The sequence below is a fragment of the Gossypium arboreum genome, chromosome 10 (genome assembly GCF_025698485.1).
Source record: "Gossypium arboreum isolate Shixiya-1 chromosome 10, ASM2569848v2, whole genome shotgun sequence".
NCBI classification, from domain to species: Eukaryota; Viridiplantae; Streptophyta; class Magnoliopsida; order Malvales; family Malvaceae; genus Gossypium; species Gossypium arboreum.
In genome coordinates this window covers 118,816,293-118,954,823 of record NC_069079.1, presented here as the reverse complement: position 1 = coordinate 118,954,823, position 138,531 = coordinate 118,816,293, and the positions used below count along the sequence as shown (strand labels likewise).

General features: G+C 33.4%; 2 protein-coding genes and 1 long non-coding RNA gene across 9 annotated transcripts; 1 reads left to right on the top strand and 2 right to left on the bottom strand.

Annotated features, from left to right (window-relative positions):
- Nucleotides 1–10,527: 10,527 nt before the first annotated feature.
- On the bottom strand, nt 10,528–27,446 carry LOC108489098 (ubiquitin C-terminal hydrolase 13-like). 2 transcript variants are annotated; one of them, XM_017793377.2, is made up of 32 exons: nt 27,166–27,446; nt 26,886–26,949; nt 26,500–26,644; nt 26,245–26,402; nt 23,418–23,683; nt 23,122–23,340; nt 22,915–23,023; nt 22,716–22,831; nt 22,282–22,380; nt 20,838–20,947; nt 19,522–19,596; nt 19,328–19,406; nt 19,081–19,227; nt 18,899–18,979; nt 18,701–18,820; nt 17,028–17,150; nt 16,555–16,632; nt 16,372–16,460; nt 16,191–16,299; nt 16,038–16,106; nt 15,724–15,831; nt 14,995–15,050; nt 14,712–14,889; nt 14,495–14,596; nt 14,323–14,394; nt 14,002–14,067; nt 12,915–12,980; nt 12,133–12,216; nt 11,859–11,975; nt 11,569–11,643; nt 11,392–11,478; nt 10,528–11,090 (listed from the first exon to the last, which is right to left on the bottom strand). In XM_017793377.2, the coding sequence occupies exons 1-32, from the start codon at nt 27,193–27,195 to the stop codon at nt 11,049–11,051; spliced, it is 3,339 nt and encodes a 1,112-aa protein (XP_017648866.1). In that variant the 5' UTR covers nt 27,196–27,446; the 3' UTR covers nt 10,528–11,048. The 2 variants fall into 2 exon arrangements, with proteins under 2 accessions (XP_017648866.1, XP_017648868.1); XM_017793379.2 differs by having other exon boundaries at nt 11,859–11,972.
- A 28,330-nt stretch (nt 27,447–55,776) lies between these two features.
- On the bottom strand, nt 55,777–58,598 carry LOC128281437 (uncharacterized). Of its 2 annotated transcripts, XR_008271647.1 has the most exons (3): nt 57,576–58,597; nt 57,239–57,437; nt 55,777–56,248 (listed from the first exon to the last, which is right to left on the bottom strand). It is a non-coding gene; the product is annotated as an uncharacterized LOC128281437 (long non-coding RNA). The 2 variants fall into 2 exon arrangements; XR_008271646.1 differs by having other exon boundaries at nt 57,239–58,598.
- A 17,185-nt stretch (nt 58,599–75,783) lies between these two features.
- LOC108487646 (disease resistance protein RPS2-like) lies at nt 75,784–116,516 on the top strand. 5 transcript variants are annotated; one of them, XM_053019644.1, is made up of 9 exons: nt 75,784–75,960; nt 76,676–76,796; nt 92,052–93,718; nt 94,529–94,591; nt 94,684–94,772; nt 94,917–95,048; nt 115,564–115,752; nt 115,830–116,177; nt 116,280–116,516. In XM_053019644.1, the coding sequence occupies exons 3-9, from the start codon at nt 92,134–92,136 to the stop codon at nt 116,361–116,363; spliced, it is 2,490 nt and encodes an 829-aa protein (XP_052875604.1). In that variant the 5' UTR covers nt 75,784–75,960; nt 76,676–76,796; nt 92,052–92,133; the 3' UTR covers nt 116,364–116,516. The 5 variants fall into 5 exon arrangements, with proteins under 5 accessions (XP_052875604.1, XP_017647514.1, XP_052875606.1 ...); XM_017792025.2 differs by lacking the exon at nt 76,676–76,796; XM_053019645.1 differs by lacking the exon at nt 76,676–76,796 and having other exon boundaries at nt 75,799–75,921.
- The last annotated feature ends 22,015 nt before the right edge of the window (nt 116,517–138,531 follow it).

The window sequence follows — 138,531 nt, the reverse complement described above, 5'->3', positions numbered from 1 at the left end:
CTGATTTTGGTATGGCTGATTATACTATGGGTTGGCTCTATAACTTAAGTTAGGGTGGTCCCTCCATCCTGGGTTGTACGCGTTAGCATAAGGGTCATATCGCCTTTGTGGTGGCCTAGGGTAATTTCTTACAGCATCTAAATGAGCCATAGTATCATCATACAGACTGAGATATGCATCAGATGTATGTTCAGGTATAGCGCATATTCCACATACTCGGGCTGGTTTTGCTTTTTCTGCAACAAGAGAATTCACAATATTAGTAATTCTATCAAGTCTATCCTCAACAGTAGAATTATTTAGCTAGTGAACCCTTCTAAGGGGTTCAGGATTGACTCGAAACTGCTGAGAATTTGTAGCCATCGTGGAGATCAAGTCTCTGGCTTGCTAAGGAGTCATGTTGACCAACGCTCCTCTACTAGCGATGTCTACCATATTCATCTCCATGGTTTTCAGGCCTTCGTAAAAGTATTGGAGAAGAGATTGCTCTATTATACCATGTTGTGGGCAGTTCGCACACAACTTCTTAAATCGCTCCCAATAATCGTAAAGAGACTCTATTTCTTTTTGTCTTATTCCAACAATTTCTCTTCTTAACTTAGCTGCTCGTGATGCTGGAAAAAACTTGTTGAGAAACAAACGAGAAAGATTAGCCCAAGTTGTAATAGATCCAGGAGGTAAATAAAATAATCATTCCCTAGCAGAATCTGCTAGGGAGAAAGGAAAAGCATGCAATTTGATTTGATCCTTAGTTACCCCCTGAGGTTTCATACTAAGACAAACCATATGAAACTCTTTCATATGTTTGTAGGGATTTTCGTTTTGCAACCCAAGAAAAGTTGGAAAAAGCTGGATTAACCCTGAATTCAATTCAAAATCAGTATCCATAGTAGGATACGCAATGCACAATGGCGGTTGTTCTGTCGGAGCTTCGGCCAGTTGCCGAATCGTTTGAGCCATTGGTTGATGTGCCAAATTAGGGTTTTCGTTAACCCTGGCCTTAAACACTTCTTCTGGTGAATCGACTTCTACTTTTTCACTTTCAAATATTTGAATAGGGTTTTCGTTAACCCTAGACTCTGCTTCGTCATCGATTCTAATTTCTGGATGTGGATTACTTTGAGTCCCAGCCACCGCTGACTGCTTTTTCCTTAGCTTTGTTTTCTTGTGATTACCTCTCGTAGTCTTTTCAATCTCCGAATCAAACGCAAGAGCACCTAGAGCAGATTTGGTCATAAGAAACAAAAAAACAAGATTAGTACGTTTCTAGTCCCCAGAAATGGCACCAAAATTTGATGCGGTCATTGAGAGCACCAAAAATATCCTATTTCTTAAAATAGTGAACAAGAACAATAAAGAGGAAGTAGGGTCGAATCCTCAGGGACCGGATTGCATGAATGCTTGTTTCTCGAAATCCTAGGCAGAATCGTGCCCAAGAAAACCTGCGTTTCTGAAAAAAATAGATTTTTAAAGTTTTGATCTGAAAGTGAAATAAAATAAAAACGAAATTAAAAGTTAATTTGAAATTTCAGAAATTAAAAGTAAAAATAAAGTTGAGAAAAAGATTTCTTATGGTGGATTTCTAGCCTCCGGTTGTCTCGATTCGCCTTGGGTTCAATCCTTGGCTTTTAAGTGACCCTTCTGAAGCAGAGTAAGCTAGTTATAGTGGAAGAAGACGCCTACGACCACCAGCTCCAAGAATTTAGACTTAAGATTTGGCGGAACCTAACTCTAGCCAATAATCACTTTTGTGGGACTACCTTCTGCTAGATTATCACTTCCCAATGGCGAATACCACGCCATTTTATCTCTTCGACTCGCCAACTTCTGACGTAAAAAGCCAATGAACCGACTGTGCAACCTTCCCAAAAAACGTACAAAGCGACCGTTCCTTGCACAAGTTGAAAATATCACCTATTAAGGGACATGGACGGAAGCGTTAGCCCCGTAATATGGAGAAGCGATGAATACCCTGTTGAGAAGGCTAAGCGCAGATTGTAAGCCTCATGAACCTTTTTGGGGAATTTCGACAACCTTCGGCTAGATTAAATTTAGTGGTTCATGATTTTTGGGGAAAAACAAAAAATAATGGAAAGGGAATTTTTATCGAAAGAAAATATGGAAAAAACAAAAAGACTAAATTTATGGGGGAGAGAGTGTTTACATCAAAAGATAGATAAAATTTGTGTCATTTCATCCCCTATTTATAGTACTAAGAAACCTAGCCTATTCCTAATTAAATTCTAAAAGATAAACACAAATAAATAAAGATAATTAAAAATAATTAAAGATAAATAAAAATAAATCTTAAATTTAAATCTAAATAATTATCCTTAATAATTATCCTAATATAATTAAACATTAAATAGAGTCTTATGCTATAAAATATCTTCTTTTACATTTTTGCCCCAAAAGTCTTCCACACTTTGCATTTTCGGCACCACTTCTCTACTACTTCGCATGTTGGCCCACTTATCTCCAAATTCACGCTTTTCCCCTTAAATTTACTTTTGCCTTCAATTTAGTCCGTAAAAGATAAAATACCATAAATAGCCCAAATTAGTAGGATCATACTCAAAATAAACGTGCAATTAGCACATAAAATATGTCGTTCTAGAGTATTATCAATTAGTATTCTTCAAAAATGTAGAATTTAATCCCTCTACTTTCAGAGTTTGAAACTTAGGTCTAACTATTGACATTGTTAATTTTGTTTTCTTTGTTAAATTTGTTTGTATAACATTTCAAAATTTAAAAAAAAAAACACTTGGTAGCCTGTAACTAAAAATAATAATATTGTAATAAACATCAATTTAACAAAAATAATTTAATAGTTTTAACAATTAGACCTAAAATTGAACTTTGAAAAATAATAAGATTAAATTCTTGAAAATAAAAATATAGGGACTAAATTTTAAATTTTGAAGGTACAAGGACTTAAAAATTTTAACCAAAGATTTATAGTAATTACTGTTACGTATAATCCCATAAAACCATAAAAATATTAACAATAATATGTGAACAGCAAAAAGTAGTGTAATAAAAAAATAATTTCTATAATGACTTGTAAAAAAGTTATTGCAAACGTTCAAAAAGCAAGCGAAGCAATTTGTGTGGGGTAAAATATTGGCCATTTTACTTAAAAAGGCCCTTTTTTTAAATTTAATTACGAAAATGGGCCGTTTATTGAATTATTTATCGGATTAGGTTGTTTTCTACGAAAATGTGTCCACGTCAGCGCGTTTCCAGAGTACGTGTCAGGAAAATACTTTCCTGGGGGAGCATTTTGTCCACGTCAATAGAAAACGCTTCCTTGAGGGCACGCTTTGCTAACGTGGACAAAACGCTTAGGAAAAAAATTAATTGAATTAGGGTTTAAATTAACTATTAATTTAAATACTAAATACTAAATTAGAGTTTAGGGTATTAAGGTTAATTGATTAAATTAGGGATTGATTAAATTAGGGTTAATTGATTAAATTTAAGGCTAATTGATTAATTTAGGGTTAATTGATACATAATGGTTTAAACATACTATTTTAATATTTTATTTCTTATAATATTTTAGTAAAAACTCTTAAATAACTCTTAACGTGTAAACAATAACTTAGTAATTCAATTACTTCAGCGTTTAGGTTTTTCTCCTTATCAATGGCTTAGATCATTTTATTTTTGATCTACCGGCTAAGTTTCTTTTACCTTGTAACAAGCTCATTTCTAATTTTTTTTTAATTATTAATTTCCAATATATATACGAAAAAAATTCCTAAAGATAACATGATTGCAGACATATATACATCTTGGCGCTATGCTAAGTTTTAGGGTTTCAAGAAAAAAATTAATTGAATTAGGGTTTAGGGTTTTAGAGTTAATTCATTAAAATAATTATTAATTTTAAATACTAAATTAGAGTTTAGGGTATTATGGTTAATTGATTAAATTAGGGTTTAGTTTTTTTTTTAAATTTGTGTTTAGGGTATTAAAAAAATATAAAGAATATTATTTTTTGTCTTAGGGTTTGCGGTTTAGGGTTTCTGCAAGAATAATTTTAAGTAGACGTTTCTGAACAAATAGTGTCGAAAACGCTTGAAGCAGGATGCACCGTCAGCAAAATTTCTGAAAAAAGCTCCCACGTGGACGCTCTTTTGCTACAGTAGTTCGTAGAAAAATAATTCTGAATAAACGTTTCTGAACAAATATTGTCGAAAACGCTTCAAGCAGGATAAACTGTCAGCAAAATTTCTGAAAAAAGCTCCCACATGGACGCTCTTTTGTTACAATAGTTCGTAGAAAAATAATTCTGAGTAGACGTTTCTGAACAAATAGTGTCGAAAACGCTTCAAGTAGGATGCACTGTCAGCAAAATTTTTGAAAAAAGCTCCCACGTGGACGCTCTTTTGCTACGGTAGTTCATAGAAAAATGAGGCTATAAATGAGCCAAATTTTATTCTCAGGTTGCATAACTTACAGCAAAAAAATTAGAGAGGCTAAAAAGAAAAGAAATTGAAGATGAGTGAACGTATTAGTGCTGTTATTTACTATGATGGTGAGGTCTGTAACACCGAGAATGGTGTTTTTTTTTATTGGATAACACAGCGAGACTGGTTTTTAACTAGAATATAGATTTGACAGAACTTCGTAAAAGAATTAGGCGTAAAATCTTTGGAACGATGCTAATGAAAGTTTTGTCTATTAAGTATCGATTTTGTGCTTCAGTTGATCCTGTGACATATGACTCATTCGACATCAAAGGCGCTCGTAGATTGGAGGTAATGGTGCAAACTCATCTCGCTAGTGGATCACCTTATCTTGAGTTATATGAACAATTTTCATCGCCAAATGATGCATTTGCAGCTTCAACATTTACTGCTGGTTGAGAGGAATACACAACCCCTGCCCGACACTCCTTTAGTGGGTGGCAAAACACAAAAGCACCCGTGTTTAGTAGCAGTATGGAATATCCAACCCCTGCACGACACTCCGTTAGTGGATGAGACATGCACCTCAATAGGTCGATGTTTGATGCCGAAAATACGTACTGAGGAATGACATCAACTTCTAGTGGTTGATAATCCACATCTGATTGGAGACGTTGTGAAACATCCATAAGGAGGGATGATGTACTCTCTACGATGTCCAGCGGTAAAGGGACCTTCTACGTTGCATATAATGATGGGTCAGATAATGAGTCCGATGCGGATCCACCTCAAGAGGCGGCCCCGATGGTGCAAAAGTTGCATTATTTTCAGAACCAGAGCCTGTTCCAACCATACCTGAAGATGTTGAAAGGGGTTCATATGATGAAGAAGAAGATCCGGGATTTAGGGCGTACTCGCCTCTAGCCCATATGCATAATGTCGATCTATCTCAAGATGATGTGTTATAGTTTCCAGATCTACCACACAGAAGGCGTGACCGTACAAGTTCCTCATTAGATTCAGGTGAATTGAAAGTTAGTAAGGAGTTTTCCAATAAAAATAGTTTTCTCGGTGCATTAAAACAACATAGCATCATGAACAGGGTTAATTACAACATGGTTAAATCTAAATCTGATAAGTTTGAGGCCAAGTGTGCAGTGTAAGACGGTACATGTTAATGGAAAATTATGGCCTTGTTGAGGAAAAAGACAGGCCTGTGGAAGATAAAAAAGTACAAAGGTCCACATACATATATTGCTGGTGCAGTATCACTAACTGTTTAAAGTTTTTTAATAGTACTATTATTGCGTACTGTTGTATTTTTTAATGTACTTCATTGACAGGTGTTTCGGAAGATCATCCTAAGATGAATTCAGATATGTTAGCTACCTTAATACTACTGACGTTGAAGGCGGATCCCAAAAGTTCAATACGGATCTTAATTGCCAATATTCATAGCCAGTTGAGGTACACGTCCTTTTACCGTAAGGCTTAGATAGCTAAGCAGAAGGCATTGAAAAATATTCATGGTGGGTGGGACGCTTCATATAATAAAGTGTGGCAGTGGTGTCAGGTGCTGGACAGATATGTCCCAGGTTGTATAACAGACTTGAAACGAGACCTACATACTATAACGACCTATTACTCCGTGGATGCCAAGTATTTAAGCATCTGTTCTGGAGCTTTAAGCAATGCCGAGACACATTTCTATATTGCAAGCCATTGGTACAAATTGATGGTACCTTTATGTACGGTAGATATACCCATCGGCTATTGCTAGCTATGACACAGGATAGCAGTGGGAGAATCCTTCCAATTGCGTTTGCAATAACACCGGGGGAGTCAACTGATGACTGGGAGTTCTTTCTTTCTAGGTTAATGAGGCATGTCTGCCCCTAACCTAATATCTACGTCATATCGGATCGGGGCGTCAGAATACTAGTCGCAATTGATCGATAGGGAAGCCTGTGACATCGCACACACCATCGGTATTGCCTAAGGCACGTTGCGTCCAACTACTATAGGAAATTTTGATTTACAAATGAAAAATAACAAGTGACCAACATGGGTATTTAATATCTATTAATATAATTTCGTTTTGTAATATTGAATTTATTTTAAATGGAAAAGTGGTATGTAATTTTCGCTATCAACTTATATTGGCAGGGTATGAGATAAGTAAGAACCATTTTCATGAGATGTTGGTGGTTTTGAGTTCAGCTAACGAAGAAGGCGCAGACTACCTCTGTAACATACCTTTCGAACAGTGGACACACGCATACAACGGCAACCTACGATATGGTCATATGACCTCAAACCTAGATGAATGCATAAATTTTATTCTAAAAGGAACACGTCATTTGTCGATAACATCAGTTGTTTGAGAGACATATTTTCGTTTAGTAGTATTATTTTTGAAACAAGCAGAGAGTTATAAAGGCCAAATGTAAGGAGGCCGTGTATGGTGTGCAAAGGTATTGCAAGAAATTAACAAGGTGAAGGCACGGGCGAACACCATGCACATAGTCTGTCACGATCGAGACAACCTATGGTTTCGTGTGACAGAGTTTGACAGACTGCACGAAGGTATTATTGGCGAGCAATATCGTGTACACTTAAGAAATAAGACTTGCGACTGTGGGAGGTTTGACGCAATTCGTTATCCATGCGCTCATGTAATTGCAGCTTGTCAAAATCTCCGTCTAGATTCCATGAGCTACATCGACAAAGTGTACTAACTAGAAACCAAATACAACGTATGAAGACACGTATTCCCACTTGTCCCAGATGAACATAAGTGCCCGCCTATATCGCTTGCTTCGTTTATGCTGTTACCGAATATAGAATTGCGTCGCAAACTAAAGGGTCGACCTTTCTCGACTAGAATACGTACCAATATGGATATCCGAGAAATAACCAATCAACAGAAGTTATGCAAATGGTGTAGGAACCCAGACCATACAAGTAGATCATGTCCAAATCGAAATAGTTGAAAGTTGTCGTAAAAAACTATGTTGTATTATTTATATTTTATTAAATGAAATTATGTTGTATTAAAATTGTCTTATTCAAAAGAACTTTTATTTTATTAAATGGAACAATATAAAAAAATTTGTACAAATATATTTAAAAAAAATCAATGTTCGTAGCGATCGAAATCAGTGCCACATAGGGGTCGTCGACTAGTCCGTGCTGGATTCCTTCTTCGATCAGCTTCTGGCGGGGGTTGTGGTTCCTCGGACAGGGGATCTAGTTGTGGGTGTTGGGTGGGTGACCCACCTTGATAAAATAATGACTGCGGCGATGTTTACATCACCCATGGCAGAGATGTTTGAATCCCGTAAAGTGATGGGGATTGGTAGAAAGAAGAGCTCCCCGATGACGCCTCGTGCAATCTCTCATGCGACGGTGGCCTATAGATCTACGGTTGACTCGGAGTAATCAAAAACGGAGATGAACCGGGCTATGGATTCCAACCTACCATAAGACTAGGAAAAGGAAACATATAAGGGTTAGGATACATATAAAGGCTAGGATACGCACCTGGCATAATCTGAAAAGGCTGTGATGTGGGTGTCATCGATTGAACTGTTGGGCCTGGTGATTGTGTGGGCGCTGTTGATGGGCCTGCATCGTCATCCCTTCTTCTTGGATTTAAAGGGCCCCGTTATTCCCTTTGGGCACGAATTTGTCGTCGCCTCTCCTCTTCCGACAATAAATATGACTTGCCATGGATCCTAAACCATGGCATGTATTCCGGTACGCACGCTAACTCTGGAACGATGACCGGTTCCCGATTAGGTATATAATTATACCGATTTTCCCACATTTAGATATAGTGTAACCAGAATCTCGGCCAATCCATATAAAGTTGCTGTAAGTCGACTTTGTGCTCATAATCAAACACCTCGGGTGTTACAAGAATCGATTGTCGGAATCCAAATTGCCGCAACATTCTGTCTGACTGGTGCATCTCCACGGTAGCATAGTTCACCAATGGGACCTTCACATGCCAAACGTTTGGATTTTGAAGGAATTCATCCGGAATTACTGCCCGAATTGCCGGATCCTCGTATGGTGTCCATTGAAACTATATAAACATGATAAAAATATTACTTATATACATAATACATAATACTAAATACTAAATACTAAATATTAAATATGAAACGACTATTTTATTATGTATATATATTTTATTTAATACTTACTTCTGCTTCCGATCATTGGTCTAATAGAAGCCGTATATCTTCGAGAGAGGTAGGTATTTTGGCATAACTCATCGAATGGTTCCACCTAATTAAATAAATTTTTAGCATACAATTATATTCTAAATCTACGTCATAATTGTAAAATCTAATTAAAATTTACCTCGTTATGAGTGGAAATGTATATGGGTAGTCTACTCGATGACGTAAAAATGGAAAGCGAAACTGTGCCCATGATTGCAGTAGTGATAGGCAACCTCCTATTTTGGCTTTGTTCGATCGCGTCGCCCTGCACATTTCCTTGTACAATGTTGCCAACATGGCAGACCCACAACTTAATTCGCCGGCTACTCTAAAATCTACGAGTTTCAGTAGCCATCTCAGATGTACGAGGTTTCGTGACAAGTCTGGCATCAGATAACCTCCAATCATCTCAAGAATGTATGCCCGAGCATATCGTATTCTTTCGAGTTCATTCGAATCATTATCCGGCTCCAGGAATGTGTCTCGTAACCAGCCCATCTCGATCCGACCTCCGTTAATATTATCCGATATAGCACCCAAAAGCTCGTAGCATACGGCTCCCCAATCAGTAGATGATGCGGACCCGGTGACTGCGTACCAATCCACCGGCAATCCCAATTGCAAATGCACTTCTTCCAGAGTGATAATACACTCTCTGCATGGAAGATGAAAAGTGTGTGTCTCGGGTCTCCACCTCTATATCAATGCACTAATTAGTTTCGGGTGGCCACGTGCCAAAATCCCGCTTCCCGCAAGTAATTCTCGATCAACGGCGATGGAGGACCAAACATATTACGGATGTAGCATTGCAACACCGATCTCTGAGACTATTATAAAATTTATAAAACAAGAATTAATTAAAATTGCATAAATTAATTAATGCAAACATCATAAATGAAAAAAAATCAAGCGATATTGAAATTTTAATTATAATTGCATAAATGAATAAAATATCAAATAGTATTGCAAATTTAATTAAATTTGCATAAATTAAAAAAAATATCGAATAATATTGAAAATTTAAAATTATCACTTACCATTGTCATTTGATCAACGGAGATGTACTTATTATCGAGACAGATTAATTCTCTGGCCATTGCTAACATGATCGGATTTTTTAATTTAAAAAAAATTAAATTCAAAAAATTTTAAACAAAAAAATTTGATAGAATTTTGAGAAAATTTTAATGAGATTTGATAGATTTTTTAAGGAAATATTGAAAGAATGTTGAGAATTATGAGAGAATTGTGTGAAAAAAAATGAAGAGAAAGGAATTTTGAGAGAATTATAGAAATTATGAGAGATTTGTCTGAAAAAATGATTTGGGGAGGCCTTTTTATAGTTTTTTTTTTTAGACCGTTGGAAGCCAACGGTCAAATTTTTGACCGTTACACGGGCAAAACGCTCCCCCAGGGAGGCGTTTTGCTGACGTGATGTGGACACGTTTTCGTTAAAAACAACCTAATCCGGTAAATAACCCAATAAATAGCCTATTTCCGTAATTAAATTTATAAAAGGGCCTTGGCCACAAATATTACACTTATTGCCTGCATTGTCAGGTGCGGTAAGTTCATTTCAAAGGGCTTGCAGTAGAAGTCCTTCCTGACCCGTTCAAACTTGGGAGATACTCTCGAGTTTCTCCTCTGTAGTAATCTTCCAGTACTGTAACTTCTCTTTATTTTCGCGCAAACATAGCATGCCCCAAAACAAACATGCACAATGAAATAATATCGCTTTATGTATGCTCGGCCACACAACTTACGACGTGTAAACTATAAGGCTAATTTACTTTGGTTTTATACAAACATGTCATAACTTGTGTTCGTTTCTTTATATATGTATGTAAGTTGGAAGCCAAAGGCTGGTTGTTGGGCAGTTTATGGTGATATGATTCATTCTATTACACAAAAGCTGGGACGAGGGTCCCCATTAACAAGTGACAACATCCTATGCAAAAACCAGTTCACAAATTTAGGAGATTAAATGAAAAACAACATTAGGTCTCTACCAGTCTATATTTTCTATACACAATCCCCAATCACTCACTCACCAGCCCGCTAAAATAAATTTTCGACCCACAACAAATGCCAAAAACAAAATCTCGTCGTGTAGTAAGTAGATTACAACCGAACTTTAACACCAAATGCTTACCTAAAAACCACCTTGTCCACGGAACTAGGCAGGTCACTATCTATTGGGAAACCATGTAGAGTTTCTAGGTTGATGACATCTTCCCATAACGCTGAATGAATCACATCTAATTTACTTGATAACCGTTCCTGCATTACCAAACAATCCGCCTCCTTCCAGCTTCTTGGCTTATTACACAAAAGTTGGACGTACCGTCGGCTACACGTTTCACCTCATACAATTGTTGTAGCTCATCCGGTTTTTGATCTAGTTGTAGATTTTTACTGGCTTCTCAAATGTATGCCGGTTCTGCAAAATTCAATCAAACCATCTTACCAACGAACAAAGTATCTCATTTCTTGTTAGCAGACTTATTTGGTATGTGCATGCATCTAGAATCAATAAAAATAAACCCCAGTTTCCTCTACCAACAATGAGCCAAATTAACTAGCATTGATGAATTAATAGCAATTTAGAATACCTAAATTTAGATTCTATCAATTTCAAACAAATTTCACTAGACGACTGTTCATACCACTACAATTCAGTGATCATTGGCCAGGTTCACCGCTCTTCAACTAAGAATAAAAGATATCGAGAAATATTATACCTGATTTGCTGCATATGACCGCTTAGGGGCATTGTCAGAATGTTCCAGTCCAAGATACTGATCCCAAGCACCATATACATCCCTTCTCTACAAAAACAAAGTAAAAGATCAATGTCAAAAAGAGCAGCAAGAAAAGTGACAAGTACAGAACTTGAAGATAATAGAGATAGAAAGAACCTGAAAACGAGTAGACACAACATCAGAGTCCTGAAGATACTCTGGACGACCCAGTGATAAAAATGCAAACTTCCACTGGACAGTTTAGAATTAAATGGAAAAGGAAAAACCATGAGCAAATATTTGGAATAATGGGCAGAATTTGTACAATTGTTCAATTTACTTATATCCGTAAAAAAAAAAAAAAAACATATGGGGAAACAAAGGAAGAGAAAATAATATAGAAAACTGGAAAGCTATGCAATCTTAATAGACATAATAACTCGGTTTTTGCGTCGGGGAGATCATACCTTTGCAAATTCCTCATCTGGAACCTGTAATCTTTTCTGAACTCGCACTTTAACTTCAGCTAATGTTTCAGTTTCATGAATAACAAGGAAAAATGGCTCCCCAAAATTCTGTACCTGCTGTTAAGGTTGACAAAGAAATTAACACATAAGCAAAGCAACAAGTAACCTGTATGACATGAAGTTCTTTCTTAACATTCATCAATAAAACAATGGTATTTTGAAACAAAATCGGTCCACTCTAAGAGGGGCAAGAACAGCAATTATGATCTGTCACCTGGTTTTGTGTTGCATCTTTCATGAAATGGTAAACATGAATCAAGCGATCATGGGGACCAAGCTCTTTCTCCTCTTCCGGTATCTAAGGCAATAAGAAAACAATATCAGACAAGAGAATGAAGGGAACAGATTAAAGAAAACAGAAAAGAAGCTCTATAGTTTGACAAAATGCAAAGGAACTTTTGAATATCCCCTTAATTATTTTATTGTATGATCAGGACAAGTCAGAACTGTTGATTAATTCGGTCAGTGTAAAAAATTTAAAATACACTGAGAACATAAAATTAAAAAAAGAAGTACAAAAACATTAAAAATGTCAAAAGCAAAGATAATTCTGCCCCATTCTCCTATTAAATCTTGGACATATTCAAAATCCAGTTTTGGCTCCAAATGGATTGATTTTTTTTTCTGTAACCATTATACTTAATAGTAGAGTTGCCTTTGAAAGGAAGCAAAATATTTTTCAAATTATTGTTAAAATCCAGCCAAACTAGAGACAATCAACCACTCTGCTGCTTATGACCAGGGTAGGCCATGAACGACCATAAAACTTTAACTGGCTTATTAAGTGAGCATTCAGCACTGTCATACTCGAAAAGAGATTAAAAGCCCTACAATGCATGCAAAACATATAACAAGGTTTAAGAGTGGTAATGTTAAGTAGAAATTTATGGAACAATCTATATATAAAGGGTTTTAGAATGTACGATTTACAAGAATTAAGATTGGTATACTGTATAAATACAAATTGGGACATGTTTGGAGGACAGAGAGCCTTACCTCCTCTGCACGTAATGTCCAATATTGATCATTTATGTTCTCTATCTTTTCACTGAGAGGGAAGATCTGCCAAACCAAAACAAGACAACAAAGTTAACAAAGCAATCATATTTTGCATGAATTCCTAAAAAAACCACAGAGAAAAAGAAATATCAAATTTTGGAATTCTTGCGTTTGTCCACCAGGTATCAAGAGATTGAAAAACTCTAGCTAATGAACAGGTCTTGGTAACTCAGCCATTGAATAAAAAGCACTGCCCCAAAAATGGAGGCAAATTTTTTCGCTCCCAAAGAAATAAAGATGGTGCAATTTTCAGATTTTCCACAGAAACTAAAAAACCTTATTTAAAATTATTTTAGCAAAGTATGGCTATGATGCATGAAAATTCAGGAAAATTACAACAAACAATGGCTATGATACACAGGAGATCAAGTTGATATAACCTTTGCTTATGAGCAAGCAATCTATATGGAAGCAGTTAAATAGGCAGTGAAAGATCTCCCAAAAATTTGTCGGTATGGTACAACAATGGCTATGATACACAGGAGACCAAGTTGATATAACCTTTGCTTATGAGCAAGCAATCTATATGGAAGCAGTTAAATAGGCAGTGAAAGATCTCCCAAAAATTTGTCGTTATAGTAAATAATTCCATATAATGTGACATGGAAGAAAATTAGTATCGACACTAATTAGGTCAACAAAACTTTATTCAAGCAACATAAAACAAAAATCCAAATCATAACCCAACATGTTCATGCAGCCAGACACAGGTGCACCCATATTACGGACAGCAATTGGGCAGATCAAGTCATTTCAAGTTCAACATTGGGGCTATGCAGGTTTTTGGATATTTGATTCCATATTCAAATATATTTTAGAGCATTTCAATCTGAACCATTCTAGTTTACATTTAAGGTATAGGGAATTTTAGGTTTAGGTTGGGCTGGTTGTCTTTTCCTGCTCAAATGGGTTGAGCGAGTTTTAGGGGGTTCAGGTCTGCTTTGCCAACTCTAGACATACATGAACATTGTACACTTGCTTGCACACAGCCATATTTATGCATAGAATCCAACAGAACACATACCTTGTAAATCTTGTGATAAAAAACCTCAAGTAATCTAAGTTCAGCACCAGGATGAGACAACTCCACCTGCTCACATCAAATGCAAAGCAATTTGTTGAATTCCTATCTTCAAGGAAAAATATGGAGATAATTGCCGGATGCAAAGTTGAACTAGAACTTGTCTATCACATAAATAAAGTGCTATAAACAATAAAGCAAATGCTTTTTCTGCAAAGTTACCATTAAAACTAAGTCATTTTGGTAAAGTTTCACCTTCTTTTTTTTTAAATATTTTGGAGGCAAAACTCAAGGAAGTAGAAAAACCAAAACTGGAATGGTTACCTTTGTCTTGAGGTCATCAAGAACATCCCCTACAGTGCTCTGTTTTGGCAATCTAATAGTATGAATAACTACCTGAGAATTAACGAATAATTCATGAGGGGAACATAGCCTGATAATACACTGAAAAAAAATAATTAACTGAAGCATTTTTAATTTTCTAATCCACACTCACTTCGTCTTTGGTAGCATGATGGAAAGCAACTTTCAATGTTTTGAGGCCTTGGAGTTCTGGCAAAGGTATATCCAACACTTCATAATATAGAATATCAGATGTCTAACAAAAACAGAAATATACCCCATTTCAGCAATAATCAGAATTATTATAATTGACAAAACGTTAAAACAATGAATAGTATCAAAAAGAACTACAATTAGGTAACCAACAAAACCTGATTGTAGTGAATAAGCATGTCAGACAAATGTTCAACTCCTCTGTACTTGATAGGTTGAGGTTTAGGTTGCTGGGAATAACAGTTATGGGATGTAAGCCTAATTTTGGAAGGATCATCCAAGCCAAGATGGTGAGCCACCCTTTCAACAACATCATCATAATTGTGAAGCTTTGACCTAGACAAATGATTACATGAGCATGAACAGTGTAAGCAGAATTAGTCAGACTTACTCCAGAATGTATCTACTTAAAAGTGTAAAATTTAGTAATAACAAACTTACAACTCAAGAGAAAATTCATCCTCCTTTGGCTTTTCTAGAGATCTAAACCGTACAACCTAAATATCATCAATGTAAATAAATAATTTTTTTGCAAATAATAATCCTCAATTACACTGAATTTTGAACATGTACAACATAATGGGGTTTAAAATTAAAATCACAGACCTCAGCAAAGCATCAGTAACTAAAGTCCTTTACTTCTAGATTTTGAATAGATATCATAGATACTGATTCCAGAAAGTTAGTACAACCAATAGAAAATTAAAATCTTCCCTCTCAATGGTTCCATTTAATAGATGCTTTTAATTTGCTTTTGTAATTTCTTTATTTGGAGGCAAAAGATAAATGTAGCAGGAAAAGAAAAACACAAAATGAATAGGAAAGAGAAGACAAAAGGCAAAAAGCAAAAAGCAAAAAGCAAAAAGCGAAGGTTCAAGCCTAAAATTCTACTAATATGAGGGCAAATAATAAAAAAGATAGAAATATCAAAAAACAAAAAAGCCTCTGGCTTTTTCCCTAAGAAAGCACAAGCTACAGCATAAACATTTTAAAAGCAAGAAAAGATCTGCTGCTGTCAACAACATCAAGAAATCTCAATCCATATCAGAAACATCAACAGAATTGCTGCAGCCAGGAAAAGAAAAATTAGAACCTCAGCAATGGTCCAATCTTCATACAATAACAAGTTGTCAAAAAATTAATACTACCACAAGAAGATTCTTCCTATACCTGACGATTATGCACATACTCCAGAAATGAAGGAACATCAGGATAACGGCATTGTTCACTTGCAACTTCAGAATATTTTTGAAGGCATATAATATCACCATCTTCAAGCTGTATTTGGAACATGCATTCACAAAGACAAATTCTAAAATAATAATAATAATAATAATAATAATAATAATAATAATAATAAAATCAGGAGAAACAGCAAAAATTATTCAAACATTGAGATACAGATAATTGACAAAGTGATTTCATAATAAAGGCTTGTCAATTTATGGAAGAAAACATTGTAATTCAGCATTGATTTATCACACCTGACTGGTACGGAATGTGAGCTTCTTGTCAATGTGTTCACACATGACATTGGGTTCAAATTTTATTTCCTGTGCATGGAAGAGATAGTTGAGATGTGGTAGACACGTTTATTGGGAAACCAGATGCATCTAAAATAAAATAACCAAACCAACCTCATAAAGTTCAATCTCTTCATCAGGACCAAAGCCTGCCATTTTGTTGATCCTTGCCAAAATTTCCGTTGGCTTGCCAGCACCCTTCACAAACATCCTCCCAATATAACTGATATAGAAGAAAAAGCATCAGTAACCGCAAATAGTTCCACTCTAAAGTAAAACAGGATGTAGTTATTACCGGAGCTCTTCTTTGAATGGGTCATAGAGTTTAAAGAAAAGAAGAATATCTTCTTTAGCCTTCTCAGGTGGAGGTACTGGCTGCAAATCCTGAATAATACTAAATATCAGAAATAGTGCACCATCACTAAAACAAAGAGCTTCAAGCAAACCAAAATTCAAAAGAAAATTATCAAATAAGTACCGGTCCAAGCTCCACTTCCAGAAACAACTTCAGCTCTGCATTATTTGCCTTATTTGAAACCTCTCTAAGTTGTCCTACCTAATTGAAGTTATTACAAAGATCACATCATACACAAAATGTTGTGTTACGTTAACATACAAGAACAAGACAAACAAGAGTACACAAAGCATATAAAGTGGGTGGACCCACTAGACCTATACCTGCCAGCAACCTGAAAAGAAATGTTCACTGCAAATGTTACTACATAATCCATACTTATGACTGCCAGTATGAATATCAATGTCATCATACAATCAACCAGACTACACATTATTCAATTCATATACAGAATACACTCAATGACTGGTCGTGAGTTTAAATGTATGTTGCTCGGACTCGGGTACAAGCGTCGTGTGCTGGTACGAGTTCAAACCATAGGTCATATAACATGCTTCAGGTTAAAGCTTGAAATTAGTAGAACCAAAAACACTTACAGATTGTGCTTCCTCCTGATAAGTTAATGGTCGATTTGGACGGTATGTATGGTTCTGCCGCTTTGCCCATAACCAAAAACGTTGATATTGCACAGGAATACCAAACTCTTTAGCAACTTCTTCCTGATAATAATAAACAATAGGACATTGGGAGTAGAAACTTCAATTGTATGGCATTAGCTTCAAAACTTACAGAATAAAGGAATTTGTTGTGGAGTCTAGAAAAATAAAATCATCAAAAATACAAAAATAAAACAAAGCAAATAAGAACATATCTAACCGGAAAGCATCCCATCCATAAACCATGCACTGAGGCACATGCAGAAGTCCACTAACTTTTAGTTCAAATCATCACATAGTTATAGGTTAAGGAATTAAAACTACATTTATCTCTTTCAACTGCTTGATTAAAACAACAGAAAATAAAAAACAAGCAGTGCAGAGGGGAAAAAATCCACATTTAATTGATTTATATCCAAAAGTGAGACACAAATTTCAGTTAGAAGGTCTTGCTCCCCTCGAACTATATAAGGTCCAACTCCTACTGAGGTAAACAAAAGTTCCTTAATAATTGGAATTTCTGTAGTATAAAACCATATATGGATAGTACATAGTAAGGAAAGTTAAACAACAAATTCAAGATACTTGACTAAAGGAAAAGTGCATCATTTCAAGGAGAGAAGATTTCGAAAAAAGGCATCCACATTCACATCTTAATTGGTAATGCCATAACTTAAGTGCCTTCCACCACGTTCATGACGGCCATGCCTATTCTCAACCAGATTCTAACCTTGGTTGGTGCTTAAGTAATAGGCCCTGAATCTTTTTGTCAGATACTTCAAAAACTGCAGACAAGTTATAATCGCCAAATTCACATCAACATCAGGAAACTTACCAGGCGGAATCCTAATCTATGCAACCATCTTCTTCACCAATTTCATATTAAACTTCACTTGTCAACATACTTCACCAGCAGGCTCTTACAAATTCTTCATGCAAAATTCACAAGAACGAGTAATAATGAAATCCAAAATGGTTTTTCCATGCTTTTCAATCATATTGAGTCGTCCCCGGTTTTAAACTTCCTAGTAGGATCTCACGCTACGCTAAAAAGTGTAGGAGCTCACACACACACACAGTCAGAGAAAAACAGAAATCAGCACACCTTGACTTTTAATCAAGCCCCAAGGTTTTCAGGAGAGAGAATGAGAAACCTAATTTGGAACTTTAAATCATCTAAATCTTTAGTTTTACAAAGAAAATCAAGGTTATTGCAGAATTATTACCTTAACTAGAGTCAGATGACTCAGATCTAAAATCTCCAATATGGTACACTTTACCTCTCAACATCTTTTTTCAATCTATGCATTGTCAGTTACCAGTAGATTGTCAGTTTTTAAACATTTGACATGAAAAATGATCTAATTCAATTAGTTTGTTCCCCAAGTGTAAAATTGTCTACTACAAAATACTAGAAGATTGGAACAATTCCATGCATACATTAAAAGTAGCAGGAAATCACCCAAAGAAATTACAAGCAGGGAGAAATTTCCAAGTAAAGCTTGAGAAAAAAAGTAATGGCATTACAGAATTACTTTCCGATTTTTACTTTTTTTAGTGGGGTACCAGACAATTGATTAAAACAAGAAAGATCTAGCCTTATATTTAAGTACCTTGAAAACATTAAAAGGCATCTGCTTCTGAATTCGAAAGCTACGAACTTTTTCATGATCCACCAGATCAAAGTATATATCCCTTCCAATCTGCTCAACTAGGTCTTCATTACGTGCAACCTGATGACATACAAAAATAAGATAAGAAACATATAAATCTATAGAGAGAGAGAGAGACAAGAATATGGAATGTTGTACCTTTATAACAGTATACAGATGTGCCTCTGCTTTTTCCTTCCTCTTTTGCTCCTTCTCTTCTTGCTCTTTCTTCAATCTTATCTGAAATGTGATGTTCAAAGCACACAGCAACATTTTGCAGTGAACATAATCAGCATTGCAAATTTAAATTTGTAATTAACAAAAATCAGAAGCAATCTTACTCTCAGGTGTTCAGCAATGTCCTTCTCATCCACATTACAGATTATTTTATCCTTGTCACTTTCTCGTATATACACAAGCATATATGCATTTGAATATTTAGTAAATTTAAATGGAGTGTTGTTGAACCCAGGATTTGTCTGCGGTAACTGTTGAAGGATGCACATAAGATACAGCGTCTCTACTGAAGGAAATTCAACCACATAAAAGAAATATCAATTTCGACACACAACAATCAGAGAACAATACCTCCTCTTCACCACCATACTGCTCCTCCAATGCCCTCTTGACATCTTCTTTTGTTACCCGTTCATCATCAAACTTGAACCTAGATGACCAATACCAATAAATGCTGAAGTGAGCATAAGTAAAAACAAGAACATTATGACAGGCAATTAGCATAAAAGCCTGGAACTGAGAAATTTACAAAACATGATAGGTACCACTGATCTGAGAGGGTTGGCCTGATATAAGCATAGTAATGCCCACCATGCACCCCACCACTGTGAACCAAAACACTGCATACAATGTAAAAGAATTATGATCTTATTACCCTACACTCGTCAAGATGAGTTATAAAAGACCAGATTGAATAGTTTTTATAAGCAGTTAAATTAAGAGAAAAAGGATGGAGAAAAGTCTGGCACAAAGAGTAACAAAAAGGTAGAAAGTAAATGTCTATTTGCCCTCTTAATCAATAAAACACCAATATAACCTTACGCTGAAATTTTCATTACTACTCTGTTTGAAATATAAGTAAATAATAGAACTGGCCTCTACCACATCCATAGAGACCAACTTGACAACTAGTTAAACTATTAGCATAAATTACTATTGCAAACTGGAATAATCATTATAAATAACTGAAATGTGCTTATCCCTCAGTTGAAACAAGCACAATTTATACAAGTAGATAAATTTCAGCAATAGCCAACTTCACCAAACGAACAACAATGCTTCTAAATATCAAGTAACCAACAAAGCCTAATAATTAATTGCCACAAGACAATGATGGCTCCCTTAGGGTTGGCTTTTTTGTGATTTTGTTTCTTCAGTTATCCCCAAAAAATAAAGGTGATATTTGCAGTGCTTTTGATGATGATGATAACAACAACAATAGCATAAAACGCATAATCAAAGGAAAGCCTAGTCCAACAAAAAATAAATGACCCAAAAACAGAAGAAAACTAAAGAAATCACAATAGAAATAATGCTTACTAGAAATTGACAATTTTCAGCAGCAAATAAAGGTTATTTTATATCACCTCGACTAATTATCTTTTCTGTTACATAAGGTAGCTATAGGTTAGTCTGGCTTTTTTAGTGTTCAAGTTAAAGCAGGATTTTAGTAAATTGGAACTGATTAAAAATTATTAAAAGGTGTCTTGTCAGGTTAACTAGCAGAATACTTTGATCATCAAACAAAACCTTGTGGTTACAGCATTCTTATATTCTCCTTTCGTCTTCCTTGCTTTTCAAAGTTATTGCAGGCACTTTTTGGATTTCTACAAATCATTAAAATCTAATAGAGGGGAAGTTCCGAATTGTTTTACATAAATGATTAGTTTTGATTACACATTATACCATCAGACATACTTAATCGATTGATCTAAGAATTTGTAGTCAAAAGCAGATTAAATTTTTAGAGATTTAGGTTTCTTTGAAACCCTTCCTTATGTCACTTACATCAAGTGAGAGAAGGAACACAGCTGCTAAAAAAAACAATTGACAGTTCCAGCACAACAAAGTGAGCAAATACCTGTGAAGTGTATAAAGGTTGCGAACACTTCTGTCAGCCGCAGGTGATAAATACTTGCCATCCTCCCTATCTAGATCAAGTTGCAAGGGGAATTCATAGCGATCATTTATCTATACAAAAAGTATGGTTAAGATTAAAAATAATAATAAAGAAATGTTTCCACGGATATCAAATATTAAATAACAGATTTGAGTGAAATGCACATGCATGCACATACACGCATGTAAGAGAAGAGAACAGGAAGGATCTAACAGAATTTGCGCAACCTTTTTATCACACACCATCTCTCTCACACTTTCAGACAAAATTTATGAGCCTACAGGATCTAATGATATAAGAAGTATCTTGGTTATTTTAGAACAGCTTCAAGGCGAGGTATAAAGTTTAAGACCACACCCCTTCTGGTTCTTTACTTCTTGTTTCCAAAAGAGCCCTCTCAAACAATTGCAAATTGACTGCCAATTTGTCATTGTATAGTACAAGCAAAGAGAAAATATTTTTTTGACTACTGAATCATTGAATAATTATCACCCACCCATGTTAAAGTCGGAATCAACACTCTTCAAAATACTATACATGTACTCAAAAACACATTTTTGTTAAAAGTAACATTATCTAGCATAGGCTGCAAATTTATAGTACATCTTTTACTTATACGAAAACAGAAAAATGGCCTCAGAAAATATATTAACCATTAACTTCTAAACTAAAATAGAAAATGCTAAAAGAGCCAGCTGCAAATGATTTACGTGTTTCTCCAGATAATCTATCCTATTAAAGTTCAACAACATGATGCCTACAATCACAACTTATAGCTTGAAAACAAGTCATTTATGTGCCATTCCATAATATTGAGGGTAGACAGCTTAGGACTAAATCTTTTAAGGAAAATATTAATCCCAACATAAAAATATTCCAGGAAATTAAATTTTTCTTCTGTATATTCTTACAACAAATAAGAAATAAGGTATCTTCATTTTATTTAGAAATAAGGGGAAATATCTTAGGAATTCCAAAGATGATCTTAAAAAGAAGTTTCAGTACTACTTTTAGAAGTAAATTCTTACATTAAACATATCTGGCTAACTAGAGAAAGTTAACAGACACTCATTCAGATTAACACAATCTCAGAAGGGAAATATGAACTTCAAAATACAAATAGGAGATCATCTCACTGGCTCTTACACAAACCAGATTTACATAAAAGAAGTCAAACCAGAAAAATAGAAAGCCACATATACATTCATTTAAGGGAAGCATCATATAGAATCGGCATTATATAGAACCTGATCCTAGTATGGTTATTAAAATATGCTTACAATTCATGATCCTGTATTAAATGCTTAAGGGTAACTTTGACCAAATTCAAACAAGAAAAGAATAGCATTCATTAAAGCAACAGAAATATAAGACAAGATATTCAGTTATCTATTTAGCGACTAACCTTCACCATAGTATCTCGCATGAAATCATACTCAAAACGTTTTAGCTGAAGTTGAAGGACAGGAGGAAAGTCAATGAAAAGAACTCCTTTCCTGGCATCCTGAAAAAGGCACAAAACCCCTGAAATTCTTTAAACATTATCTTTATAGGGAACATTTAAGCAAGATATTAAGCTGAGTACAGAACATTGAGCAAGTAGTCCAAGTCAGGAAAACCATAACCTCCAAATTAACACCATGAAGAAAACAGATTGCTTTCCCAAGCATATCTAAACAAAGATGGCTGAAAGAAGAGACAACGCAGACCAGCCAAAGACAAGCAGATTTGAATAAATTTATTTAAGTCCACAAGTTTTTATAATGTAAAATCTGTTCATTAAGTTATAGGTTTCAATGTAAAAATGATGAACGGATGGATTTCTCCAAGGCATCTCACCTGTAAACCAAATTGTTCAGCATGATACCTATTGTCACCTTCAAGACACTCCACTTCAACATATTTGTCAAACGATGCATAAACATCCTTACAGCCTTTCACATCAAGCTGAAGATCTACAGGTAATTGTGTCAAATTATAAGCCCCACAATATCAATCTTTAACAATCTAGTCATTATTGTAACCTTAAAAACTGTACCATAAAACGATTCCTTTCTCGTTGACTTATAGTCCACATTGATGCATTCAATATAATTCATATGATGCCCTTCAAACAACTGTTGTATTGTACCCTCCACAACTGTTCCCTGAGTTATTTTAAAATAAAGAAAGAAATTTTTAGTAACATTTTAAACAAACATAGGAGCAATCAATCACAAAATACTAATAGAAGAAAACCCTATACCTTCATTTTGTCTTCAAGCTTTTCACAAAGAACCCTATTAAGTTCCTGAACATCGTGCTGCATGAAAGAATCATAAGTGTCCCATCCAAAAGATTTCGTCAATTCCTTGGTTGCCACACTAGTGTCACTATACTGGAGCTTATAAAATAGACTCTGCAAAGCCAATGGAATGCTCCCTGTGGGCATGTCATTCTCAGTTGTTGGCATATGATACACAGCCTGCAATGCATGCTCAAACATTTAACTCCTTGAGAATTTTAACTATAAGAAATGTAATAAAGAATAAATAAGCTAACCTTTCTGAAGTAGGGAATATGATAGAGTGTTTGGAGGAGAGAGTTCATATAGCAGGTGGCTCCCTGATTCTTGAGTCCGACATAACCAGTCTCCTTTTTTGAGTCATGTGACCAATAATCAGCAACCTTACGCACAGCAACATCAGCTTCTACAACACATGTGTCATTCACAAGAAAGCCTCTACTAGGGTCATATAGTTCACCAAGAGGCATGAATGAAGTAAAGCCCCAATCACTTTCACGTACATTGAACTGATGCTGAGTGTCTGCAGAGAACAATGAAGAATCAATCGCACAAAATTTGAGCTTGCATGATAAAGCAAAAACAAGTGGGCACCATGACAATTCAAGAAGCCTAAATTTTCAACACACTAAACATCAGGTAACAATCAGTATCTTTAAGCAGTGCATTTTTATGGAAATTCATTTGAAATTTTGACACCTCTCTTTCTTCTGAATTTCAAAAATTTATAGGAAAACCCACCCATTATATCACACCCAAATCTATCAAGAATGAAAGAACAAAAATAACGTCTCCATTCCAGACCACAATTTTTCACATTGACTTCGAGGATAAAAAGTAAAAGCAGTTCACCACACTTTTACCATAGTGAACGGAAGACCAAAAAGAATATAAAGTACAAACATGGAGAACTGCTTTGCTTTAATGCCAAAATGTTCCTTTAATAGATATCAAGGAGTATATCTTGAGGACTCTATATTGAGCTACTTACAACATCAAACCTTAGATGGAACAAGAGCTTTTTTATTTAACTGGATCCAAGACCAGTTTAATGCCAAGAGGGATCTGGACTTCAGCCAGTTGCAAGACTGAATTTTCAGGCAGTACAAAGTATCTGATTTCCAGATAGCTAAATTGGTCAGAAAATTACTTGTAAAACCATGTTGCCTTATGAGTTGCAGTTGATGAGAAGGGAATGGGGCATGTCTAATGAAGTGAGAAACTCAGGGCTATTCGAAAAGGCCTTAATACCAACATTAAGGAGAATGAGAATATCAGGATTAGTCAGACAACCATTTCACAACAAAAAAGCTCATAATTTCAAAACCAAAGGAATCCTAGAAAGTAATAAGCATGCAATTAAAATATATCTTAACTGTCTAAAATAATGGTTCCAGGGAAGAAGCTAACTTATAAACACATAAAGATTACCCCAGGGTCAAGGAAAATTTACATAAGACTTTAGAAAATCCTAGAAGGCCTAGAATCAGAAAAAAAATTACTAAAACAGTTTAAAAATTTTAATTTCAAACTTGCCTCGGTAAATTAAATTAAAGTTCTAGATTATACAAGAAAATAAGAAATATATTCTTTTAAGATCAGTTCCAAAAGGTACAATACGTATGTGGTTTTATATGTCAGTCTATGTTCACATGTGTATATAAGCTTAATATATAATTATGAGAATAAATTCCAAAGAGCTTTATCTATAAATACAGAGCATGATGCTATCCCTCTTCTTTTAGAATATTCAAATATTAAGGAATACAGAGCATGATGCTATCCCTCTTCTTTTAGAATATTCAAATATTAAGGAATACAGAGCTTGATGCTATCCCTTAGGGTACAGCTAATGAAAAAGGTTTAAATTAAATCAAAGAGAACTTCAATAAAACAGTCTCTTTTTATGCCTATCCCCTTAAAAAGCAGGCTCCTAGGCACACGAGCATATGTCTCATCAATGGACCTCACCCAAAACGGTCTGAAGAGCTCTTGCTGTCTAGCACTAAGGTGCAAAGCGTAGGCATGCCTAGGAGTTTGTCTTCACAAGACTGCTCAAAAGTAAAAATGGCAGTATGGCAACTCAGCTAAAAATGGCAGTATGGCAACTCAGCTATTAGATCTCATGGGACATGATTGAAGACAAAATTCACATAATCAATCATTTTTCTTCATAGTCAGACAAATTTAGCTTCAGACTACTTTTTCCAACCCAAACTTTAAGAGGCATACATAAAAAAGTAGTAAAGGAAACAAAATAGCATGTCATTTGATAAACCTTAAATATATGTCAACTTTTAGTAGTTAACTATGCCATTGGCAGACTCATTCTTCAAAACTTGAACCACATTCAAGCTCTATCTATTTAACCACAAGAAGTCCACAACCAGGTAAACTTAGCAACTAAAGGATTCTATAAATCAGCTATGCCAAAAAAAGAAAAAATAAATGCAAATTTCTTGAATTGTCACTACACGTTGGAGGACAGAGCTCCACAGCCATTATTCTTCAACATGCTACATTCAACTCCACCTCTAAAACACAAGAATAAATCAGCTCATCCGAAGGGTACAAAATGCAACTGAAGAATAACCTAATTGATAGTTACTCTTCTCCTCAATGAAGGAGGTCTCAACTTCAAGGTTCAAATCCCCACCCATAAGAATCCAAAAAAAAAAAAATTAAAGATGTAAGAAGAAATACTGACTATCACCAATGGGAAATTAAGCTCAATCTTGGATACACTTAAACAGAAGGTTTGAAACATGCAAGATACAGATAATGGTCATATTAAGGCAGCTCTAAAAGAAGAAGAAGAAGTTAAAATTTGAAGCATATAAAATAGATGTACAAACTATCACTCAGAGCAGTAAAGAATTCATAAACAGAAACAATGTCAAAAACAAGAGTTGTTTAACAAAAAAGACTACAACTTAAAACGCCAAAAAAAAAAAAAGGATGAATGAAAAAAGAAGGTTGACTGACTTTACATGGGTGTATAACCCGTTGACATACAGCATAAGATGCCAAAACAACTGCTGCATAAAGGGATTGAATTAAGAATTGCAGTACGGCCAGATATACCTTTTCTAATAGTATACTTATTATGTATTTGGTTGCAGACAGCTAAGCTGAACTGTGCATATCTACTCCATCCATAAGGTAAAGTTGCTGAATCCGCAACATCAAGATACATTGACAAATGATCAACATTGTTACCCTTGGGGAAAATAAGTATCCGCCTGTTCAAAAGGACTCAAATTAAATCTTATTGATAGATCAATGCAAAAATAGTTTAGCAAGAACTCCGAAGAGCACAAATTGATCAACTAAAACTACCATTTGTAGCCTCCAACAAAGAAGATGTCAGAGTAGAGCTTCTTAGTATTAAGCCTCGAGAAATTCTCAATTGTCCATGTGAACCTTCCTGACGGTGGATCATCCACTGCTTGTGCATCAACTTTACTTGCAGCTTCCTTCGCCACTTTAATAAATAAGACAATGTTAAAAATTGAAAGCATAAGAAACGATCAAATTAAAGAATTAAAAAAAAAACAGCAGCAAAGAATATTCATAAATATTCAAAATGATGTAAATAGGACATTTCATTCAGCTGAAACTAAAAAAAAAGAACAAATAAGAATTCAATTCTATAATAAAATTCAACTTACTCTCAGTTTCATGAGACACAAGCAGAAAAAAATTAATAGAAATGAAAATTTCACCTTCTAAAGGCTGAGGACCGTCGACGAAGTCATTGTGGGGAACCAACATCTCATCGTCCTCCTGCTGCAAAACAAAAACAGATACAAAATGAGAGGGACAGTTTGGATCTGCTGATCAAAACCCTAGGAGTCCAAGCATGGACACTCAGAAAAATGATGAATTTCCTCTTCCAAGCTGGATGGGAAGAAGCATTGAGACAGTTGAAAAAACGCGGCGTTAGGGGATCAAAATTGAATTGAAGTGAAATAGGAAGAGAGAGAATAAGGGTTGGATGGTTACATCTAACGGTGGAGGAGTCATCAGAGTCATGGGCGGTGATGGGCGGCCGTTCGATCGACTGAATCTGTTAGAGAGAGAGAGCTGGGAGTAGAGAGAAATACTAAGAGAGAGAGAGGGGAACGATGGGGGGTGTGCCCGTGGAATGAGGGGAAAACTGGTTTTGCTGTGAAAGGGGGCAAATCAGAATTTTCAACCAATTACTTCGGTTTTTGGCCAGAGATTATTATTTTATTTCATCCAAATAGGCAAATAGCATTTTTTGTCTAGGTTTTGATGGTCTTATTATTATATCTTCAATTTTATTATTATTCACTTTATAACTTTTTCTTTCCTTTTGCAATTTTCACTTTATAACTAAAACATATCTAAATTCATCCACATACTCAATTATAATTTTAATTTTAATTTTAATTTTTATCAATTAAAATATATCCAAATATTTATTACTAATAAAGTTATTTTAAAACATTAAATATATGAATATTACTTTTATTTAATAAGGGTAAATTTGTAAATCATCATTATATTCTCAAGAAAGTATTTAATGAATTAGACGTAATAATACAACATTTTAAATATATTAATCAATACTTTTCTGCAATAGTAGCAAGAGGCAGTATGATAGATCGATGTAGGGGATAGGAGCTAACATTGGAAGATATAATGTAAAGCAAACAGAACTTTGGGCTAACTTGGAATAGATTTATCATTGAGATTAAATGTGCTCTAGCCATCAAAGGGATTTAAGGAGCGAGGTATCAAAGGTTAGTCGAATAGAAATTTGATTTTAAGAATTCAAGAACTATACATATGTAATTAGCACCAAGGGATGTGAATTTTGCTCCTTATATTCTGGTCGAATTGATGAAGAACTTACCCATTAGCCTTAAAATATTCTATGCAACTCCTTCAAAGGTTATTCACCAAATTCGATTAGATAAATGACTCTGGATGCCTAGCCTAGCCTTGCTGATACTAATATTATTCTACAACTACAATTGATACTCTTTCATATTTTGTCAAAAAAAAAATCAATACTTTTTGATGTATAACAAGGAAAGCACTAAATGTTACCTTAAAATTTATTTATTAAATGAATTTTAAATAAAAATAATATTTTTGCCCTTTATTAGTTACTTATTATTCATTATATTTAATCTTTATATTCAATAATTTTTAATTAATATTTTAATCAATTTCATTTTCGTTAGAACCTTCTAAATAATAGTAACTAATCAACTCTACATAAAATAATTTAATGAATTTATCTCAAGTTTAATATCTAACTACTTTAAATATATTTAATTTTATATGACTTTAATATGTAATTAAATTTTAATTATTTTGTAATCAAAACTGGAAATATGAATAAATGAAATAGAAAATACATTGATAAACAAAAAGAATGGTATAATTGTTTTAATTTAAAATTGCTTTGTAAATAGATCTCTATAGGGCTTATGATATTTTCTTCAAATTTGAGGGTAAATGGGCATTCTTAAAACCATAGGGAGTAAGTGTATTTTACATTAAACCGTATGAAGTAAATGTTTAGAAAAATAAGAAAGTATCGTGGCTTTTGATTTGAGAATTTATTCTTTTCTTTTCAATTTTTAATTTTTATTATTTAATAATTAAAATTTTAAAAATAGATTTATTAAATGAATATGAAAATCTATCAACAAAAATAAAAATATAAAAGCACTACCCATACCTATTTTCTCGTAATAAAATATGAGAAATAAAATTTTAAAAATTTACATTTATATAAATTAAAATCAAAATTAAAGATTTGATAATTAAAATTATAATATATATGTTAGTTTTGATTTTTCACGCTTTTAATATAACAACATTTAAATAAATTTTTATTTATATTTTCTAAGTCATTTGGTGAAAATAATTATTGAAAATTTTGTTAAACATTTTCAAAGCATTTTAAAGAATTGAAAAGTACTCAAAAACATATTTTAAATGTATTTTAATTTATCTAAATATTTTTTGATCAATCCAAAATGTTTTTAAGTGTTTTAAACTCATTTTATACAAGTTGTAGCAATACTTGGTGGAAGTTCTACCAATAGAAGCAAGTCAGAAAGCATCCCAAGCATTCCTCTAGACTTCTTCTGTTACTCAGGGGCATTTCTACCAATACAAATCCAATTCTATTGATACAACCCCACGTCTAACCATATATCTTGTAGTTGTATCGATACAAGTCTGTCTACAATGTTTCTAATAGCTAGAAACTATCTTAACGACTATAAATGATCACAAATTTTTCCCTTGTTATATATACATATCAAGACCACTTCAAGATACAAGAAACGAACATCCAAGCATAAGAATCAAAAGAAAAGCTTTCAATTCTTTATTTTCTTCATTTTCTCTTGTACATATTCATTGAGAGCTTATTGTAATATCTTTTCTGACTCTCAAATCTTTGTATTTAGAGCTTCAATCTTTTCTGACTCTCAAATCTTTGTATTTAGAACTTCAATCTTTTCTGACTCTCAAATCTTTGTATTTAGAGCTTCAATTTGCAAGCACACTCCTATTAGAGGGTCGGTGTTGGTTTGCTCATCTTCTCTTTGTTGTAAAGAGTATATTTAAGTAGATTGTCAAAGCTTTTAGTTGAGTCACAAAAGTTAGAGTGTTTTAGTTAAGCCATAAAAATTAAAAAGAATGTTTTATCTTAGCCTTGTGAAAAAAAATAGAGATTGTAAAGGTTATACATTTTTCCTTTGAAATGTAATAATTCAAGTATAGTGAATTGAAAAATCTTTGGTTGAGGTATACCAAAATAGTAGAAGTAGACAATTGAGGTTGAACCACTATAAAATCGAATTATCCAAACTTTTCTTTCATTTCCTTATCATTTAGAAATATTTGTAAGAATACTTAAAATATCAATTCACCTCCTCTTGGTTTTTTCGAGCCTAACAACATATATTTGTATTTATATAGATTTGAGGTAAATTCATCCACCAAATCTAAGATTAAGAAGTTTTACTTTGAAGCTTTTCATTTTGCAAAGCATTTTAGTGAGATAAAGGAAAATAATTTTCACATATTTTTATTTTTAAAAAATTAATTCTAAATAAATATAAAAAGATTATTTTAAAATTTAAACCTTATATTTTTATATTTTCAAAAAAATAAAAATACATTTATGCTCTAGAGGCAAACAACCTATGTTCTTTTAAATAAATTATTATAGTGAGTCAAAATTTCTTAAAAATAATAAGAAAAATATTTGGTACATTGTCATTGGAGTTTTAAACTCAACAAGTAGAGCTAGAGAGTTGACAAGCGCATTATAGGATATAGTAAATTATTAAAATATGTATTTAAAAGAAATAGACATGTGCCAATTTGTTAAGACTAGTTGTGAAATAAATAAATACTATTAATGTATGAAATACTCATCCAAATAAAAATACTCACATATTTATTAGTTATTTTATTATTATTGTTATAAATAAAGAGAGATAGAGAGACTAAAGAACAAATAAAATATGGGAAGTAATAGATAATGTATTTTATTGATCAATGGGATAATTACACTATTTCATCATAATCTCTATTTATAGGCATAAGAAGTATAAAAAAATAGAAATCTAATTCTAATAACTATTAAAATTTAAAGTATACCAAAACTTTATTTTAATCATGATGGACATCTACTTAAAAAATATTCATAACAATTATAAATTTAATTTGAGTTTCTATATAATTTTATTAAAAGCTAGAATCACTCTGTTAAAATTTTTAGATCACATAGAAAAGATGTATTTTTAAAAATTATAACAATTTAAATTATAATAAAAGAGTGTATAAAATGTAATTCGACCTTGAATAGCAAGTTTTTTTATTTTTAAAAATATTAATAATTTTAGTAATACAACAAACAATAAAAAATGCTTTTACTTTTAAAGATTCTTGATATAATGTATTTATAAAAATTAGATTAAGATATTTATGTTATATTTATTTTATTTTATACCTACAACTTGATTTTAAAATTATCTTTAATCGATTAATTAATCATTGGTGTGGTGATGAATAATCTCCGTTGCTTAAGTTTTTAAAGCAAGGTAAAATTCAATCATTAGTAAAAGCTTTAATTTTGCTACTAGTCCGTTTACCATGTATAAGTTATGGACTTTGTTCTTATACTTCAATGCAGTCAAATTTATTTTATACTTTTGAATTAAGTTTAAAATTTCAATCTTGATCCTAACATTAACAATTAAATCGTTTTATTGAATTTTACTAATAGATTTTGTGTTGAAATAGCATAATCTCACATCTAAAAAATATAAAGTTGTGGAGATTTTATACTATTGTTCTTCATCTTTGAATCATCCCCTAACTTGTCATATTTTTCATAAGGAAATGTTTTCTCTCTCCTTGTTTCTAATATTTCGCTTATATCTTTTGCGCTGGAATATATTTGGTAGTGTTTGAGGAGGTATGCGTAATTTGCCGAACCTCATTAAATTTCTGGTGTTCTTTATCGCTTTTATTTATCTTTCAATATTTTGTAGCGTATATTGTAGTGATATATTATGCTATTAAATTAAATTATAGGGAGATTCTGCTTAGGAGGTTGGGTTTTAAGTGGGACCATTTATAACCCCTCCAATCTTTCCTGACAACTAAACCTAGTATGATTTTCTAGTATAGTAATTTACTCTCTTTTGCCATATTAGCACAACAAGTGGTATCAAAGCCAAAGGTTATTTGAAGTATGTTCTGTGGTTGCAATTTAAACTGATCTTCTACATCAAAAAAGATCATTGAGCATATTAAAAGATTATGGTAGAAATGGTGGACAATCCAAAAGGATCCACATCAACAACATCAACAGCTCCAACATCGCCCTTGTGGGTGAGACCGGCAGTGGAAAATACAAGATTAGCAATGGAGATCTTCGATGGCACAGGTCATTTCGATATGTGGCAAAGTGAGGTTCTAGATGTTCTCTTTCAATAAGGTCTAGCCATTGTTATTGATGAAAAGAAACCAGATGATGTGGAAGAGGAAGAGGAAGATTGGAAAACTATCAACCGTTTAGCATGTGGTACAATTCGATCGTGCCTTTTTCGAGAGCAGAGGTATGCTTTCTTAAAGAAGAATTTTGCAAATAAGCTGTGGTTGGCACTAGAAGAATTTAAAAAAAAAACAATCAGAATAAGTTCCACATGAAGAAAAGGTTGTTTCGCTTCACTTATGTTCCAAGTATCACTATGAATTATCACACTGCCAGTTTTAATCTATCAGTCATTGGTTTGGTGAATATAGATAAGACTTTCAAAGATGAGTATTTGACTTTGATGTTGTTGGGATCATTTCCTAAGGAGTTTGAGTTCCCTGAAGCTACTCTACTTCACAGGAAAACTGATGTATCTCTTAATGAAGTATGTACAACTTTATATAGTTAAGAAATGAGAAAGAAGGAAAAGCAGGGAAATTCAATCGAAGATGTAGAAGCATTGGTAATCTGAAGTCGTTTACACATTCGGAGTATAGTACAGAAAGAGAGATCTAAGTTAAAAGGGAAACTAAGTAAAGATGAGTGTGCTTTCTGTCAAAGCAAAATGACACTAGAAGAAAAATTGCCCAAAGTTAAAAAATAAAGGGAAAATTGTAACAGAATCAAATGTAGCTGAGTGTGATTATGAAGATTCAGATATCTTACTTGTTGTCACATCTTGAAAACTGGGTTAAAAGAATTGGATTGTGAAATTATGTTAAAGGAAATTAATTTGGTTCAGCGGTTAAGTGTTGTGCTTGTGTTTGTGAGGTTCTGGGTTCAAATTCTGTTCCATGAGTTTTGTTAATTTTTGCCCAAACTTCTATCTTTGAGCTTATAGCTTAAGTATTATTTCTGCTCAATAATGACAATAATGAGTCTGCTAGTTCAGTGGTAAGGTGTCAACTTATCCTTTGGCCTTGTGTTCAAAACTTTGCATATGCAAAGGAGGAATTATTTTTGTTTTAAACTCTAGGTAAATTATTATAAGGATAACTAATCAGATTTAGTAAGAGTTAGTGGGTGGTTTTTTTTAAAAAAAAAGAGAATTATCTCTTAATTTCTTTTCCATGTTCCCCACTTTTTCCTAGATTTTGTTTTTCAAGTTAGTTTTCTAGTGTTGTTGAAATTAATCTAACGTTTTCTTTTCCCAAAATATTCCTTCTTCTTTTCTCTATTTTGATCTCTGCAAAAATTCCTTCTCTTCTCTATTTTGTTTCCAATTCTTATTATAGAGACTCTATTTTTCTGCTAACCCTTGTGTTGTGTATTTTGGACGAGAGTTAGCGGGCTCATCATTGTGTAAGTGTCATTCATGTTCTTTTCTTTTTATTTTTCCCGTAGTATGTTATTTATTTTTCTGGTTTTATGTAAAATAAATGGTTCTAGTGCATCTTTAGTTCTGTTTTGATCATTAATGGCCTCTTGTAGGTGAGGATTATTTTAGCATTTACTTATTCAGCGTATATTAGGTTTTAGGACATACTACTACAAGCGTGGTAAACAATCGAATGCTTTGAAAGGATTATTATGTTTGGTGTTAAGGTTGAATTTAATGTTTGAATTTGATATATCATTGTTCATTGATTTTTTTTTTGGATGACGTTTTAGGGTGCTAGAATTGTGTTTGTTAAATCGGCATAAAAAAAATGACCAGGCATGTAATAAAAACCCGAGAAAACAACCAATAAAAAAAGCCAAAAATTGAGACTGTTGGCGCCACACGAGCTTGTGGGTCCAAAAACTGAAATTTTTCCCTAGAGCCGTATACGATGTATGAGTCGAATGTGGGCTTCCTGTAGGGTCCTTATGATACAAATTAGGCCATAAATCACGATTTTTAAAATTATGTTAACATAAAATATAAATTATGTACGCATGTTAATAAGATGTATGTTAAGTATGATACTGTAAGTAGTGTGGGTTTTAATAAGTAAAAAATGTGCATTAATTATTTATATTTAAACGTTAATAAATTATGATTAATAAATGTTTTGAATTGTGATTAAATGACAATTGAGAAGTACTAATATGCTTACCAATTCTGAAACTAAGGTAAGTGCTCTAACTTGTATTCTATGATTGTTTGATCGGTTGTGTGATAATGGAATATGTTATATTCTGACACTCATTTTTGTGATATTATGACATGATTCTATTTCTATTAATTTGATCTTTTAATACGAGATAAATTTTTGAAATCGCCATATTTGATTGCATGTTAAGCATGCCATTGTTCTGATTTTGTTCTGTGTGTCATATCACATGCATGGGTTTAGGATGATTTTATAATGAGGAAGTTCTGGCAGTTTAATGATCTGCCTCATCTTGTGGTTTATCCACATTTCTGTTCTGGCAACTTGGTTGTAATATAATGGATCGACCACATATGTTCTGATATGGTAGTTTTATCTGCAACTCTGGTAACAATGTCCCTAATTATCTGTTGGTGTGATTTGGTTGGACAAGTTTTGGGGAACTCTATTTTGGTGTGAAACGGAGTTAGGTAAGAAGTTTTCTGGAAAAAATATGCATTTTAGATTTCTATCAATTCAGCATTGGCATAATCATGCATTCTCAGTTCTGTTGCTTGTGCGTCTTGAAATTCTCTGTGAAACTCTAATCTGTATATTGTGTTATGTATGATCTCTGTTTGGGTTTAGTTATACATTGAGCTTTATAGCTCACCCCATTTGTTTTATTTCTGACGTTTTAGGTAATCGGTAAATTAGAATCAGATGGCATGTGGGAGCTCGGATGGTTTAATCAATTAAATTTTAAAAAATGGTAATTTTCGTAATTATTTATTTTGGTCTTTTAGGAACTGTAATTTGTTTTGGGCTTTGTTTTGGTTCCTGCTTAATTCATCGATATTGATATTTGTGAACGTGATACTGCAAAACCTCACAAGTTAAACTTAAAATTCGATTTTCATAATTAAAACTTTGAAAGTTTTCTGTTGCAAATTAGGTAATCCTTAAATAGTTTTTCTATTAATAAACAAACGACTTCAATGAGTATTTTCCTTAAAACTAGAAATGATTTGTCAAAATACTTATTTTCAAACACGATTTTAAACTTAAATTTTGGGATTAAGTTAAGTGTTTCTGAAATTAAGTTTTTCTAGACATTTGTGAAAGTTTTTGCCAAATTTTATATTTCCGAAACGCATTTTTAGTTTGATTGAAGCAAAGGCTTTTAAACAAGTTAACGTAATTCTTCAATATCCGGTCATGACTTCTAGGCTAGGTTTGAGGTGTTACATTTTATGGTATCAGAGTGAGGTTATAAAACTCGGGCTGTGATTTTTGGGTTTCAACTTTTCTTTTATGGAAAATGTTTTAATTCTAAATTTAGAATTTTGATAAAATTTTGATATTTGGTTTTGAAATGTGTATCCGAGTCTTCGACGCCGACCCAAGTAAGAAACTCTCTACTTCAGTTGCTTTAGTTTTATTTACTTTAGTACTTTAGCTAATTGGTAAACTTTAGAGACCGTAGAAATTAAACAATCTCTGCTTTAGATTAGTTAATTATGTTAAACTTTAGATTTAGAATCTAAAGACAACCTAAGCTAAAGAATTTTGAACTGTCAATAAGCAAAATGAGTTTACGTGGTATCTGTGGTCGTGGTGTGCAAGGACACGGTGGGCATTGTCAAGTGGCTCATGCCGAGCCCTTTTTTTGAGGTAACATGCCCAATCTAAAAATTGGAGAGGTTGTTAAGATGCTCAAATCTGAGGGCAGTAATCAGGAAGTTGTGGATGCTGATGTGTCCCAAGTTATGCTTAAGGATTTATAAAAGGTCGTTGGTGCTCAATTTGTGAGTCAAGGGTTTGTGACTGAGTGACTTCGTTGAATGAGACCAAGTTAGTGGATGAGATTAATCACTTTGAGAGTGAGAAAAAAGAAATGAATAAGTGCGGAATATGAGGAGTTTTGGTCATGCTGACTTGAATCTACGATTTAGAAATGGGCTATAATAGTTAGGCCTTAGCGAGTTAAGGTAGATGTAAGTGTATATTAGGTTTTGATCTGTGCTTTCTGTGATAGACGTCATTCAGACGAGTGTTAGAGGAAAATGAGAGTGTGCTTTAGATGTGGATTTGATGAGCATCGTGTCAAAGTTTGTTTACAACATTATCTTAATCGAATGCAAGTTTCGACTGAGAATGGGAATCGGAGACTGGTTTGTGCAACTAGGCGTCAAGAGGATCGAGATGTATTTGGCAGTAATACGGGCTTGGTATGTGAAACCAGGCTGACGGTCTAACCAGTGGCTAGATCGAATTGACCGGGTCGTCACTAGGCTCAAACCGAATCAACAACATTTGAACATGCTCGGGGTGCCGTAAATGTGTAATGCCCTAAATTTTGGGCCTAGAAGTTTTGGGTTTTGAGTGTAGGGATAGTGGGAGGGTTGCACACATAAGTTAATTTGTGTAGTTTAGTGGCAGAATGGGCTTGCTGTTCTAGTGGTTATGAGTGTGTTAGTTTGTCTCAGGGTTCTAAGTTCGAGTCCCTGTGTGGGTATTTTAGAAAACATTTTAGTTATTTCTGATTTCAGTTAAAATAATTATTTTATTTATTTGTCTTTAGTGTTATTATTAATTATTGTTATTGTTATTTTTATTTGTTTTTACTTGGCACGTTATTTTTTGTTCTGTTTCTTCTTGGTTTTTGTTTTTGTGTTCTTCTTTTTGCTTTTTGGAATCGATGGTGTTGTGGGCTCGAAGGACCTTGATTTTCTGCTCCTCTGTCGTCTTCTTCGTCATCGTGTGTGGGACTCAACTCTGACTAATCTACTTATCTTTTTTTTTACAAGTGTTGTTTCGACTTTTCGTGAGAATGCTTTGATTCTCTAGTTTCAGAGCTTTGAAGGCTGAAAGGGAGTGCGATACTCCATTTTCTGATGTGGTTTCGATAATACCAAAGTTGGAAGACAGTTTGGTAGCCAAAGTGGTGTTTTCGGGGCTATTCTGAGGTGGTTTCATGGCTTCCCCGACGGCTACACTGCCTTGTGAATTTGGGAAATTAGGGTTTCGGCCAATTTTGGTACCACACGACCTGGCCACACGGTCGACTGTTTTGGAGATTTTTGTCAAAAATCACACGGTCGTGTCCTTTGGTCCACACGAGCGTGTGAGTTTGAGAATTAGGGATTGAGATTTGGGGTCACACGGCCGTGTGACTGATTTGGGAATTAGGGATTCCACACGGGCGTGTGTTTTGGAACATACGGCTGTGTCTACTCTGCACTTAAGCTTAGTGAAATAGGACAGTATCTTACACGGCCTGATCACACGACTATGCCTCTATACAACACGAGCGTGTGCCTCTAACACACGACCGTGTGCTACCCTTCACACGGGCATTTGGACCCCCACACGGCATGGAATGCTTCACACGGCTAGAGCACACAGGCGTGTGGGCCTATCTCGCCAAGCTTTGGGTTTTAGGTCAAATGCAAGTGCAAATGCCACTCTGTATGTTCCAACCCCCGACTAAGCCTTATTGGGGGTAATTATGACTTTGATTTGGGCTTGATATGTGCGCATTTGTGATTATTTGTTAGATAAGTTGATACTGGATTCGAGATACGAAGGTACACATGTTTGATTCTGTAACTGATTGACCGGATGTGTGTGTCTCCTTTTGATTGACTATCTATCCTGAATTGTGTATATCTGACTGCATACATGCATACATATGCATAAATCTTTTTGGTGGGATGTTGAAGAGAAGGGAGATTTACGATTTGGCAGTTTGTCTACATTTTGAAAGCCCTTAATAATACCCAGAGGGTCATAGGCGGTCCCAATACCTTGAGGGTCGTGGACATTACTGATAACGGTATAGCGGTTTGCCGCCTTGTACTGTACTGCATGTACGTTAGCTATGCTACGTACCATTATCTGATCTAGAAGATATATTGCACGTCTGTACCGCGGTCTACTGCATTGCACAGTACAGCTTATACGCTAGCCTTGCTGCGTAGCACATCTGATCTGGCAGTTATATTGCATGTCTGTATCGCAGTCTTCCGCAGGGCATCATACAACTTACTGATAGCTCTAATACCCAGAGGGTTGTGGTCGGTCCCAATTCCTTGAGGGTCAAGGACAATATTGATGATCATCATTGCCGGGCAACCCGGGATGACGTTCTGTGGAGTATAAGGTTGGATGGACTTTTCGAAGTCCTACTCGGAATGCAGGGATGGGTGAGTTGATTAAATCCCCACAGGATGTGTCGGTTGGATGGAGATAGTGTGTTGGTTGGATGGGTGGGTTATTTTATAATTCATTTGCACTCATATGCGTCTGTGTGATTCTGTGACTGTAATATCTATTTGACTGTCTGACTGAATTATTTGACTGTCTGATTGACTGAGGAGTCGGATTGTACTATTTGACTGAAAGGCACTCGTGTCTAAAGAAACCTTGTGCGATGGGCTAAGCCCCAACCGATTCTGATTCTAGAAAGAGGGCTTAGGCCAGTTTGTGACTTCTGAGAATTTCTGATATTGTGTCTAACAGAGCCATATGACTGTAAAGTTACATATGGTATGTTTTGTTATAGTCGCTCTGCAAGTGTGTTCTGCTGCTGAACTATTTTCTGGTTTACTGTATCTATTTCTGTTTCGGTAGCTAGTTAGTTTGATCTCACACTAAGCTTGATAACTTACCCTCTCTTTTGTTTCCCCTTTCAGGTACATTTCAGGATTTTGGATGCTGGACTTGGTATGTGGAGGACTCAGATAGTTTTAAGGCTAATAAGTTATTAGTTTGTGGTTTCAAACTTTTATTGGTTATTCAGTTTTGAATATAAGGTTTTTAACACTATGGTATAATTCTGTTTTACGGTTTAATCATTTTATTATTCTGGTTTTTTTTAATACTCGATATTAATTATTTCAGGAATCGAATTAAGAATGACTAGTTTTGTAAGATTTTCCCACGATCACTTCGGTGGTCAATGTAGCATTCCAAATTCGGTCTAGACTTCTAGGCCGGGTTTGAGGTGTTACAAAATGTGTTGCACTTGCATTGGCACCACCAGACACGACGGTGCTGACGGCGGCAATGTCGATATTCCAGTGGCCTATAGGTGGTTCTTCGGTAGTTGAGTAGTAGAAGAATTACACTCCTACTAGAACTCTACTGGATAATTTGATTTCAAATTAACTATTCCAAAAATAATATTATTTTAACAAATTTAATATTAAATTTAATTTAATACTTATCTTGATAATATTTTATTACTTTAATATTAAAATGATTATCTTGATAAGTATTTTATTAATTTAATATTAGAGTGATTAAGTTTAATTATCTATTAGAGTGATTAAGTTTAATTATCGTTGAATTCTCTAAATTCTCCCTATATAAAAAGAGTCATGGGTCATTATTTTACACACACTTGAATTCAAAAGAAAGTTGTAGAGAAAATTTATTGAAGAAATTATTTTAGAAAATTTCTAAAGATATTTTTCTTATTTACGACTTGACTCAAAAGTTTAGAAAATTTGCAAAACTACCGCACTAGTAATTTTGTGGAATTTTTTTTGATTTAAAGCAAGCCCACACTGAGTAGACGTAAGCTTGAGGATAGGGGAGAAGACTACCTGGTCGAAGCATTCATCCTAGATGAATCGAAAAGGTACAATTTCAATTAAGTGTTTATTACTTTAGATATTGTTGTGGAGATTTTATACTATTATTCTTCATCTTTGAATCATCCCCTAACTTGTCATATTTTTCATAAGGAAATTTTCTCTCTCTCATTATTTCTAATATTTAGCTTCTATCTTTTGCGCTGGAATATATTTGGTAGTGCTTGAGGACGTATGCGTAATTTGCCGAACCTTATTAAATTTCTGGTGTTCTTTATCATTTTTATTTATCTTTCAATATTTTGTAGCGTATATTGTAGTGATATATTATGCTATTAAATTAAATTGTAAGGAGATTCTGTAGCACCCCAAACTCGGCCCAGAAGTTATGGCCAGATCCGGCATGCCACATCAAAAACGTAAAAAAATAATTTCCATTCTAAGTCCAGAAAATCGTACTTGATGTTCAAAAGATTAATTCATTAAGGGTTAAAGTGAATGGAAGTTGTGCACCGGTAGGAAACCGGAAAAGAGGTGGTGAGTCCATCTGATTGCTATACCAAGCTCCTTCGGATCCAATCCTAGACATGCATACCGCCATTGCCACACCTTAACGTCATGGATATTTCTAGAAACCGATTTGATTAAGTCATTTTAGGAAAAGTAATTAATTTTGGAAAATACTTTCATTGCGGAAGCTTTGCTTGTTGTCCTGTTATTTTGAAATCAATTGTTGTTTTTGAAAACGCGCCTAAAGCTATCCAATTTCAACATTTAAAATAAGTAATACCTATCTTAGTAATACATATTAAAACCATCAAAAATAATTAAGCGGCCTTATTACATTTAAAACCCAAAACTTCAAACGTAAATAAAAGGATGTTCAGTTCACGTAAGAAAATCAAACTTTCGAGCGGTGGCCACTCCAAATTCCCTCACGACTCCAAGCCCACTATGGTTGGGGATTTCTGCGTGGATGAAAATAAAAGGGTGAGTTTGGGGAAACTCAGTGTAAGGAAAACCCATTCAAAGCCCAAGTCACTCAAGCCTATTGGGCCTAAGCCCATTCAGTAATAAATGGTACTGGGTCGAGCCCTTTTCAGACATAATAAACCGGGCCTTAGCCCTTATTTAGATAAAAGATGGCCCATAGGCCCATTTCAAAATACATGCAACATCAATAACATATGCAAGCCCATTTGGGAGACTACTCAACCCACCAACCACTACACTCCACCCGTACCAGCCATACACTCCATGTGGGAATAGCTCAACCCACCCAAATTTCAACATTCTCTGATTGCTTGCCTTGCTCGCTTCATTATCAAAGAATTGAGGCAAGCCTCCAAGACGTGGACAAGCCACTTTCAGTACTTCCTCCGTCAATATCCCGGTCCCATGCATCGATAATAACATGGCATGCATAAATAACAACGATCAAACATGCATTTAGGTCAATTTAACCCTAAGGGTATTTCGGTAATTTATCTATTAGGGGTAAAACGTAAATTTTCCACTTTTAAAGGTATTTCAGTAATTTATCTATTTTAGGGTTTTTCATGCATATTCCTACTTTTCACGTACTAATAGAATCACGTACCGAGGGTTCTTACCGAATTGGGCCCATTGGCCCATCATTCCAATTTTGGCCCATTAAGCCCAAAAATATCGAGGCATAAAATCATGCACTTTGCGGTCCAAACATTGCACTTACCAAAAACATTAATCGATTTACCTCACGAGCATTCGTGACACTCGCAAATCTACAAAATACCACTTTTCTAAGCATTTCGCCGCTTTTGCCGATCTAGACTAAGAAAGAGGGTGTTAGTTACACACATTTGCGACGATATGTTGACGAGATCCACACACTAACGCCTACAATTGGATTACTAACACGTTAATCTAACTATTCAAATACAAACTACGATTAACCCCTTACAATATTCGGCCAACCACACCTACAGATCATAGTAAGCTTATAAGAAAACAATAAGCAACTCATTAACAAATCTTTGTCAATGTTTACCACATAATCATAATTTCACTGCAAGCTGTCTTCCTAAGCAATAGTCACTAAATCATTTATAACTAGAGCTACGAAACTCCAAATCAAGTGCCGTTAATTTTCCTTGAAAATAGACTCATATAACTTCTATCCATAAAATTTTCAGAATTTTTGGTTTAGCCAATCAATACCAGATTTTTCTCAAAGTTTCCCATGTTTCACTGTTTGACTAATCTGACCACTCTTCATTACGAATCAAATTTCTCATTGTACAGAATTCAAAATATGTTCTCGTTTATTTCATTTGAAACTAGACTTAACAAGCTTTAATTACATAATTTATGCAGCTTCTAACTCATCTCCCACAATTTATGGTGATTTTCCAAAGTCACATTACTGCTGCTGTCCCAAGCAGATTTATTACCAAATCACTCTTTCACATCTAACTTGCATGCTTGTTATTTAAACATGTATATCACCAATCAATCATCACATATCTATGATTTTACTTAAGAATAATCTCCATTTCATCATTTAAAAGCACAACATGTTAGCTGATTTTTCCCTTTAACATCTAAGGCACATGCATGCTCATTTGTTTGGCTCAACTTCACCTATCTTCCATTTTTCATCAAAAGAACATGAAACAACAACCATTTCCTTCATTTTAATTCATGACTAAATGCTCACAACACAACTAAAAATCAAAATATACTTCAAGAGTTAAGGTAGAATCAAGAAGAACTCATGAACCTTAAAATAAGAAGCAAGGTACCAAGAACTTACCTTCAATTTTCCTCCTCCTAGTGACCGAATACTCAAGAGCTTTCTCCTCTCCTTTCTCTTCTCTAACTTTCAGCTATGATGAACAAAGATGGACAAAACTTTGTTCTTTTCACCCCTTTTTCTTTTAATAAAACTTCATATTTCATCCATTTAATTCTTTAATACAAAAGACATGAAATTCTTATCATGAAACATTTACCTAACCTATTATCATGAAACATTTACCTAACCCAGTATCATGGAATATTTACCTAATCCATTGTCATGAAACATTTACCTAACCCATTATCAATTTGTATCAATTTGTACCATAAATTATGGATATCAAGTGTACATTTTGTCTACAACAACATGATGGCTGGCCACTTCATGTAAAATGGGAGGTTTATCATGCAAATCCTCCTATTTTGCACTCCTATTTTTTTGGCCACTTCAATTTAGCCTATAGCATTTTCAAACATTTTCACATAGGTCCTATTTCATAATTTCACTCACAAATGACAAAATCAAAGCATGAAATTTTGTCAACATTCACAGAATTCCCGAAAATTGGGGCGTTACAGATTCTGCTTAGGAGGTTGGGTTTTAAGTGGGACCATTTATAACTCCTCCAATCTTTCCTGGGAATTAAACCTAGTATGATTTTCTAGTATCGTAATTTACTCTCTTTTGCCCTATTGGCACAACAAGTGGTATCAAAGCCAAATGTTATTTGAAGTATGTTCTATGGTTGCAATTTAAACTAATCTTCCACATAAAAAAAGATTATTGAGCATATTGAAAGATTATGGTTGAAATGGTGGACGATCCAAAAGGATCCACATCAACAGCATCAACAGCTCCAACATCGCCCTTGTCGGTGAGACCGATAGTGGAAAATACAAGATTAGCAGTGGAGATCTTCGATGGCATAGGTCATTTTGATATGTGGCAAAGTGAAGTTCTAGATGTTCTTTTTCAACAAGGTCTAGCCACTGTTATTGATGAAAAGAAACTAGATGATGTAGAAGAGGAAGATTAGAAAACTATCAATTGTTTAGCATGTGGTACAATTTGGTCGAGCCTCTTTCGAGAGAAGAGGTATGCTTTTTTAAAGGTGGATTTTGCAAATAAGCTGTGGTTGACACTAGAAGAATTTTTGTTTTTTAAGAAAACAATCAAAATAAGCTCCACATGAAGAAAATGTTGTTTCACTTCACTTATGTTCCGAGTACCACTATAAATGATCACATTGCAAGTTTTAATCAATCAATCATTGATATGATAAATATGGATGAGACCTTCAAAGATAAGTATTTAACTTTGATGTTGTTGGGATTATTTTTTGAGGAGTTTAAGTTCCCCGAAACTACTCTACTTCACAAGAAAACTGATGTATCTCTTAATGAAGTATGTACAACTTTATATAGTTAAGAAATGAGAAAGAAGGAAAAGCAGGGAAATTCAATCTAAGATGTAGAAGTATTGGTAATTTGAAGTCGTTCACACATCCGAAGTGTAGTACAGAAGGGGTGATCTAAGTCAAAAGGGAAACTAAGTAAAGATGGGTGTGCTTTCTGTCAAAGCAAAAGGATACTAGAAGAAAAATTGCCCAAAGTTGAAAAATAAGGGTAAATGTGATAAAGGGGAAATTGTAGTAGAATCAAATATAGTTGAGTGTGATTATGAATATTCAAATCTTTCACTTGTTGTCACATCCTGAAAATCGGGTTAGAAAAAATTGGATTGTGAAATTATGTTAAAGAAAATTAATTTGGTTCAGTGGTTAAGTGTTGTGCTTGTGTGTACGAGGTTCTGGAATCAAATCCTATTCTATGAGTTTTTTTAATTTTTGCCCTAACTTCTATTTTTGAGCTTATCGCTTAAGTATTATTTTCACTCAACTGATGACAAGAATGAGTCTGCTGGTTCAGTGGTAAGGTGTCAACTTACCCTTTGGCTTTGTGTTCAAAACTTTGCATATGCAAAGTAGGAATTATTTTTGTTTTAAACTCTGGGCAAATTATGATAATGATAACTAATCAGATTTATTAGGAGTTATGGGTGGTTTTTTTTAAAAAAAAGAGAATTATCTCTTAATTTCTTTTTCATGTTCCTCACTTTTTCCCAGATTTTGTTTTTCACGTTAGTTTTCTAGTGTTGTTGAAATTAATCTAATGTTTTCTTTTCCCAAAATATTCCTTCTTCTTTTCTCTATTTTGATCTCTGCAAAAAATTCCCTCTCTTATCTATTTTGTTTCCAATTCTTATTATGGAGACTCTATTTTTCTGCTAACCCTTGTGTTATGCATTTTGGACGAGAGTTAGCGGGCTCATCATTATGTAAGTGTCATTCAAGTTCTTTTCTTTTTATTTTTCCCATAGTACGTTATTTATTTTTCTGGTTTTGTGTAAGATGGATGGTTCTAGTGCGTCTTTAGTTCTGCTTTGATCGTTAATGGCCTCTTGTAAGTAAGGATTGTTTTAGCATTTACTTATTCAATATATACTAGGCTTTAGGAAATGCTGCTACAAGCGTGGTAAACAATCAAATGCTTTGAAGGAATTGTTATGTTTGGTGTTAAGGTTGAATTTAATGTTAGAATTTGGTATATCATTGTTCATTGATTTGTTTTGGATGATGTTTTAGGGTGCTAGAATTGTGTTTGTTAAATCGGCGTCAAAAAACAACCAGGTGTGCAATGAAAACCTGAGAAAATAGTGAACAAAAAAAGCCAAAAATTGGGACTGTCGGCGCTACACGAACATATGGGTTTAAAAACTAGAATTTTTCCTTACAGCCATATTCGATGTATGAGTCGAATGTGGGCTTCTTGTAGGGTCGTATGATACAAATTAGGCCATAAATCACGATTTTTGAAATTATGTTAGCATAAAATATAAATTATGTACGCATGTTAATAAGATATATGTTAAGTATGATACTGTAAATAGTGTGGGTTTTTAACAAGTAAAAACTGTGCATTAATTATTTATGTTTAAACATTAATCAATTATGATTAGTATATGTTTTGAATAGTGATTAAATGACGATTGAGAAGTACTAATATGCTTACCAATTCTGAAACTAAGGTAAGTGCTCTAACTTGTATTGTATGATTGTTTGATCAGTTGTGTGATAATGGAATATGTTATATTCTGACACTTATGTTTTGTGATATTATGACACGGTTCTATTTCTATTAATTTGATCTTTTAATACGAGATAAATTTTTGAAATCGCCATATTTGATTACATGTTAAGCATGCCATTGTTTTGATTCTGTTCTGTGTGTCATATCGCATGCATGGGTTTGGGATGATTTTATAAGGAGGAAGTTCTGGTAGTTTAATTATCTGCCTCATCTGGTGGTTTATCCACATTTCTGTTCTAGCAGCTTAGCTGCAATATAGTGGCTCAACCACATATATTCTGATCTGGCAGTTTTAATTGCAACTCTGGTGAGAATGTCTACAATTATTTGTTAGTGTGATTTGGTTGGACGAGTTCTGAGGAGCTCTATTTTGGTGTGTAGCGGAGTTGGGTAAGAAGTTTTCTGGAAAAAATCTGCATTCTATTTTTCTGAAATTCCACATTGGCATAATCATGTATTCTTAATTTTGTTTACTTGTGCGTCATGAAATTCTCTGTGAAACTCTGATCTGTATATTGTGTTATGTATGATCTCTGTTTGGGTTTAGTTATACACTGATCTTTATAGCTCACCCCCTTTGTTTTATTTTTAACGTTTTAGGTAATCGATAAATTAGAATCGGAATGTGTGCGGGAGCTCGAATGGTTTAATCAGTGAAATTAAAAAAAATGGTTATTTTCGTAATTATTTATTTTGGTCATTTGGGAACTGTAGTTTGTTTTTGGGCTTTGTTTTGGTTTCTGTTTAATTCGTCAATATTGATATTTGCGAATGTGATACTGCAAAACCTCACAAGTTAAATTTAAAATTCGATTTTCAAAATTAAAACTTTGAAAATTTTCCGTTGCAAATTAGGTAATCCTTAAAGAGTTTTTCTGTAAATAAACAAACGACTTCAATGAGTATTTTCCTTAAAGCTAGAAATGATTTGTCAAAATACTAATTTTCAAACATGATTTTGAACTCAAATTTTGGGATTAAGTTAAGTGTTTCCGAAATTAAGTTTTTCTAGACATTTGTGAAAGTTTTTGCCAAATTTTATATTTCTAAAATGCGTTTTTAGTTTGATTAAAGTAAAGGCTTTTATACAAGTTATCGTAATTCTTCGGTATCCGATCATGACTTCTAGGCTGGGTTTGGGGTGTTACATTTTGTGATATTAGAGCGAGGTTGCAAAATTCAGGCTATGATTTTTGGGTTTCAATTTCTTTTATAGAAATTGTTTTAATTCTAAAATTAGAATTTTGATAAAATTTTGATATCTGGTTGTGAATTCGAGTCTCCGACGTCGACCCAAGTAAGAAACTCTTTGCTTTAGTTGCTTTAGCTTTATTTACTTTAGTACTTTAGCTAATTGGTAAACTTTAGAGACTGTAGAAATTAAACAATCTCTACTTCAGATTAGTTAATTATATTAAACTTTAGATTTAGAATCTAAAGACAACCTAAGCTAAAGAATTTTGAACTGTCAATAAGAAAAATGACTTTACGTGGTATCTGTGACCGCGGTATGTAAGGACACAGTGGGCGCTGTCAAGTGGCTCACGTCGAGTTCTTTTCTCCGGCAACATGCCCAATCTAGAAATTAGAGATGTTGTTAAGACGCTCGAATCTGAAGGTGGTAATCAGGAAGTTGTGGATGCTGATGTGTCCCAAGTTATGCTTAAGGATTTACAAAGGGTTGTCAGTGCCCAATCTGTGAGTCGAGGGGTTGTGACTGAGCGAATTCGTCTTATGAGACCAAGTTAGTGGATGAGATTAATCGCTTTTAAAGCGTGAAAAAAGAAAGGAATAAGTGTGGAATATGATGAGTTTTGGACTTGATGACTGGAATTTACGATCTAGAAACGGGCCATAATAGTTAGGCCTCAGCGGGTTGAGGTAGACGTAAGTGTATATTAGGTTTTGATTTGTGCTTTTTGTAATAAATGCCATTCGAGCGAGTGTTGGAGGAAAATGAGAGTGTGCTTTAGATGTAGGTTCGAAAAGCATCATGTCAGGCTTTGTTTACGACATCATTTTAATAGGATGCAAGCTTCTACTCAGAATTGGAATCGGAGAATAGTTTGTGCAACTAGGCGTTAAGAGGATCGAGATGTATCTGGCCGTAATACGGGCTTGGTGTGTGAAACCGAGCCGACGGTCTAATTGGTGGCTGGATCGAATCGGTCGGGTCATCATTAGGCTCAAACTGAATCAACAACATCTGAACCTACTCGGGGTTTCATGAGGGTGCCGCACTTGCATTGGCACCACCAGACATGAGGGTGCTGACGGCGACAACGACGACATTTCAGTGGCTGATGAGTGGTTTTTCTGTGGTTGAATAGTGGAAGAATTTCACTCTTACTGGAACTCTACTGGATAATTTGATTTTAAATTAACTATTCCAAAAATAATATTATTTTAACAAATTCAATATTAAATTTAATTTAATGCTTATCTTGATAAGTATTTTATTAATTTAATATCAAAGTGATTAAATTTAATAATCGTTGAATTCTCTAAATTCTCCCTATATAAAGAGAGTCATGGGTCATTATTTTACACACACTTGAATTCAATAGAAAGTTGTAGAGAAAATTCATTGAAGAAATTATTTTAGAAAATTTCTAAAGATATTTTTCTTATTTACAACTTGGCCCAGAAGTTTAGAAAATTTACAAAATTGCTGCACTAGTAATTTTGTGGAAAATTTTCTGATTTAAAACAAGCCCACACTCAATAGACATGAGCTTGAAGATAGGAGAGAAGACTACTTGGTCGAATTGTTCATCCTAGACGAATCAAAAAGGTACAATTCCCCTTTGGTTCTTTAACCAACCATTCCCAAACCCAGTTATAATTCTGGTACAATAAAAGTACGTGATTGGGTTGAAGGGATGGTGGTTGTTTGATATAACCTATAGAAAGTGCAAAATGGTTAAAAATAAATCTATTATTAAAACTAAAAATTCGTAGAATCAATTCTAGGACTCCTAATTTTTCGTGAGGCTCAAAACTATTTAGAACAAAGATAAAATTAATGTGTATAGGCTCAACAAAATAACTGTCATCTTGCACTATTATTTCATCTTTAACATTTTCCTTCGTGATTTTATCTTTTATTTTCTCTTTAACTTTATCAAAAGTGTCGAGAATTTTCTTCTTGTGCTCCTTGGTTTCAACAAACCTTTCTAGGAAAGGAGGTTCTATCACTGGGATGATTAATTAACTCCTTAAGAGCAACCACATCTTGTTTAGCTTCTTCTTTTTAAAATTCTAATCTACTCACTAAAATCATGAGTTGATTGATTTGATTTTCTATGTTCCAAAAATGGTTCTTCATTCATTTTTCTAGGTTTTCAATGCTTGAGTTTGTTTCCCGTAGTGATAGTTGAATGGTGCTGGAAAGAGATTCAACTATATCCTTAAGAGACTTACCTTGATTTGAATTGTAGGGAAGCATACAACCTTGGTTCATAACCAAATCTGGATAATTCATCTAATCATGATTGTAAGTATTGGCATAGGGATCATATCTTTGCTGTGGCCAACTGGGAAATCCTCTAATTTCATTGACATGCTTATAGGGAACTTATTGGAACATGGGAGATACATCATTATAGTGACCGTAATCAACATAAGTCTCATTCTCACAGGCTTGCACTTGTTCAGAATTTCTTATAGCCAATTTTTGAACAAGAGAGGTTAATCTATCAATTCGATTCTCAATGGAATACAAATTTACCTCATTTGATCTGTATGGGTGAATATGCAACCATGATTGAAGATTAAGGATAATAAAAAGAAATAAAATTATAAACACTAGTCCCTAACAACAACACTAAATTTGTATGGTTGTCGAAGCCGCTAAAAATAAAACCTACTTGAAAATATAAATTAGTAGAAAGTAGCAAGTACAATCGAATCCATAAAGACTAATGATAATTTTATTTCTTTAATAAACAAGTAAAATAAAAATAACATAAAAGGGGTTTAAAATTAAAACAAAGTAAAAAGAAATAGTAAAATAAAATATAAAAAAACCAATGTAATGAAACTAGAGCCAAAGGTAAAATCTCTGTTTGATTCAAGGGTTTGACTATTGGTGCAAAGATAAATTTCAATGTTTCTTAATAAATTGGTTATAGTTACTAACAATTGCCAAGTAACCTAATCTCTTTTTACTTTTTCAATGATTAAGAAAATCATCATTAATTACTTCCTTTATTGATAAATAACCCATAGCATTAGTATTCATACACCATGCATAGATTTAACACATATAGATTTAAAAGCGGTTTTAACTGTAAGTGTGACAAGTTAGTTGTAATATTTGTGTGTTACAAGGGAACACAGAATATTTCGAGGATCGAACCTAAGAGAGATCGAGTGATCAGGTGAATGGACAATGGTCAAGCATGCAGTTAGGAAGTCTAATTAAAGTCTAATTAACTAATGGCTAAGTGCTATATTATGACAATTCATAATTCAAGGTTGATTAAACTAAATTATACCTAAAAGGACTAAATTGAACAAAATTCAAAATTACAAAAGTATTAATTTGATGAAATAGAGTGATCAATTGATACCCATGTTGCTAATTCATTCTTGGGTTAGGGATCTAAATTGCTTAAACTCCTAATTAGCCCAATTTTACCTCTTGGTCATTATTTTACCCAATTAGACGATTTAGTCCAATTTATCTCTCGACCTCACTATACTTAATTAAGAAAATCAAATTTGTTCACAATAGAATATCCTTTTGGTCTTACTTATCTAAATGTTCCTCCAAAGTTGTCAATTCTAGGTTTTGAATTTTATTTGATTTAATCTAATTTTTATGATTTAATCCCTAACCTTAAAATTAATCATGCAATATTTCAATCAATCAGCTATTATAATGCTCAGTTCCTACTCATCATCAAAACACAAAGCCCAACCAATTTCATGCTTAAATGAATCATCAAATAACCAAAAAAGATGTAAGGGTTGAGAAATGCTTAGTGAATCTTGAATAGGTCCTTGATGAAACTGATGGCAAGTAAGAATATTTACAAATCCATAACCCAAATTAATACTATACACAATTGATAACTAAAAACATGTAGGTCTATTGAATACTTTGAAGGAAAAATCAAAATAACAATATAGGCCATTCTATCTTTTTGGGATAAAGATGAAAGTGTAGTAAAATAAAGAACAAAACAGCAAAAATAAAGACTAAGCTAGAAAAGGAAAAATAGATGAATCTTAAATGGTTGAAAGAATAAAAGATAATGATAAAAGGATGTCTAGCCTTTTGTATCATAAAGATGCCTTAAATACATCAGATTTCCTAACCTTAACATTGAAAAAACACCCTTAAAAAGTTGATGATTTGAGCTGAGTTTGACACAAAATTGCCCCTATAGTTTTTCACCTATAAAGCTTCAGTATTGCGACACACAGGCTTAGGTGTCACGACATGCAAGTAGTTTGCACAAAAGGGGGGCATGGGAGCACTCGGTGTCATGACACATCCTTACTAGCGTCACGACCTGGTTAACAAACCACTTGATTCCCTTTAATTTAACATTTGGCTTGGAGTTGTAACCTCAAAGACTTGAAGCCGCGATCTTGGGGCTTAATGTTGTGACACCCAATGCTTGGTGTCTCAACCTCAACGACATGCCACCATACAAGCATTAGTGTCATGACACGCACATTAATTGAATGTCTCCTTGACATTTGACCTTAATCATCTCCCTAAACAAGCTTAAATCAAATATTAGACTCCAAATGACATAATTTTGCCAATTTAGATCTCAATAGTGATAAAAGCTAGCATTGAAACTAACAACTAATAATTGATAAAAAGTATTAAAATGATATTAAACTACTTGAGAACAAGCTCCTTAAGCATACGAGAGAGGCTAATTTGACATATCAAATTACGATAGATCAATAGCTTAATAATTTAATTTATCAATAGCCTTAAAAACAAAATAGACCCAATTCTAACCAACAAACACACAATCAGAGTTTATTTAAGTTTGACCGTATGCGCATACTATAATAATAATCATGCAGTCGTCACAAATATTATAAATCAATTTATCAACTAATTATCTAATCGACAAAGCAATTATTCTAAGCTACCAACTACAACCAAATATTTAACAAAATTGAACAAATGTAATTAAACCAGGAGACATACAAATATTAAAGAGAAAAGAAAGATTAGAAGCAATTCGATCTCACAAACTTATAGAACCAAACTTCGAATATTATTTCAACTAGAAAAAAAGGTTTAGAAACCCAGAAAGAAAATAAAAGACAAAACCAAAATAAAACTAAGAACAGTTATCCCCATCCCCCCTAATAATGTCAATTTATAGGGCAAAAATAATATAATGGAGAAAATACAGAAGTCCCATTAAATACATAAAGTAGATTTTTTTTCTAGGTTTTTTAGTAATTTTCGCATCAAAAGTTGAGGACATTTTTGGGCTTCAGTCATAAAATAACTTTAGTTAGATCTTTCAATTCACTTCAAATCTCAAAATAGAGGTATATAACTTAAGTTATGGACAGAATACTGAAACTACACCATGTTAAAAGTCCAAACCGCAAAGACTTGCCAAAAATAAACTCTGAAATATAAATATATATAATTCAGTGGTTAAGTGCTTTGGATGTTTACTTGAGGTCCTATGTTTTATTTCATTTCTTAGAAATTTCTTTATTAATTTTGATACTATATCTGATTTGGTTTGTAAAGGTTATTTTTAATTTTTGTAAGTTTAAGTCAAGAATGAGTTTGTTGGTTTATTGGTAAGGTTTTAGCTTACTATTAGATTTCAAGTTTGAAACCTATTGTTTCCTTACATTTCACATTTTCTCTCATTCTATTTTATGTTGTATCTTTTTGTTTTCCTGAAAATTTCTTTGTCGATTTCCTTATGCTATTCTTTGTTTTTCTTCTCTCAATTTTCGTTCTTATTTAAACAATCCTATTCTTTCTTTCTTTCTCTTCTGTTGTTGCTATTTGTTGTCCTATTACTGTTTGAACCCTTTGTTGCTGTGTTGATTTTCTTCTGGACTTGTTATTCGTCGGGCATGTGGTAAGCGAATTGTAGTTTTCAATTGTTTTTTCCTTTTATTATTATTGTAAGTAAGGTCCATTCGTTGAAAAATGAGATGTTGTTGAGTTTCACTGAATGTGTTATTGTTGTGGATATTGATAATTCTTCTGTGTGGTTCTTGTAGGTGAGGAGTGTTAGGTGTACATTCCTCAGGCGAGATAAGTGCGTTGGGTATTTTTGTTTCTGAGGGTAAGTGTCGGATGCCCAATTTTGGTGGGCTGAATAGTGTTAATTTGGGTTTATGGTAGAATGTCTCTTGTTAATGGCCGAATATTTTAGGAAGCATGAGCCGAATCTTTGTAAGTGGTTAGTAATTATTCAAATTATGGATGTGTTTGCAAGATTTGATTGATGCTGTGGTGTGAGCATTTCGAAAAAATAGCCAGTTGTGTGACCCTAACTTGTAAACTCAAAAAACTGTACAAAAAATTGAAACTGTCAATGCTACACGATCATGTGTCAAGCCGTGTAAGCCACACGAGTGAATGCTAGGTTGTGCGCCAGCCGTGCGGGCCACACGGGTTGTGCTAGGTAGGGTGTATGGGCCCATTTTGAGTAAGTTTAGTTAAGGCCAGATTTTGATTGTGTATTCAAGGTCAACAATTTCGTAAGCTCTAATGAATGATATACATGTAGTTCGATAAATGAAATCTGATGTTTTTGTTGTGTGTGCATTTTTTTGAAAGCATGTTAAATGTATAAATTGTATATCTGGTTTATGAATTTGAAAGTACCGTTAGCATGTTTCTGATCTGAAATGTTTAAAATATGCACTTTTAATCTGAATGTTATGATATATGTATTATGACGTTGCATGTGCATTGGGGTGGAATATGATAATGTGACAGAGAAAGTTCTAGCAGAATACAATCTGCATTTCTGGCGGTAAAATTGCAATATCTATACCTGATAGTTACAGCAGTAATATTTGAATATGGTGGACTTCCGCATAACATTTGGCAGCATGACTGCATATTTCTGTATAATGACATATGATCACTATTTGGTATGTAGGGTTGGATGAGTATCATTTACCCTATTTGGTGTTTTGGGTGGGTCGGAGATGGTGTATAGTGGATGGAGGTAAGATCTGATTTGTTTGTTGATTTTACATCAAAAAGCATGTCATGCTTCTGTATATGTTTTCTTCTGTTGAAATTAGTGATTAAATTGTGTAATTTGTTATGTATGTGGGCCAAGTCCCACACTGGGCTTTCTAGCTCATTCAATTTATTAATCTTTTCAGGTAACCCTCAAACTTAGGATCGGGCAGCATTTGGGGCTCGGATTGGCCATCCTTACATTTAACAGTTTGAATTGATTTCATGATTATTTTTGAACTTTTTGAACTATTGGATAATTTTTTGGACATTATATATTTTTGGTTTTGGACTAGCTGTGAAACTTTAATAATTTGTTTTCTCTAAACTACAAATTTTGCATTTTCACATACTAAAATAACTATTTTCAAAAATTGACAACTCTGGAGTTTTTCGTTGCAAATCCAAATAATCAAAAATAAGTTTTTTGGATAATAAATAAGCTAACAATGTGGTTTTAAACCTATTCAAGTGAAAGTAAACGAACGATTCTAGAAACACATATGTACCATGGTTTAAATGAATTAATCTTGAATTTTAAAACGTATAGATGATGTATCCCACAACATTTGGTCATAATGTCTAGGTCGAGTTTGGGGTGTTTTACTTTTCAATGAATCAAGTTTTGACTAGCTAAATTTAGCAAAGTTATCAACCTTCCTTCCTCCACTCAAAGGGCCAGCTATGCATGAGAGAAAAAGGGAAGATTGACATGCTACTTTTAATAAACTCAAAGGGCTCCTCACAAGTATAAATACCCCTAACCATTTATTCATTTCGTTCATCCCTCATTCATCATCTCTTCTCTCTTTTCTCTCTTTTTTCATTCTCCATATGTTCGCATTCTTCAAAGAGTTTTGCAAGGCTTTGAGAGCAGTCTCATTCGACCACATTAGGAGCACTCAAGCTTGATAGTCACAACAAGAAGGAAAGAAAGAAGGAGTGAAGTGAGCTATGCTTAGGAGAACCACTGAAAATGACTTTGCATTCTTTACCCTTCAATCTTTTATTTTTGTTCAATTCAAGAAACATGATTGCAACTGAGTTTTTTTGCTTTTAATATAATCATGGTTGCTTAATTTTGTCAGTGTTAGAATGATTTAAATTCCGTTGCTTAGATTATTTATTTTTGTTAATGATGTTATGTGCCTTGCTTGCTTATTCATCCGAACATGTTATTTGTGCATTATAAATGTAGGGATGCAATTAAATTAATTATTAAATCAGAACCAAATTATAATTAATTGACACAATATCTGAATGGTGCATGTTTGATCTTTTTATTATGAAATTAGGTCAGATTAGTATAATATCGAAAGAACTTTATTACCTTGCATAACTCTAGGATTAATATAGTTAAACTATTTCAGTATAGAAATATTTTAATGTCACCTCACATGATCTGTTTTTTGCTTATTAAAAATACTAAGTTGTTTGACATACATATGCTAGAATTAATAATTTAATAAGTATGATTTCTTAGACGATACTTGAAAATGTAACCTTTAAGTAGGAATGAACATAGAAATATGCAAACTAAAAGGTTGAGCTTAAGGCTTCAAGAGGAGCCGAGCACTCATAAAAACAGGATTAATAAATAGGCGAGTTGCCATGGAATTTTCCGTAACATTATTAGTATTAAATATTTTTTAGTTAGGAAAGAAAATTATTCTAATGCATGCAATTGTGATTACTCTTAAAACTTGCACACTTATTTCTTTCTTTGTTTAATTTAATTTTAAGTATACTTAGTTTAATATAATTAGAAATCCATCACATTTTAATTTATTTTTATCACCAAACAATTTGATGAGTAATTAATTTCGCAATACTTGATTTGCATAAATAATTTCAGTGGAGACCGACAACTCTCGCTCACTACTTTATTACTTATTAACGATTGTGTATACTTGCACATCAATCAATTAATTTCGAGACAGAGAGGGAGAAAAAAAAGGGGACCTCAAATTTACATGCCAAGGCAAGAGGTTAAACAAGAAACAATAACCTTTTAGGCACCATTGCTAGCAGCCAAGCACCTTAGGGCCAAGGCTTTATGCTCCTTTAATGGTGGAACCATGATCGATTAACTTCAGAGATTTTTGAGCATCAATTCCTTTCCAATTAACAAAGTAAAACAATGTGGACTAGAGGCTGAAGAACGGAGCTAAAGTGAGTTTTGACTAGAATCAAACAGATAATATTGACAGAGAGTATTGTATGCTATGCGGCAGAAATTGCGGTATAGCCTTTCTCCTCAAGAACTTTGGCTAACGAGCTATCTCCTGTCTTCCTGAAAACATCAAATTATAACATGTTCTTATAAGAATGGAGACATATTTCTTATGATAGGATAGTTTATTAAAAAAGCTAGAAATGGTCAGTGAAAAGAAAAAGACCAAACGACATTGCAGAAATCTGGTTAAGACAAAAAGCAAGGAACTCTGTTAAGCTAAGCAGAACAAGTTCTTACTACATCCAATACTTTTTCCAAAATATCCACAAAGATTAATGGTACATAATCTAAGAATCAAGATAACATAGACTCATCCATTAGGGCATCATTTTACTACTCGGGAAAAAAAACAAATCATGAATGTGGGCCAACCTCCACATGGTTTACAGTTCAGACTAGATCTCTACTGCCTACTTTTATGTTTGTTACTGACTTAAGGCAGATGTTGACATCTTTCTAAAACTTTAAAGGATGACAAAAAGAACCAATCATGCATGTTACAGGGAAAAAGAGCTTTGTAAACAAGGTGAAAAGGAAATCAACATGCATGGAAGATCAACATGATCATGTTTTATAACAAAGCAGTAAAACATATGTTTTACTGATTTACAATGTTTCCTCACCCTCTACAACCAGCAACTTAAGATGTGGCTGTACTCTAAGAATAAAATAATCAATATTTGCGTTTTTTTTATTAGCAAAATAAAGGAAATGCACATAACTATTGCCGTTTCTGTTAAGGAAGTCAGTCTTCATGTTCACAAGATCGAGTTTAGGATATATGTAAGCATAGAACTGCATGAATAAAATGATGTAAGCATTGTAATCAATAACAAACAAGCATGATTATTGTGTGTTCCTTAACTATGAGCTTCTAAATTACAAGATATAACCGTATAGAAATAGCCTAGCCATGACAGAGTTTGACCTTTTCAGAAAAATATCGATATTGATTACAACAGGGAGAGCAAGAAGAATATGTTGACAACAGCAAGTTCTTATATGAGATAAAGGTGCAAAGGCCAAAGGGTAGTTCATGATCTATACCTCAAGTGGACCGAGCTCCGGCTCACCAAGTTTTTCCCTTCGAGCATTACGCACCATGTGCCAAAAGTCGATATGGTTCACACCCGCAATCTCAAGAGGGGACTAGAAACTCATAAAGAGTCCAGCAAGAGACCTTTCCTCTGGCTCCATGTCAAGCAAATTCTCTCCTTTAAACTCATAATAGTTTTTGTCCTTTAACCTGAGATATGTACTTTGCGTGCAGTGAAACTCCACCATTCAGAAGCAAAAACACAAGGAAGAGACATTGGGTATTGGATTCTTGAAAGGAATATTCAGTTTTTTGGTTACAAAAGAGAGAGCTAAACAAAGAAATTACATCTTAAGGAGGCGGTCCCAGATAAATCCTGCTGCAAAATGGTCGGAACAGCTAAATCCTCCGCAGCATTTGCTTCACGATACACATGGCACAGTCGCACCTCCCAGCTTCGATTCAGCGGCTCGTTGATTCTTCTAGCAAACGCCACATTTGATCTCTGCAATTCCGACTCCTTGATGACTTACAAGGCCTCTGAGCTGTCGCATTCAATTACAATGCGTCGAAGACCCTTGTTCCATAGGAGAAAGATCATCATAAATGGCCCGTAATTCAGCCTGAACTCCACTGCTTTCTCCTGTGCTTCTGCAATATCCCAACAACCATTCACCATGTTCATCCCTGGCTAAACCCCCTACAGATGTGCAACCAGCCGCACCTTTCTTTTCACCATCAATATTTAGTTTAGTCCAACACGCTCCAAAATATCAGAGGCATCCTTAATACCTTTCGCTCAGTACCAACTGATTTAATGATTTCCTCAGAGCAGGCATTCTCCTTATTGAACGCGACTAACATCCTTGATTTCCAGAGCCTCTGTATTATGATACCAAAAAGTCTATTTTCGCACGTTTTGAATGTTTGCCACCAACCAGTCCATGAACGATAAGGAAAAAAAAAGCTTGTAGTGTACTTTGACAGGATAACTTTCGACCAGGTCCGACAAGCAATAGGGCAACTCCACAACACATTCTCAAGATCTTCATAATGAGAGCACCAGATATAATTTCGAACAACTTTTTTAATTTCCTGTTAATCTCATCACAAATAGCAATCGAAATCATCGTAGATTGCATAAAATATTTGTATATGGACACAAGGACAAAGCAGGCTAAATTCACTTTCTCAGCTATTGCAAGAAGCTTCGCATCCCAATTATTAAGTTTTCACCTCACCTTTTCCACAACAAAAACAAAAATCCCATTAGTGACCCTCTGATGAAATAGGGGGCACTCCCAGACATACACCAAGATTAGAGACTTGTAGATATCCCAATCTAGCACAAATAGACCTTGCCATTCTCTCATCTATGTTTTAAAAGAAGTAGACCTCAGTCTTTTGAGCATTGACTCCATGTCTTGAAAAAAAAAAGGCCAAATCTATCTAGCAAACTTCTAACCCTATTAGCTTGGTCCATGTCAGCCCTACTGAAAAAGACCAAATTGTAGAAGAAGAGATGAGACAATTGAGGCACATTCCTTGCTAACAAAATCGATTTTCATTTATTTGCTGCTACAACATCATGAATACTATGTTCTAGTTATTCTATGCACAAAACAAACAGATATAGGAAAAGCAAGCAACCATGACAAGTGCCTCTCCAAGGGTCTAAATTCTGCAGTCATGCATTGCAACATAAAACATTTATAAAGGCACTTAAATTTGGACACTTTAGATGGTATTAATTTCTAATGTGTGGTTTTAAGTGTTTCATTTTTTTAATTGATTTTTAAATATTGTAATTAGTGTAAAATAATTAACATATATTAACTTTTTAAAATTCAAATAATATAATAAAAATTTTAAATTATAATTAAAATATTTTTAACTTATTTGTAAAGCTAACGTTGATAATGCACTAGAATGATCGCAAACATAAAGGAAAAAAAAGGAAAAATAGAACACAGATTTTTACGTGGAAACCCTCTCGGGAAAAAACCATAGGCAAAGAAGAAGAAATTTACTAATGTTGAAAAACGAATGATATAAAAGGAATTTCGACTATCAATGTCAAATAGACGAAGTGTAATTTTATACAGATTCCACTTGTGCGACAAGGAATTTCGGCCCTCAGCCTTAAGCTCTACACAAATCCCCTAGTTTTACCACTATATTTTCTTTAACAAGGATTAGGGACACACAACTTTAACACTATTTAATATTCATTAATTTCATGTAATTAAGGCAAATCAACATAATTCAAAATAATAATTAATTAACATTTATCAATTATTTTGATAATTCAAATATAGTTCTAACAAAAAAATTCTAATTGTTATTAAAGCATTTGTAAAAACTATAAAAATTGATATATTATAAATTAAATTCAGTAATTATAAAGTAGAAGGATTTGAAGTGCAATTTTTCCATTAAGTTAATGGACTTGATTTAATTAAGAAATAACAATTAAACCAGTAAAGGTACAATGGAGTGAATCAGTGATGTTCTACAATTAAATGATAATGATTTTGATTTAGTGTAAAGCTTGTATGGCACTTAGCAAGTCTAGGTGTCGAAGCATGATCATAGGTGAAGATAAATTTGGCTAGGTGTCAAACTGATGGAGGACAAATTTTTCACTAAGCATGAGCGTATAAGGTGGAGAGTAATAAAAATGGGACTAAATTGAAATTTTAAGGAAAATGGAAAGAGTAACATTTGGATTTATTTAACCATTGAATGGAATAATGCTTATAAGTTATAATGGATGAAAAGTAATTATAGAAGCTTTATAAATTGCATGAGACATGCCAAATACTAAGTGGTATTGACACTGCTAAATGGCATATGTTTAGACACATGCCAAATACTAAGGTGATTGAGTGGAAATTTAAGAATGTTGGCAAAATCAAGTGTTGCCAAACCAGCATGAGGAGGAAATAGGACTCATTTACAGCGCATTCGTGAGAAAGAGAAGGGGGGGAAATTAGTAGTTCAAGTACTTGATGCTAAAGGACTAAATTTTAGTTTTCAGTTGCTGAATTCTGTTTCAAATATTAGCTACTGATGCTGTTTATGGATCTGCCTCCTTGGTATCGTTCTCTGCTGCTACATGTTTTAAATTGTAGCTTGGTCATTCCTTGCTTCAATGATTTTACCGATTGCTTGAGGAATTGCTATTATACCGACAATAGCAGCTGGTTGCTGCTGCCTGCACCAATTCCAATAGCTACTAGCTGCTTTGTTTTGGAGTTAGTTTGCTGCCTTAAAAAAATTGCAGCTTCAATTTGGTGAATTAAGGCTGCCAATGGGGGACTTCTTTGATACAATCGGTCAGGAAGGGAGAAGCAAGAAAGAGACTAAAAATGGTTGATGCCTTCATAGTTGGCCTCAAGCTGCTACAAGACTTGTTGTTCCCACCACTTGTTGCTGTCACATGTTTGCAAATTGCTCCAAAATGGGTTGCAAATTGTTGAAATAATTGCATAGATTGTTTCAAATGTTACTTATTATAAACAAAATTTAGTCACAGTCATTTGAACTCAATTTATGATACTTAATTTGTTAGTGTCTTGTTTCAGATTGGAGCTTCCCAGAGCTGCTTTATAGTATTGAAAAAAATTGATGTCTCAATTTCTTGTCTCAATGGAGATCAAAGGAATTTTTTCATTAAAAGCGAAGGACAAGTATTTCATTAAACTCCACATTATATGGAAATCTTACTTGGGTCACTTCTATAATATAATATTCTCATTAATTATAGTCTGATAACCCTGCTTTAGTGTTCCCTATTGCTAAATCAATACTCCTTGATTTATCTTTATAATATAATTCCCATAAATTATAGTTTGACAACCTTGCTTTATTAAAGTAATTAATTAGTTTTTTATACTTGAGCAATGCACGAATTAGGAATGTTAGAACATTCCAAGCATTTGCAGGGGAAGAATTCACAATGAAATCGTACTAAGAAGCATTGATGAATTATGAATTGTCCAAATATAGCACTTAGCTATTAGTTTGTTAGACTTTTTAATTGCATGCTTGATCGTTGTCCATCTACCTTATTACTTGATTTTTTTTTTTTTGGTTCAATCCTTGGAATACTTTGTGTTCCCTTGTAACACACATAAATTACAATTGTCTTGTCACACTTGCAGTTAAAATTGCTTTTAAATATGTGTGTTAAGTCTATGCATGGAGTATGCATACTAACGTTATAGGGTTATTTGTTAATAAGAAAAGTAATTAATGACGATTGTCTTGATTATCGAGAAGGTAAGAAGAGATTAGGTTACTTGCAACCGTCAGTAACTATAACCAATTTATTAAGAAACATTGAAATTTATCTTTGAATCAATGATCAAACCCTTGAATCAAATAGAGATTTTACCTTGGTTCTAGTTTTATCACATTGATTTTCCTATATTTTATTTTACTATTTCTTTTTTACTTTGTTTTAATTTTAAACCCCCATAGGATATTTTTATTTTCCTTGTTTATTAAAGAAATAAAGTTATTGTTGGTCTCTATGAATTGGATCCTATTTGTCACTTTCTACTAATTTATATTTTCAAGTAGATTTTATTTTTAACAGTTTCGACAACCTTACAAATTTTAGTGTCGTTGTTGGGGACTAGTGTTAATAAATTTATTTCTTTCTCTTTTTTTTATTTATTTCTTTTTATCCTTTATCTTCATTAATGGTTGCATATTCACCCATGCAGATCAAATGAGGTAAATCTGTATTCCATTGATAATCAAATTGATAAACTAACCTCTCTTGTTCAACAATTGTTTGTAGGAAATTCTAAACAAGTGCAAGCCTGTGAGAATGAAACTTATGCTGATTATGGGCAATACAATGATGTGTTTCCCATGTTCCAAGAAGTTCCCTATGAGCATGTCAATGAAACTAGAGGATTTCCCAACAGGGATTTGATCCCTATGCCAATACTTACAATCATGAGTGTATAAATTATCCAGATTTTGGTTATGAATCGAGGTTGTAGGCTTCCCTACAATTGTCATCTTCAAAGTAAGGTAAGTCTCTTGAGGATATAGTTGAATCTCTTTCTAGCACCATTCAACTATCTCTACGAAAAACAAAGTCAAGCATTGAGAACCTAGAAAAACGAATGAAGAGCCATTTTCGGAACATAGAAAATCAAATTAGACTCATGATTTTAGTGAGTAGATTAGAATTTCAAAAAAAAGAAGTTGAACAAGAGGTGGTTGCACTAAAGGAGTTATCTGATCAGCCCAGTGATAGAACCTCCTTTCTTAGAAAGATTTGCCAAAACCAAAGAGCATAAGGAGGAAATTCTCGAGACTTTTGATTAAGTTGAAGAGAAAATAAAAGATGAAATCACGAAGGAAAAGGTTAAAGATGAAATAATAGTGCAAGATGATAGTTATTTTGTTGAGCCTATACACATCAATTTTATCTTTGCTCAAATAGTTTTGAGGCTCACGAAAATTAGGGAGCCCTAGAATTTCTTCTACGAATTTTTAGTTTTAATACTCATTTTATTTTTAACCATTTTGCACTTTCTACAAGTTACATCAAATTGTTAGAAAAATAGGTTTAGAAAGCGCAGCGAAAAATAAGTTCATGGAAAAACCAGAGTTTTAATTTTTTTTTTCAAAAATAAGAACTTGGTTGTGATATTTAAAATAATAAACACTTAATCAAAATTGTATCTTTTCGATTCGTTTAGGATGAATGCTTCGACTGAGTAGTCTTCTCCGCTATCCTCAAGCTCATGTCTGCCGAGTGTGGGCTCGTTTCGAATCAAAAATTTTTCCACAAAACTACTAGTAAGATAATTTCGTAATTTCTCTAAACTTCTAGATCAAGTTGTAAATAAGAAAAATATCACTAGAATTTTTTTGAAATAATTTGTTTAGAGAATTTTCTCTCAACAACTTTTTTTTTGAATTCAAGTGTGTGAAAAATAATAACCCATGACTCTCTTTATATAAGGAGAGTTAGAGAGTTCAACGATAATTAAACTTAATCACTTTAATATTAAATTAATGAAATACTTATCAAGATAAATATTTGATTGAATTTAATATTATATCTTGTGAAAAATAAAATAAAATAAAATAAAGAAAAATAAAATAACACACAAATTTTACATGGAAACCCTTTCGAGGAAAAAACCACGGGCAGAGGAGAAGAAAATTCACTATGTCGAAAATTTGAATCAATACAAGAGGAATAGACTATGTCTATTTATAGGCTTGTAAAGCCATATTCTAGTAGGACTGAAACACCTTATCCTAATCAATATAAAATAGATGGAGTTTAATAAGGTTTAAAAAACCTTATTCTAAAATAAAATAAAAGAAGTCTAGTTCTATACGGATTTTACTTTTATTTTATTTTCCATCGTATTTTATTTAAATAAGAATTTGGGTCACTTAATTCTAACAATCTCCACCTTGACACAAATTCTCAATGAACAAGTTCTTCATCGCGAACTTTCAATAAACAAGTTCTCCACCTCTTCCATAAAACCCCTTAAGGGTTTAACTTCAACAATGAACACCAACCAAGTCTAAGCAATGCTCAAACTTGGTTATAGGAAGTGACTTAGTCATCATATCTGCAGGATTTTCATGAGTTCTAATTTTGCTCACAATAATATCACCACGAGCAATAATATCACGAACAAAATGATACCGAACATCAATATGTTTTGTTCTCTCATGAAACATTTGATCTTTTGTAAGAAAGATCACACTCTGACTGTCACAAAATACTGTGCTGATTTGAAGGTCTTCATTAAGTTCACTAAAGAGTCCCTTAAACCAAACAGCTTCTTTACAAGCCTCAAGAATAGCCATGTACTCAACTTTGGTAGACAAAGCGATTGTAGTTTGCAAAGTGGCTTTCAACTGATTGCACAACCTCCGATTGTAAAGACATAACACGTGAGAGATCTTCTTCTATCAAGGTCTCCAGCAAAATCAGCATCAACATACCCAATGACTCCATCTCTAGTTCTTCCAAACTGTAAGCAAACATCGGTAGTACTCGTAAGTATCTTAAAATCCATTGAACGCTTTCCGTTGTTCTTTACCGAGATTCGCCATGTATCGCTAAACCGACCGATGCATATGATAAATCTAGACGTGAACAAACCATAGCATACATGAGAGATCCTCTCGCATTAGAGTATGGAACATGTGACATGTACTCAATCTCATCATCTGATTGTGGAGACAAAGCTGATGAAAGTCTGAAATGAGCTGCTAATGGAGTACTAACAGGCTTAGCACTCTGCATATTGAACCTGCAAAGAACTTTCTCAATGTACCCCTTCTGACTTAGGTACAATTTACTTACTTTTCTATCTCTAAGAATCTCCATACCAAGTATCTTCTTTGCTGGTCCTAAATCTTTCATCTCAAATTCTTCACTTAGTTGGGCTTTGACCTTTCTTATCTCTACTTTATCTTTTGTTGCTATCAACATGTCATCAACATAAAGAAGTAGATACACAAAAGAACCATCACTATTTTTCTTAAAGTAGACATAACTGTCAAAACTACTTCTTTTGAAATCATGAGAAGTCATAAAGGAATCAAACCTCTTGTACCACTGTCTTGGTGACTGTTTCAAACCTTAAAAGGACTTTTTCAAAGAAGCAAACATAGTCCTCTTTTTCGAGACTATAAAACCCTCGGTTGTTGCATGTAAATATCCTCCTCAAATTCTCCATGCGTAAATGCGCTTTTACATCTAACCGCTCAAGCTCCAAATCATGCATGGCTACAATACCAAGCAAAGCTCGAATCGAACTATGCTTAACAACCGGGAGAACACATCTGTGAAGTCCACTCCGAATTTGATCAGTAACCCTTTGCAACAAGCCTTGTTTTATATCCGGTTCTTCAACTCCTGAGTCCCTTCTTTCTTTTTAAACACCCATTTACAACGAATGCCTTTTTACCTTTAGGAAGTTTTACAAGATCCCATGTTTGCTTTTTGTGGAGTGATTCCATCTCCTCTTGCATAGCAAACATCCACTTTTCTCGAGTCTTCACGTTAATCGCCTCGAATAATTAAATGGCTCTTGATTCGCATCTATATCTTCAGCCACATTTAAAGCATAAACAACTAGATCAGCCTCGGCATACTTCTTTGGAGGTTTAATTTCTCTTCTTGTTCTATTTTTGGTGATAGAGTATTGCGGTGAAGAAGCAACTCTATTCTCAATTTTTGTACTGGCTTGAGGAGTTGATTCTGTATTAATCTGATGCTCCACCTGCTTTTGGTTTTCTTTATTGGAAAAGTCTTTAAGAGATAAGTTAGGTGGCATAGTAGTTTCATCAAAAACAACATCTCTGCTAATCACAACTTTTCTATTTTCAGGACACCATAACTTATAGCCTTTTACACCGGCTTTATAACCAAGAAAAATGCATTTAATGGATCTCGGTTCTAATTTTCCATTATCAACATGAGCATACGCAGGACACCCAAAAATCTTTAAATCAGAATAATTAGCAGGATTACCAGACCATACCTCTTGTGGAGTCTTTTTCTCAATGGCAACGGATGGAGATCGGTTGATCAAAAAACATGCAGTAGAGGCTGCTTCTACCCAAAATGACTTCGGTAAGTTGGCATTTGACAACATACATCGAACCTTCTCCATGATCGTTCTGTTCATTCATTCTGCAACGCCGTTTTGCTGTGGAGTATGACAAATTGTCAAGTGTCTCATGATCCCTTCTGACTTGCACAATCTATTAAACTCATCAGAACAGAACTCTAAGCCATTATCTGTACGGAGGTATTTTATCTGTTTTCCCGTCTGTTTTTCAATCATAATTTTCCAAGACTTAAATGCGAAAAACACATCGCTTTTCTGCTTCAGGAAGAACGCCCAAACTTTTCTGGAAAAATCATCAATAAAGGTTAGCATATAATTAGTTCCACCTCTCGAAGGCACTCTGGATGGCCCCCACAGATCAGAATGAATATACTCCAACATTTCCTTCGTGTTATGGATTCCTCTAGTGAATCGAACTCTCTTTTGCTTCCCAAAAACACAGTGCTCACAGAAATTCGGTTTGCCAATTCCTTGCCCATCAAGAAGTCCTCTTTTGCTCAATTCAGCCATGCCATTCTCACTCATATGCCCTAGGCGCATATGCCAAAGTTTAGTAATATCATCATCTGACAAGGAAGAGGAAGCGACAGCTGCATCACCAGTAACAGTAGAACCCTGCAAAACATATAACTTGGCAATTTTTCTCTGCCCTTTCATCACAACAAGAGACCCTTTGAAAATCTTTAAAACTCCACTTTCAGCTGTATATCTGTACCCTTTTGAATCAAGAGTACTTAACGAAATTAAATTTCTTTTCAATTCTGGAACATGCCGTATGTCGCTAAGTGTTCTGACAACTCCATCAAACATCTTAACTTTAATTGTTCCAATACCTGCGATTTTACACGAAGCATTATTTCCCATCAAAACAACACCTTCAGACACTGTTTTGTAAGTTGTAAACTAATCCCGATTGGGACTCATGTGGAAGGTGCAACCTGAATCAAGTATCCACTCCTCACTTACTTTAGAATCATTGACAGAAGCGACTAGAAGTTCACCATCGCTGTAGTCTTCTACAACATCAGCTTCACCGAAATTTTCTGGTTGTTTTCCCTTTTGATTCGCAGCCTCTCTTTTAATCTTATTTTGTAGCTTATAACACTCAGATTTAATGTGCCCTTTCTTCTTGCAGAAGTTACAAGTTTTACTTCTATTTGAAGACTTCGATCTACCCTTAGATTTACCATGAGGATTCCGTTCTTGTGTCCTACCACGATCATTATCAGCATTCCGATCTTGTCTCCCACGAACAATGAGACCCTCTCCCTGAGAGTCGGGTTTAACCACAAGATGTTTCATCTTATCATACGAGGTTAAAGAATCATAAACCTCATCAACTGTGAGAGACTTGCGGCTATATAAAATCGTGTCTTTAAAGGTTGAATAAGACGGGGGCAACGAACAAAGTAGAATCAACCCTAAATCTTCCTTATCATACTGAACCTCCATGGCCTCCAAGTTTGAGAGAATTTCTTTAAACACTGTTAAGTGTTCGTGTACAGACGCACCTTCCTCCAAACGATGAGCATAAAGATGCTGCTTCATATGCAACTTGCTTGTTAGAGTTTTCGATATACATATTTGTTCTAGCCTCTTCCATAATGTAGCGGCAGTCTTCTCTTTCATTACATCTTGCAAAATTTCGTTGGACAAATGCAGATGTAATTATGTTAACGCCTTTCGATCCTTACGCTTCTTCTCTTCATCTGTTAATATCGAAGGCATCTTATCTATCTCTAGCAGGGCATCCTCCAGATCCATCTGCGCAAGAACTGCTTGCATCTTAATCTGCCACAATGCAAATCTGGTGTTGCGATCCAACAGCGGAGTGTCATACTTCAAAGATGCCATTACTGTGATTGAGATGAACAAACCGGAAGCTCTGATACCAATTTGTGAATAAAATAAAATAAAATAAAATAAAATAACACACAAAATTTACGTGGACACTCTTTCGGGGAAAAAACCACGGGCAGAGGAGAAGAAAATTCACTATGTCGAAAATTTGAATTAATATAAGAGGAATAGACTATGTCTATTTATAGGCTTGTAAAGCCATATTCTAGTAGGATTGAAACACCTTATCCTAATCAATATAAAATAGATGGAGTTTAATAAGGTTTAAAAAACCTTATTCTAAAATAAAATAAAAGAAGTCTAGTTCTATATGGATTTTGCTTTTATTTTATTTTCCATCGTATTTTATTTAAATAAGAATTTGGGTCACTTAATTCTAACATATCTATTAAATTACTAGAATACTTATATACAAGATAAATATTAAATTAAATTAAATATTAAAATTATTAAAATAATATTATTTTTGGAATAGTTAATCTGAAATCAAATTATCCGATAGAGTCCCAGTAGGACTGTGATTCCTCCATTGCTCAACTGCTGAAGGACCACCCGCCGGCCACCGAAATGTCATCGTCGTCACCAGCACCGTTGTGTTTGGTGGTGCCATCACAAGTGCAACACCTTTATGACACCCCGAGCAGGTTTGACTATTGTCGGTTTGGTCCAGGCCTAATGATGGACCAACCGGTCAGATCCAACCACCGGTTGGATCGTCAGCCTGGTTTTACACACCAAGCCCGGTTCGACTAGTTTTTGGGTCTCGATCTCGATTTTCAATCCTCGAGCCCAATTTTTGATCTCAGGTTCAATTTTCAAGTTCAAATACCCATTGGGCCAATTGTCTGACTTGAAAATTAATTTCTAAATAATATTAATTTAAAGTTATTTGATTAATTTAATTTTACTTGATCAAAATTAATTTTTCCAAAAATCACTAAGATTTTCCAAATTAATTTTTTAAGAGAATTCTTTAATCAAATTCTCTAGTTGAACAATTATCAAAACTACCTAATTTAATTCCAAATCGAATAAATTAACTCAATTAAATTATTTCCAAAGTCGTAAAATTTTCTTATGATTCAAATGCAGTCTGATCGAGCTTTTGTTGAGCTAATGGAGGGACCAATTGGACATATACATTAGGCTCTAGTAATTGCAATTATGTCTAGAAGTATCGTTCCGATAATTCACAATTTACTTAATCATGGAGTTAGCCCACAAGAAGTAATATAATTGAAAACTCCTTATTGTATACTCTTTACGAAAGCAATTCATCCAATTATTTTATCCAATTACTTCGTCATGTGTGATTTACTCTTATATGATACCCTTGATTCCTTTGAGTTAAATTTGTTCACTCAATACAATCTTATTTTATCTCATTATCACCATTGTGTCTTCTTAATGATTAATATGATTACCGTCAACAAATGACTATGATAAATTGCTAGTTCGAGAATAAGCAACCCATAACAACGTTCCGTATTTATCAATCCACACAATACCAATGAGATGATCTCGTTAACTCTTTAGTTGAGCTATGAATTTTGTTGTTGCTAGTAAAGTCATGCCATACACAAGTCATGTACCCCAGCTATGGACTTAATCATCTTTAGAGTATAAGCCTCCACTTATATCAAAGCACATGAGTTACATACGCATGATTTGTGACTAACTCAGGATTCAGGTAAATCACACCATGAACATCACAAGTAAATTAATTCAAAAACGGATTCAGAATTAATTTATCTTGGATGCAGTCTAATGTATCATTCTTAGAGAAATGGCTTAATTTTAGAAAAATGAATTAATTTTAGTTTTGATCCCTCTATTATGACTAATTTCGATATTTAATCTCTATGATTTAATTTCTAACATGATTTGGTCCCTATATTTTTATAATGTTAGTAATTAGTTTAAACAGTTAATATCATTAAATTTTTAGTTAAAATATTACGTGGTTATATATAAATTGAATGTCTAAATGTTCTTAGAGATTGAGCATTGTTTTTTTTATATTATAAAACAATAGTCAAATTTTAATTTTGGCCCTAAACTCTCTTGAACCTTGAGATTTAATCTCTATTCTTATTTTTAACATAGTTTGGTCACTTTACTTTTATAATGTCATTAGTTAATCTAAACAGTTAATATTGTTAACTATTTCAATCAAAATGCTTATGCCAATTTTTCTGAAGAACACTATTCTGACATAAAAAATTATCTTGAAGAGTTCAAAAATCCTAATTAGTATTTTTAATGTTATTTTTTTTGTTACATGACTACTAGGTGGTTTTTTTAAATTTCAATCGTTGCACCAAAGAATTTAATAGAAGAATTTTAGTGGTGTAACAATTGGATCTAATATTTTAAATTTGAAAAGTAGAGGAATTAATTCTTGAAAATAAAAATAGCGGGACTAAATTATAAATGTACAAAGTGTATAACGCCTAGAGCATATTTTAACCTTCAAATTTTTACTCTATAATTTGACATACAAAAATATTTAACCTAATGCAAAGTGTGAACCAAGAAATATACTAGTTATTCTTAATATATTATTACTAGTTTTCTTTCTTGTGTGATGCATAGGTTTATCGTGTGTATTGTTTATTTTTTAAAAGAAATTATAATATATATAATATTTTCTGCTGATATTGTAATAAAAAATTAAAAATATTTTTGATTGTATTTATTTATAAACTCATATTTCAGAACATAACAATAATAAATTTATTTTTCTTTGATAAATATTTTCAACAAATTAAAATTTATAATTACTTAAATAATTTATTTGATTTTTGACTGAAAGGTCATTTTTAAACAAATAAAAAATGATAGTGTCTAACTTTGTAATTTTAATTAAGGATTTCTTAAATTTTAAAAGGTTGGAAACAATGATGATTTAAACTATAATTTAAGAATGTTAAGCACATTCAAATAATTTAACAAAACATTTATTGAAAAGGAACTTACCCATTCATAAAAGCTATAAATCTCTATTTTGTTTCATTAAGTTCATTTTACATAGTATTGATTATATTAATTGAATTTGAAGGAATTTTAAAAAAATATTATTTTAATTTTTAAAAATGTTAGAAGCTGCTTTATTCATTTAAATAAGTGAATACAATGCCTATGATTAAAAAAATTATATATAACAACTAATTTAAGAAAATAATCGTGTAATGATGATTATATGTGTTAATTGAGATTTGATTTTAATTATTATTATTTAAATCTTAGTTTTAATTTTATACTTAAATAATAGTTTTTATTGATATCTTTAACTACATAATTTTAATTAATAATAAAATTAATTATTTTAAAATTATAAATAATATATATATTTTTGAAATAATATTATTTAATAAATTTAATAAATTTATAAAATTAAATTTTGATTTATTAATATAATATTATTTTAAATTATTAAAATTTTATCAATTTTGTAAAATCTGTGCATACTAAAGTGTGTAATTTAATTATTTTAAATATCTAAATTTATAAATAATTGATATTATTCAAATGTAATTTTAAATTTATATTCTATTTTAATACCACAAAAATGAAAGTAAATAACACTATTATCACATTTTATCGAATAGGTATGTCACGTGTCAATAAATTAAACATTCATGTCATCTGAGATCTAAGACCTTGTATATATATATATATATATATATATATATATATATATATATATATATATATATATGATAAGATTTTAAAATATTTTTCCCATTTATTTTTGTTTTGAATATATAAAATTAATTATAAACAACTGTATTTTCAGAAATTAAATGTTACCAAATTAATATTTTTAAAATATTTCAAGAATTTTTTTTGTTAAATATTTTTACGTAAATGCAAACACTTTTCACGCGCTAACAATATTATGTTATGTCTAATGAGGCTTTGGCTCAGTTAACAAATGTAGAAGCCTTAGATATTGAGTACTTGAATTTGAGATTTATCGTGTACAATTATATGCGCAAGTCTTTAAATTTCATTGTATATAGAAGTTTTAGTCCAAATGCTAATTGAGTAATAGCTCAATTGGCATGAGTATTATTGTCAATGTAGGAGAATAATGGTTCGAGTATGCTAAAGTATATTATCCTCTTAATTATGGATTAGGAAGAGCTATGGGTAGTCCAATTAATTAATTTTAAGTTAGAATGTATGAATTCTTAGAGTAAGATTATTTTAGGGAGCTTCCCCCAATTTTCCGATAGTGGCAAAGGCAAATGTATAAAATTTCTCCTCAATAATGGCTTTTAAAGTGGTTTGATAAAATTTCAAAAAGGAAAAGTTAGATAAAGTAGATACGATAGGATTTGGAACTTTACACCTACACATTTTTCTAAAGAATAAAGTAATCCGGCATTTTCTTTAATAAAAGTTCGTTTTTAATATATTAACCATACTTCTCATTTTATTTTTTTTTCTTCATCATCTTAAATTAATATTAAATTATGAGTTAAAGCATATAAAAAAGAAGAAGAAGAGAAATTAGTTGTTATAAATGAACTTGTATGGTACAAGGTAAAGGAATAAAATCTTACGGCCAGGTGAAAGAAATCAATGTCTTTAAAGCACATTTTCCTCAGTTAGTGACATCCTTCATTAGAAGCAATTTTTCGTTCCTGTATTCCATGAATTTGACACCTTTGAGGAGTTCTTGCATGTCTTGCAATGCTAGTTTGAGTCGTCAGCTTGCACTTGTTTTACTTAGGATGATGGTGATGAATTTATGATCTTTTGACAGAAACCTACAAAAGATAATATTATAAGATTTTAGTAAAATAAGAGAAGAATGCAGAGTGAAGATCTTTGCTTGAAGCTATTGTCACTGTATATATAGATATATTACGTCCTTGACTGAGTTGGTGTTCAGTTTGTTAGACCTGATATCTTAAATGTAGTATTTTCTTTTATGTATATTTATAATTTTTTTGAACAAATTGATTAATAAAATAATTCATAGGTTACATTATTATACTTTGTATAATGTTGTCATGTGGTTTTTGCATGCAAAGAAAAATAGTAGTAAATATTGCTTATTGGTTGTCTAATATTTAAACTAATACTAAACGGTATTACGTGGTAGAATCGTAATACAGAAAGACAACTTATATTAGTATATGAACCTAAACATATTCTTAGCCTAATTGGAAATGAACAAATCGATTGAAAGACTAATATGTCGTCTATCAAGTTCAATTGGGGATATGTTTTGTCTTGAGTATTAGAGCGGATGACTCCCAGAAGATAGTGATATAGATGTGACTGACTGGACTGACAGTAGAAGAATAGATTTTGAATCCGTTTATGGATTTATTCATTTTTGATGTTCATAGCGTGACATACCTAAATCTTGAGTGGATGATGGACTATGTATGTGTGACTTATATACTTTAATGTAAGTAAAAGTCTAATTTTGAATACATAAGAAATCAAAAGCTAGTGCGTCAGGTATACAACTTCTGCAGTATGTAGCATCATTAACAACAGTAGAATTCATAACTCGACACATGGGTAAATGATTTCCTCTCATTAGCATTACATGATTGATGAAAAGTAAACGTGATCATAGATCATTCGTCTTTGTGATGAATGACTTGATTACTATTTAATAGTAATTGAGTTTTCATGAAGGAAGATACAATGATTACCATGAGATAAAATAGAACCATATTGGGAAAACGGATATTATCCCTAAAAGATTAAGGATATACTATGGAGGTAAAGCACTTGTGATAAGGTCATTAGATGAGCACTGATTGAATTGCTTTCATAATGGTATACCGTTGGGGAGAACTCAGTCATGATACTATAGTGGGATGATTTTGTGACTAAATAGGTTTATAATTAATTAATAGGCAAAAATCTGAATCTTAATTATAAATCATTTGAGCTCTAATCACATATGTTCAATTAGTCCCTCCGTAAGCTTGTTAAACCGGAAATGAATTGTATGTTGAATCAAATGAATAGAAATGGTGAAAATGAAGAAATGAGAAATATTTGGAAATGACTATGGTTTTCTCCAAAATAAAAATAAAAAAAGGAGAAAATGAATCATTTGAAAATTAATGTGTTTTTCTCTAAATCGAAAATGAAAATAAAAATGAAAAATGACTTGAAAATAAATTTATGTTTTTCGAATTAAATGAAGTTCGAAAATAGAAATAAATCATTTGGTTATAGTGAACCATTGAATGTAAAAATATTAAATATATTTTCTCATAGATTCTTTTACGGTAAATTCGTCATGATTTTAACGGGAGTAGAATTGGGTTGAGAATATTATCTAATTGGAAATTAATTGAGATGTTTATTTTGATAAATAGAAAAACAAATATCGAGTTGATTGAATTATAAAATATTGGGTTAAAAGTCCAAGAAATACTTAAAATTAGTCCAAGAAATACTTGCAATTGAACCTGATATGGGAAAAGCCCAAAAGCCCCTTATGTTAAAGGGAGGGACGACAAATCCTAGTATTATTAACTAGGGTTGCAGCCCCCTATGCTTCTAGTTAGACTAGAAATTCATTTTTCTAGTTGAAATAAACTCCTACAATTCAACAAGAGCTTTACTTCTTCTTATAAATAGATGACATCGGTAGAGTTAAATACTCAACTTTAAGATATTGTTACTCTGCCCCAAAAAAGTGAGATTTTTATTCTCTAAGTATTAAATCTGTTTTTCGGAATAATAATTCTGTCGATTTCTATTGAGAAGAGATTTTCGTTTTCACGCTAAAACAAATAAAATTATTTCTAGTTTTGTGTTTGATTCGAATCGTTCGAGCCCACACTCGAAGCAATTCATGGTACAAAAATAATGGAGAAGGTTGTTCGGTTGAAAGTTAGGAATGACAATGATCAATCTAGCCAAAAACACAAGTGTGAATTCGGTTAAGGGTTTATTATTATAAATATCACAAATCGGCTCGATTTTCAAAAAAAATATTTTTCGTTGTACAAGAAAACTATTTTCAAACCGGATTTTTTTCAATGCAGTTGACTCGTGACACCAACTTAGTTGAGAAATTACTAAAATGCTATTTATATACAAAGTAACAAATATAAATACGAAAGTGTTTTTGTCAATTCATGTTTTTTAATAAAATAATATTATAAGACTTGAACTTAAGACCCATGGATTTTAAACTTTTAACTTAACCATTTCAACTAAGATTTCACTTGGTTATAATATAAAATTTTTACACATTTTTTTCACCCATATCGTGAGTGTATTATAATCTAGTAGATTAAAAGTCAATCGAGTACCAACTTAGAATTGTCCATGTCATCATCTAATTCATTATAAAATTTATATTTTTTAAGTGATAACATGATTAGAATTGTCTATGGGTTGGACCCTAATAAAATTTTAGGCCTGATTGGTAGGATTGGCCCTGCTTGAAAAATGAGTCTAAATTTTTGCCCCAGCCTGATCCGGATAAAAATGCTAAAATTCGAGCTTGGCCTGTTGGTATTAAAATCTTTTATTTTATTTTTTATATTAAAAACATAATATATAAAAAAATATAAAAATATTATATAATATCCAAACAATAACAACAAAATAGTGAAACAATAGCAAAACAATGAGAAAACAATAATGTTTTTTTTTTTTTTGCAAAGTCGGTTCGGATCCAAAAAATCTTATCCGACGCTCAACCCATTTTCTAAACTGGTTTTAGTTTTTTGCTCAAGTTCATTTTTTGAGTTTATATTTTTGCCCAAACCCTTTCACTTTTCGAAAAAGCTAGATGGCCCAGCTCACAGACAAGTGACAAGCCTAGACATGATACAATATAAAAATGTCATGTTATCACATGGATCAAAATTAGAAAAATAATAATTAAATTTTAAGACAAAACTAAATTAAAAAATTACCAAATTTATGGGTATTTATTTTATATATATCTAATTTTATTCCGTATGCATAAAATAATAATCCTATGTTTAAATAATTAATACAAAATTAAAGTTTAAATTTTAATATAAATTTTCAAAGCATATATATAAAAATCTGATACACTTTATATAAGATAACACTTTATCTTTATCATAATGCTTGGGACTGGGGTCGTTCATTAGCTTTGATTATTGCAGTCCATCAAAGAGAGGAAGTTGAGCCAATTTGGAGTTTCCATCTCTCCTCTTCAACTCTACGAGGTATTAACGTATCCTTCCCACTTCAACAAACCTTTTGAGGTATTTCTCACTTCATCTAATCTCTTGTTTTGATTTGTTTGGTTTTTAGTCCTAATCTAGTATTATTTCCACAAGGTATTGGTTTTTTCTTCTTTTAATATCCCAAAGTTTTTCAAAATCTGTAATATTATTTATATTTTAAGTTTCTCACTTATATTTTCTGTTCTCTTACTTTTATTTTTCTCAATGATTTTTCAATTAGAAACACCTCAAAACCAAAGATAATAATTTTTTTATTTTTTTTATTCTTTTCTCTTGATACTTTTATTCTTCACCATTGGATTGAACTCTAAAGGTTGAATGATTCAATCTTTGTCGATTCAGTCTTTACCGGTTTCATAATATTTGTACTTGCATCGTTCAACATCAGGTCGACTAAGCTGTTTTTGCTATTGTTGTTGTTGTTATTACAATCTCTAATGAACACAGAGGACCTCACCACTCGTTTAATTAACCTACTAAATTTTAAAATTAAAACTAAATTTAAGCTATGTAAATCTTGAGAGTTAAAGTTGCTATTATACTAATTTTAAAACTTACAATTCATATATTTTGTAACTTTTCATAGATTGGTGAGAATAATTTACCCAAAAAATAATTATCTTATAGCCCGTTGACAACACCCCCTGCTATGAAGCTACAAAATATGCAGCACCCCATCTAGAGGTTGCTCAAGGACTACTAACTCATAATGAAAAACCACATTCTGCTGCAGTAACCGTCTGGATAAGCTGCGAGCCCAGGCAAGACTCAACACCAAAAGACCCTTGCTACTACCATGATCGTCACCAAACACTAGGTCATTCCGGTTCTTCCAAATCATCCAGCCTAGGATGGTAAAGAAGGAACACCAGTTTGCACCATCAACCACACAATCCCCTGCATTTTATGTTCTATAACAGCCACTGCTGCAACAACCGTCTAAAAAATCTCTCATGTAGACCGACCAGCACCACTATTTGCCAAATACTCTTAGCAAATCCACAATCCGTCAACACATGATTATATGAATTTGGCTCAGCAATACAATTTGGACACTGTCCTATATCATGCATGTATCTTCGAACCTTCTCTTCGTTAGTCAGTACATGTTCCTTGAAGACAAGCCAGAGAAATTGTCTCACTCTTTGAGGCAACTCACCTTCCAAATTACATCCCACGTTGAGTTTTTATCTCCTCGATTAGTGTTTGCAATCACCTTGTATATTTCTGAAAAAGAAATCCTCCGTGTTGTGACCAACTCCACACAAGGTCATCATCTCCTTTCTCCATTGTTAATAGTAGCATACCGACAACTTTTTAGACAATGTTACCAGGATGACATGACTCCAAGCTTTGCCTTGACCACTCCCCATACTGGTTCACCATGTTCACCACATACATATCCTCTTTTATTGGCTCATTACCAACAAACCACTGCTTTAAAGGCCCTACTCCTCTCACCTAGTTAATATTCCAAAAAATTCATCAACTTACCATTCCCGATTAACCACTGTACACCTTGGAGTACCTTGGACCACACATTCAACAAGGCACCCCGGATGTGAAAGCAGGAGCTTCGTCGAATTAACCGTGGACATAATCCCTGTACATTGTATTTTCTCTTTAAAACTTGGACCCAAAAGGCTCCACTATTAGAAATAATGGAGAAGCCTAAGTTTTAATAAGAATACCTCCACCCTAGGAGCCTTAAGTTGTTCCATGCCAAATAAAGCATGGAGAACTTCCTCTAAAGAGATATCAGTTGTCAAAGCAGAAATCTCATGTATTGAAAGCTGAGGGAAACAGTTTCTCACCCGAAAAGGCTTTGGTGAAACAAAGTTTTCTTGGTAGAGCATCGAATAGAAAACAACCACTAAATCTCTTAGAACATCTGGATTGAAACACGAAGACCCATCCTACAAGAGTAATGCATTAATTTGGTTACCTTTTTGTTAGTATAAATCTCCAATGAGGAAAGTCTCGAACACACAAACGGAACTCGAACAGAAAAAGAAGAAATAGGACAAGACTCTAAGGTGTGTATCAAGTCACTATCTTTAAGGTTATATTCGCCCCCACCTATCTTCGGTGTGCAAACGAGTTCCAAGCAAATTAATCTCGAGGAAACAATGAAGCCAATGGTTATTTACATTTTGCATTGACAAGAACGCACTGAACAATGTATAACAAGAAACTCAATTTCTACAAAAGATTTCTGTAAAGGAAAGAAAGAATATTAGAATTTATTGGTGTGTTTTTCAAATGAAATCTCATTCCTATTTATAGGAATTTTTATGTCTTTTGATAGAGATATTTTCAATAGGTGTCTTTCTGAATAATAATATCTTTAAAATAACCACATATTTATTCATTTAATATTATAACTATTTAAATAATATTATTTAAATAGTTATTATTCTTTTTCAAAAAATTAAATAAAATAACTTTTGATTAATTACACCCATTCATTTATATTTATTAGAACACTATAAATATTTGAAAATGCTCCAATGCTTTCTGCCTAACCTAAGTTTGGCTGTGAAAATATCTGGTATTACGATCTCGATTTCTTAACCACTTGCTCCTTGGTTTCTGCTGCTAGAGGAGCTCCTCTAGATTTAGTATCTCGTCAAGCTCAATTCTCACAACTACCTCCATTCTCCTTAAACTATCAGAGTCTTGAAGATCTAAAGCCTTCTAAATACCTCTCAACTAAGCTATAGCCTCCTTCTTCCGAGGAAACATATTCCCAAAAACCTCTGAGTTCCAGACCTTTAGGTAATCAACGAAAATATTCAAATTGTTCACCGAATCCCTTTTGGTGGCCAATTCTTTTGAACAAACTCATTAAAATTCGAATGTGATAACTAACTAGAAAGAAATTGAAACAGTCTATCACCTTTGTGTGTAATAGAATCTTCCTAGGAGAATAAAAATGGCCAGTGATCATAGGTAATCTTATGCAGATGTCAGATACAAGCGTGCAGAGCAAACATGTCCCATGCTATTGTTGGTGTAATTTTTTTTACAAAGAGAGGAAGTGAAGAAGAAAAACAAATTTTGAAAATAATGGAGAACGCTATCTTTTCACCTTTACACACAACTTTTTTATTAAAAAAATGTTTTTTAAAAATACAAATTAACCTAAATGATTTAGCTACCTAACACTAGAGTAAAAAAAAAAAAATTAAAACATAAAGTAAGAGAAAACTTACATAAAAAGAACAAAACTTAAAACAACTATTAGTTACTACTGAAGGCCTAAAACAATTGACACACAAAATGTATATCTAGTTTCCAATATCAAACTCAAAACACATAACACTCTACTTTTGTTGTTATTTTAGTAAAAAACATAAACACAGAAAATGTGAAAGAAAATTTATTGGAAGCACACAATAATCTGTTGCATTATTTAGATTATATAGCTAAAAAATGTAACAGAAAAGTTATTTTGCTGATATCCAGCCACATCCTAACTTACTCTTAAAATCGTGCCACAAACTAAAAAATCCCTAAAGACTTGGTCTTCAGACCTATTATTCAGCAAGTCAAAGGAACGTTCTCAACAACTTTGAGGTTGATATTGGACATACCAAGCTCATGCTTGAGAAAAGAAATTCTATTTCTTGAAAGAGATTTTGTCATCAAATTAGCAACCTACATCTCAGAAGAATAAAATTTCATCTTGATCAACAAAATTTTCTCAGCCTTACAAATAGCATGAAACATCAAATTGATGTGCTTTGTTCTACCATGCTGAATTGGATTTTCAGCAATTGCAATAGCTGACTTATTGTCACATAAAAGAACAGTGACACTTTCTTGCTCAAAACTAAGATCAAAAAGCAAATTTCTAAACCAAATTGCTTGGTTTGCAGCAGCAACAATATATTTTGCTTCTACAGTTGAGTGAGCCACAACTTGTTGCTTTTTGGAACTCCAACATATTTCACCTGAGCAAAGGTTAAAAACATACCCAGATGTACTCTTCATGTCATCCAAACTCCCTACCCAATCACTATCAGAAAACCCAATCAACTTTATACTTCCTACCTTTAAATAATTCAGCCCTTCACTTGTTGCACCCTTCACATACCTGAGAACCCTCTTGGCAACTCCGAAATGAACATTACTAGGTGAAATCATAAACCTTGATAATATAATGTTGCAGGGAACATTAAATCAAGTTGTGTTGCAGTCAAGGAAAGTAAGCTTCCAACTATGCTTCTCTAAATAGAAGGATCATAGAGTTTCTCACCATCATTCTTTGACAATTTCAAGTTTAGTGGGATTGGTGAGTCAACTCATTTGTAAAATTTCAACTTAAATTTCCTTAGAACACATAAGGTATACTTCAATTGTGAATGAAGATACCAACCTTCCTTTGATTAATTTTTATCCCAAGAAAGTAGCTCATCAAGCCAAGATCAGACATCAAATTCTTTTTGCATACTCAATTTGAATTCTAAGAGAGCTTCATCATTGCTTCCTATCACCAACAAATCATCAACATAAAGAGAAACAACAAGCAAGTCAGCATTTATACCTTTCTTAAGTTACAAAGTAGCTTCATTAATGCTCTTCTGAAAACTCAACTTTTGCAAATAAGAATAAATTCTGCAATACCAGGCCCTTGGTGCCTATTTTAGGCCATAAATAGCCTTCTTAAGCTTGTACACTTGATGTTCCTTTCCAACAACCACAAAACTTTCAGACTTACAAATGTAGATATCTTTTTCAAGCTCTCCATTCAAGAAAGTTGATTTTACATCCAAATGAAACAAGCTCTCCATTCAAGAAAGTTGATTTTACATCCAAATGAAACACACTCTAGACTATTTGACTTGCCATAACATTAAGTAATCTGATGGTATCGAGTCTAGCAACTGGTGCAAAAGTGTCACCATAGTCAACTCCACCTATCTTTGCATACCCTTTTACGACCAACCTAACCTTATGCTTGAACACAGTGCTATCAGGATTAAACTTAGTCTTATACACCCACTTCACACTTTCACACTTACAACATATTTACTGCTAGGCAAATTAGTCAATAACCATGTATCATTTTCTCAATTGCAAAAATTTTTGCCTTCATTACATCAATCCATTCAGGCACCTTTGCAGTTTCATCAATTCTTGTTACTTCAATAAAGACAAAATTGCACCTTTCATACACATTACTAAGATTTAGTTTTGATAACCTCAACATCAGTTGTATCAGCTACACCAAATTCATTACTAGTCACACCATGTTCAACATCATTAGTTATATCAACCTCTTTAGGCATTAACCCACAATCGTGTTTCTGCACATCATCCTTCTCCCAACTACATTAAGAATCTTCATAAAAAACGGCATCTCTTCTCACAATAATTTTCTTACTTTTCAGATTAATGACTCTATACCCCTTCGATTGAGAAGAATAACCAACAAAGATTCCTTTCCAAGCCTTTTCATCTAACTTGGTTATCATATTAGCAGGTATATGGCTGAAACAAGTAGAACCAAACACTTTAAGGTGTTTCATAGAAGGCTTAGACCCAAACCAGGCTTCAAGAGGAGTTTTTTCATCATAGCCTTAGTTGTTAACCTATTCAACAAGTACACAGATGTTGATACAATTTTTGCCCAAAACAAATTTGGAAGATTTTTTCCAAACAACATACATCTTGGCATCTAAAAAATAGTTCTATTTCTCCTTTCACAAACTCCATTCTATTGAAGAGTGTAAGGATCAGTGAGCCAATAATGAATCCTAGAGTCTCTGCAAAAATCATTGAACTCCGTGGACATAGACTCTCCACCATTATTTGTTCTTAAGACCTTCAACTTACAATCACACTGATTTTCAATGAGTTTCTTGAATTCTTTGAATGTTGACAATGCATTCATCTTGGACTTCAAGAAATGCACCCAACACATTCTTATCAAATCATCTATAAATAACACAAAATATTTGCTACCATTCATAGAAGAAGTTTGCATTGGACTACACAAATTAGCGTGAATTAACTCTAATTTCATAGTTTCTCTCTTCACACCATCATGATAAAATGACAGCCTATGTGACTTCCCAAGTTGACAACTATCACATTTATCATCACATACATTCAGTTCAGACAAATCTGTTACAAAACCATTTGACTGCATATACTTCAAGGTTCTAAGATTAAAATGCTCCATCCTTTTATGCTAAAGAGGACTGACATCATCCTTAGAAAAGCACACACGTTTACAATCAACATCCACCTTCAAATAAAAACCATTGTTTTTTTTTTAATTTCTAGATCAGCAAACTTAGAACCACAAACATCAAATATGTTACAAACATTTCCCTTAAATTGAACACTAAAATAATTTTTAATCATTTAAGGAATACTAAAAAACTTTGATCTAAATCAGGAATAAAATAACATTATAGATTATCCTTTTACCTTGTAGAGTATTCACAAAAATTGAACTTTTCCTTGAACCTAAACCGTAACACCATTTCTCAACTTCACATCAAGTGAGTTAAAGTATGCAACCGCATGTGTCATATGACCGATACACCCACTATCCATAAGCCAAATAGAGTTATGAGATGGTTTAACAACATGAGAAACCATAAACAGATGCTCACCTAGCTCTTGGTTCTCTTCAGTTGTATTTGTTTGCTTCTTCTTAGCCTAGAAAAATTTTTCAGTATATCCAGACTTTTTGCAAAAAATACATTGGAATTTGGACTTGTCTTTTTCCTTGAATCAGTAATCCTTTTTAGCATGATTTATCCTCTTACAAATAGGACATGGTGGAAACTTTTCATTTTGACCACTGGTGGAAGAAACAAGATCTTTGCCCTTGTTTGAGCTATCAAATTTCTTCCAAGAGTTGTTGAACTTTACTCCTTTGTGAGCAGCAAGGAAAGCACCTTCACTTACCTCATGAGCTCGCATAGAAACCCTTTGTTCTTACGCTTCTAACTTGCTAACAAGATCAACAATAGTTAGACTCGTCATGTCACAAGATTTCTTAATAGAAATTTTGGTTTCAAATCTTTGAGGAACACTTATCATGACTTTTTCAACCACATTTTCATCAGGTAGCTCTTCACCATAAAGTCTGATTTGGTTTACAATATTCATTAGCTTGATTGAGTAATCTTTAATCAACTCATCCCCCTTCATTTGCAACATCATAAACTCTCTTTTTAGTGTTAAAAGCTTTGTTTTTCTTCACACTATCACATCTCTCATAAGTTTCCTTGAGTTTATCCCAAACAACTATTGGTGTTTCAAGATCCATAATGCTTGTGAAAATGTGATCTACTAACTTAGAGTGAATACATGTTAAAGCTTTATCCTTTTTGAAGATTTCTTCATCATAAGTTTTGAGTTGAGCAATGGTGGGATTTTGTCTTAGTGTCGATAGATCTTCGTTAATTTCTACAACCTTCCATAAGCCAAGAAATCTCAAATAAAATTTTATCTTAACTACCCAAACATGATAATGAGTTCCTATGAAAATATGAACAAATGTTGAAAAAGCATTAGAAAAAGCCATTAAAATCACTCAAAAATAGCAATAGAACCTCACAACCCTCAAGAAGCAGCTTTGATAACCATTGTTGGTGTAATTTTTGTTATAAAAAGAGGAAGAGAAGAAGAAAAACAAATTTTGAAAATAATGGAGAAGGTTATCACCTCACCTTCACACACACAACCTTTTTATTAATTTTTTTAAAAAAAATATAAATTAACCTAAATGATACAACTACCTAACACTAGAGTAAAAAAAAACGTAAAACATAAAGTTAAAGAAAACTTATAGCAAAAAAACTAAACTTAAAACAACTAGTAGTTACTACTAAAGGCCTAAAACAATTGGCACACAAAACTTATATATGATTTCAAATATCATACTCAAAATACATCAACAACTATTACAAATAGCTCTCTCCAATCTTTCATAAAAATTATTGAGACACCAAGTAAACTATGGCCTATAATCCCCATGCCTTTTTACCCCTAGTTAAAGATGAACTCTTGGAATTGACTACAGCAAAGGTTTCAAACTAATGCCCCACCCTTCTATTCAGTGCTTGAAAGAATAGAATTGAAATCACCACTAAGAATCCAGGGTTCATTAATATCACCTGTAAAACAATATAAAGTATTCCACCATAATCTCTATCGTATTGGTTGAAGACTAGTATAAACAACTGCGCACATTAATTCAGGAGAACATTGACTTACACATTTTTTCCTAAAAGATCTAGATTCCTACAAATCCATTAGCTTCAATTCTATATGAATAGTCAATCAACTAGACTTTCACTAATCTGAGTCTCAAATAATACCACTATATCAAAATTATGCTCTTTATGATATTCCTGTAAAAATCTATAGAATTTAGTGGTCATACTCTTGACAATTCCAGAATAAAATGTTCATCTACATCAAAACAAATTAATAAATTTCGAACACATACCCATCTCAGGCAACAATTGCCACATCATGTAGCATTCCATCATCCTCATCCAAGACAAGGGACTCAATAGCAACACCTACATCCATGTCGTCTTCAACCATATCGACTTTAAGACTGGACACCAAGGTTTCCATATTTCATAAATCTCCTCATATAAGAGAATTTTGATCACATTGAAAATTCTTCATTATATCTTTTCTTGACTTATTATTCTATGAGATTCGATCTCGATAAAATACTGCTAAAAATCCTCAATCTATGTGATTTAAAGAGTTATGTTGGTGTTTTGAAAAGTTTAAAGAACATAAAAAGAGAGAAAACGAAGGAAAATACTTAGCAAATTTTGATAAACTGCTATTAAATTCTCATCATCACTCATTTCAAATGAATTACAATATATATAGGTGTAGTGGTTACAAATAATCAACAAATCCCATTAAGTCACCTTGAAAATGCAAAGTTAAAACTTACACACAAACTGATTAGGTAAATCAGTACCTAAAAACATCAAATCAATACTAGCTCTGCTTGTTTTAATACGTTAACCTTAACAAACAAATTTTAAACAAAACATTAATAACAGAATATGTGAACCCTGTTTACACTTCAATTTGGGGGTTCACCAAAAGCATAACTACTTACACTTTGATGTGCTCGCAACTTAAGTTGAGTTCATAGCTTTGATAAGCTTACGTCTTTGAGTGAGCTCATAACTTCAATTAAGCTCGACATGTAGAGCTGTTGCGTGTGAAATGATATGCAATTTGTGCACGTATACATGTCGATTCAAGTAATAAAGTGATGAGTGAGTATCATTCCCACGAGGATCAGATTAAAGCACAAAAGTGGCCAAGTTATTGTAATATGGTTAATGTTATGGCAAGACTGACGAATAAGATGCTATAGTAAACTAAGGTAAGTATGTGGTGATAATTCAAAGGAATGATGATGTATGTGATAGATGGAATTCATGAATAACTGGAAATGCTATGGAAAAAAGTGAGAGCATAAACGTAATGGTAATAACAAGAGTGTTTATCTGAATAGAATGTAAACAAAGAAATAAACAACTAAATATGCTGTGGCAAAGATTCTACGAAAAAGAATAAGGATAGAGTGATGTTGATTCGGAAGGTTGAGATTATCTAGAATCGACCCTTACTGTCAATAATGCATTGGTAAAATTGTATCTACTTTACAACAGAAAAGAGTTTTAAAATGGCATGCCTCTTGTGAGTGCAAAACCTCAAGTTACCTTGCCCGTGTCTATAGGATTTTTAGATATCTTGTATGGGCTCCTTTTGTATGATTGTGACTCTATGTCTAGAGTCGACTACAAGTCTCTATTGAATACTTGCTCATTTCATTTGATTTTAATCTAACCAATCCAACCCTTTTGGAATTAGAATCAATTTATAAGTATGCGAACAGTCTTTTATGTCTAGAGATCATTTGTATTTTAATTAAGAAATAAGAACAATCAAATGAAACAATAAAGTAAATTAGATATACACAACATCCATAAAAACAATTTAATGTTTCATTGAAAGAAATCCCAACCCTATGAGATTTCGCTCACGGGCTGGGAAATAAATTTTCAAACCAAAATATTATCCGACATTGTGTTCAACTACTTCAATTTAATCTTTTGAAGGACCACCAATGGAAATAAAAGAAGAACTTCGGGAAACAGCTTTCACTTGCCCAATCCACACTTCAGCAATACAGCATCCCGTGATGGCTAAGAAAGACTGCCTTCAACTTCCTTTTCTTTGTGCAACCAAACCCTTATTCACGCCTAAGGATATCTCCCTTTTCTTTTCTTTTTTTTTTTCGCCATTTATGAGGTCCCCTTCATCGGCTTTTATAGATAGATTAGGCTAGGGTCAGCTAACAGCTCGTGATTATCTTCTCCTCATTTAGGGGGATTTGTCTGGTACAAGTTTGAATTTGAACTAGGACTGTTGTACAAAAATGTTGATTTGGTCTTCTCAACATTGCCACAACCTCTATGCTGGCAAATTGTCTGTACTTTGCCCTAACAAAACTTCAGCCCTTTATTTCCTCATTCTAAAATCTGTTCCTACCACACCAACACACAAAAAACTCATCCACAAGCGATTAAAAGTACTTAATTCCAACATAGTCTAAGTCCTAATGCAATATTAGAATTGCTAATTAGAATCTCCTAAAATGTAACAAAATGTACTTAAGTACAAGCAATTAGCTAGGTCTAAAGGCATAAAATATAACTCTTTTCAAGAGTTATCAAGAGCTCTCATACTTGCTTGAGCTCGCAACTTCAAGTGAACTCGTGGCTTTGTAGGTTAAGTTCGCCACTGCATGAATGGCCATTTCGCAACACTCCTCATTGACCATAATATTGCAAAATCCAATATCATGTCTTAGTCTTTTGAACCTCATCTTTCCAAGAAGTTTAGTGAGAATATCAGCAAGTTGAACATTTGAATTGCAATGAACCAGCTTATTGCGGTTTGACCATTGTGGATACTTTTTCTTCTCACCATCTCTTTTTGTCCTCTCTTTTGTTTGATTCCATTTCTTCTTGCCCTTGTTTCTTGAAGAACATGGACTCTCCTTGTTTCTTGCTTGGTAAGCATATTCTGCATTCCCCTCTTCTCTGCTCGCTCTTCTTTGCTTCTGTGCATATAGAGCATTTATGAGCTTTGACAGAGAGATTGTTGTCAAGTCTCTCAAGTCCTCCAAGGATGAGATCTTGGACTCATACTTTTCTGGAAATGTTGTGATGACTTTTTCAACAACCTTTCTATCATTGAACTGATCGTCAAGGAGCCTTATGTTGTTGGAAATGGATATGATCCTATCTGCATATTGCTTGATCGTTTCGGTCTCCTTCATCTTCAGGTTTTCAAAATCTCTCCTCAAATTCAAAAGTTGTTGATGCATTGTCTTTTCAGTCCTCTAGAACTCCTCCTTCAACTTATCTAGGCTTTTTTGGGAGTTTCACAAGCCATGATTCTCGTGAAAATAACATTAGACACACCATTTTAAAGGCAAGACAAAGCCTTATACTACTTAGCAGCTTCATCACTATGCTATCTAATTTGAGCTATAGTTGGATTAGCTCCCAAAGGTGGTGGTTTGCTGTCTGAATCAACAAATTCCTACAAGCCATATGCCTGAAGATACGTCTTTATCTTCACTACCATATTATAGGAGGTGGAGGTGGTGTAAAACTTCCAAATGACATTGCAATACAAACAAGATATAATCAACACTCTTTTCAACAAGAAAAAAACACACAAAGCCCTAAAATACTTAATGTAACACCCCTTACCCGTATTCTGGGACTAGAATAGGGTACGAGGTATTACCGAACTTAATATGATCAATCATGTAAAAATTGGCCATAAATTTCTTCTAAATTAAAAACTTTTATACATATGTTTAACGTCCCTTATATGGGCCTACGGGGCCCAAAACATACATTCAAGGTGGTTCGGGACCAAATCATAAACATATGAAACTTTTGCAACACTTAGAAAATTTTCACACTTTGGAGAGTCACACGCCCATGTTTTCAACCCGTGTAACTTTCTGTTTATAACTTCATCACCCTTGTCAGTCGTACACTTCATATAAATAACAAGAAACATGTTTGGGCTCAATTCTCATTAAATTTCTCATATATATACACAATTTCACATTATGTAATCATACAACATATATCAGCCATATCTCGTAATCTAAATATATTTTCATAACAAATTATCTTGATTTCATACTATTTCATATTTAAGCTTAAATAACCAAAGTATTTGAAATATCATTTTTATGCAAATAGTACACATGAGGTATATAATTCCATAATTATGAATAAACACATTTATCAAACATTTTCCATATTCATATATCAATGTCTCATGTCTTCATATATCAATAACCGTCATTTTCATGAATTCCGAGTTCAATTTCATAATTATTTGTCTCGTGTTCAATTTATTCCATGTCGGAACTTTATTCATTAAAACATTTGAATTACTAATACATATGGACAGTACATTCAAGATGAACAATTATATAATCACAAATGAATTCATTTATCAACCAAGTTCTATACTCATATCTTATCAACTCGTACTTCCTTCTATCACATAATTCCATGTAACACTTACCAAACTTTGTCAAATTAGTGAACATCTTACGGAATTGAGTAGTCCGTTTTCTCGATGCCATAGTTCAACTATGGTCTTACACATCTTCACATAATGATGCCATAGCCCAGCTATGGTCTTACACATATTCATATATCGATGTCATAGCCCAACCATGGTCTTACACGTAATCACATATCACATATCGATGCCATAGCCCAGCTATGGTCTTACACGAATCACATATCTCACTGATGCCATACCCAGATATGGTCTTATACAGTAGCATATATCACACCGATGCCATATCCCAAATATGGTCTTATACGGAAATCACTTGTCACTTGTAGCCAAAGCTACCACTATTCACTGATTAGGTAGCCAGAGATACCATTTTTCACTAATCAGGTAGCCGGAGCTACCACTTTTCACTGATCAGGTAGCCAAAGCTACCACTTTTTATTTGTCATTTGTCCTTGATCAGATAAGTGTAGCCGAAGCTATCACTTATCACTTTCACTTGTCTTTGATCAGATAAGTGTAGCCGAAGCTATCACTTATCACTTGTTGCCATGGTCCAACCATGGTCTTTTCCTTCAATTCATCTTATCACTGAACTGAAATGCTCAATTTGATCATTTATTCAATTTTCATGCTTTTACATTATTCACGATTTTATCATCAATACATATGAAATAACACATCATGAAATTCATAAAATTAACAAAATACATATGAAATAACACATCATGAAATTCATAAAATTAACAAATAGTCACTAAAATTTAGCCATATAAACTCACAAGTTCAATTTTTGTATTATAACGATAATCATAATTTCATAATAAATATTCCAAATAAAACATTATATCATTTCTAATCCAACACTTATCGATTATAATCGGGCATGTGATCAATTTATATACGAGTCATTCATATATTTTTCCTCCTCCTCCTCTCCATCCACATCCTTGGTATAAATAACACACTTGTAAGTAACCTTATCCATAATTTTCACTATTTACTTATGTAAATATTCCAGCTATACACCGGTGTCATAGTCACTAAATTATTTATATCTGAAGCTACGGAACTCCAAATTAAGATTCGCTAATTTTTCTTGAAACTAGACTCATATATCTTCTTAACATAAAAATTTTATAATTTTTGGTTCAGCCAATTAATACAGTTTATTCATTGAAGTCACCCCTGTTCTGCTGTCTGATAGTTCCGATCCTTCTTCACTAAAAATTAATTATCTCCTCGTACAGGATTCGAATGATGTTCCTGTTTGTTTCTCTTAAAAATAGACTCATTCAGGATTCTAAACATATAAATTTAAGCCCCTAATTATTTTTATCCAATTTTTTATGATTTTACAAAGTCAGAACAGGGGAACCCGAAATCATTCTGATCTTGTCTCACAAAATTTATCATATCTCGTGATTTAAAATTCCATTGCTTACATCATTTCTTCTATAAGAAACTAGACTCAATAAGCTTTAATTTCATATTTTATTCATCCTCTAATTCCATTTATAAAATTTTTGGTGATTTTTAAAATTTAGACTACTACTACTGTCCAAAACAGTTTTAGTGCAAAATTTTGATTTCCATTTTGCCCCAAATTTCACAATTCATACAATTCAGTCCTTGCTCAATTAACCCCTCAATTAAGATAATTTTATCAATTAATACTTTTACTAGACATTATAAGTTATTTCATAACTATTGAAATTCATAATTTTCACATAAAACTCTAACTTCAAACTCTTTTACAATTAGGTCCCAAACATTCACTTTCTATTTAATTCTTTCAATAAAATCAGCATATAAACAATTTAAAGCTCTAATTCCATTCCAAATAATCATATACTTCCAGTACATATTCATAGAAACTTTCAATTTCTTTCATAGAATCAAAAACTAATGAATTCAACAAGTGGACCTAGTTGTAAAAGTCACAAAAACACAAAAAGTTTAAGAAATAATCAAGAATTGAACTTACTTGAAGTAAAAATATGAAAAACCAGCTTAAGAGAACTCTTCCATGGTGTTTTTGCTGATGAGAATGCAGAAAAATAAAGAGAAATATAGATAATTCCACTTTCCTAGCTTTATTAAGTAAATTTTACAATTTTCTAATTTTGCCCTTAATTCTCCTTATTTTCTTGCTGATTTCATGCCCTTGCCGTCCAGCCCAAAGAGACCTTGGGTCTATTTGCCTTGTAAACCCTCTTTATTTTATCATTTGAGCTATTTAATCATTTCCCACAATTTTACATTTGATACAATTTAGTCCTTTTTGTTCAATTAACTATCAGAACTTTAAAGTTTCTTGACGAAACTTTAATACTAACTTATTAACACTCCATAAATATTTATAAAAATATTTATGGCTCCATTTAAAATTCCCGAGTTCTCGATACCTCGTTTTTGATTCTAATTATTTTAATATTTATTTTTAGTACACTATTCACTATTTCAAAATTTTTCCTAACTTCAGATTTAACTTATACTCACTAAATTAATAATATTTTCTACTCATTTGTCAGATTTAGTGATCTCGAATCACTATTTTGACACCACTGAAAATTAGGCTGTTACACTTAAGCTCTTTATACTAATTGTTGGTATTTTGAGAAGTTGGAGAGAACATAAAAAGAGAGAAACACAAAGGAAAATACTTAGCAAATTTTGATGAGCTGCTATCAAATTCTCATCATCACTCATTTCACATGAATTACAATATATATATATATATATATATATATATATAGGTGTAGTGGTTATAAATAATCAACAAATCCCACTAAGTATGTAAAGTTAAAACTTACACACAAGTAAATCAGTACCTAAAAACATCAAATCAATACTAAATATGCTTGTTTCAATACGTTAACCTTAACAAGCAAATTTTAAGCAAAACATTAATAACAGAATATGTGAACCCTTGCACTTCAATTGGGGGGTTCACAAAAAATGTAACTGCTCACACTTTGATGTGTTTGCAACTTAAGTTGAGCTCCAACTTTGATGAGCTCATGTCTTTGGGTGAGCTCACAACTTTAATGAGCTCAAAACTTCAAATGAGCTCGCACATGTAGAGCTTGCATGCTTGTTTGAGCTCGCAACTTCAAGTGAACTCGTGGCTTTACAAGTTGAATTTGTCACTGTATGAATGACCACTTTGCATTCAATAATTTTGGTCAAAAGATACCAACTAAATATGCCAAGTTAAATTGGCCTGTCATATGCACATTAAATTGCAACTGGAGTTTGAATCTAGTCATGTAATTGATATTAAGAAGTGAAAATAAAAGATGGAATACTATTTGATATATTGTCAGTGGAGTTTTTGGACTCCATAATATAAAGATAGGCAAATTGATTATCTCTTAATTTGGCTAGTACTTCAGTTTTATGCTATACAGAAATGCATTTCAAAGTATTTTAACTGTTAAAGTAATAATGGTTTTTTTTTTTTTTGCTCGTAGGATTATACTGAGCAGCATAATAATTTTGGAAGGAAGATTCTTTTGAGGTCACCAAAAGAAGTAAAAAAAAGCATCAAAGAAAATGCTGAACTTAGTAGCTAATGTTGGTGGATTAGGATTGTCTAAACAACCTAAGAAAGAGATTCAACGGGCTAGCAAGGAGACTAGTTTAATGGACAATAAACAATCTGAGCTACAAGAGCCTCCAAATTCTCCTTCATGGATTGCTATGTATTTGCAAAGTCATTGTGATTTGGTGGCTATTCCCCCTTTATTCTTTCACAAACTTCAAGTGTTGGATTTGTCCCATACCAACATCAAAGCATTGCCACATTCTCTTCCGAACGACTTGTTTGCACTAAAGAAACTCTTGTTAAGAAAGTGTAAGCTCTTCATGAAACTGTCATCACATGTTGGGAAACTCGACAATCTTGAGAAGCTTGATCTTGATGAAACTGAGATAATCAGTATTCCCATTGGTATTGGAAAACTAGTGAAGTTAAGAGTCTTGAAGGTATGCATTTATGGACAGACAAACTTCAGCAAAAGAAAGCAGTTGCCATCAAACATGGTGCTTCATCCTGGGATGATATCGAAGCTCTCCCGCTTGATCGAATTAAGCATTGATGTCGATCCATCGGACAAGTGGTGGCATGATTCTGTTGAAGAAGTTGTAAAAGGAGTATGCAACCTAGAGGGGTTGAGGAGCCTTTGCTTGTATCTACCAAATTACCAACTTTTAGATTATACTTCATTCATATATCCTTCATTATCATGTTTCAGATTTACTGTTGGTCACCATAAAAGGAGAACCATCTCTCGTGTACCCCATGAAGTTGAAGCCCAATTCACAAAATGGGACAAATGTTTGAAGTTTGTGAATGGTGAAAACATCCCATTTCAAGTAAGAAAAGTACTTAAGTTTACTTCATCGTTTTTCTTGGACCGCCATGAAAATGCTTGGAGTTTATCTGAATTTGGGAATGAGAACATGGTAAAGCTGAAGTTTTGCTTGTTGGTCGATTGTAATAAGATGGAAACAATTATTGGTGGAGCTGAAGTTGAAACCATTCTCGAATCACTACAATATTTGAGCATTCATTACATGAAGAATTTGACAAGTATATGGAAAGGACCAACTCGTTCTGGTTGTATGTCTAAGTTAAAGTTCTTGGCATTGCACACATGCCCCAAGTTGATCAACATTTTCTCAAATGTTTTGCTCAAAAGTTTTGTCAACTTGGAGGAGATTATAGTGGAGGACTGTCCCCAAGTGACCAGCCTTGTAGGTCATATATCTGCCCGAGCAATGTCAGATGCTTTTCTCCCAAGTTTGAAAAGATTGTTTCTTCTTTATCTCCCTGAACTGGTCAGCATTTCAAATAGCCAATACATTGCACCAAAATTAGAGATAATAGGCTTCTATAATTGCCCAATGCTTAAAATCCTATCAAAAAGGGAGCTGTCAAGCAAAACTCTAAAAAAGATTAAAGGAGAAAACCAATGGTGGGAAGGTATAAAGTGGAAAGAAACAGATTGGGAAACTATGCCAGATTATCTAATGCATATTTTTTCTCCAATCAATATTGAAAAAGATGTGATGACACAATTGGTAGAAGATAGAGATGTATTTGAAGCTTTGACTCAAAATGAAGGCCAACAATCAGGTAATTTACCTTAGAAATCTTAAAGTTTTATATTCATTTTAACTAATAATGATGTCCTAAACCTCTTTAGCTTTAGATATTGTATCCATGACATTTGGCCAACGAAATGCAAGGATAGATGTAAAATGTGTTGAAGAATTTTCTGATTCTATTAAGAAAAGTTTTCAAATTATTGTTTACCGAGAGCTAATGGACTCACAATATATTTGAAATTGTCTTTTGGGAGGTTTTGTCTCCCAACTTTGCCACACAAAGATCTGCAAAATGCTGTCTAATGCTAAATAGTCCGTAGAGTAGGAGCAACTCATCCACTATGGAAACTAATGAGACATGGTGAGGCTTGAACCTATGACCTAGGCTATGGGCTCAATTCTCACCAAGCGCAAACCTGAGTTTCTTCGGTGAGAAAAGCACTCTCGCTCTGTGTACCTTGATAAGGATGCAGACGCATTTTGTAGACCTTTCTATTAGTGCAGTTGGGAGACAAAACTCCCAAGGATAATACTAGACCTATTGAGGGATCTGTCGGCTTTCAACGGATTACACTTCGGAAACTTCCCCGGAACGGGACCATCATCCCTCAATGTGTATCACTTTAAACATATAAGTTTGAACTTAGTACTGAGTCACCTATAAAGCAACTAGTTGTGTTGGTTTTTTTATTTTTGAAAAAATGATGAAATGAGAACAGACATCTTAATCCTATGATATATGGTAGGGAATATAACCAGAGTATTGGTTCTAAGCTTTTCTCATTCATCTCACTAGCAAATATTGGGATTAAACTCTCCATTACTTTTAACATTGCAGATACTGCCTTGTGCACTCGGAAATTGGTTGACAATTATGCACAACAGAAAGGCCAATGGGCAGGTAAATTTTTTTCTTAATTACGAGTGTTGTTGATGAGTTTATCGTTATTCGTTAACCCTGTTTATGCAGCAAGTATTGGTTATTATTTTCAGATTGTATGGTGAAGTCCGTGCCATCACCATGCTCGCCCATTCTTTCATCCTTGACTCGACCTTACTTACCCATCACTCCACCGTTAAATGTAAGCATATATGAACCACACTCAACATTAGCTTTCTCCTACTAATTGCGTACTCGACTTTAGCAGTAAAGATTTTCAATTTTTGTTTGTTTGTCTGTTTGATTGATTGATATTTGATGATCTAAATCTCATTGTAACAAATAGGTTAAACATACAAGAAGGTTTTCGAAAAGGCAGCTTTCGAATTTGGTAAGCTATCCAAGTCACAACGAGCAAAATAAAAGTTCAGAAAAGATGAGCCTTGGTCTCGGTTTCTCCTCACCACTTGTGAATAGGGTAATGACAGTTTGGCTCCTATTGGTTTTGAAATATAATATATGTTATGTTTATTTCAAGGTTTCATAATCGAATAGGTGGTTTTCAATTTAATTAATTAAATTATTAAAAATCATAAAAATAAAAATATATATTAAAAGATTTAGTTCAATTACGAGTTCAATTAAACCGCAACTATGTTAACTAAATCAGATTTTAATCCTATACCAAGTACTAAACCATTAGCTTGCGAATCTTCCAACGATATAAACAATTTAGCTAATTGTAGATAGAAAAACAATATAAAATACAGGGGCGAAACCAGGGGGGGCAGGCATGGGCCCCGACCCCCCCTAAAATGGGAAATTTTCATTTAGGCCCCTTAGATTTTTTTAAAATTTTAAATTAGTAAAGGTAAAATTGCACTTTGCCCCCCCAAAATTATAAAAATTCAATTTAATCCTTTAAAAGTTATAAATATATAGACTATAAAAATTAAAATTTCCTTCGCCCCCAAAATTTTTTTTTTCGCTTACCGATAAAATATATTAACATGAAGCATGACAATCTAAAATTAAATAAACTAAAAAAAACTTAATAATATAAAATCTCTGAAAGACTTGTTTCAATCCACAAACAAACTGAGAGTTTAATACTACTATAGCTATGACTATAAAAAGAAAAGAAAAGAAAAGAGAAGAAGCTTTAAATTTATTTCTAATCTAAAAAGTGTTTTTGGGCCAATTTTAGGCTTGAGAAAAGTATTTTTTTTCTCAAAAAGCAATTTGTATTTAGAAATATTTTTTCCTCAAAAGTGTTTTTTAAAAGTAATATTAAGCACACCCTTAAGGTCTTATTACATAAAAAGTGTATAAAAGTACTAAAAAACCTAAAACAATAAAAATAAATTAGAACTCATTTTACCACTAGTTTTAAAATCAACTAAAAGACTTAAAATTAATTAACAATCACTTAAAAAAACAATGCAAATGTGAGTGAATAAAACTTAAAATCTGTAATTTATATTGGTTCATCACCAACCCACCACAAAAAAAATAATTCCTAAAAATAAAACAAATTTAAATATTCTATCAATTTGGTCTTGATTTTTAAAAAAATTAAAAATATATACATAAAAATTTTATTAAAAATCAGAAAATATATAAATATATATTGGAATTCGATGCTAAAAAGAAGGAATGGCGAAGAAGAAAACAAAGAATTTTAGCAACTAAATTGTCTACAACTTTTGTTATTTTATAGGTATATATCTTTAAACAATGGAACAAAAGTATTTACCAAAAAAAAAAAACTTCTAACTATGAAAAGAAACAACAGAGATTTTATATTAATGAACATAAAAAATATATTATGCTAATGAATTCTAAATCTCTTAAATACCTGGAAAACATGACTTGCAATCAAGAATCCAGACACTATGTAGCTTCATCTAGCTCACATCTTTTCTGCGATCCCAGTTCGCATCCTAGTTCGCCAAAACTAGTTCGCCACTTGTTGAGGGTTCGCCAATTTCTAAGAGTATGCCAAACATAGAGGGTTCGCCATGTTCAGTCTTCCATATGTGTTCGCCTTGTGCTGTGAGTTTGCCACTCTCAAGGAGTTCACTATTCTTGGAGAGTTTGCCAAGTGTGCACACTTCATGAATGGTCATATCGCAACACTCCTCCTTGGCCTTCATGCTGCGAACACCAATTTCGTTTCTCAGCTTCTCAAACCTTAACTATTCAAGTGGTTTGGTCAGAATATATGCAAGTTGATTTTCAGTATTATAGTAAACCAGAGTCACTTCTTTGCTTTGGTCGACTTCTCTCACAAAATAGTACTTGATCTTGAAATGCTTCATTTTTCCATGACAGACTGGGTTTTTTGCAATTGCTATGATAGATTGGTTGTTGCAAAAAAATGGGTTGCTTCATCCTGCACAAGATTCAAGTTAGACAAAAGTTTTCCCAACCAAATTGCTTGGTTGACTACTGCTGCTACATACTCTACTTTAATTGTGGATTGGGAAATTGTTGATTGTTTCTTCGAACTCCAAGAGAGTACCCAAGATCCAAGTGAAAAGAAATATCTAGAGGTACTTTGCATATCATCCACCGATCCAACCCAGTCACTATAATTGTACCCAACAAGCTTCAAGGGGTACGCCTTTGAAAACCATACACCAAAATCGGTTGTTTCTTTGACATATCGCAGTACCCTCTTTGTAGTTTTGAAATAAAAGGTATCGTAACTGTGCATAAATCTTGACAACAAGCCAATTACGAACATAATATTAGGTTGTGTCGCTGTTAAATACAAAAAACAACCCATAAGGCTTCGATAGGTCTTCTCATCAATATTCTGAAAGTTTTCACTACTACTGAGTTTTTCTCCAAGTGCAGCAGGTGTGTTGATTGGTTTACATTTCTCTATGCAAAACCTCTTTAAAATATTTAGTGCAAAACTCTATTAACTTATGAAAATTTCTTCTTAATCTTGTCGCACTTCCATCCTAAGGAAATATCCTTTTGTCTCCAAGATCAGACATTCTGAACATTTTCTCTATTTGTAACTTAAACTCATTTACTAAACCATCACTACTCTCAATCACTAGCAAATTGTCAACATTTAATGAAACAATCAGCGAAGTGACTTCGCCATTCTTCTTCACATACAAGGTAGGTTCGTTAAGACACTTTTCAAATCCCAAGCTTGCAAAGTGCTCATCTATCCTCGCATACCAATCTCGCGAAGCCTATTTCAATCCATATAAGACCTTCTTAAGCCTATATAACTTTTCTTCTTTTCCTTTAACTGCGAACTCAGGAGGTTGCTCCATATAGATTTCTTCTTGCAAGTAGTCATTCATGAAGGTTGATTTGACATTTAGCTGATGAATTTTCCAACCCATCTATGCTGCCAAGGCCGATAATAGTTTGATCGTATCTAGCCTTGCTACTAGTGCAAAGGTCTCCCAATAATCAATGTCATATTGCTAACTAGAACTTTTCACAACCAACCTCGCCTTTAGCTTGTGAAATGAACCATCAACATTCAGTTTGGTTTTGAACACCCACTTAACACCAATGACCTTTTTGTGCAATGGTTTATCAACAAGCTCCCAAGTTTGGTTCTTGTGAATCATACTTATCTCTTGTCGCATGGCTTCTTTCCAGCCCTCTATAGTTCCAGCTTCTTCAAAGCTCATAGATTCAAGTAGAGCTACATCTGCTCACTGATAGGTCTCATCTATGGATCGTGTGCCCCTTATTGGAGTGTTGTCAAAGTTTGCTTCACTTAGCCCATCGCCAGACTGCGACCCCAACTGGCCACCATCATCATGATTTTTTGAACCCAGTTCACACAACCTTTGCTCAGCTTCAATAGCATCCCAGTTCCAAGTTCTACCTTCGTTGAACACAACATCCCTGTTTACCAAAACTTTCTTGAAGGAAAGATCATAAATTTTATAACTCTTCCTATTGCTACTATACCCAAGGAAGATACCTGGTTGTGACATCCTCTTTAACTTGCTTCGTTTCACCTGTAGCATATGAGTAAAACAAACACAACCAAAAACTTTTAAGTGAGAAACATAGATTTTATTTGCAAGAAAGAAGGAATTGTAGCAAGTATGTTATGCCAAAACTTAAACCCTTTCTCCAGACGGGTTATTCAATAGGTATTGCCTTTTAGCTACAGAGCCTTAATTCAAGAGACATATGCTATCCACAACAATATTGTTACCTTTGATCAGAATTTCAATATTTTTGATGTGCAGGATCCATTGTGTGGCAAGCACAGAGCATACTATATTGTAATTCTTATTCTTTGTAAACTCATCCAAAGTTTTTTAGGAAGAAGAAGATTTAGAGAAATAGAGAGAATTTAGAAAGCCATAGGTAAGGAAAACACACTGAGATTTTTATTTAGGAAATTCTTAATATCTTACAAAGAGGATACATCTTCCTTTTATAGCTGAAGGAGATGTAATACAACAAAATAGTAAATAGTACACTGGATAGATATCAGACATTAAAGCATAAAGTAAATAGTACATAAAGTAAAAATAGTACTGATATCAGACATTATTTGACATAAAGCAGAATGCTTTTAATTATTAAAGTAAGATTCTCGATAAGTGGTTTTCAGCTGTTTGCATTTGAATGAGGAAGTTGAGCACTATCCATAGAATCTTCATTGCAGCAGGTCATTTCTTCATTTTTTTCTTTTTCATCATGTAGCTCTATCTTAGCAAGACTGATTTGTCTGTATTGGCACGGGTAGTCCTGGGACCATTCTGTGGGATCAGGAATTCCTTCATGATATTCACGGAGAGCTTTTAGGACCTCTTTATGATAAGGTGTATATGCCCTTGGCCAGGTGTCCCATGGTGCATCAATATTTGGAGGTGGCTATATCTCAAATGGAATAATCCTATTGAGCTGGTAGAGAAACTTTTGTAACTCTCGATATTGAACATCATCTTTGAAAATATCATTTTCAAGAGTTTTGTGAATCCAGGAGGTAGGAAAGGAATTGAGCTGGGTTGCTTTTCCACATTTGACAAAATATTGAGGCTTGTAGAAGATTATAATCATATAACTTCTAGAATTACCTCTTGCTTGATTGCGCCATTGTGGGAGAGGATGAAACCAACTAAGGAAAGTAAAGAAATTTTGTTGTTCTGGTTCAATATTTCCTCTGATGGCCTTTTTCAAGTAATAAAGGAGGTCAAAAATATTGAACTGTATGGCAATATGGTAAAGATGAGTAAAATACCATAAAAACCATTTTAATTCATTTGGTTGTTCAACAAACTGAAACCTTATTCGGTGAATGAAAAGATAATCTGGATAGATACCCTAAGATTTAAGAATAAGTCCTCCAAAATTCTTGAAAACTTGGATTTGGTATTCGAACATCATGTCTCTAGCTTTTTGGTGAAAGCAATTCTTTTCCACAAGAGTATAAATTCTGGTGGATATTCAGGGTGAAGGTTGGGAGTGACGGTGTAAGGGGTAGGAGAGATGGATGATGAGGAATAAAGTCTGTACATTATGATTGGTCTAGGCCAAAAAATTCTCTTGTAAGCAAAGACTTCTGGGTTTTCTTTGGGTCTGGAAAGTAAATCAGCAAAAACATTTTGCTTTCTTGATATATGTCTGACGTCAAATTTAAACTGAGAAAACCATTCTGCCCATCTCAAGAGTTGTGGATGAGGAACTGTTTTCTGTTTAAACTTGAGCATTTGTGGAAATGAAGACATATCCATTTCTACCAGAAAATAGTATCCCAGAAGTTCAAATTTAAATTTTGCCATACCTTTCTTGACTGCAAGGATTTCTTTGAATGTGGAGTGGTAATGAATTTCTACTTCTGAAAATCTTCCACTTTTATATCCGCAGAGTTGTTTCTTGCCATTTCTTTTTTCAAACAAAATTGCTCCCCAATATTTGTCACTAGCATCTGCTTGTAGGATTATTTCTCCATCTGAGGGGATCTGGAGTGGAGGCAAATTCTGAGTAATTTCTTTCAACCTTTGAAGAGCTTTTGTCTGAAAAGAAGACCATGGAGAAGGGTCTTTTTTGAGCATCTTTTTTAGGGGGTTAATATACTTAGAAACTTTAGGAATAAAATATCTAAGATAATTAACAATCCCAATGAATTGTTGAACTTGTTTGACAGATAAATATTTTGATGGGAATTTGAGAAGTTCTTGAGCAATATGTGGTCTTAGAGAATATTTTTCTTCTTTGATGTCCATTCCTAGAAACTGGATCTCCGATTTGTTGATCTGCATTTTTTTTCTGATAACATTATCCAATATTTGAAAATAAATGATTTGAAATCACTAAGGAGTTGTGCATGAGAATCTTCATCCTTGCTGTAGAGTAGGATATCATCAATGTAAACTAAAGCATTTTCCATCAAAGGATGAAAAATCTTTATCATTGCTTTTTGGAACAAGGAAGAAGCAATGTAACGCCCCGTACCCGAGACCGTTGCCGGAGTCGAACACGAGGTGTTAATGGACTTAATTCATTACTTAAACAGCTCATACAATTCATTTTAAAATTTCAGACAAGTGGCTAACGCATCACATCGCTTTAAAATAATATCTCGAGTTCCAAAACTCGAAATCCAATTCTGTAAATTTTTCCTGAAACTAGACTCATATATCTATCTACTAATTTTTTTTCTAGAATTTTTGGTCGGTCCAATTAGTACAGTTTATTAGTTAAAGTCTCCCCTGTTTCAGGGTTTGACTACTCTAACCTCTGTGTATTACGAATCAGATATCTCCCTGTACAGAGCTTCAATGACTATGTCGTTTGTCTCTAATAAAACTAAACTCAATAAGGAATCTGTAAATATAAATCATGACTTCTAATTATCTTTGAACAATTTATGGTGAATTTACAAAGTCAGAACAGGGGATCCAGAAATCGCTCTGGCCCTGTTTCACAAAAATTTAAACATCTCATAAAATATAGCTCATATACCTGTTTTTCTTCTTCCATATGAAAATAGACTCATCAAGATTCGATTCCATAACTTATTCATTATTTAATTCCATTTATATTATTTTTAGTGATTTTTCAAATTCACGTCACTACTGCTGTCTGAATCTATTTTATGGTAAATTTTACCTATTTCATGGTTTCCATGGATTAGCTAGCAATTTGACATACATAACACCAAATATGATCATGATTAGCCATTCCAATGGCTAATCATTACCAAGCATTTCTATACCACTCAATAACCATATCATAAGACCATATCCATAAGTGAACTCGGACTCAACTCCACGAGCTCGGGCGTTCATATCCATAAGTGAACTCGGACTCAACTTAACGAGTTCGAATGCCTAGTTACATCTCACGAACTCGGACTCAACTCAACGAGTTCAGACATTTGCATCCATAAGTGAACTCGAACTCAACTCAACGAGTTCGGATGCTCAACCATCCTAGTGACATGTCACTTGTATCCTAATCTATGCCTAAGGTTCAAATGGGCGTTTTCCTTGATCACACATCTTTGCCATCTTCCACGGAACATCGAAATTGATACTTCGGTGATAGTTCATACTCATCAAGTAATTCACATAATTACATATTATTCAACAATAACCACAAAGCATAATATTTCATGATAATAATCAGCATCATATCATATAAACAACATTAAATTGCTTAAAATGACAATTATGTTACTACATTTACACATGAACTTACCTCGTATGCGAAAATGGCTACTTTTACCATTTCGTCCACAACTTGGTATTTTTTCCATTTTAGCCCGAATTTTAGTTTTCCTTGCTAATCGAGCTTGGAAGCTTGAAAAAACCTAGCCATGGTTTCTCCTTGCTATATTCGGCCATGGGATTGAAGATGAGCAAAATTGGCTTTTAATTTTGTATTTTAATTCATTTTACCCCTAAATGACCAAAATGCCCTTACTACTAAACTTTCCAAAATTCCATCCATGTCCAATTTTGTCCATAGACTTAGAAATTGGTAAAATTGCTATTTAAGACCTCCTAATTAATATTTCAAAACAATTTCATACTAGAAACTTCTAGAATACAAGTTTTGCAAATTATTCGATTTAGTCCCTAATTTCAATTTAAGCACTTTATGCATAAAATTTCTTCACGAAATTTTCACACAATCATGCAATCATATCATAGACCTCAAAATAATCATAAAATAATTATTTCTATCTCGAATTTTGTGGTCACGAAACCACTATTTCGACTAGGCCCAAAATCAAGATATTACAACTCTCCCCCATTTTAGGGATTTTCGTCCCCGAAAATCTTACCAGAAAAGTGGTCTTCACTTTTAATCTCATATTCGGTGCCGAAGAACTTTCACTTAGGCTGTACCTCCAATACATCTCTTTAATTTCTCATATGATCTAAAAGCTTACAGTCTCAACTCTCAACTGTTCTTAAATTTTCAACCCTTCTCAGTTTCCCATGATATCATGACATAAAACCCAGATCTCAACTTGATTTAATGGAGACCGGAATTCCAAGAAATCCAACAATCAAAGAGACCTGAAATTCCATGAATCTGATGAGTAGGAATTCATTCAATACATATATGATTTATAGATCTCGCCAAACATTTAACAATAGGATACATCACATTTTCCTCTTTCCGCCATGGAAATATTTCTGACATGGCCTCAAGAATAATCCTTCTCATTTCCATCCCAATATCAACACTGACAAGGATAATTTTGATAGATCCCAATGTTCGGCTTTAACCCTTTAACAACTCCGATTTTATGTAACATCGAATGCTCTAAACTATCACATTACCTCATTGTCTTGAAACACATCACAATTCATACAACAAGACATTACGAGAAAGTCGAAGTCTTTGCTCAATGTAGACTAGTCTAGTTCGACGCCTTGGTTACCAATATTCTCATCTATCCGAACTGTCAACATGTAATAAACTTTTCAGCTTTCACAAGATGGAAACCTTATCATTCATAGTGACTTAAACTAATATCCAACTCTTTTCTAATAAATATACACTTCTCGTTCAAACTATTTACTCTTTTATCCGTACAAAATGAAATTCTGTTATCAGACTTGGGAAAAATAATCTTGAGATAATTGTCACATGAAATCTTTCAAATAGATAATTCACCATACCGACTGAAACTCGCGCTTTTATCACTTATGCCTTTACTGATGTCAAATCCTTACACAGAAATTAGAAAAAAAACCCCAATACTAAAATCACCATATTACCAAGATCAAATTAGAAGTATAGTCATATTTGACATGATTATCACGAGCTGAAGAACCCACTTCGAACATGAGTCGTAATTGACAAATTATGGAACAAAGATAACAAGAAAACCGAATAAAGAAATCCAAGATAGAGAAACCCGGAATAAAGAAATCCAGAATAAAGAGATCCAGGATAAAGAAACCCAAGATATGATACTATGCCGGAGAATCGAAAACCAAACTCATAGAGAAAATACAGAATACCCCGATAATTCTTCAAAGAAAGAAAGTCCAGAAGAAAACATCATTTAATCCCACTGAAATCAAATATAACAAGAACACTATATCTTCCCATACATATATATCAGATGAAGCATCAAGTAGAAGAAACAGAATCATAATATCATATGTATCCTCTCATCAATTCTTATCAGACGAAATGAAATAGAATACCCGATGAAATAGAGCAATATAAATTATAAACCAGTCAGACTACCAATGCTTTCATCCAACACCAGAATTAGAAGACATTCCCATATAATAAGAATTTCTTCAGAAGATCAATAGCCATAGAAATATTTCTGAGAACGGGTAAACACATAGAACATCTCAAAAGAGACTGCTAAATCTGTCCAGTCATAACTGTCACACTCAGATAGTTCACATTTCAATTATCATTTCCCCAACTAGTTCTGCCGTCACAAATTTCATATTAAACCATTCACTAAAGAAGGCCAATTCTGAATAAATTTCGATTTACACTTTTCTCGACCTTGCACCTGTGTAATTCGGTTTACCAATGAGAATTCCTTCTCTAATTGGGATAGTGCATAACTCCAATAATCTTTAGGTCAATCCGATACTTTACTGGCTCTGACTTTACTTATCAGCTCATTTTCAATCTCTAATCATACTTATAATTATTCTCTCACTAAACTCTTTGGGTTCTCAACCGGAAACTTATTCAATACAAATCTCATGAAATTCCATTATAAGTACCACTTCGGTAAGGGGTAGGGGTTGTAGGACCTCTGACTCGACTTTCTTATACATATACATATGACACAACTTCCTTCATCATAGTAACATCTTCAAAATCATGTCATTCATTCAGGCAATGCAACATTCATGTTGGCTTACACAAATTTTCCTATTGTCCCATTTAGACAATATACTTATGCATACATTCTATGTTTTCTAGATAGCTTTACTTATCCATTCATTTAATTAAATTAAGTCATGCTCATAACATCATATAAGACCAAACAAACATAGATATTTGCATCACAATCACAACTTTCATTTCGTGCATCATCATGTACATATCATTACAATCATATAATTCAGTCCAACAATTTAACATAGATAAGTTCATTTCATTATAATCCTTTATCTCATAAAAATTATATATCATTAGCATTCATCAACATTCGATGTCCAAATCAAGACAAGGACATTTTCACTCGTATCATAATAATATGACCTTTATTCATACTTCTACTACTTTCTATTTATTCCGTTCATCTTATCAAGTAAGCCACATACACTACATCATATGAGCATTAAGCAAATATGAATATTTATCACATATGTATCCTAAACCTTTATTCATACTTTTCTGAACCGAGACTTATCATAATCATAATTTTACTCAAATACCTTCACATAACATTGAACATGGTCAACACAGCTCGGTTGGAGAGTACCCTGTCTAAATAAGACGGTACTCATATGCGTCGGAAGACATCACACTATCACAGATCAGTGGCATGTATAGCTAAACTTTTACACATGCTAGGTTAGTCCGAGAACCGACTAAACCTACTCTGATACCATTAAATGTAATGCCCCGTACCCGAGACAGTTTCCGTAGTCGAACACGAGGTGTTAACGGACTTAATTCATTACTTAAACAACTCATACAATTCATTTTAAAATTTCCAGACAAGCTGGCTAACTGCATCACAGTCGCTTTAAAAATCATATCTCGAGTTCCAAAACTCGAAATCCAATTCCGTAAATTTTTCCTGAAACTAGACTCATATATCTATCTACTAATTTTTTTTCTAGAATTTTTGGTCGGGCCAATTAGTGCAGTTTATTAGTTAAAGTCCCCTATTTTAGGGTTCAACTACTCTGACCTCTGTGTATTACGAATTGGATATCTCCCTGTACAGAGCTTCAATGACTATGCCGTTTGCCTCTAATAAAACTACACTAAATAAGGAATCTGTACATATAAATCATAACTTCTAATTATCTTTGAAAAATTTATGGTGAATTTCCAAAGTCAGAACAGGGGATCCAGAAATTGCTCTGGCCCTGTTTCACAAAAATTTAAACATCTCATAAAATATAGCTCATATACCTATTTCGCTTCTTCCATATGAAAATAGACTCATCAAGCTTCGATTCTATAACTTAGTCATTATTTAATTCCATTTATACTATTTTTAGTGATTTTTCAAATTCACGTCACTACTGCTGTCTGAATCTATTTTATGGTAAATTTTACCTATTTCATGGTTTCCATGGATTAGCTAGCAATTTGACATACATAACACCAAATATGATCATGATTAGCCCTTCCAATGGCTAATCATTACCAAGCATTTCCATACCACTCAATAACCATATCATAAGACCATATATACAAAATGATTATAATGCTATACATGCCATACTCAAAATATACAAGCCATTATGCCAAGATGGTATACGAATAGTGTGAGCGAGCCTCCGACCGTTCCCGATTTCTGAGCTGGCTTGTCAAAACTACAAGGAATGAAAAGGAGGGAGTAAGCATAAATACTTAATAAGTTCACATGCAAATAGCAAGTAACACAACTATATAAGCAAACATAAAACATCATTTGCATACTCATCACCGAGACATTCATATCACATTTTCATTTACCATCTTATCATATTGTTGTTATGTTGAGTTTTCAACCCGAAGGTTAAGTACATACCTGTTCAAAGTATTCATTTCACAACACTTACCAATATGTCCTTTTCATCTTGAGTATTCCTCCATTTGAGTAAAACTTTACCCGTTGAACACATCAGAATATAATTCGGATACATGAAAAGTTTGCACATAAGTGCCACATATGTAGCCAAGCTACTATGTAACCCGCCCATAAGCGAACTCGGACTCAACTCCACGAGCTCGGGCGTTCATATCCATAAGTGAACTCAGACTCAACTCATCGAGTTCGGATGCCTAGTTACATCTCACGAACTCGGACTCAACTCAATGAGTTCGGACATTTGCATCCATAAGTGAACTTGGACTCAACTCAACGAGTTCGGATGCTCAACCATCCTAGTGACATGTCACTTGTATCCTAATCTATTCCTAAGGTTCAAACGGGCGTTTTCCTCGATCACACATCTTTGCCATCTTCCACGGAATATCGAAATTGATACTTCGGTGATAGTTCATACTCATCAAGTAATTCACATAATTACATATTATTCAACAATAACCACAAAGCATAATATTTCATGATAATAATCAGCATCATATCATATAAACAACATTAAATTGCTTAAAATGACAATTATGTTACTACATTACACATGAACTTACCTCGTATGTGAAAATGGCTACTTTTACCATTTCGTCCACAACTTGGTATTTTCCCTATTTTAGCCCGAATTTTAGTTTTCCTTACTAATCGAGCTTGGAAGCTTGAAAAACCCTAGCTGGGTTTCTCCTTGCTATATTCGCCATGGGGTTGAAGATGAGCAAAATTGGCTTTTAATTTTGTATTTTAATTCATTTTACCCTAAATGACCAAAATGCCCTTACTACTAAACTTTCCAAAATTTCATCCATGTCCAATTTTGTCCATAGACTTAGAAATTGGTAAAATTTCTATTTAAGACCTCCTAATTAATATTTCAAAACAATTTCATACTAGAAACTTCTAGAATACAAGTTTTGCAAATTATTTGATTTAGTCCCTAATTTCAATTTAAGCATTTTATGCATAAAATTTCTTCACGAAAATTTCACACAACAATGCAATCATATCATAGACCTTAAAATAATCATAAAATAATTATTTCTATCTCGGATTTTGTGGTCAAGAAACCACTATTCCGACTAGGCCCAAAATCAAGATATTACAAGTCTTTAATCCAAATGGCATGATTTTCCATTGGAAATGTCCATTAGGAATACAAAATTCTGTTTTTGATCTGTCATCAAGATGGATTCCTAATTGCCAAAAACTTGCCTTGAGGTCAAATTTAGAGAAAATTCTTGCTTTGGCTAGACTTGAGAAGAGTAAATCTTTGTTTGGAAGAGGGAATTTGTCATTTTGGAGGAAATGATTAAGAGGTTGGTAATTAATTACCAATCTTAATTTTTCTCTGGTCTGTTCAGATCTTTTATTCACATAGAAAGCTTCACATCCCCATTGAGAATCTGAGGGCTCAATCAGATCTTGTTGCTATAGTTCTTTACATTCTTTTTCTACTAACAGCAGATGATTTGGATTCATTTCCTGGTGGCTGGCTTTTGTTGGGTTGATATCTTCATTTTTCTTGAAAGGCAAATTAATGAAGAAATCTGGGTTTTTCCACAAAGGACTTGGGTATTTATTCAGGAATTCAGAATGAGATTCTGCACATGATTGGACTTTTAATTCCTTGATAGTGTGAAGGATTTTTTCAGATTGAATGACAAAAAGTTTTGGAATTCTGATAAAGGGTTGGAAAAAATTTTTGTATCTTACTCCTTCAGGGAGTATTCTAAGGTGCTGGGTTTTTTTGTAGAGGTCAAAACCTATTACAATATCTTTTTCAGGAAGTTTCGATCCCAATACTGTAGTTTTTACACAACAGCCTGGGAAAAACTGAATAGTAATTGGTTTACTAGTCAGGTAGGTAGCAAAAGGGACATCAGCAGCAGAATCAAAATACCTTATATGAGGTTTCCACCATTCTGAAGGTAAAACATCTGGATTCATGATGGTTTCTGCTGCATCAGTATCTATGAAGGCAATTACAGTAATGGGTTTACTATATTTGTCTAGGTAGACTTTAACAGGTATATGAGGAACTGGGACTGTATCAACAGTTTTGTCAACAGATTGAGCTTTAGCTTGTATCATCTGTATATCAGAATAATCTGATTCTGATTTTTAAGAATCGCAAGCAGGAATAGCACAGATTGTTCTATCTGATGGCTCATCTTCAATAGAGCAAACAGATTCAATATCATTTTCTTCTTAGATCTTAACTCCTGATTGTCTCACTATCTGTGCAATCTTCTTGGCTTGTTTCTTATTTTTTGGACAATTCTTTGAAAAATGTCCTTTTTGATTATAGATGTAGCAATGATCAGATTTTGTTAACTTTCTCTTCTTCTTGTGATATCTCCATCGAGGCCTGATCTTTTTCTTTCTTTTTGAAGTTGGGAAAAAAGAATGTTTTTTAAAATGTTTCATCTTTTTTGTGCGGCAATCACACAGATGATCTTTTGGGCATTTATATTTCAAATAAGAATCATCACAGGCTCTGTCAATTCTTTTATCACCATGGAGATAATCTTTGAATATCATTCTTCTATTGCAAATGTCTTCTAAGGCAACAAACACCTCTTGTTGAAGTTCTCCCACTGTGATTTGGAGAATGTCTTTGTTCTGCGTTTGAAGAGCTTGATTAACCACAACTTGAATTGGGTTTGGGAGAGACGAGAGGATGACTGGCTTGATATTTGGATTAAGGCCTAAAGCATAAAATAACTTGGTCATTACTTTGAAACTCCTTTCCAAATCCTTCTTAACATACGAACAACATTTTCTTTTGTAGAATTCCCTTCTTTTTAACGTCAACAAATTTTCAGGGTTTCCTACAAAATGTTGATTTATGATTCTAATTGGTTGAGCCAGATCATGAAGAACTAGAAACTTTATTTGATTATGTTGATCGATGGGGCTCCACCAATCTCTCAACATTCCTGTAAATCTGGAGACAAACTCTATAAGAATGTTGTAATTGCTATCTTTAGTGAGCTTGCGAGTTTCTAACCAAGAATTGAATTCTTGGATTCTGTCTGGCCATTTTGCCGGTAGCAGATCATCTAGAGTGAAAGTGGTTCTTCCTATGGAAGATCTTTGCATTTGTTTCTGTTGAGCAGAAGATAATTCTGGCATATCTTACATTTCATCATCACTTGGCTCTTCAACTTTAGTTGTCTGAAATGTTTTTTGCAATTCTTGTAATTCTTCATCTTTTGATTCTGTCTGTTCGTCTTATGGGAATTCAGATTCTTCTGATGATCTTGAACTTTCTCCTAAATTAATTTCAGTATTTGATTCTAGATTTTGTACAGTTGAGACCTTAGGAATCATAGATTCTGTATAATCCTTTAAAAAATTAGTCAAAGGATTATGATCTTCTTGGATCATCAAGGATTTTGAGACTTGTTTTGGAGGAGGTAATCTTGGTGGAGATTCTTCAAAAACTGGTCTTTTTCCAAGTTTCTTCTCTATTTGATAAGCTTCACTTTCACTTTTTGCTTTGTTTTCTTTAGTGGATTTTTTCTTCTTTTTCTCAGCTTCTTGTTTTTGAATTTCCAGAAAAATTTCATACGTACTTGGTTTGGTACGTTTTGGAGTTTCTAGAAAAGTTATTTGGATTCCTTCTGCTGGGAGTAGATTTTTCTGTCTGATGGAGGGAAACAATTCAATTGTTTCTGCTCTCTGAGTAAGCTCAGAAATTTTTTCTGTATCTTGAAGAGTCTTTATTTGATCTTTCAATTTTTGGATTTCTTTTTCTCTTTGTGCAAGATGAGAAAAGAAAGCTTTCCCTGGTGCTACTGGTTGTTTTGCTACTGCATCCAATCTAATTTTGTAAAAGTTGGATTAGATCTTTGACCATCTTGGTATTGTCATCTATTTTGGCTTCAACTGTTGAGATCTTTGAATCAATTCTTTTCAAAGCATGGTTTTGAGCAATAGCATTTTCTGTTTGCCAGTTGAGGGTGGCCTTTGCAGCACTTATTTTGGCTGGTGCACCTGGAATATCGGTCTGAATATTTGAAGGAATTTTTTGTGCATGGGTATAACTCTTTTCAGAGTATTCTTCAAGAGGTGGGAAATCTTTGTCATATGATGTCGTGGGTTGCATCATACACACAGCAGGAATTAGTTTTTGTGGAGTAAGAAAATATGGGTTCTTCTTGACCCATTTGTTTATTTTCTTGTTACACGGCTGAGGAAAAGGTTTTGGTTTCTTGGGAATGTTAGAAGGGGGTAAAGTAGATGATTTTAGAGGAGGAGGAGAAGGAGATTTACAAGGTTCAGATGGAACCTGTGTATTTGGTAAAGATTTAGATGAGTAATCAACATGGTAAACAAATTTACCATTGTCTTCTTCAAGTGGTCCAATGTCTGGATCTCCTTCCATCCATCTTTTGTAAAACTTGTCCTAGGTAGAGTTTTTCTTTTTCTTCTTCTTTCCTGGATTTGATGTAGACATATTCATGCCATCAATCCAGGTAGTCATTCTGTCATCTGCACAGTTTAAAGCCCAAGGACAGTGTCCAGTTCTGGGTCTTTAAACATGTATAGAGGTTTTCCTTCTGCGGAAAAACTTTCTATCAGGCTTCTTTCTGGGCCTAATTCACATAATGGACAATAGCAGTCTGGATCTTCTTGGTCTTGGAGTTGTGTCGGTCTTTCGATTGGTTGCATCATTAACTGGGTCGGGAAAATATTGGGATTCTGTGGATTGTGAAGATGATTATGATCAAATTAGATCTCAGTTGTTCTGTCTCCCTTTGATATAATCTGACTTGAGGTTGATTGGATTGGTTGGATATGCTCATGGAGTCGTTCATAACTAGTAATCCATTTTTCTGGGAGAAGTTTGATAAGTTCCCTTTTTAGAATCTGTCTTGGAACATGAACACAATGAGGCTGGTCATTTGTGTTTACTGAGATAAGTAAGGAGTCATCTGTTCCATGCCTAGAAATATTAAAGGCATGATCCTGGATTTTGTAGAAGATCTGATAATGGAGAGTTGCAATAATAGCTGAAGCCACTTGTGGTGCTCCTGCTATTTGAATCTGAACCTTCAAAGCTTTAGTCAGATTAGGGTCTGCCAATGCCATTGTAAAATTTGGAAAAAGAGTAACCATAACAAGGCCTGAGTTTAATGTTGCTTCAACAGTAGCAATGCATGCATTTTGGTATTCCAAATATCTAGAATCCAAAAGTGCAATTCTTGCAACTACAGGCTTTCCAGCTGTACCATGGTAGTTTAGAGCAAGGCGTATGGCTCCAAAATAGATGTGTGTATATCCTGCACATTTCCATTCTGCTGGAAATTCTGTTGGAATTTCAAGGGTAACAAATTGTTCTGGAGAGGCTACATAAATGGGGAAACTATCAAATCGTCAGGCTTGAATATATTCCCTGACTTGTTTAGTAGAGCCTTTGATCAAGGTTCTAATAGATTTTACAGGGTAAAAGGCAGACTTTCTATAAGTAGCATAAGGATTTACTGTAGGAAGATCTATAGGATGTACTTTATCTTCTTCACTTAAGTGTTCTATTTTATACAAAGAAGAAATCTTCCTTGCAGAATGAGATTTCATAGGAAAATCAGGTAAAGAGATGGGGGTAGAAGAAGTTGAAGGTCGGGTTAACATGTTTTCTTCCATGATTAAAAAATTTTCTCTAAATCTATCTGTCTTCTAGATTACTAGAGACGAGTTATACTGAACCTTAGGCTCTGATACCAATACCGGTGTGGATAAACACAGGGATTGCAAGAAATAAGGAATTGTAGCAGGTATGCTATGCCAAAACTTAAACCCTTTCTCCAGACGAGTTATTCAACAGGTGTAAAACAAACACAACCAAAAACTTTTAAGTGAGAAACATAGAGTTTATTTCCAAACCATGTTTTGAAAGGAGTTTTTTCTTTTATTTTCAAACCATGTTTTGAATGGAGTTTTTTCTTTTACAGTTTTGGTTGGTAGTCTTTTCAGCAAATAAACTGATGTGTTCACTGCTTCAGCCTAAAACTCCTTTGGTAACTTACTTTCAAACAGTAGACACCCTGCCATGTCTATTGCTATTCTGTTCTTCCTCTCGCACACTCCATTCTACTGTGGAGTGTAAATGTTGGTGAGTTGGTGATGGATCCCAACTGTTTTACAATAGTTTTGGAAGGTGTACTAAATTTTTCATTATCATACCTGACCTTCTTTAGTTTGCAATCGATCTGGTTCTCAATCTATACTTTAAACTTCCAAAACGCTTTGCCTACATTAGATTTTTACTTCAAAAAATAAATCCAACAATACTTGGTACAGTCATCAATGAACAAGAAAAAGTTTCTACACCCATTCAATGAGGGTGTTTTATTGGTTTGCACACATCAGAGTGAATGGTAACCTTGCATGTTTCTCAAGTAGGCATACATGGCAGATGCCTTTATGCTCATCAATACTGATTGTTTCTTTGACCAAACCTGCTTCGTGCATTCGACTAACAGACTTATAGTTTGTATGTCTCAGTCTTTTGTGCTAAAGGTTCAAAACATCCACAAAATTAGAATAGGCTTTAGGGTTTACTAGATTCCAGTCTAACACAAAAATTCTATTTTTCATTGAGACTGTTATAACTTCCTGTCCCAATAAGTCAAATGTAATGCAACCATAATTCTTAAAGACAATATTGTAATTTTTCTCAAGCAGTTGACCAATGCTAAGGAGATTCTAATCTATCTCAGGTACTAAGAGGACATCTGAAATTACTTTAGTACCTGATGGCGAATTGATCACCAATTCGCCCTTACCCATAGCTTCTAGGAGTTTGTCGTTACCATCCCGCATCTTCATATCACAGCTTCTGTCAATCTTTCTGAAGATGTTTTCATCTAATTTCATATGGTTGGTGTATCCATTATCGATCAACTAACCTTTTGCGACTCTATTTTTCGATGCAGAAGACATTGCTATGAACATCTGCTCCTTCTGAATGTGATATCCCGTAACTGCTTGAGCTTGCATATGCTGTTGAGGGGTTTGCCCTTTGTTTTTGCATACTTTATCCATGTGACCCAACTGCATGCATTATTTGCATTTTATATCAGGTCTAAACCAATAATATTTTTCAAGGTGAGTGTTTTTCTTATAGTGCAAACATGGTGAATATTTCTTCTTTCCACCATCTTGCTTCACCCTCTTGTTCTTCTATGTCAAACCTTTCTTACCATTATATTTCTAGGGGTTCACACCATCAATACTCAGGGCTCGCAATGCTTCTTTTGCATGGTCCTCTCGCCTTAGTGCTCTTCTTTGCTCTTGAGCATATATGACATTTATCAATTCTAGAAGAGAGATCGCCAATAGGTCCCTTGAGTCTTCAAGTGATGAAATTTTAGATTCATGCCTTTCAGAAAGTGTTGTTATAATATTCTCAATGGCCTTGCTATTTGCAAGCTATTCCTCAAGCAACCTAATGTTATTAATTACCATCATGATTTTGTCTGCGTATTGTTTCACTGTTTCAGCCTCCTTCATTTTCAATTTCTCAAAATCTCTTCTAAGATTAATGAGTTGTTGTTATTTGGTCTTAACCTAACCTTGAAACTCCTCCTTTAGCTTATCTCAAGCTTCTTTTGGGGTCTCGCAAGCCATAATATGTGTGAATATAACATCCGAGACTTCATTCTATATACAGGACATCGCCTAATATATTTTAGCTCGCTCATTACTGTGGTGCTTGATTTTAATGACCGTAGTGTTGTCCCTCAATGATGCGAGCTCGACATCTGTATTCACAACCTCCCACAAGTAATAAGCTTACAGGTAGGTCTTCATCTTAACAACCCAAATATGATATTTTTCACCATTGAAAACACCAGTAAAGGTGGAGAAAAACTCAAGGAAGCCATGTATAACACAGAAAGAACAACAATGACCCTTAAGAAAGTTGCTATGATGCCAATTGTTGGAATTCGATGCTAAGAAAGAAAGAATGACAGAGAAGAAAACAAAGAATTTTAGCAATATATCTTTAAACAATGTAACAAGAGTATTTATAACCAAAAAAAAAAAAACTTTTAACTATGGAAAGAAATAACAAAGATTTTATACTAATAAACATTAAAAATATATTATACTAATAAATTCTAAATCTTCTAAAAATATGGAAAACGTGACTTGCACGCAAGAATCCATACACTATGCAACTTCATCCAGCTTGCATATCTTCTGCAATCCCAGTTCGCATCCTAATTCGCCAAAACTAGTTCACATCTTGCCGAAGGTTCGCCAGTTTTTAATAGTTCACCAAATATGAAGGGTTCGCCATGTTTAGTCTTCTATATGTGTTTGCCTTGTGCTGGGAGTTTGCCACTCTCGAAAGAGTTCACCATTATTGGAGAGTTCACTAAGTGTGCACAATACATGAATAGTCATCTCGCAACAAAAAAAAAGAAAGTTTAAAATTTTACTTTTAAAATTCAGGAAAACAAAAATCAATTCTTTTTCCCGTTAATTCCTAAGAATTGTTTTCCCCGTAGCGCTTTATTCACTACTTTCAAGGAAGACATGCAAATTTTAACTGAAATCAAATGAATTTCTTCCTCGGAGAAACAATAAACTAACAAAGCTCAAAAAGTGATTAAAAAAAAGTTAAAAATGAGTCAAACACAGCTCATCGGGAACAATACTGCGGTACTACTACTACATTGAACCAAACACACCGTAACAGGTTTTAGATTTAAATTCTTGGCAGTGTTGCCCCGCTGTTGTGTCGGGGAGCAGAGGCCGGCAACAAAAATTATTGGCCAGTGGCAAGAGAGAAAATAGTAACGATGATGATAAGAAAAAGTCTATGCATAGGGGCATTGGGAGGCAAAGAAGGCAAGAAATAGCCACCCTTTATGCTTCTCTTCGAAACCTTCTCCCTCCTAAGTACATCAGGGTAAAAAGTCTGTACACGAATCAATGGATAACCTCTTTTTTTTCAGGCTTTGGCATATTTCATGGGTTTTTTTTCAGGGAAAGTGTTCAATATCAGATGAAGTGGATGGAGCAGTTAGCTACATAAAGTACCTGCAGAAGAGGATCGATGGACTGAGTGGCAAGAGAGATGAGTTAAAGAAGGTATGGGGTAATTCGAGTGGTTTTCACCAGGGGATGAGCATGAGCTGTATCGAGGCCTTCCCTAGCAGTGCTGTAGTTCGCCAATCTTTGGATGGTGTAGAAATTGTGATCAGCGACAGTGTTGGAGCTCAAGCTTTGACCCTCTCAAAGGTGCTACAACAACTGCTTGAGGAAGGACTTGATGTTGTTAATTGTGTCTCTTCCAGAACTGATGGAGCACTAATTTACACAATAAATTATGAGGTATAATTTATTCTTTGATTACTTGATTAACTAATTAGGGGTTCTTGCAACGTTATCAGGCTACTAATTTACCAAGTGCAATTGTTTATTTGGCTGCTACAGGTTAGTGATATGAGAGGAGTCGACCCACCTTTTCTGCTGGAGAAATTAGTGTCTCCTGTTTCGCCCAAAATGATTTTTGAATAATAGATTGATTTTATAAAAAAAATTACTTTTTTTTATTTACTTTCTTTAATCTGAAGGTAGCATTACCATTCCTAATATTTAATTTTGGATACAATGTATAAAAATTACTTATAGTCCATTCCAACTCTTAAATAAAAGGATAATGCAGTCAAATTCACGCCCTCTTACGCTAGCAACAATGTCAATACCAATTAACTTAAGACTCAATCGACGAAAAACTAATACTTTTTTGTGTTTAGGCGTTGTGTGTAAAACATTTTAACCCATTAATAAATTTTCTTGAATTTAATTTTCGAAATATTTTTTAATAATAAATTTAAAAACTAAATTTGAATGTTAATTAATTTAGTAAAAACATTAATTTGAATATTTTTCATAATTTTAATCTAAAACTATAAATTTAATTAATAATACATTCGTGGCTTAAGTTAAAAATTTGTTTGGCAACAACATTATTATAATTAAAATAATTTGAAATGTTATTCTTTTGCTAAAAATATCATTGAAATATGTATATATATTTTAATTAAATAACTTAAATTTTATTTTTATTTTTATTTTTAGTGAAATAAGGCTCAATAGAAATTTTTCTTAAAAGAAAAATCATCATAATTACTCATTAAAACAGCCAACATAAACTAAAACTCAATAAGTTTATTTTGTACACCCCATCCTAAGTCCAAAAATCTGGATTAATCCAGAAGAATTCGCATATTCCTCCCAGTCAAAGTATCATCCTACATAAATTTAGCAAATACATAATGAAATAATGAACTGAATCATCAGGAACTGAGACTCCAATTAAACTCCACACTTCACCAGCTTTGCAGCCCCTTAACAACACATGTTCTAAATCTTCACTTTCCCCACAACGTGGACATCCAAAATTCAGATTGATGCCTTTCTCCAAAAGCCTCACTTTGCGAGGAATATTTTGGGCAATCCTCTCCAAATAAAACCCTTGTCATGTACCTGCCCTACCATATTTAAAACCTTTTCTCCCGAGTTTTGTTAACTTGGAGGAGATTATTGTGGAGAACTGTCCCCAAGTGAGCAGCCTTGTAAGTCATGCACCTGCTCTACCATATTTAAAGCCTTTACTCCCTAGTTTGAAAAGGTTGTTTCTTCTTTACCTCCCTGAACTGGTCAGTATTTCAAATGGCCTATCCATTGCACCAAAATTAGAGAGAATAGGCTTCTATGATTGCCCAAAGCTAAAAATCCTATTAAAAAGGGAGTTGTCAAGCAAAGGTCTTAAAACAATCAAAGGAGAAGAGCAGTGGTGGGAAGGTATAAAGTAGAATGAAACAGATTGGGAAACTCGGTCCCGTTATCTAATGCATATTTTCTCGCCAATCAATAATGAAAAAGATGTGATGGCACAGTTGTTAGAAGACAGAGATGTATTTGAAGCCTGTTAGAAGTTGGCTTACATGCAGCGCTTGAGATCGAGCCATGAAGTTAGCAGCTGAAGCACATGCAGCTGTCATTTTGATATTTTGATGATGTTTTGTTTTAGTTACAATTGAACTAAGTTTGTAATGAATTTGTTGCAATTTGGTGCTGATAGATTTGATAAATTAGCTTAACCAAGTGTGCAAGCAATGTTTTATAAGTTTGGTGCTGATAGATTTGATAAATTAGCTGTCATTATTTCCTATTCATTCTATTTTCACTTCTTATTTTGATATCTCAATTTCAATTCATAATTTCATTTTCTCATACTTTCAATAGTTCAATCGATTAAATTCATTCGATTTTCTCATTTAATTTATTCAACTGATTTCAATATCGATAATTCGATATTTAACAGTTTCATGAATCTTAAGTTCATGCTTCAAATCTCATGTTTCAATTCAATCCACAGTTCAACTCTTAATTTCTTTCTCATATTTTTAATAGTACGATTAATTAAATTTATTTAATTTTCTCATTTCAGTTATTCACCCTATTAACAAACCCGGACTTTGGCGGATACACGGATCCAACCAAACACACCAGAATGGCACCCAGTGTCTCATCGGATAGTTCGAAGCAAAGTTGATACCCAGTGTCTCATCGGCCTAGCCAAAGTAAAGTTGGTACCCAGTACCTCATCGAACCTATCCGAAGTAACAGTATGACACCCAGTGTCTCATCGACTCGAGGTCGAAGTATCCCTGAACACTTCCAATCCTATGGCATGCCAACTATATCCGACTCAGCCCGACTAGTTAATAGGGTATTCAATTTTCTTTGTTTCAATCAATATTCACATGAATTCCACTTAAATCACAATTTCACTTTCATTTCAAAAATCCAATTTCAAAATCAAATACACTTTCCATTCACCAATCAAAATACAATTCAATACTAACACATATTTCTCACTCAATTCAACTTCACTTTAAATCTCAAATTGTCTTTCAATTCAACAATTCAATCATAATCCAATACTAAAATTTATTTAACAACCATTTCAATTATCATTCAATTTCATAACAAAACTTACCTCATAATTTACTTACCAAATACATAATTTAATTTAACATTTAATGAATAAATAAATAATTTGAATTATAGTAATACAAACCCGAATTTATTCGATTACTCCTTGACAACTTTTTCTTTTCCTTTTGGTGCCAATGCCTCGGGTTCTTTGCTAGCTACGAAAATTAAAATAATTATACTATTAATTACAGCACTAATTATAATAAATAATTGAATTTCTAATCAATTCCTACCTTATTCCCAATTTAATCCTAACTAATTTTACTTACTTTTCTAATTCAATTCACACTCTATTTCTATTCAAATTTCATCCATACTCAAATTTAACTATTAATTTTTCAGCATATTTTCTTAATTTCGAATTTTCCTCAATTTAGTCCCTACAACATAAAACTTATAGCTTACTTCACAATTTAATCCCTTTACCAATTCTAACTAAAAATTTTATCAATTTAATCCCTAATTCAATCATTTGTTCAATATGAACTATACTAAAAAACCTAAGAACTTCCAAAATCTCAACTTAATTTCTACAAAACTTTGTTCTAAAACTTCTAAAACATCAAAATTAAAAGAAAAGGACTTAATTGACTTACCAATTTAAACTTCAAACTTCAAATCCCTAGTTTTTTCTTTTTCTTTTCTTTCTTTCTTTCTTTTCTCTTGTTTCAAATGCTCTCTGTTCTTTCTTATTTCTTTTCTTTTGTTTTATTCTTTTATACCTATATATATATATATATATATATATATATATATACTTTATTTTATTTATTTACTTAACATATATTATAATATATTTATTCTAAATATCTATTAAGTATTTAATCATATATATACAAATGTACACCATCAATTCCATACAATTGTCATCATTTATTTTATTTTTCACACATCAATCTTATAATTTAATTATTTAATTAACAATAATATAATTTAATCTAATTGTCGTAACCATTTTTTTGAAAAAAAGGGGATCGACTTGTATTTGAAAATGAAAACGAATAGAGGGAGTCACCACCAATCCTTTTTGGTGAGGTGTGATCGAGTCACCTTAAATTAATCATTTTAATAAAAGTTAAGATTTACTAAAACGATAATTTTTAGTCTACGAAAATCAAGAAAACAGGTTCGGGAGTCGGTTACGCACGAGGAAGGATTAGCACCCTCGATACGCCCAAAATTGGTACCTAGTTGATTAATTAGTGTCTCAGTGTCAAAAATTTGAAAACTTGAAAGAATTTAAAATATGATCCCACTTTGTATTAATGCCAAAAATGATTGAATAAATTAAAACGGATGTTAAGGACTCTCTCATCTCGAAGTAATAAAATATCATGCCCAGTAAGTTAGGACACGACATCTCGAACTTTGAGGCTGAGCTTGCCTTTTATTTAAAATTAATGTATTTTAACTCCTTTTAAAAAGGATATTCGGTTAGTGAGGGCGAACGAGGAAAATTGAAACCCAGTAAGTTAGGGTACATTTTCTCGAATTCCCGAACACCGAATATTGCGTTTATTTGTGAAAAATCTTATTTCGAGGTAACAAAATGTCATACCCCGTAAGTTAGGGCACCACACCTCGCATCTCCGAAAATAGGCATTTTTTAAACTCGTATTGTGATTTAAAAGAATATTCCGTTATTTTGGTAAAATGAGAAGAATCGAAACCCAATAAGTTAGGGCACGATTTTCTCAAAATTCCAAACATGGAGTATCGCTTTTTATGAAAAAAAAATTGTTTTCTTCAGGGCAAGGTTAATAACATAAAACAAATGCATAAGGGAAATGAAATAAACGAATACATAAGTAAATAAAAGAAATATAAAACATGACAACAGGAAATTAACAATAATGATGAAAACGATGATAATAATAATGTTGATAATAATAGTGGTGGTAAAACAATAATATTATTAATAATAATAAAAGTAGTAATAAGAATATCAATATTTATATTAATAATAATAATAGTAGTAGAAAATAATAAAGAAATGATAATAGTAATAGTAATAAAAGTGAAAATAATAGTAATAATAATGGTAAATACAAATAGTAATAACAATAATACAAATAATAAGTAATCTAAAATTTAAAATTATTTAAAAGGATATAAATAAAATAAATGATGAAATACTAATAATAAGGGTAATGACATATAAATAAAATAAGTGTGCTAAAATATATGTATTAAATTAGTTAATATAAAAAAATAATAACGCATAAGTAAATAAAAAAAGGAAATATAATAACAATAATAGTAAGAATACAATAATAATAATAGTGAAATAATAAGTAACAATAATAAAGTATAATAATAGTGATGAGTATAATAACAAGTGATAATAATAAAAGTAACAATGGTAGTAATAATATATTGGTAATACATAATAGAGGAGTAAAAAATATAGTAGTTATAGTAGTAATAATATAAACAGAGCGTATATACGTATGAAAAATAATGGTAGTAAAATATAATAATAGTAATAACAATAGAAGTGGTAATAAATAAATAAAAATACAATAGTAATAATATATTAAACAACAAATAATAATTATAATAATAATTAAAAATGATGATAGTAAAAAATAAAAATAAAAATAATAGTAATGATAATACATTAAGAATAATAATATGTTAATAACAGTAAATTAATGAACTAATAACCAAACTGTAACACCCCAAACCCGGCCCAGACGTTATGACCGGATCCGACATGCCACATCGAAGCGTTCAAAACATTTTATATTGTTGATCCAGAAAAACTTACTTAGTGTTTTAAAAGATAATTTCATTATAGGTTAAAATGAATGGAAGTCGTGCACCGGTAGGAAACCGAAAAGAGGTGGTGAGTCCATCGGATCGCTAAGTACCAAGCTCCTTCGGATCTAATCCTAGACATGCATACCGCCATTGCCACACCTTAACGTCATGGATATTTCTAGGAAACCGATTTGATTAAGTCATTTTAGGAAAAGTGATTAATTTTGGAAAATACTTTCATTGCGGAAGCTTTGCTTGTTGTCGTGTTATTTTGAAATCAATTGTTGTTTTTGAAAACGCTACTAAAGCTATCCAATGTCAACAGTTAAAATAAGTAATACCTATCTTAGTAATACATATTAAAACTATCAAAAATAATTAAGCTGCCTTATTACATTTAAAACCCAAAACTTCAAACGTAAATAAAAGGATGTCCAGTTCACGGAAGAAAATCAAACTTTCGAGCGGTGGCCACTCCGAATTCCCTCACAGCTCCAAGCCTGTAGCACCCCAAACCCGGCCCAAAAGTTATGGCCGGATCCGGCATGCCACATCAAAAACGTTAAAAAAAATTTCCATTCTAAGTCTAGAAAATCGTACTTGATGTTCAAAAGATTAATTCATTAAGGGTTAAAGTGAATGGAAGCTGTGCACCAGGTAGGAAACCGAAAAAGAGGTGGTGAGTCCATCGAACTGCTTAAGTACCAAGCTCCCTTCGGATCCAATCCTAGACATACATACCGCCATTGCCACACCTTAACGTCATGGATATTTTTAGGAAACCGATTTGATTAAGTCATTTTTAGGAAAAGTGATTAATTTTGGAAAATACTTTCATTGCGGAAGCTTTGCTTATTGTCGTGTTATTTTGAAATCAACTGTTGTTTTTGAAAACGCGCCCTAAAGCTATCCAATTTCAACAGTTAAAATAAGTATTACCTACCTTAGTAATACATATTAAAAACCATCAAAAATAAATAAGCGGCCTTATTACATTTAAAAGCCCAAAACCTCAAACGTAATTAAAAGGATGTCCAGTTCACGGAAGAAAATCAAACTTTCGAGCGGGTGGCCACCCGAATTCCCTCACGACTCCAAGCCCACTATGGTTGGGGATTTCTGCGTGGATGAAAATAAAAGGGTGAGTTTGGGGAAACTCAGTGTGTAAGGAAAACCCATTCAAAGCCCAAGTCAGCTCAAGCCTATTGGGCCTAAGCCTATTCAGGTAATAGTGGTACTGGGCCAGAGCCCTTTTCAGATTACAATAAGCTGGGCCTTAGCCCCTTATTCAGATAACAGTATGGCCCATAGGCCCATTTCAAAATACATGCAACATCAGTAAACATATGCAAGCCCATTTGGGGAGACTACTCAACCCACCAACCACTACACTCCACCCGTACCAGCCATACACTCCATGTGGGATAGCTCAACCCACCCATTTAACACTCCACAGTTGCGACATTCTTTGCTCGATTAACGATAAATTGAGGCAAAGCCTCCGATCGTGGACAAGCCACTTTCAGTACTTCCTCCGTCAATATCCTAGTCCCATGCATCGATAATAACAACATGGCATGCAGTAAATAACCACAGTCAAACATGCATTTAGGTCAATTTAACCCTAGGGGTATTTTGGTAATTTATCTCCTAGGGGTAAAGCGTAAATTTTCCACTTTTAAAGGTATTTCAGTAATTTATCTATTTTAGGGTTTTCATGCATATTCCTACTTTTCACGTACTAACAGAATCACGTCGAGGGTTCTTACCGAATTGGGCCGTTGGCCCATCATTCCAATTTTGACCCATTAAGCCCAAAAATATCGAGGCACGTAAATCATGCACTTTACGGTCAAATTTTGCAGCTTACCAAAAACATTAATCGATTTATCTCACGAGCATTCGCACACTCGCAAATCTACAAAATACCGGTTTTCGGCATTTCGGTTTTTCGACTTTTACCGATCCAGACTAAGAAAGAGGGTGTTAGTTACACACCTATTTGCGATGATATGCTGACAAGATCCACACACGAACCGCCTACAATTGGATTACTAACACGTTAATCTAACTATTCAAATACGAACTACGTATTAACCCCTTACAATATTCGGCCAACCACACCTACAGACCATAGTAAGCTTATAAGAAATCAATAAGCAACTCATTAACAAATTTTTGTCAATGTTTACCACATAATCATAATTTCACTGCAAGCTATCTTCCTGAGCAACAGTCACTAAATCATTTATAAATGGAGCTACGAAACTCCAAATCAAGTTCCATTAATTTTCCTTGAAAATAGACTCATATATCTTCTATCCATAAAATTTTCAGAATTTTTGGTTTAGCCAATCAATACCAGATTTTTCTCAAAGTTTCCCATGTTTCACTGTTTGACTAATCTGACCACTCTTCATTACGAATCAAATTTCTCATTGTACAGAATTCAAAATATGTTCTTGTTTATTTCATTAGAAACTAGACTCAATAAGATTTAATTATATAATTTATTCAGCTTCTAATTCATCTCCCACAATTTATGGTGATTTTCCAAAGTCACGTTACTGCTGCTGTCCCAAGCAGATTTATTACCAAATCACTCTTTCACACCTAACTTGCATGCATGTTATTTAAACATGTATATCACCAATCAATCATCACATATCTATGATTTTACTTAAGTATAATCTCCATTTCATCATTTTAAAGCACAACATGTTAGCCGATTTTTCCCTATTTCTGCATATATCATTCATAACACATTTTAGTTAGGAGCATTGGATTCATTTCAATCATAGCATCCTAATTATTTTGCATAAGCATTCGCATATAAAATGGAGTCTACAGGATAGGTTCCCCAGAGGACAGTGTAGCGACATTGGTAAAGATTGAAGATTTTATCTCCCTGAAGTTGTAGTGAAGTAGATCGAAAATGGTGAATCTTATCCCCATGTATCGACAATGGAGCAAATTTTACCACCAGCCTCATCTCTCTGAGGTAGCAAGAGAGCAGGTTGAAGAATAAGTCTTATCTTTCTGAGGTAGCAAGAAAGCAGACTGAAGATTGAAGATCTTATCTCCCTGAAGTTGCAATGGAGCAGATAAAAAATGGTGATTCTTATCTCCATGTATCCCCAATAGAGCAGATTTTACCACCAGCCTCATCTCTTTGAGGTAGCAAGAGAGCAGGTTGAAGAATAAGTCTTATCTTTCTGAGGTAGCAAGAAAGCAGACTGAAGATTGAAGATCTTATCTCCCTAAAGTTACAGTGGAGTAGATCGAAAATGGTGAATCTTATCTTCATGTATCAGCAATGGAGCAGATTTTACCACCAGCCTCATCTCTCTGAGGTAGCAAGAGAGCAGGTTGAAGAATAAGTCTTATCTTTTTGAGGTGGCAAGAAAGCAAACTGAAGATTGAAGATCTTATCTCCCTGAAGTTGTAGTAGAGCAGATCGAAAATGGTGAATCTCATCTCCATGTATCAACAATGGAGTAGATTTTACCACCCACCTCATCTCTCTGAGGTAGCAAGAGAGCAGGTTGAAGAATGAGTCTTATCTTTCTGAGGTAGCAAGAAAGCCGATTGAAGATTGAAGATTTTATCTCCCTGAAGTTACAGTGGAGCAGATTGAAAATGGTGAATCTTATCTCCATGTATCGGCAATGGAGCAGATTTTACCACTAGCCTTATCTTTCTGAGGTAGCAAGAGAACAGGTTGAAGAATGAGTCTTATCTTCCTGAGGTAACAAGGGAGCAGACTGAAGATTGAAGATCTTATTTCCCTGAAGTTGCAGCAGATCGAAGAGGGCAAATCTTAGCTCTATGTACAGGCAATGGAGCAGATTTAAACCAGTCCTATTTCCCTAAAGAAGTCGAGATTTAGCAAAACCGGGCAAAATTGGTCCTTTTAAAGTCTTTGCTCTATTCTCATTACATGACAATGAGCAACGAGGGGCAGCTGTAATAAGCCCATTTCGCCCGTGCCCATAAAAAAAAAATCAAAAATAAAAATATATTTATAAAACCAAACAAAAATAAATAACAGACCAAATTGTTTATAGGGCCAAAGTCCATTTACAAAGCCAAAACCTAAAATGAAAAAATAAAAAACAATACAATAAAAGTCCATTAAACTAAAATAACCTATGACCCAATTGAATAAACCCTAAAATCCAATTCCAATAGCCCAAACTCGAGGCCCAATACACCTAAAAAGAATCTCAGTAGCCTGAGAATGCCAGAAACTTCTGGAATAAACTAGAATAGTACCAGAGGGTCTGCTTCCCACAGGGATTCTCATGCACGACTGCCTCCGTACATCCCAGGTGCACCTCCGTACATCCACGTCAACGGAACCTGCGAGAAGGAAAAATAAACAGCAAAGGAATGCACGAGAAAGAGGCTAACAGAATTTATAGCGATTAAATGTAATTTTATTTTTTATTTACTCTGTAAATCCGGCTATAAAAAGCCATCGAATGTACCTACGCATCTTACGCACACCAGATATTAAAAATCAAGCCAAAAGTTTGAAAGGTGATTTCCAAATCTATTTTTTTATTTCCTTTGATTGGTTTGCAAATTTAGCACGAACACATGAAGGGGAACCCAAATCGACGCCGATGAAAGCTCAAACATCTCAAATATGCATAGATGTGGGTGAGGGTCGAGCGGTGTTAAAGTTTTGTTTAAATCTTCAAAATTTATTTTCGTTTTTTGAAAGAATAGCATAAGATTCACGTTTCTTTTTTTTTAAAAAAAAAAAAGAGAAAAAGGGAGCGAGGTTACCAGATTTCCAGGGTCGTGGCCTCCGTTGGCATGATCTGGCCATTATCCGCGCCATTGGCCATCAAATTGATGGAGGTTAGTGGCTGCGCGATGAAATAAGCCCTTACAGAGCAAGGGTTTTGTCTTTCATCTGCGTTTTGAAAGGAAAACAAATGAAAATAGGGATTTAGCATCAAAATAAAAAAACGGCGCCGTTTAAGGAAGGGGGTCCGTGCGTCAACCCGCTTGGAGACCCGAATCTGCGCTTTTGCGCCTAAAATGGATTATTTGTGAAGCAGGCCCTTCCCATTCGCACCGCATTATGATTAGCTCCCATTTGCGCCTGATTTGTTTTGTTTTCTTAAAAATCTTCCCTAAAGTTTGTATGACGTTGCATTTTAGCCCATGTCTCAACGCAATGTTTCAGGATTAGGGATAATTTCAATCTTAGTCCCTGTGAATTCACGCGTGTTATACATGGATCCTTATTTTATTATTAGTAGTCTATTTTAGTTGTAAATTATCCCTTTTTTTTTATTTTACTTTGATTTCAATTAGGTAATTTGTTTGGATTCATTTTATAGTTTTAAATTGGGCTTATTTACTCGTATATTTTGAGTTACTTTATTAATTATTTTTAATTTATTTTATCATATCATTTATATTATTTGTAATGTTTATATTAATTGTATCATTTGTATTATTGGTTTACTTATTTGTTGTAATTTGGGTAATTGTATTTCCACATGTTGTATACTATTTTATGTAATGTTTTATACATTATTATACATGTATATATATACCTTATAATAAAATTAGCTTTATTTCATGAATATTATTAACATTAAATTACTACATACATTTAAATGTTTTTGAATTTGCTAACATAATTATAATTATATATATATTTGTTGTTTAAAAGGAAATTACATGATATATATATTACTTAAATATTATACGTATTCGGAAACATTGGTACATAAATATAATCTATATACATTATCCATACATTTTATGCATATAGTCTTGTTGGTACATATAAGTATATTTTAAGTCTATTATATATATAATTTATAATAAAATTAATTAAATCTTAAAGGCATTATTAAGTGCATATTTTTACAAGTAATTATTTCTAAAGTTATTTAGGTATATGTATATTTTTGTGAACCTATTGTATGTATTTCTAAAGATTATATTTTATATTTTTGTTATCCTTTTATATCTCATACATTATTTAAATTTTCCTTTATATATTTTAATAAATATTTTTTAGCCCTTTAAATATTTCTTGGTTTAAAATCTTCGTCCTATTATACATATTTTAATGACTACATGTATATCTCTATTTTGCTTTCACAAGTAATTTCAAAATCATTAATTCCTCAATTCATATATATTGTGTGATCATTATTATTTTAAACTTGTCTTATATCATATCGTTTTTTTTTAATTTTCATTTTATTTTGTATATCTTGTATTGATTGTGCTATATTAGATTATGTATATTGTTATTGTATATTATTTATTCATGGTTTTATTTGTTATATCAATTGTTCTCCATTCATGATTAAGAATTTGGTTATATTTGCCTAGAATAGTTGTATTTAGTTGTATTTGGTTTTAAAATGGTTTATCCTTTTCTATACAAATATTTCTTTGTGATACATTAAGTATTCTATCTTATTTCTTTTAAAAACGAGTAAACATGTTTTAAGCTAATTTCCAATTTTCATTATTATTCAAAACTTTTGAAATAAGGCAATATTCAATATTTGGGAATTTAGGAAATCGTGCCCTACCGTGCTGGGTATGATTTTTCGGTGAACTAAATATTTGGATATCCTTTTATAATTTTACGAGTTTTTGAAGATCAAAAATCAATCGTATTTTTGAAGGTATAAAGGATCGTGTCCAACCATGCTAGATATAATGCTGCATATCTTTGAAACAAGAGAATTTTGACCGTTAATTTGAACTAGTCAAACATTTTAAAAAGAATTATACTTCGAAAGATAGTTTTAAAAAAACCTTTGATATAAGGATAGGATCGAATCAGTTTGGTACCAATTTTTTGGGCATAATGAGGATGTTTACCCTTCCTCGTGCGTAACCGACTCCCGAACCCATGTTTTTGATTTTACGTGAACCAAAATTGTCTTTAATGGAGCAAAACGTTTTAGTAGGTGGTCCAATCACACCTAAACTGAGAGATTGGTGGCGACTCCACATTTGATTTTTAAAAGTAGATTTCGGTTTTTTCTTTCAAATAGAAAAATGGTTTCGACATAAATCAGAAGTGGCTTCAGTGTATTGGAAGTTCAAGGCTATAGCAGAAGCTCAGTTAGGTTGCAAACTTAAGACGCTAAGGTCAGACAATGGGACAGAGTACACCTCAGTTGTGTTTTAGACCTTTTGTGAGGAATCTGGCATTGAATACCACTTCAGCAGAATGGTGTTAGTGAGAGAAAGAATCGAACTCTGATGTATATGGCTAGATGCTTGATGTTTAAAAGGAATTTGCCTAAATTTTTTTGGGCTGAGGCAGTTAATACTGCAATATACTTTCAAAACAGGCTACCAACTAAAGCACTGCTTGAAAAAACACCATTTGAAGCTTTGTTTAGGTTCAAACCATCAGTTGCTCATCAAAAGGTCTTTGGTTGCATATGCTATGTACATATTCCTGTAGTCAAGATGGACAAATTGGCAAAAAAGGCTTAGCCTGGCATTCTAGTGGGCCATAGCAGTGTCAAGAAGGGCTACATGATTCTGGATCCTACAACTTACAAAGTCTTTGTGAGCAGAGATGTTGTATTTGATGAGATATTAAGCTAAAATTGGAATAAAAGTGAACCAGAATGTACTACTGAAGACTTGGTGATAGAGCAAACTGAAGCTGATCAAAATGATCCTGAGATGGACATTGATCATGGGCCTGTTAAGGGAGCCAGACCACTAAGTGAAATATATGAGAGGGAAAATGTGGCTACTACTGAACCAACCTATTTTGAAGAAGCTCAAGCTCAAGAAGGTTGGAGGTAAGCCATGCTTGATGAAATGAGCATGATTCACAAAAACCAAACCTGGGAGTTAGTTGCAAGATCAGTTCACATGAAGGTCATAGGAGTAAAATGTGTGTTTTGAACCAAGCACAATGCTGATGGAACCTTGAACAAGCTAAAGGCAAGGTTAGCAGTGAAGGGATTCAGTCAGAAGTATAGAATTGATTACTTTGAGACATTTGCACCAGTGGTTAGGCTTGTAACACCCTAATTTTGGGCCTAGTCGGAACAGTGGTTTCGGGACCACAAATTTGATGATGAAAATTTTATTTTTATTATATTTTTATGGTCTACGATTTCACTAAATAATTTCGTGAAAAATTCATTTGAAAATTTTGACATTCGGGCACTTAATTTATTCAAAAGGACTAAATCGTAAAAAGTGACAAAGTTGAGTTCTACATGCTAGAAGTGTCAAATTGTTATGAGTTTATAAATTAAATGTCCTTAAATGGAATTATACCATTGGTTAATTTTTGGACAAAAATGGACATGAAATGGGTGTAATAAAATATTTTTAAGTTAGGGGTATTTTGGTAAACTAATAATTAAAAGAATTAAAAAGGGAAATAAGCCAAATTAGCTATCATCTTCTTCATTCAACCATTTCTACCAGCAGTAGCCATGGTTAGGGTTTGTTAAAACTCCCAAGCTCGCTTGTAAGTGCTCCCTAGCCCCGTTTTTAAAGTTCTTTACATTTTTGAAATCCCGGTAACTTGGTTAAGCTTATTCTAGCAATAATTTAACCTAGGGTTTATATTTGGAAAAATACCCATAGGTGAAATGTGTTTATTTTTATGTTTTATGGTAGAATATGAAGCTTGAAATTGTGTTAAACAACTTTTGCTAAGTGATTTTACGTGAAAACGAGTAAAACGATATAATCGATAAAAATACCTAATGTTTATAAGTACATGTTAGAGTGCGAATTTGATGTTGCTACAGAAGGGAAAAATGACCAGCATGTCATAAAACATAAGGAAATAGGATGAAGTTTGATTTATGAGCCTAGGGGCAAAAATGTAATTTTGACAAAGTATAGGGGAAAAAGTGTAATTTTACCAAAATATGATTTTGGGTTAATTTGAATAATTTGAGTCCTAATTAGGCTATATTTGAAATTATAAAGAAAGGAAAATTGAAATTTAGGCTAAAATCGGAAAAAATCAGGTTGTGGACAAAATGGTAAAAATGGCCATTTTCGCATACGAGGTAAGTTCATATGATTTTTAATAATGCAATGTGTAATTTAATTTTATTGCCTTTATATTAAATGAGATGTAAGTTCATGTGTAAATGTGGTAACATAATTGTCGTTTTAAATAATTTAATGTTATTTATATCATGAAATATTATGCTTTGTGGTTATTGTTGAGTAATATGCAAAATTATGTGAATTACTTGATAACTATGAAATGCTACCAAGTATCGATTTCGGTATCCCGTGGAAGATGGCAGAGACTTATGATCGAGGAAAATCCCGTTTGAACCTTGGGAATAGATTAGGATACAAGTGACATGTCACTAGGATATTTGAGTCCGAACTCGTTGAGTTGCAGGCCGAGTTCATGATAATGTAACTAGGCATCCGAGCTCATTGAGTTGCAGGCCGAGTTTACTTATGGGCGGGTTACATGGTAGCATGAGCTATATAAACCGCAGGCTATTGATTTTGTCTAGCTACGATCATGGCACTTATATGCATGTATTCTGTGTATCCGATTATATTCCGAGTGTTCAACGAGTAATTTGGCAAAGTATTCATTGATGATCCCAATGAGATAAGCCATTGGTGAGTATGTCTTTGAGTTATGTTTCAAGTTGTATAGGTATGTACACTAAACTTATGTGTGATACCTTGACATGTGATGATCTATGATGTATATAGTATTTGGTGAATACTATAAAAATGACATGATTTGGAATAAGTTCTTGATATTTGATGACATTGAGATCATGTATTTATGCTTATGAAGCATAATTATGTGTTCTTACCATTATGAATGAAATGATGTTGTATGGATTTGGTGAATAATAGTAATGATTGAGTAAATTTAGCCTTGGCAGTTTTAGGTTACTGCAGTGGTGCAACTTTGGAAATTCACCATAAATTGTGGAAATTGAATTATGGATTGAAATATGAGGTTAAAGCCCAATGAGTCTAGTTTCACATAAAAGAAACGGTATATACAATCGAAATTTATATTATGAGATATTTAAATTGTTGTGAGACAGAGTCTTAATGACTTCGTAATTCCCTGTTCCGATTTGAAAAAATTATTAAAAATTGTATAAAAATAATTATGGGTTGTAATTTATATTATTAAAATCCTTATTGAATCTATTCTCTAGAAAGATAGATGAGAGAATTATCTGAATTCTTTACTATGAGAAAAATAATTTTTAGTGAAGAAAGGTCAGAATAGTTGGACAGCGGAATAGGGGAAACTTTAATGAATAAACTGTACTAATTGGATAAACCAAAAATTCTAGAAATTTTATGGGAGAAAGGTATATGAGTCTAGTTTTAAGGAAAATTAATGAAACTTAATTTGGAGTCTCGTAGCTCCATATATAAATGAATTAGTAACTGTAACTCGGTAAAACAGCTTAACCTAAACAAGAGTAAATTGTACAATTATAATGTTTTACCTTTAAAAAAAATATATGGGTAATTGCTTATTAATTTCATATGGACTTACTAAGCGTAAATCTTACCCCTCCTCTCTACTTCTTCAGTTTTGGCAGGTCGGCTCAAGGTTGGAGATCGTCGGAGGAAAAATCACACTATCAAGCTATCATTTTTGGGAGAATTAATTCAAAATTTTAGAAATATCAAGTGAGTGGCATGTATAGGAAGTTGGTTTGTGATATGTATTATTATTATTATGACTTTGGCCATACGTACCGGTCTGCATTGCATTATCGTATATGATCATGAGATGTGGTCCTTATCTATTATGGTTTGTAAGTTTAATTAACCATGCCATGTCCTATGTTTCGATGTGATGATATAGTTAGCTTTGTTTGTTATGCATGATTGGTAATACATCAGGTAAGTTAAATGCAGGCCTGTGAATCATGAATTAAATGGAAATGAGTAATGTTGCCTTGAATATGGATGTTTAATGGACAAATTGGTAATTACATTATGATGGTATAAAATGAGAATAAGATTTAGCATGTCTAGTTCTAGTTAATGTAAGAATGTATATTATATATAGGGTGGTAAGCAAATATGTTTAAAGTGAATGACATGTTATTGTATGATTATGGATGTGTAAGTGCTCATTTATGCCATGTTATATGTCTTTAATTATGAGTCTATGCATGTGTTCGAAAAGTTTTGAATTAAATGAAATTTTATGGCTCAGTTTTCGTCTATGTGTATGGTTAAGTCTGGTAATGCCTCGTACCCTGTTCCGGCCTTGGATACGGGTAAGGGGTGTTACAAGGCTTGATACAATCAGATTACTAGTTGTATTGGCTGCTCAAAAGCAGTGGAAAATACATCAACTCGATGTAAAATATGCCTTCCTCAATGGTTTTTCTGATGAGGAGATATTTGTTAAACAACCAGAGGGTTTTAAGGTTACTAGTGAAAATGACAAAGTGTTCAAGCTGAGAAAAGCCTTGTATAGCTTAAAACAGGCACCAAGGGCTTGGTATGACAGAATCGACACCTACCTAGTAAGCTTGGTGTTCGAGAGAAGCATTAGTGAGCCAACACTATATGTGTAAAAGGAAGGTGATGAAACACAGCTCATAGTCTCCTTGTATGTGGATGACTTACTGGTAACAAGAGGAAACAATGCTATGGTGACTGCTGAATAAATTCTCTATGCAAAATTACAAGGCAACTAGCATCCCAGTTGCTGCTGGAGAAAAACTATCAAGCCAAGGTGATTTTGAGAAAGTGAATGAATTAACTATAGGAGTCTAGTGGGATGTCTGCTCTACTTGACAGCCACAAGACCAGACATAATGTTTGCAGTTAGCCCTTTATCCAGGTTGATGCACTGCTGCAATATGGTCCATTTTCAAGCTACAAAGAGAGCCCTCAGGTATACTAAAAGCACTCTAAGCTTTGGGGTGATGTTTACCAAGGTTGACAGCATAAAGCTCATTGGTTTTGCTGACAGTGACTGGGTAGGATCGATAGATGACATGAAAAGCACTTCAGGGTATCTGTTTACCCTTGGTTCAGTTGTTTTCTGCTGGAGCTCAAAGAAATAGTATGTTGTAGCTTAATCAATAGCTAAAGCAGAATATGTAGCAGGTTCAGGAGCTATTAACCAAGCAATTTGGTTAAGGAAAATCATGGCAGACTTGAATTCACACCAAAGAGAAGCAATAGAGATCAGAAGTGATAATCAATCTGCTGTTGCAATTGCAAAGAATCCAGTGTTTCATGGGAAAATAAAGCATTTTAAAATCAAGTTTCATTTTGTTAGGGAAATGGAACAATCTCAAGAAATCAAACTGGTTTATTACAGTTCTGAAGATCAGTTAGCAGATATCTTGACAAAGCCTCTTTATGTGTCAAGGTTCAATAATTTGAAAGCCAAGTTAGGAGTTTGCAGCATGGAGGCCTATGAGGAGTGTTAGAAGTTGGCTTACATGCAACCCTTGAGATCGAGCCATGAAGTTTGCAGCTGAAGCACATGCAGCTGTCATTTTGATATTTTGATGATGTCTTGTTTTAGTTACAATTGGACTAAGTTTTTAATGAATTTGTTGTAATTTGGTGCTGATAGATTTGATAAATCAGCTTAACCAAGTGTGCAAGCAATGTTTTATAAGTTTCAAGACATTGTTAGTGGAGTTAAGTGTGCTTAGGTAATACTTTCGTGATTTTGACAAGTTAATTACTTGTTATATGTAATGTTTTATTTTTCAGATCATCTATGAATCATTCATCATCAAATTTTCTTCTTGTTTCTGCTTCAAACTAAGTTATCTTTTCTAGTTCTGTTAGCTCGAGTTTCTTGTTTGTTCAGCAAGTCACTATTGCTTAAAGCTTAAGACTTTGCTGTAATTGCTTTGTTTCAAGTCTCAACTCCTACAAAGCCCAACAATCAGGTAATTTATCTTACTTAGAGTTGTATATTCATTTCAATTAATAATTATGTTCTACACCTGTGTAGCTTTAGAAATGCAAGGATGGATGTAAAATACATCAGTTTTAGGACGTAAAAAAGTTGGATATCTTATTTGTTGTCTTAACTAGTAGTTTTTATTTTCAGATTGTATGGTGAAGTTAATGCCATTGAAGGGCTTACACATTCCTTCATCCCTGACTCTACCTTGCTTAACCGGCACTCGAAAGTTGAATATAAGTAAATATATGAACCGCACTAACTTTAGCAGTAAAGGTTTTCATTTTGTTTGTTTGTTTGATTGCAATTTAATCATCTCAAGCTCATGCTCAGATACAGGTTGAACATACAAGAGGGTTCTTGAAAACATCAGGGCAGCTTTCAGATTTGGTAAACAATCCAGGTTACTACGAACAAAAGATTAGTTCAGTGGGCGGCTCAAACAGCAAAGCAATCATCAGAGGTGCAATGCCCTCCATTCTAACTCGTTACCAAAGTCAAAAGCGTAGAGATTGGCTCATATTTTCCCAGTATTTGAACAACCATAGGCCTCCGATCTCTGTTTTAATTTGTAATGCTGCACATGTCCTTGAATTCCTTCAGTATCTTGATCAATTTGGCAAAACCAAAGTCCACATCTTAGCTTGCTCTTTCTTTGGCCAATCTGACTCGCCTGGTCCTTGCGGGTGTTCCCTCAGACAGGCCTGAGGAACTATTGATGCACTTGTTGGTCCACTCTCCAGCGCTTATGAGGACCATGGAGGGAACCCGGAGGTGAATCCTTTTCGAGCTGGAGTTGTAAGGATTTACTTGAGCAAGGGCGTAGCCAGGGGGGCTGGCATGGGCCTCGGCCCCCCCTGAAATGAAAAATTTCATTTTAGGGCCTTAAAATTTTTTAAAAATTTTAAATTAGTAAAGGTAAAATTACACTTTGGCCCCTCTAAAATTATAAAATTCAATTTAATCTTTTACAAATTATAAAAATATAAACTATAAAAAATTAAAATTTCATCCGGCCCCCCCTAAAAAAATTTTCTGGCTTCGCCCATGTACTTGAGGGAGGACAACGATGCTCAGAATAAAGCTAGAGGAATTAGCAATAAAAAAGAGGAAGAAACTTGAGATAAAGGTAGCATACACCACCACCACCACCAACACTAACATTTTCAGATGCCAGCACAAGCGATTAAAACTTTGTTTGACCTAAACAACTATATTTTATTTTCTCCATTGTTTAACTTTGCTGTCGGTATGCATTAAGGATTTGTTCTTTTGGTAGGGAATTAAGAAAAGCTATCACCAAAGAGTAAAGGAAGAAAAGGAAACACGAACAATCTAAACAAGTTGGAATGAGGAGATAATTGATGCAAAAGAAGTCCATATCAAGGAACGTTACTAGCAAATAAGATCTAATTCCCACAAGCTCCACTACAACATCAAATAGTTTACCATTCTAATGTTTTTTTTTAGTTTGAGATACCCTTTATATTTTTGCTTTAGGTTGGTTATAAATTTGTGTGCTTGGAGTACATTGAGTTTTAGATCGATTGGCATTGGCATTGTTGTTAATGTAAGAGGAGGTGGGTTCAAGTGTGGTAAATAGTTCTAGGCATTGTATCAAAAAGTTTGAATTAAAATTTTAGCTAAAGGGTCAAAAAACAATTCAGTAAAAAATCAAAAAATCAATTAAGCCCTAATGAAAAAAGTACATCCAATTGAGTCATCAATAATAAATAAAAAAAGAAAAATCAATCGGTCCCTTTCATTAACGGAAACTGTTAATTAGCCATATTAACAAAAGCTACCAGAAGTTGTCCATCAGTAAAAAAAATAAAAATATATCTTTTACAAAAATAAATTTTTTAAAAAAATTAATTAAAATGTACATATAAAATAAATTTAGAAAATTGTCCACATTCATTTTGGATGAGTGCAAAGCTAAAAAAACTTTAAAATTATAAAAAATAATAATTAAAATTTACTTAAAATTTATAATAAAAAACTATAAAAATGATTACTAAATTATTGTCTTCGTCCTATTTTGGTCATTAAACTATTAATTTTTCCGTTTTAGTTACTAAAACTTTTTGAAATCAAATATTTTGGTCACTCAAAGTTGATGTGGGCTTTTTTATTGGTCTAATAACAAATCTAGAACCTCCAATGTTTACACATTATATCAATTTGGTCCCAAATATAAAATATTCAACAAATTTAGCCCTCAGTGTTTACAAAATTTGTCATTTTAGTTTGAATTCTAAAAATCAATAAATTTAACTCTCAAAATTTACAAAAGTTTTCAATTTAGTTCTAATTCTAAAAAGTCAATAAATTAATTTTGGTTATTTACAAAATTAGTAATTTAAGCTTCTTAACCTAGAAATCTTAGCTTTAGGTTTCAAAATTTTATAATTTTATCCTACTCCAATATAAAATTTCTAACATCATTTTTGACATAAACTATTTTTATACACCCTGTTTGCCAATCCAACACATGGAAGAGAGGAAAAAAGTGACAGCAAAGAACACTATATAGTAACAATATTTAAAACCTTACAATTGATGAAGCAAAGTTGATTATAAAATCTCTAGCAGAGGCTGCAACAACCAACCAGCCAACTTATATAACCAAAAACAAAATGCAATACTCGAAATAGAAAAAAAAAAGTGAGCTTAAGTTGCCATCTCCAACTTTAAAATAGAGGATAAAATTATGAGAAATGGATTGTTTTTAGTTATAGATAAAGTTATATGACTTTTTTTAGAATTCGAGCTAAAATGATAAATTTTGTAAACATTGAATGTTAAGTTGAATATTCTATATTTAGGATCAAATTGATATAATATGTAAAATTTGAGAGCTAAATTTATTATTACACAATAAAGAAACCGAAATCAGCTTTGAATGACCAAAATAGAATGAAGGAAATAATTTAGTGATGGTTTTGTAGTTTACCCAAATTCTAATATATATATATATATATATAGATATAGAAACGCATCCAGAATGAACTAAATCATAAGTTCATAATTATTACCAACGACTCATTTTTGCTTTCATTTTCAGCATCATAATAGGTAACTAAACTGATAATCCATGTTTCGTATTGAGTTCAAGTAGTTGTTATTGACTAGAAATTTCAGTCCCATATTAGATCCATTCAACTTATGCAAATTTAGGCTATAATATATAAGGTTTATTGAGAGTTGACATATGGAATTCAAGCTCAAATGTACTGCAAGGCATGCAGTTATCTTAATAATTTCCACCAGTATGTTCGTGGTTTTGTAACAGTTTGTAATGACAGCCTAAATAAAAGTAAACAGAGCCAAGGATGACTTCCGATGGGAACAGAGCAGCCATATTTTCATCGGAGCACCAAATACGGACTGCGCAGATGAGAATCTGTTCGCTCGTCTATTGGAAGTGAGAGGAATGGTGATGGAGGTTCCCATCACCATGGATATTGCCAGCATGACACGGCATGGCTTCACCAGTATGATCGGGAGGATAGCTAGAGAACCCGAAATCTGGCTGCTGAAGCATTTCATCACTGTTGGAGGCACTTCTGACATCGGAGCAAGAGGTAGCCGAACCTGAATCTTTGAAATTTTTCGGCTGATGTACATCTGTTTCGGAGATGTTTGCAAACAAATGCAGCTGAGGAGACCTGGACATGTCTGGTCCGTGGCTTGTCGGAGTGCTCTTGGATTGTTGGAGTTTCTTTGTGTTGAGAAATTGCCCACCATTTCCTATAGCTCGTTTTAACGAATGAAGATGTTGAGACTCATGCATATACGGCTGCGAAACATATTTATAAAATAGCTTCTTAGAGAATACCATCGTAAGGCCACGTTACAGTTCTCGTGCACATACCTTTCGAACTTTTATGAGTTTGTTCTGTGCCTCGAGCTTTTCACGATATTGTCTTCGCCTGAGAATAGCATGAGGAATTACATGAGGAGAACAAATCCTTA

Coding starts and splice junctions, on each gene's coding strand:
- LOC108487646 (XM_017792025.2), top strand. CDS start 92,134: ATGCTGAACTTAGTAGCTAATGTTGGTGGATTAGGATTGTCTAAACAA. Junction 95,049..115,563: donor CCTCACCACTTGTGAATAGG/GTAATGACAGTT, acceptor AATTCTTGGCAG/TGTTGCCCCGCTGTTGTGTC. Junction 116,178..116,279: donor TTTACACAATAAATTATGAG/GTATAATTTATT, acceptor TGGCTGCTACAG/GTTAGTGATATGAGAGGAGT.
- LOC108489098 (XM_017793377.2), bottom strand. CDS start 27,195: ATGACTCTGATGACTCCTCCACCGTTAGAT. Junction 22,832..22,914: donor GAGAAAGGAATCGTTTTATG/GTACAGTTTTTA, acceptor AATTACCTGTAG/ATCTTCAGCTTGATGTGAAA. Junction 16,633..17,027: donor ATCAGGAGGAAGCACAATCT/GTAAGTGTTTTT, acceptor AACTTCAATTAG/GTAGGACAACTTAGAGAGGT.